Source organism: Oncorhynchus nerka, linkage group LG18 (assembly GCF_034236695.1).
Source record: "Oncorhynchus nerka isolate Pitt River linkage group LG18, Oner_Uvic_2.0, whole genome shotgun sequence".
Classification (NCBI taxonomy): domain Eukaryota; kingdom Metazoa; phylum Chordata; class Actinopteri; order Salmoniformes; family Salmonidae; genus Oncorhynchus; species Oncorhynchus nerka.
In genome coordinates this window covers 51,235,397-51,379,575 of record NC_088413.1, presented here as the reverse complement: position 1 = coordinate 51,379,575, position 144,179 = coordinate 51,235,397, and the positions used below count along the sequence as shown (strand labels likewise).

At 43.6% G+C, this 144,179-nt stretch overlaps 3 protein-coding genes, 1 long non-coding RNA gene and 1 pseudogene across 9 annotated transcripts; 3 read left to right on the top strand and 2 right to left on the bottom strand.

Moving 5' to 3' along the window:
• The first annotated feature begins 56,129 nt into the window (after positions 1–56,129).
• On the top strand, positions 56,130–57,268 carry LOC135561565 (uncharacterized). Its single transcript, XR_010459562.1, has 2 exons — positions 56,130–56,185; positions 56,876–57,268. It is a non-coding gene; the product is annotated as an uncharacterized LOC135561565 (long non-coding RNA).
• A 25,818-nt stretch (positions 57,269–83,086) lies between these two features.
• Positions 83,087–98,760, top strand: LOC115146055 (26S proteasome regulatory subunit 4). The gene is made up of 11 exons (XM_029687828.2): positions 83,087–83,137; positions 83,425–83,478; positions 83,675–83,771; positions 83,961–84,085; positions 84,320–84,505; positions 84,641–84,769; positions 85,037–85,133; positions 85,715–85,904; positions 96,959–97,110; positions 98,092–98,246; positions 98,380–98,760. The coding sequence occupies exons 1-11, from the start codon at positions 83,135–83,137 to the stop codon at positions 98,512–98,514; spliced, it is 1,323 nt and encodes a 440-aa protein (XP_029543688.2). The 5' UTR covers positions 83,087–83,134; the 3' UTR covers positions 98,515–98,760.
• Positions 86,017–88,140, bottom strand: LOC115146057 (intelectin-like; annotated as a pseudogene).
• On the bottom strand, positions 98,520–125,659 carry LOC115146056 (epithelial cell adhesion molecule-like). 6 transcript variants are annotated; one of them, XM_065004168.1, is made up of 16 exons: positions 124,851–125,659; positions 123,139–123,282; positions 114,575–115,026; positions 110,423–114,363; positions 105,148–105,336; positions 103,446–103,655; positions 101,987–102,045; positions 101,216–101,866; positions 100,733–100,906; positions 100,266–100,506; positions 100,086–100,157; positions 99,924–99,987; positions 99,721–99,822; positions 99,321–99,503; positions 99,164–99,220; positions 98,520–99,081 (listed from the first exon to the last, which is right to left on the bottom strand). In XM_065004168.1, exons 8-16 carry the CDS (start codon positions 101,292–101,294, stop codon positions 99,019–99,021), a joined length of 1,035 nt encoding a protein of 344 aa, XP_064860240.1. In that variant the 5' UTR covers positions 101,295–101,866; positions 101,987–102,045; positions 103,446–103,655; positions 105,148–105,336; positions 110,423–114,363; positions 114,575–115,026; positions 123,139–123,282; positions 124,851–125,659; the 3' UTR covers positions 98,520–99,018. The 6 variants fall into 6 exon arrangements, with proteins under 6 accessions (XP_064860240.1, XP_064860239.1, XP_064860237.1 ...); XM_065004167.1 differs by having other exon boundaries at positions 105,148–105,320; positions 124,851–125,658; XM_065004165.1 differs by lacking the exon at positions 105,148–105,336 and having other exon boundaries at positions 110,423–110,556; positions 111,107–114,363; positions 124,851–125,655.
• A 1,224-nt stretch (positions 125,660–126,883) lies between these two features.
• LOC115146058 (calmodulin-1) lies at positions 126,884–141,528 on the top strand. Its single transcript, XM_029687831.2, has 6 exons — positions 126,884–126,997; positions 131,365–131,395; positions 131,884–132,027; positions 134,272–134,378; positions 139,741–139,876; positions 140,532–141,528. The coding sequence occupies exons 1-6, from the start codon at positions 126,995–126,997 to the stop codon at positions 140,558–140,560; spliced, it is 450 nt and encodes a 149-aa protein (XP_029543691.1). The 5' UTR covers positions 126,884–126,994; the 3' UTR covers positions 140,561–141,528.
• Positions 141,529–144,179: the final 2,651 nt, after the last annotated feature.

Below are 144,179 nucleotides of genomic sequence, written 5' to 3'. Positions count from 1 at the left end.
TTCAGTTGTACAACTGACTAGGTATCCCCCTTTCCCTGTTGAATGTCAACCCCTTAAAAAAGGCTTTTGTGGAGAATTCAATCATTTTCAATTACTTGGGAGAGGTATTAGATGTCATGTGTTGGAGCTTGTACCTTATTGACCGGTGATCTGCATTGCTAATCAATAACGTATTATACACTGCTCAAAAAAATAAAGGGAACACTTAAACAACACAATATAACTCCAAGTCAATCACAGTTCTGTGAAATCAAACTGTCCACTTAGGAAGCAAAACTGATTGACAATACATTTCACATGCTGTTGTGCAAATGGAATAGACTACAGGTGGAAATTATAGGCAATTAGCAAGACACCCCCAATTTTTTTTTATTTTTTTTTATTTCACCTTTATTTAACCAGGTAGGCTAGTTGAGAACAAGTTCTCATTTGCAACTGCGACCTGGCCAAGATAAAGCATAGCAGTGTGAACAGACAACACAGAGTTACACATGGAGTAAACAATTAACAAGTCAATAACACAGTAGAAAAAAAAATGGGCAGTCTATTTACAATGTGTGCAAAAGGCATGAGGAGGTAGGCGAATAATACAATTTTGCAGATTAACACTGGGGTGATAAATGATCAGATGGTCATGTACAGGTAGAGATATTGGTGTGCAAAAGAGCAGAAAAGTAAATAAATAAATAAAAAAACAGTATAAAAACAGTATGGGAATGAGGTAGGTGAAAATGGGTGGGCTATTTACCAATAGACTATGTACAGCTGGAGCGATCGGTTAGCTGCTCGGATAGCTGATGTTTGAAGTTGGTGAGGGAGATAAAAGTCTCCAACTTCAGCGATTTTTTGCAGTTCGTTCCAGTCACAGGCAGCAGAGTACTGGAACGAAAGGCGGCCAAATGAGGTGTTGGCTTTAGGGATGATCAGTGAGATACACCTGCTGGAGCGTGTGCTACGGATGGGTGTTGCCATCGTGACCAGTGAACTGAGATAAGGCGGAGCTTTACCTAGCATGGACTTGTAGATGACCTGGAGCCAGTGGGTCTGGCGACGAATATGTAGCGAGGGCCAGCCGACTAGAGCATACAAGTCGCAGTGGTGGGTGGTATAAGGTGCTTTGGTGAGAAAACGGATGGCGCTATGATAGACTGCATCCAGTTTGCTGAGTAGAGTGTTGGAAGCCATTTTGTAGATGACATCGCCGAAATCGAGGATCGGTAGGATAGTCAGTTTTACTAGGGTAAGCTTGGCGGCGTGAGTGAAGGAGGCTTTGTTGCGGAATAGAAAGCCGACTCTTGATTTGATTTTCGATTGGAGATGTTTGATGTGAGTCTGGAAGGAGAGTTTGCAGTCTAGCCAGACACCTAGGTACTTATAGATGTCCACATATTCAAGGTCGGAACCATCCAGGGTGGTGATGCTAGTCGGGCATGCGGGTGCAGGCAGCGATCGGTTGAAAAGCATGCATTTGGTTTTACTCGCGTTTAAGAGCAGTTGGAGGCCACGGAAGGAGTGCTGTATGGCATTGAAGCTCGTTTGGAGGTTAGATAGCACAGTGTCCAATGACGGGCCGAAAGTATATAGAATGGTGTCGTCTGCGTAGAGGTGGATCAGGGAATCGCCCGCAGCAAGAGCAACATCATTGATATATACAGAGAAAAGAGTCGGCCCGAGAATTGAACCCTGTGGCACCCCCATAGAGACTGCCAGAGGACCGGACAGCATGCCCTCCGATTTGACACACTGAACTCTGTCTGCAAAGTAATTGGTGAACCAGGCAAGGCAGTCATCCGAGAAACCGAGGCTATTGAGTCTGCCGATAAGAATATGGTGATTGACAGAGTTGAAAGCCTTGGCGAGGTCGATGAAGACGGCTGCACAGTACTGTCTTTTATCGATGGCAGTTATGATATCGTTTAGTACCTTGAGCGTGGCTGAGGTGCACCCGTGACCGGCTCGGAAACCAGATTGCACAGCAGAGAAGGTACGGTGGGATTCGAGATGGTCAGTGACCTGTTTGTTGACTTGGCTTTCGAAGACCTTAGATAGGCAGGGCAGGATGGATATAGGTCTATAGCAGTTTGGGTCCAGGGTGTCTCCGCCTTTGAAGAGGGGGATGACTGCGGCAGCTTTCCAATCCTTGGGGATCTCAGACGATATGAAAGAGAGGTTGAACAGGCTGGTAATAGGGGTTGCGACAATGGCGGCAGATAGTTTCAGAAATAGAGGGTCCAGATTGTCAAGCCCAGCTGATTTGTACGGGTCTAGGTTTTGCAGCTCTTTCAGAACATCTGCTATCTGGATTTGGGTAAAGGAGAACCTGGAGAGGCTTGGGCGAGGAGCTGCGGGGGGCGGAGCTGTTGGCCGAGGTTGGAGTAGCCAGGCGGAAGGCATGGCCAGCCGTTGAGAAGTGCTTATTGAAGCTTTCGATAATCGTGGATTTATCGGTGGAGACCGTGTTACCTAGCCTCAGTGCAGTGGGCAGCTGGGAGGAGGTGCTCTTGTTCTCCATGGACTTCACAGTGTCCCAGAACTTTTTGGAGTTGGAGCTACAGGATGCAAACTTCTGCCTGAAGAAGCTGGCCTTAGCTTTCCTGACTGACTGCGTGTATTGGTTCCTGACTTCCCTGAACAGTTGCATATCACGGGGGCTATTCGATGCTATTGCAGTCCGCCACAGGATGTTTTTGTGCTGGTCGAGGGCAGTCAGGTCTGGAGTGAACCAAGGGCTGTATCTGTTCTTGGTTCTGCATTTTTTGAACGGAGCATGCTTATCTAAAATGGTGAGGAAGTTACTTTTAAAAAATTACCAGGCATCCTCAACTGACGGGATGAGGTCAATGTCCTTCCAGGATACCCGGGCCAGGTCGATTAGAAAGGCCTGCTCACAGAAGTGTTTTAGGGAGCGTTTGACAGTGATGAGGGGTGGTCGTTTGACTGCGGCTCCGTGGCGGATACAGGCAATGAGGCAGTGATCGCTGAGATCCTGGTTGAAGACAGCGGAGGTGTATTTGGAGGGCCAGTTGGTCAGGATGACATCTATGAGGGTGCCCTTGTTTACAGAGTTAGGGTTGTACCTGGTGGGTTCCTTGATGATTTGAGTGAGATTGAGGGCATCTAGCTTACATTGTAGGACTGCCGGGGTGTTAAGCATATCCCAGTTTAGGTCACCTAACAGAACAAACTCTGAAGCTAGATGGGGGCGATCAATTCACAAATGGTGTCCAGGGCACAGCTGGGAGCTGAGGGTGGCCGGTAGCAGGCGGCAACAGTGAGAGACTTATTTCTGGAGAGGGTAATTTTCAAAATTAGTAGTTCGAACTGTTTGGGTATGGACCTGGAAAGTATGACATTACTTTGCAGGCTATCTCTACAGTAGACTGCAACTCCGCCCCCTTTGGTAGTTCTATCTTGACGGAAGATGTTATAGTTGGGTATGGAAATCTCTGAATTTTTGGTGGGCTTCCTGAGCCAGGATTCAGACACGGCAAGGACATCAGGGTTAGCAGAGTGTGCTAAAGCAGTGAGTAAAACAAACTTAGGGAGGAGGCTTCTGATGTTGACATGCATAAAACCAAGGCTTTTTCGATCACAGAAGTCAACAAATGAGGGTACCTGGGGACATGCAGGGCCTGGGTTTACCTCCACATCACCCGCGGAACAGAGAAGGAGTAGTATGAGGGTGCGGCTAAAGGCTATCAAAACTGGTCGCCTAGAGCGTTGGGGGCAGAGGATAAGAGGAGCAGGTTTCAATAAAGGAGTGGTTCTGCAGGTGGTGACCACAGACCACTTCTCAGTTCCTATGCTTCCTGGCTGATGTTTTGGTCACTTTTGAATGCTGGCGGTGCTTTCACTTGAGTGGTAGCATGAGACGGAGTCTACAACCCACACAAGTGGCTCAGGTAGTGCAGCTCATCCAGGATGGGACATCAATGCGAGCTGTGGCAAGAAGGTTTGCTGTGTCTGTCAGCGTAGTGTCCAGAGCATGGAGGCGCTACCAGGAGACAGGCCAGTACATCAGGAGACGTGGAGGAGGCTGTAGGAGGGCAACAACCCAGCAGCAGGACTGCTACCTCCGCCTTTGTGCAAGGAGGAGCAGTAGGAGCACTGCCAGAGCCCTGCAAAATTACCTCCAGCAGGCCACAAATGTGCATGTGTCTGTTCAAACGGTCAGAAACAGACTCCATGAGGGTGGTATGAGGGCCCGACGTCCACAGGTGGGGGTTGTGTTTATAGCCCAACACCGTGCAGGACGTTTGGCATTTGCCAGAGAACACCAAGATTGGCAAATTCGCCACTGGCGCCCTGTGCTCTTCACAGATGAAAGCAGGTTCACACTAAGCACATGTGACAGACGTGACAGAGTCTGGAGACGCCGTGGAGAACGTTCTGCTGCCTGCAACATCCTCCAGCATGACTGGTTTGGCGGTGGGTCAGTCCTGGTGTGGGGTGGCATTTCTTTGGGGGGCCGCACAGCCCTCCATGTGCTCGCCAGAGGTAGCCTGACTGCCATTAGGTACCGAGATGAGATCCTCAGACCCCTTGTGAGTCCATATGCTGGTGCGCTTGGCCCTGGGTTCCTCCTAATGCAAGACAATGCTAGACCTCATGTGGCTGGAGTGTGTCAGCAGTTCCTGCAAGAGGAAGGCATTGATGCTATGGACTGGCCCGCCCGTTCCCCAGACCTGAATCCAATTGAGCACATCTGGGACATCATGTCTCGCTCCATCCACTGTTGCACCACAGACTGTCCAGGAGTTGGCGGATGCTTTAGTCCAGGTCTGGGAGGAGATCCCTCAGGAGACCATCCGCCACCTCATCAGGAGAATGCCCAGGCATTGTAGGGAGGTCATACAGGCACGTGGAGGCCACACACACTACTGAGCCTCATTTTGACTTGTTTTAAGGACATTACATCAAAGTTGGATCAGCCTGTAGTGTGGTTTTCCACTTTAATTTTGAGTGTGACTCCAAATCCAGACCTCCATGGGTTGATAAATTTGATTTCCATTGATAATTTTTGTGTGATTTTGTTGTCCGCACATTCAACTATGTAAAGAAAAAAGTATTTAATTCATTCATTCAGATCTAGGATGTTATTTTAGTGTTTCCTTTATTTTTTTGAGCAGTGTATTTTCTTTTGAGTGGCTATGGGTTCAGGAACCTAAGTTACCATGTCAACCAGTGATTCTAGTTTCTATGCCTGCAGGGAAGAAGAGGAGATCATGTGGTCTTGTTCTTGTCCGAGTCAGGAATTGAATGTTTGTTCAATATTGATCATGTTATTGAGTATGTTGTGGCCTCACATTTTAAAGACCTTGACGTGGCCATTGCTCTTAAAATCCTCATTGGATACCTGGCAAAGAAGAAACACACATACAAAAAGTGTACGCAGTCATTTAATATGCGATCATTCGCTAAGTCGCTTTGGATGAACAACATGAGAGATCAGGCTGGGATAAAAGTGTCTGCAAGGTGGCACATTAAATGATATATTCATTTTACTTAGAGTAAGTAACTGATCTGGAAGTTGGCAATGATGTCGTTGTTAGTAATGTTGGCGGAGAAGGACGTTCATATGGAAAGAGCAACAATAACGAATCAGCATGAACATGTGCTTCTCTGCTCCGATTTGGCTTTGACTTAAAATACTGGTTGATATCGTCATATGTTCAAAAACATTATTTTCAACAAAAAAAACCTGGCACTGGGAAACGGCAGAGAGTAATTTCTAATTAAAATATCCATCTGCGACAGATGGTCATAAAAAAGTATGATTTAACAGAAATAGCCTAGTGCTGCCAGAGGAGAGATAAATGGATAGTAGTAGTATTCATAATATGCCATGTATGCAATGGACTATTTCAAATACAATCTAATGTTGCGTTTCATAGAGATGATGATGATGATGTGATCCTCTTCTTCCACACTCTTCACTAACAGGCTGAACTTCATAACTCAGTCACACACACACTCAGACACTCCAACACACACACACAGACTCAGGCAGATATGGTGATCAGGAGTGAGTGGTTTTTCTCCTCTTTTTCACAGCACTCCTTGGTACATGGAACACATTGTTTCAGATGTTGGAAGAATCCATTTTGTTTGATCTTCCAAGCTTTTACATTTCCATAGATGTTGAGAAACATTTCTTTTGCTAAAGCTATTGATTACAACCCATATCAAAAACCTCTACCAAAACTATACCCAAATGAACCACCAGTTGCTGAATATCAGGTAAATGGTCCGGATGCAATATCTCAAGGTTATTCTGGGGCCTACTTCTATAGCTACAGTGTACTTGAATGTATGAAGGTGTTAACCTACATTCATATGGTTCCTATGTCTGGCACCGCGGTACAGGGGTATTTGTGTGAAGGAAGGACACCACTAGGCAGGCGGACAGTGTGCTGCTTGGCTGTATGTGGCCAGTGGGTGATTAATCAGTCTAGTCTGAGAGAAGCCAGAGATCCCACAGTTCCACGCACACACACGTACAGACACCACAGAGATACTAGATATCTGAAATCACTGTCTGTGTGGGACCTACAAACAATGACGTATACCAGTCACACACACGTACAGACACCACAGAGATACTAGATATCTGAAATCACTGTCTGTGTGGGACCTACAAACAATGACGTATACCAGTCACACACACGTACAGACACCACAGAGATACTAGATATCTGAAATCACTGTCTGTGTGGGACCTACAAACGATGACGTATAAGCAGTCACACACACGTACAGACACCACAGAGATACTAGATATCTGAAATCACTGTCTGTGTGGGACCTACAAACGATGACGTATAGCAGTCACACACACGTACAGACACCACAGAGATACTAGATATCTGAAATCACTGTCTGTGTGGGACCTACAAACGATGACGTATAGCAGTCACACACACGTACAGACACCACAGAGATACTAGATATCTGAAATCACTGTCTGTGTGGGACCTACAAACGCAGTCACACAGGGCGTTCATGTTATGTTCATTTAGGGGAGCATTTTCATCTTCATCAGAGAGACTTTGAGAATCTTATGAAGACAACTTTAAGAGCCCAAGAATGTTTCATAGGATATTGCTCTCTAGATAATACTAGCAATACTAGGAATATCCTATGGAACATTCTTGGGCTCTTAAAGTTGTCTTCATAAGATTCTCAAAACCACAATATGGTGATGACTAGATGCTGTAACCATGGTGAAGATGCGCACACACACACAGAGACAAATGTTTGAAGTGGTTACAAAATAATGACATTTGAAAATAGAGGTGAAAATGACATACAGTTGTGACTGGTGTGATTAGATGAGTGCTTTTACCTTCCATTTTGGCGTTTGCACAAATGATTATGAATAATCAGGAGAGAGTTGTTAATGGAGATTGGCACAGCAAAATAACACACTTCTCTCCTCATACAGTATGGTTCAAATGGAGCTCTTCCTGTTCTGTATTATTCCTGAAACACACATTGTAGCAGATGTCACACACACACCAGCCAATGTCATATTGCTGATAATGATGATTTATGACTAGTGCTTATGATTGACTGATGTTATCAGACTGGCTGGTGATCTTGTGAGGGGCAGAACCTTGGGTACATTAGCCCTGTAGAGTCTGTGTAAGCCCTGACTGGCTACTTTCATATTATTCATATTATTATTGGCTACATTTACATTACATTTAAGTCATTTAGCAGACGCTCTTATCCAGAGCGACTTACAAATTGGTGCTTTCACCTTATGACATCCAGTGGAACAGCCACTTTACAATAGTGCATCTAGGTCTTTTAAGGGGGGGGGGGGGGGGTGAGAAGGATTACTTTATCCGGCTACCGTCCGTGTCTTGGGTAAACACAGTGTAGTGCAAATAACTCACTGTTAAATACTAAATCATTTGCTATGAAAGTCATTTGTTCAACAGGTAATAAGGTGCTATTTATGTTCCGTGTTTGAATGTCTTTATTGTCCTTGGTCCTATGCTGTGTAAAAGGAAAGCATCCTAATGACGATAACAGCAAACGTTCAAGTAAAAGCTATTAACAAACCCCACCTCTCTAAAACAATCCTGGAGCCATTCCAACTGCAATTGCTTACAGAGCATTTGACTGTGACCTCAATCTCAGAAATGCCACTAAACAAAGAGACACAGTACCAACCTTTCCTACAGCTTTGTACCGTTAGGACGCCATTAGAAGGATGAGTCAGTCCTGCCCCTCACCTTCCCTACTCTAGGTAAAGCTGTATTGTTGTGGTTCAGTGTCTATGTACGTAAGTGTGTGTGTGTGCGTACTTGGCTTGCATGTGCATATGTGTGTGTCCTCTCCGGCTCCAGGTGTGTCAGTACCGTGGTGGTTGTTAGATAGCGGTGGCAGGCCGCAGGAGCCTGTGTGTTTTATGGGGTGACAAATTAAGCACTGGGAGGGTTGCGGTGCAGAAGACACTTAAACGTGCAGGCGGTGGTGGTGTGGTGTCACAAGTGTGCAGCAGAACTTGTGGGGGTGGGGGGCAGTGATTACAAGCTCATTGGACTGTTAGTGGGAATGGAGCAGCCATATTTAGAGGTGTATAAACCACGCGGTGGCTGACAGCTTTACTGTGTGTGGTAATGTCTAATGGAATCACTCCATTGCAGACAAGTAATTGCGGAGGCATGGAGGACGGCAGGACGGCTCAGTTGCAAGAATCATGATCCACCCTACATTTCCATAAGGGAAAACTAATTCCTCTAAAACGCACGTACCACAAGAGTACCTTCTCTCTCTGTATCTGTTGCACATACCTCCCTCTCTCTCTCCCTTTCCCTCTCGCACTCTCTCTCTGAACCGTTCATCTTCCTTAGGGATTATCCTCTGAACATTTGGATCTAACTCGTTAAAACTGAAACACCGAACAAGTCATGGTGCTCAGAGAGAGAGAGAATACAGCACGTGTCTGCAGGATTTCGCTCCTCCCTTGTCCTTGATTGATGAATTAAGGTCACTGAACTCCCCTCACCTGGTTTTCTAGCTCTTAATTGAAAGAAAATCCCAGAAACCAGAGGACACTAGACCCTCCACGGAATGAGTTTGACACCCCTAGGAAGGAGGGAGGGAGGGAAGGGGAGGGGAGGGAGGGCGAGAGGGCGATAGGGAGAGAAGGGAAGGGGAGGGAGAGCGAGAAGGAGCGATGTGTGGAGATGGTAAATGGGGGCTGGAAGGACATTTAGGCTGTTAATCTGTCATTTCCTGTTTAGCTTTCTTCTTAATGACTTGAGTGGAATAGAAAAATGGAGAACATACAATGAGACATTTTAAGAGTTCTAAAACATATTATTCTGTTATGTTTTTTTCTTCTTCTGCAGGATAGAACCAGCATGGCTTTATGTTCTGGCTCCCAGCTCTGCTCTGGTCTGATCTGTACTATACTTGTTTTGGTTTGGTTTGAAATAACCTGCTTGTATTATTCAGTGCTGCTGAGGCAAAGAGACTGTTAATATTAATTATAATTGGTAATGGCTGAAAGTTATTTGCAGTTCACAGCAAATAATGCATGAATATTTCAAGTTTACGGGTTTGTAGAGAGAGATACACAAAAAATTGATAGGCAGTAATGCATTATTTACCTGAGACAATAAAAAGGAAGTGCATTTAGAATTTTGCTCTAAAATGTGGTGAGACCAAATAAACCAAATGGGGAGTGAACGTAATAAAACGGTGCCTTTGTGTCTTCCACAACCATTCTGGTGGTGTCATTACATTCAAATGTACCATTTGTCATTGTCAGCTCATATTTTCTCAAACCTAGGGGACCTGACTGTCAGCCTGGAGGGCCTAAATGATTTAGCAACACATATGCTGATTCCTGTATTTACTCCACCTGCATGTCTTTAGTTACAGTAATGTTCTAGTGTTCATAGAATGTTCCCAGGAGGCTGCCTGTGGTGCCTGTGGTGCTGGGAGGCCTGGCTGCTGAAGACTAAATGAGGCAGTATGACCCGCTGCTGTGGCCCGGTGGTGTGTGTGTGTGTGGACGTGTTTAACTATACTTGTGGGTACCAGAAGTCCCCACAAGAACAGTACGCAAACACAAATTTGACCAACTGGGGACATTTTGTTGGTCCCCACAAGGTCAAATGCTATTTCTAGGGGGTTTATGGTTAAGGTCAGAATTAGGTTAGGGGCTAGGGTTAGTTTTGGGGTTGGGAGCTAGGGTTAGTTTTGGGGTTGGGAGCTAGGGTTCGTTTTAGAGGTGGGAGCTAGGGTTCGTTTTAGAGGTGGGAGCTAGGGTTCGTTTTAGAGGTGGGGGTTAGTTTTAGAGGTGGGAGCTAGGGTTAGTTTTAGGTTTAAGAGGGTTTCTGTTTATTCTGGTATCAAACCATGGGTTGCGTGGGTTTATTGCAACTTTCTGCCATGTTTCTATACTGTACATCAGACCAGTGTGGAGAGGGTGAAAGAACATGAAGGCCGAGAGCTCCGAGGGGTCACCCATCACAGTTCAACAACAGTAGGAAGACAATTGTTGATCAAGTACTGAGGGTAAACAAGTTTAATTTTAAAACAAATTGTATATAATAAATCATAAAGACAAAACCAGATTGAGCAAATAAATACATCATTTTTTATTGAGGTTAGGTTTTTGGGTTAAGGTTAGGGTTAGGCGTTAAGGGGAATAGGATTGAATCGTATGTCCCCACAAGGTTAGCTGCGCAAGAGTGTGTGTGTGTGTGCATACCAAGGTTATTACAGAAAAATAAACTTATATTTCAACAACTAATCGTGAAAAAACTATTTCGTAAACTGAAATAAAACAATTCACAAACCCATTTGACAGACTAAAGCTAAACTGAAACTATTATTTGACTCCAAATAACTAAAATAAAATAAACTATCATTAATTATTATGTTCAGTTGTAGTTTTTCCCCTAAACTTTGGGCAAAAATCAATTGGAGTTTTTAATCTTTAAAAAAAAATTAATTGGGTTTTCAAGTTTCTGAATCTGGTGGTAAATGTTGCCAGGTGATGGCGATGTTTCAGTTAGGGCATCACTATCACTAGCTATCACTTGCTAACAGGGAACATATCTGCTATGTAACTAGCCTAACCAAAGGGTAACCAGTGGTCAGTCGACAAAGTTTCCTTCCACCATTTTTCTTTCACCGGTCTATGCGCTAATCTTTGAGATTGACTTTATCATTTAAATTGAACCAATGACCTGAACCATCACCTTATGTATTACTGCCCCCCAGTAGCAAGAAGTGGCACCCAAAAAACAAAACACATAAGTGGTTCCTAGCCTCCAACGCATAGTAGAGGCCTGCACGGGCTTGAATTTTAAGGCCGAGCCCTACCCATGCCCACGGAGCTCAGGCCCTACTCTACCCAGGACAAATAGCTTCTGCCAAATTTAATGCCAGACCGTGCCCGAAATCAGAAATAACTTCCTTCATTAGTATCCATTAGCTGCTCGTCTTTGTCTTTCCCTCTCTCCATGCGGTTTTTGCACTGCATATGCTCTGCTGCTAGTCTGAGTGTTTGAGTATCCATAGCAACCACTCCACCTTGGGCTGCTCAATGACAAGGCTTGAGAGAGCAGTTAGCTGTTAGCTAGCTACTTTTCGGCACTCTAAACTCCAGCAAAACTTAAGGAACGTTATTTTTTTGTGAAATAATCTTTCCTGTCGGACAATGTTCTGGTCGCATATTTGATGAGGTTGAAGCACTTCTGACACCATCTTATGATCTTATTAAGATATGACTGTACCAAGCAGCAGAACACAAGCAAATGGCTCAGCTTCAAAATATTACAGTACGGTTCCACTATAACGTGATCATTTGGATAGCAAGCATGCTAGGTAGTGCTAGGTATCAACAGCCAATCAAGGGGCGGCAGGGTAGCCTAGTGGTTAGAGCCTAGTGGCCTAGTGGTTAGAGCGTTGGACTAGTAACCGGAAGGTTGCGAGTTCAAACCCCCGAGCTGACAAGGTACAAATCTGTCATTCTGCCCCTGAACAGGCAGTTAACCCACTATTCCTAGGCCGTCATTGAAAATAAGAATTTGTTCTTAACTGACTTGCCTGGTTAAATAAAGGTCAAATTAAAATTTAAAAAAAATAATAATAAAGTAGGGGCTGGAAGCTATAGTGAGCTTTGATTGGTCAATCACAAGTATTTGCATAAAGATCAGCTTTCCACAACTTGGGTCTCATCCTGTTCACGCTTACCATGCTCGCATCGCCCAACGGTCCACTGGCCCACTTCGCTTTCATCCATTGAAAATGAATGGGGCGCTGGGTCTCGGCTGTTAGTGATGAATTTAGTGATGCCCTGCCCATTCCCTAGTTATTGATGGAAAACCTGATGTATAGTGTGGGGGCCGTCGGGCTCGGATTGGGTAGCAGAGCTCTAACGCATAGGATTTTTGTCGCTAACACTAAAACTGAATCATCTACAACTTAATAAAAACAAATTAATCAGGTCTGAAAACTAACTGAAACTAAACTGAATTTCTAATAACAATAGAAAAACTAATAGAAAAAAAACAACAATTAGAAATGACACAACTACAAAACATTGGTGCGTCAGAATAAATGATAGTGGACATTGGCAGCTTTCTTTCTTAAAGTAACTGTCCAGTGTTTCCAGATTTCTATGAAATGTGACCTATAATTAATTACAATATGAGTGAAATATTTTCCTTCCAAAAAAATCTTAAGTATAAGCTGAGTCAACAACATTATTTGGGTATGAGTTAACAGAATTTTAACTTCGATTTTCAAAGGACAGTTACTTTTAACACTGAAAGGGAGGAGGAGTGAGGTCAGAAACAAAGGAGAGAAAGGAGAGAGAAACATAAAAAAGAGCGAGAGAGAGAGTGAGAGAGAGTATGAAAGACTGAATAAACAGGCTTCAGGGAAGAGCACTTGTCTCCTATGACAATCGCTAGCCAGCAGAGTGGAAGGGCATGTCAGGTCGATCAACCTCTCAGGCTGTCTGTCTGTCTATCCAGCAAGACGAGCTGTGCGACGTGTGAAAACAGATCAGAAGGGCCATAACGGTTGTTAGCCATTAGTGCAGCCTCAGCCTCTCCTCCAGTCTGGGTCTGGGAGGGGGTCTAGGAGACGGGGACGGATCAAAGGTGTCTGTCTGATGTGACAGGGAGAGGGGAGTGTGTTGTCGCTTGTGAAATCATCCGGACAGAGGCTGAGGCGCATTGTTGAACCTTGGAAGAGTGGCTCTTCTCTCAGAGTGGAGACAGACGCATGGTCAAGAGAAGGTTGAGTTTTCTATTTCTTAATATATCAAGTAGTGTCCAGTGAATTTATTAGCTTTTCTGTAGGTGTATGCAATTCATTCAGAAATGTTTATAATTTTCCCATGGGAAATTTGAGATTGGATGCTAAGCTCTGATAGCCTACAGTGGATCCTCTCTTGATGTGTCACTCATTCTGGGTTTGACTGGGGAGAGGTTGGAGGGGGTGTGCACAGGCAAAGCTCTCTATCCAATCCATTTGTTAGGGCGGGTTGGATGGGGTTCCAGTTAAGAGTGAAAGCTCTCCTATCCAATCCACTTATCTCCTTTTAGGCTCCACTCCCAGCTTGTTACCTGCACCTGCACCTATCTGGAGTTACCAAGAGGAATCAACACACTGACTCTCCTCCCTGAGGACTGTGCGTGTGTGTGTGTGCGCGCGTGTGTGTGTGTGTGTCCGTCCTCCTCACTTTATTTCGACAGACACATTAACCTGGTATTGAGAGAGGACAAAGTCACCCCCTGGCTGGTTGTGTGTGCTTGCGTGCATCCGGAAAGGTCCCAGCCCAGACAGGGCAGGACAGGGCTTAGCACCAGCTCCGCCACGCACCCAGCGGAGCAGAGGCAAAAAACACCCTGTTTGTTGGGGGGGGAGACAGGCTCTGATGAATCTATTCATTATCTCACTTATCTGAAGGTGCTCTTGTGTTAATTGACCACAGTAAATCTCAATGCAGCCGACAAGCAAACTGGGTCAATTTATTTATATGGTGACTAGGGGCTGGCTGGCTGTCTGGTGGTGAAAGAAAAGGAAAATGGCAGATGTTTTTTTCTGGCTGGTTACATGGCTATTGAGAATAAAGTGGAAGCTCTCCCCTTCACTGACCAAGTTAGTATTCTCCCTTCAAACAAATTGATAAGCATAAAACAGCAGATAACCGCTAAATAACCTCTGGCCTGCTCGCCTCCCTACCACTGAGGAAGTACAGTTCCCGCGCAGCCCAGTCAAAACTGTTCGCTGCTCTGGCCCCCCAATGGTGGAACAAACTCCCTCACGATGCCAGGACAGCGGAGTCAATCACCACCTTCCGGAGACACCTGAAACCCCACCTCTTTCAGGAATACCTAGGATAGGATAAAGTAATCCTTCTCACCCCCCTTAAAAGATTTAGATGCACTATTGTAAAGTGGCTGTTCCACTGGATGTCTTAAGGTGAACGCACCAATTTGTAAGTCGCTCTGGATAAGAGCGTCTGCTAAATGACTTAAATGTAAATGTAAATGTAAATCAGGAATAATAGATTACGAACCTACAGAAGCAGATTGCTTGGGAAGATTTTGACAGTTTTCCGCTCATGAGCAGTGAGTGCATACCTATGGTTGTCACGTTCTGACCTCAGTTCCTTTATTTTCTCTTTGTGTTAGTTTGGTCAGGGCGTGAGTTGGGGTGGGTAGTCTGTTCTTTTTTCTATGTTGTATTTCAGTGTTTGGCCTGGTATGGTTCTCAATCAGAGGCAGCTGTCGATGATCGTTGTCTCTGATTTAAGAATCATACTTAGGTAGCCTGTTTTCCCCATTTTAGTTGTGGGTGATTATTTTCTGTTTAGTATTTTTCGTCACCTTACAGGACTGTTTGTTTGTTGTTTTTGTTGTTTTGTTCAGTGTTCAGTTGTTTTATTAAAGATAATGGACACTTACCACGCTGCGCATTGGTCCTCCTCCCTTTCTCCAGACGACAACCATTACAGAATCACCCACCACAACCGGACCAAGCAGCGTGGTAACCAGGAGCAGAGGGTTCTGGACTCCTGGACATGGGAGGAGATTTTGGACAGAAAGGGACCCTGGGCACAGGCTGGGGAATATCGCTGCCCCCGGAAGGAGCTGGGGGCAGCCAAAGCCGAGAGGCGGCATAATGAGGAGCTAGCACGGCAGCGCAACAGGGACAAGAGGCAGCCCCAAAAATTATTGGCGGGGCACACGGGGAGTGTGGCTAAGTCAGGTAGGAGACCTGAGCCAACTCCCCGTGCTTACCGTGGAGAGAGGTGGACCGGGCAGGCACCGTGTTATGCTGTGAGGCGCATGGTGTCCCCAGTGCGCAGGCATAGCCTGGTGCGCTACATCGCAGCGCCTCGTATCGGCCGGGCTGGAGTGGGCATCGAGCCAGGTGCTATGAAGCCGGCTCAGCGCATCTGGTCTCCAGTCCATCTCCTCGGTCCGGGGTATATCCGGGGTATATGGCACTACGCACGGTGTCCCCGGTTCGCCAGCACAGCCCAGTGCGGTCTGTTCCACCCCGCCGCACTGGCCGGGCTACTGGGAGTATCCAGCCAGGACAGGTTGTGCAGGCTCGGTGCTCGAGACCTCCAGTGCGCCTCCAGGGTCCGGTCCATCCGGTGCCGCCTCCACGCACCAGGCCTCCGGTGGCAGCCCCACGCACAAGGCTGTCTCTCCATCTCCTCCCGCCAGAGCTGCCCTCCTTTCCGGCGCCGCCAGAGCCGCCCTCCTGTCCGGCGTCGCCAGAGCCGCCCTCCTGTCCGGCGCCACCAGAGCAGTCTTTCATTCCGGCGCTGCCGGAGTCTCCCATCTATTCGGGACCCGCTGCAAGGGTCCCCAGTCCGAGGTCAGCGGCGAGGGTCGCCACTCTAAAAGGCGCCACTGAAGCGAGCAAAGAAGCGGGCAAAGACTATGGTGGAGTGGGGTCCATGTCCCACGCCAGAGCCGCCACCGCGGACAGACGCCCACCCAGACCCTCCCCTATAGGTTCAGGTTTTGCGGCCAGAGTCCGCACCTTTGGGGGGGGGGGGGGGTACTGTCACGTTCTGACCTTAGTTTCTTTATTTTGTCTTTGTTAGTTTGGTCAGGGCGTGAGTTGGGGTGGGTAGTCTTATTTTTTTCTATGTTGTATTTCTGTGTTTGGCCTGGTATGGTTCTCAATCAGAGGCAGCTGTCGATAGTTGTCTCTGATTCTCAATCATACTTAGGTAGCCTGTTTTCTCCATTTTAGTTGTGGGTGATTATTTTCTGTTTAGTGTTTTTCGTCACCTTACAGGACTGTTTGTTTGTCGTTTTTGTTGTTTTGTTCAGTGTTCAGTAGTTTTATTAAAAATAATGGACACTTACCACGTTGCCCATTGGTCCTCCTCTCTTTCTCCAAACAACAACCATTACAGGTTGGTTTGATAAATTAGTTCCTCTGAGAGTTGGCCAAAGAAGACACTGAACAGGAAAGAGCTCATTAAATCCATAAATTCTGAACAAAAACATTATTGTCATGGTTGGTAGGACTGCGGAGAGGTTTGTGGCCTGCAACATTGTAGGTTAGACTCAATTGATAAACTGCCATACAGTTAAACCAGACAAAATCAAATCTGGATCTTGAAGCCAGTTCCACTGCTTATTTCCGTTCTGAAAGGAAAGGTTGCACAATATATATTCCGCAAATCTAACAACGTAGATTGGTTATATTCCATCTAAACGGTCTTCATGCAAATGTAATGTATAAAAGTCAAATAAATTATACACTTCTATTGTTGCAATTTTCACATTTATCAAATACCCGTATACTAACAATACATTGCAGCCGTGAAATCAAAAAAGGAACAGCCTTCTGGTGGCATCAGTGATGGAGGTGAATTGGGTATGTAGGTACTAAAGTCCCCAAAGAGTTTTGTCATGTGATGCTGCTATCAATGATAGTAAACAAAGGTAGCCAGCTATGTACAGTAAGTGCACCGGACTGGCTCACTCAGATCTTGCATGGTGTTTGGGTGTGGAATGAGAAGGCAATCAAGCTAGAAAGCAAGCGACAACTCCATCAACACTACATGTTTTGCAGAAATTAATGGTCAAATACCAATTGGATTAATTTCATTGTTTATTTCAAGGTATGTCTTTAGATTTTCTGAAATGCCTGATCTTTATTGACCAATATAACTTGCAGAATATTATGGTAGCCAATGTTTGTGTTAGCCATTATACCCAAATGTACTGTTACTGCTGCTAGCTAGTAACGTTAGCACTCAGGTTAGCATGTGGCTGGCTTTAGCTACCATTGGCCAACAACAGATTTTTTGCCAGTTTGGTTATAGGCGTTCAATGTTTACTATGATGGTAAAGGTTTATCTTGATTTTGTGTATCAGTACGAGAAATGCTGATGTGCTGAACTGTTATAAGTGAGGTGTTTTTCAAGGCTGTTAGTGGTTAGCTAGTAGGGGTAAGCTAACAGGAGTGTAAAAGGGGCTATGCTAAAAGTCTGTGCACTGAATAAGTGATAAATGTTTTAGCTGATACAGAATAAAGACTTCACAGGTATATGGTCAGATGATAAGTTGGCTTTATTCAGAGTGCCAAATTAAACAATGAGGACTCATTGGTATGATGTGGGTCTTTACCATCTTACGTGGATAGTATATTCTCTCCTGCTGTTTATTCAATCTTGTGTTCTTCTCTTGACGTCACATTCCCGAACTCTTTGCCAACTTCGGTCAAATTCTTATAAATTATACAGTTCCCTGTCAACTTTGGACACACCATCTCATTCAAAGGTTTTAATTGATTTTTTTACTATTTTCTACGTTATAGAATAATAGTGAAGACATCACAACTATGAAATGACACATATGGAATCATGTAGTAACCAAAAAAATTTAAACAAATCAAAATATATTTGATATTTCAGCACTTCTTGGCTGCTTTTCCTTCACTCTGCGGTCCAACTCATCCCAAACCATCTCAATTGGGTTGAAGTTGAGGGATTGTGGAGGCCAGATCATCTGATGCAGCACTCCATTACTCTCTATCTTGGTCAAATAGCCCTTATACAATAGCCCTTGTATTGGGTCATTGTCCAGAATGCTGTGGTAGCCATGCTGGTTAAGTGTGTCTTAAATTCTAAATAAATCTCTGACAGTATCACCAGCAAAGCACCCCCACACCATGTTTACCTACTCTGCATCTCACAAAGACACAGCGGTTGGAATCAAAAATCGCAAATTTGTACTCATCAGACCAAAGGACAGATTTCCACTGGTCTAATGTCCATTGCTAGTGTTTCTTGGATCAAGCAAGTCTCTTCTTGTTATTGGTGTCCTCTAGTAGGGGTTTCTTTGCAGAAATTCGACCATGTAGGCCTGATTCATGCAGTCTCCTCTGAACAGCTGATGTTGAGATGTCTGTTACTTGAAATCGGTCAAGCATTTATTTGGGCTGCAATTTTCGAGGCTGATAACTCTAATGAACTTATTCTCTGCAGCAGAGGTAACTCTGGGTCTTCCTTTCCTCTGGCGTTCCTCATGAGAGCCAGTTTCATCATAGCGCTTGATGGTTTTTGCGACTAATTGAAGAAACATTGAAAATTTCCCAGATTGACTGACCTTCATGTCATAAAGTAATGGACTGATGTTTCTCTTTGCTTATTTGAGCTGTTCTTACCATAATATGGACTTGGTCTTTTACCAAATAGGGCTATCTTCTGTTTACCACCCCTACCTTGTCACAACACAACTGATTGGCTCAAACGCATAAAGACGGAAAAAAATTCCACAAATTACCTTTTAACAAGGCACACGTTAATTTAAATGCTTATCAGGTGCCTTCCTCATGTAGCTGGCTGAGAGAATGCCAATAGAGTGCAAAGCTGTCATCAAGGCAAAGGTTGGCTACATTGAAGAATCGCAAATATAAAATATTTTGAGATTTGTTTAACACTTTTTTTGGTTACTACATGATTCCATACGTGTAATTTCCTAGTTTTGATTCTACAATGTAGAAAATAGTGAAAATAAAGAAAAACCCTTGAATGAGTAGGTGTGTCCAAACTTTTGACTGGTACTGTATTTTTCCCCAAAATGTAAAATGATATGTCGTATTGGGACTTTTAGTTGGAAGGATGAAACCAAATTCTGCAATCTTCCCTTTAAAACCAGTTAGAGATAGGGGGCAGTATTTCTACTTTGGATGAATTGCGTGCCCATAGTGAACTGCATCAAAATCTGTCCTAAATTGCTAATATATGCATATTATTATTAATATTGGATAGAAAACACTCTGAAGTTTATAAAACCGTTTGAATTATGTCTGTGAGTATAACAGAACTCACAGGGCAGGCAATCTTCCAAACAAGTTTTGAAATCCTGAAGGTTGGGGCAACTTTGACGTCATCGCCCCCTCCCTTCCCAACAAGTTATGGATCTGGAAATACTTCCTACGTCTTCCACTAGATGTCCTCATTCAGTAGAAAGTCTAATGGAGCATTTGCTGTGAACTTTGACTTAATGGGAAGGAAAGTAGTCGGTGTCGCAAGAGAATGCCATTTTATTGTGACGCATCTCTCTTTGAGTGCTACGGCTGTTCCAATCAGCCCCAGATGAAAACGAAGGATCCGGTTGGAATGTTATTGGATATATATTTACATTTACATTACATTTAAGTCATTTAGCAGACGCTCTTATCCAGAGCGACTTACAAATTGGTGCATTCACCTTATGACATCCAGTGGAACAGTAGTGCATCTAAATCTTTTAAGGGGGGGGGGGGGTGAGAGGGATTACTTTATCCTATCCTAGGTATTCCTAAAAGAGGTGGGGTTTCAGGTGTCTCCGGAAGGTGGTGATTGACTCCGCTGTCCTGGCGTCGTGAGGGAGTTTGTTCCACCATTGGGGGGCCAGAGCAGCGAACAGTTTTGACTGGGCTGAGCGGGAACTGTACTTCCTCAGTGGTAGGGAGGCGAGCAGGCCAGAGGTGGATGAACGCAGTGCCCTTGTTTGGGTGTAGGGCCTGATCAGAGCCTGGAGGTACTGAGGTGCCGTTCCCCTCACAGCTCCGTAGGCAAGCACCATGGTCTTGTAGCGGATGCGAGCTTCAACTGGAAGCCAGTGGAGAGAGCGGAGGAGCGGGGTGACGTGAGAGAACTTGGGAAGGTTGAACACCAGACGGGCTGCGGCGTTCTGGATGAGTTGTAGGGGTTTAATGGCACAGGCAGGGAGCCCAGCCAACAGCGAGTTGCAGTAATCCAGACGGGAGATGACAAGTGCCTGGATTAGGACCTGCGCCGCTTCCTGTGTGAGGCAGGGTCGTACTCTGCGGATGTTGTAGAGCATGAACCTACAGGAACGGGCCACCGCCTTGATGTTAGTTGAGAACGACAGGGTGTTGTCCAGGATCACGCCAAGGTTCTTAGCGCTCTGGGAGGAGGACACGATGGAGTTGTCAACCGTGATGGCGAGATCATGGAACGGGCAGTCCTTCCCGGGAGGAAGAGCAGCTCCGTCTTGCCGAGGTTCAGCTTGAGGTGGTGATCCGTCATCCACACTGATATGTCTGCCAGACATGCAGAGATGCGATTCGCCACCTGGTCATCAGAAGGGGAAAGGAGAAGATTAATTGTGTGTCATCTGCATAGCAATGATAGGAGAGACCATGTGAGGTTATGACAGAGCCAAGTGACTTGGTGTATAGCGAGAATAGGAGAGGGCCTAGAACAGAGCCCTGGGGGACACCAGTGGTGAGAGCACGTGGTGTGGAGACGGATTCTCGCCACGCCACCTGGTAGGAGCGACCTGTCAGGTAGGACGCAATCCAAGCGTGGGCCGCGCCGGAGATGCCCAACTCGGAGAGGGTGGAGAGGAGGATCTGATGGTTCACAGTATCGAAGGCAGCCGATAGGTCTAGAAGGATGAGAGCAGAGGAGAGAGAGTTAGCTTTAGCAGTGCGGAGCGCCTCCGTGATACAGAGAAGAGCAGTCTCAGTTGAATGACTAGTCTTGAAACCTGACTGATTTGGATCAAGAAGGTCATTCTGAGAGAGATAGCGGGAGAGCTGGCCAAGGACTGCACGTTGAAGAGTTTTGGAGAGAAAAGAAAGAAGGGATACATACTGGTCTGTAGTTGTTGACATCGGAGGGATCGAGTGTAGGTTTTTTCAGAAGGGGTGCAACTCTCGCTCTCTTGAAGACGGAAGGGACGTAGCCAGCGGTCAGGGATGAGTTGATGAGCGAGGTGAGGTAAGGGAGAAGGTCTCCGGAAATGGTCTGGAGAAGAGAGGAGGGGATAGGGTCAAGCGGGCAGGTTGTTGGGCGGCCGGCCGTCACAAGACGCGAGATTTCATCTGGAGAGAGAGGGAGAAAGAGGTCAGAGCACAGGGTAGGGCAGTGTGAGCAGAACCAGCGGTGTCGTTTGACTTAGCAAACGAGGATCGGATGTCGTCGACCTTCTTTTCAAAATGGTTGACGAAGTCATCTGCAGAGAGGGAGGAGGGGGAGGGGAGGAGGATTCAGGAGGGAGGAGAAGGTTGCAAAGAGCTTCCTAGGGTTAGAGGCAGATGCTTGGAATTTAGAGTGGTAGAAAGTGGCTTTAGCAGCAGAGAGAGAAGAGGAAAATGTAGAGAGGAGGGAGTGAAAGGATGTCAGGTCCGCAGGGAGGCGAGTTTTCCTCCATTTCCGCTCGGCTGCCCGGAGCCCTGTTCTATATGATTATAACATCCTGAAGATTGATTCTGCATTTAGTTTATCCAGTTTCTTCGACCTGTAATATGTCTTTTGGAAGTTTTCATGCAAAGTTATCCTGGACCAGAAGTCATTTTTTGGGCTTGTCAGCTGAAAGTGATAGCAAATGCTGCTACTTGGACACTAGAATTGAGCATTATGGAACAAAACGATGTATTGTTGTACTAGGACTCCTTGCACTACATTCTGATGAAAGATCATCAAAGGTAAGGGAATATTTATGTTGTAATTTTGTATTTCTGTTGACTCCAACATGGCGGAGAAATATTGTTACGTATGAGTGCCGTCTCAGATTATTGCAATGTTAGGCTTTTTCCATAACGTTAAAAACAAATGTGACACAGCGGTTGCATTAAGAACCAGTGTATCTTTAATTATATGTAGAACATGTATCTTTAGTCAAAGTTTATGATGAGTATTTCTGTTATCTGGTGTAGCTTTCTATAATTCCTTCTGATATTTTGGAGGATTTTCTGAACATGGCGTCAATGTAAACCGAGATTTATGGATATAAAATGCGTATTATCGAACAAAACATAAATGTACTGTGTAACATGTCATATGACTGTCATCTGGTGAAGATTTTCAAGAGGTTAGTGATTGATTTTTTTTTTTATCCTGCTTTTGTCATTTTATCTTTTGCTGGAAAAAATGCCTATGTTTTTTCTTTGGTTTGGTGGTGGTCTAACATAAATATATGTTGTGTTTTTGCCGTAAAACATTTAAAAATCTGACACGCTGGGTAGATGAACAAGGTGTTTCTTTCATTCGAGGTATTGTACTTGTTAATGTGTGGAGGTTAAATATTTCTAAAGAATATTTTTGCATTCCCTGCGCCACCTTTTCAGCTGAACGGGGGGGTGGTGTTCCCTGGGTGGAACCCATCGCCTCAACAAGACTGAGATCGAAAACCAGCAGTACTCCAGACCCTCCAGGCTTAAGAGTATGGAGTATCAGAATGATATCAACATAAGATATGTCAGCTTCTGCTCCTCCATCTCCAAAACATTTCAACTAATTTCCCCAGTGGTCCTGTATCTGCCAAACTGCAAGTCTGCAAATTCAAACTATGAAATTTTGACTGAAGTGCCACATTGTGGATGTGTTTGGTAGGAAATCATCTTAAATAGCTACTGAACAAAAAACACTCAAGATAAATTCGCTTTCTTCACCTGAGCACATAATGCAAATCACTCTGTAACCCGATTAATCATACAAGGGTCATTCCACAAAATGAGTGCCCTTGATATTTTAAGTAGAAATTGTGCACCAATACTGCATTTTAAAAGCCTATTGTATGAAATTAAGTGCCCTTTAATATAGACCACATGGATAATTCAATAAATCAAATTTTGTATATGAATTTATTTTATATAAAAATGCAGAATATTGTTACTTTAGCACGTCCCTCTTTTACATCTTAACCCCCAAAGTTCTCACCATCATTGTAAAGCCCTAGTTATTTTGCTGCTTTGACAAAGTCATGTCTGAAGATTATTATTTATTTCATGTGATTAGTGATGCATTTACGTCTGTCCCTCATTTTAAGATCAACCCTGTTATGTGAACTGAACTCTCGTTTTAATATGGTGAAACTATTCCTTTTGAAATTGTTTTTTCAAAAGAAACATTGAACATCTTTTTTTAATTTATTTTTTATTTCACCTTTATTTAACCAGAAGGCCAGTTGAGAAAAAGTTCTCATTTACAACTGCGACCTTGCCAAGATAAAGCAAAGCAGTGCGACAAAAACAACAACACAGAGTTACACATAAACAAACGTACAGTCAATAACACAATAGAAAAAAATCAATGTACAGTGTGTGCAAATGTAGAAGAGTAGGGAGGTAAGGCAATAAATAGGCCATAGAGGCTAAATAATTACAATTTAGCATTAACACTGGAGTGATAGATGTGCAGATGATGTGCAAGTAGAGATACTAGGGTGCAAAAGAGCAAGAGGATAAGTAACAATATGGGGATAAGGTACTGAAGCTGGGTGTGCTATTTACAGATTGGCTGTGTACAGGTACGGTGATCGGTAAGCTGCTCTGACAGCTAATACTTAAAGTTAGAGAGGGAGATATAAGACTCCAGCTTCAGTGATTTTTGCAATTAGTTCCAGTCATTGGCAGCAGAGAACTGGAGGGAAAGGCAGCCAAAGTAAATGTTGGCTTTCGGGGTGACCAGTGAAATATACCTGCTGGAGTGCGTGCTACGAGTGGGTGTTGCTATGGTGGCCAGTGAACTGAGATAAGGTGGGGCTTTACCTAGAAAATACTTATAGATGACCAGGAGCCAGTGGGTTTGGCAACGGATATGTAGTGAGGGCTAGCCAACGAGAGCATACAGGTCGCAGTGGTGGGTAGTATATGGGGCTTTGGTGACAAAACGTATGGCACTGTGATAGATTACATCCAGTTTGCTGAGTAGAGTGTTGAGTCTATTTGTAAATGACATCGCCGAAGTCAAGGATCGGTAGGATAGTCAGTTTTACAAGGGTATCTTTGGCAGCATGGGTGAATGAGGCTTTGTTTTGCCGAAATAGTAGATTAAATTTTGGATTGGAGATGTTTAATGTGAGTCTGGAGGGAGAGTTTACAGTCTAACCAGACACCTAGGTATTTGTAGTTGTCCACGTATTGTAAGTAAGATCCGTCCAGCAATTGGTTAAAGAGCATGTACTTTGTTTTACTTGCATTTAAAAGCAGTTGGAGGCCTCGGAAGGAGTGTTGTATGGCATTGAAGCTTGTTTGGAGGTTTGTTGGCACAGTGTCCAAAGAAGGGCCAGATGTATACAGAATGGTGTCGTCTGCGTAGGGGTGGATCAGAGAATCACCAGCAGCAAGAGCGACATCATCGATATATACAGAGAAAAGAGTTGGCCAAAGAATTTAATCCTGTGGCACCTCAAATCAAATCAAAACAAATGTATTTGTCACATACACATGGTTAGCAGATGTTAATGCGAGTGTAGTGAAATGCTTGTGCTTCTAGTTCCGACAATGCAGTAATAACCAACGAGTAATCTAACTAACAATTCCAAAACTACTACCTTATACACACAAGTGTAAAGGGATAAAGAATATGTACATACAGATATATGAATGAGTGATGGTACAGAGCGGCATAGGCAAGATGCAGTAGATGGTATCGAGTACAGTATATACGTATACATATGAGATGAATAATGTAGGGTATGTAAACATTATATTAAGTAGCATTGTTTAAAGTGGCTAGTGATATATTTTACATCAATTCCCATTAATTCCCATTATTAAAGTGGCTGGAGTTGAGTCAGTGTGTTGGCAGCAGCCACTCAATGTTAGTGGTGGCTGTTTAACAGTCTGATGGCCTTGAGATAGAAGCTGTTTTTCAGTCTCTCGGTCCCAGCTTTGATGCACCTGTACTGACCTCGCCTTCTGGATGATAGCGGGGTGAACAGGCAGTGGCTCGGGTGGTTGTTGTCCTTGATGATCTTTATGGCCTTCCTGTGACCTTCCTGTGTAGGTGTCCTGGAGGGCAGGTAGTTTGCCCCAGGTGATGCGTTGTGCAGACCTCACTACCCTCTGGAGAGCCTTGAGTCTGCATGTCTGCCGATAATAATGCCGCGATTGACAGTCGAAAGCCTTGGCCAGGTCATTGAAGACGGCTGCACAGTACTGTCTTTTATCAATGGCAGTTATGATATAGTTTAAGGCCTTTAGCGTGGCTGAGGTGCACCCATGACCAGCTTGGAAACCAGATTGCATAGTGGAGAAGGCACAGTGGGAATCGAAATGGTCGGTGATCTGTTGGTTAACTTGTTATGGCTGCAATCCCGTTATCGGGATAATTGTCATCAACAATCGCTGAAATGCATAGCGCCACATTCCATGAATATTACTAAAATCAATTATATTCATGAAATCACAAGTGCAATATAGGAAAACACAGCTTAGCCTTTTGTTAATCCACCTTTCGTGTCAGATTTTGAAAATATGCTTTACAGTGAAAGCAATCCAAGAGTTTAAGTTTATCGATCGCTCAACAAAACATTATGTACACTTAGCATCAAGTAGTTTGGTCACAAAAATCAGAAAAGCAATCAAATGAATCGTTTACCTTTGATCTTCGGATGTTTTCACTCACGAGACTCCCAGTTACACAATAAATATTCCTTTTGTTCCATAAAGATTGTTTTTATATCCAAAATACCTCCGTTTGTGTGGCGCGTTTTCAGAAATCCACAGGAAAGAGCGGTCACGACAACGCAGACAAATTCCAAATAGTTTCCGTAATGTCCACAAACATGTCAAACGTTTTTTATAATCAATCCTCAGGTAATATATCGATAATATATCAACTGCAAATGTCTTTATCAGTAGGAGAGGGAAAGGCATAGGCAGCCCAAACTCTGTTGCGCGAGCAAAACATCGCGTCAGGTGGTCGCATGAGTTATCTTTCTGGCTAATTTTTCAAAATAAAAGCCGGAAACTGTCTGAAGACTGACACCTTGAGGAAGCGATAGGAAAAAGAATCGGGTTGATATCCCTTTAAATGGAACAAAGGGAGGCTATGGAACATGGAGTTTTCAAAATAGAAGCCACTTCCTGGTTTGATTTTCCTCGGGTTTTGCCTGCAATATCAGTTCTGTTACACTCACAGACAATATTTTGACAGTTTTGGAAACTTTAGAGTGTTTTCTATCCAAAACTAATAATAATATGCATATATTAGCAACTGAGACTAAGGAGCTGGCCGTTTACAATGGGCACCTTTTCATCCAAGCTACTCAATACTGCCCCTGCAGCCATAAGAAGATAACTTGGCTTTCAAAGATTTTAGAAAAGCAGGGCAGGATAGATATACAGTTGAAGTCGGAAGTCACTTAAACTAGTTTTTCAACCACTCCACAAATTTATTTTTAACTTGCCAAAACTATAGTTTTGGCAAGTCGGTTAGGAAATCTACTTTGTGCATGACACAAGTCATTTTTCCAACAATTGTTTACAGACAGATTATTTCACTCATAATTCACTGTATCACAATTCCTGTGGGTCAGAAGTTAACTGTGCCTTTCAACAGCTTGGAAAATTCCAGAAAATGTTATGGCTTTAGAAGCTTCTGATTGCTAATTGGCATAATTTGAGTCAATTGGAGGTGTACCTGTGGATGTATTTGAAGGCCTACCTTCAAACTCAGTGCCTCTTTGCTTGACATTATTGAAAAATCAAAAGAAATCAGCCAAGACCTCAGAAAAACAATGGTAGACCTCCACAAGTCTGGTTCATCCCTGGGAGCAATTTCCAAACTCCTGAAGGTACCACGTTAATCTGTACAAGCAATAGTGCGCAAGTATAAACACCATGAGACCACGCAGCTGTCATACCGCTCAGGAAGGTGCGTAAAGTGAAAATCAATCCCATAACAACAGCAAAGGATGTTGTGAAGATGCTGGAGGAAACAGGTACAAAAGTATCTATATCCACAGTCAAACGAGTCCTATATCGACAACCTGAAAGGCCGCTCGGCAAGGTAGAAGCCACTGCTCCAAAACCGCCATGGAGAAATGTCCTCTCGTCTGATGAAACAAATATAGAACTGTTTGACCATAATTATCATTGTTATGTTTCGAGGAAAAAGGGGAACGCTTGCAAGACGAAGACCCCATCCCAACCATGAAGCAAGGTGGTGGCAGCATGCTGTGGGGGTGCTTTGCTGCAGGAGGGACTGGTGCACTTCATAAAATAGATGGTATCATGAGGAGGAAAAATGATGTGGATATATTGAAGCAACATCTCAAGACATCAGTTAAAGCTTGGTCGCAAATGGACAATGACCCCAAGCATACTTCCAAAATTGTGGCAAAATGGCTTAAGGCCAACAAAGTCAATGTATTGGTGTGGCCATCACAAAGCCCTGACCTCAATCCTATAGAACATTTGTGGGGAGAGCTGAAAAGTGTGTGTGAGTAGTGAGCCCTACAAACCTGACTCAGTTACAGCAGCTCTGTCAGGTGGAATGGGCCAAAATTCACCCAACTTATTGTGGGAAGCTTGTGGAAGGCTACCCGAAATGTTTGACCCAAGTTCAACAATTTAAATGCAATGCTACCTGTCGTGTTTTTGGCTATGCCGGATTAATTGATAAGACATGATATTCTATCAAATAATTTATCCGTAATTAATATCACCTGATTGAGCTAATCATGTAAATGTAATTAACTAGAGAGTCGGGCACCTGTTAGAGGAAATTATGGTTTAGATGATTAATTATGTATACATTATTGATTAGAACCATTTATTCTAATACTATTATGTTATGGTATGAAAAGTAAAAGTTATTGGTTAAGCTGTTACTGAAAATGTAAGCAGAACGAATTAATTGTCTGGGCCTCTTGGGAAGTTAACGGAGGAGCGAGGCTATGGCTTGTCAGACAGATAAGAAATGTCTGGGAGACGTTCCAGGCCTAATGAACAATGGGCTCTTGTGAGAATCGGAGAGAGGGGGGATAAACTGATGATGTCATGTTCAGTTTATAACCTGTGGAAAAATGTGTATGCTTCAGTACTCTCTTGTAATAAACGCTGTTACTTTTGGCTTTTAAGACTGGTCTCAATCTACTTCATGCATAATTAATGAACTTACAATTCATTAATGAATTAGAAATGAGTGCGAATTGGTTTTGGCAATTAAACATAAAGGAATTTAGAATTCCTCTATCAGCACCACAAAATAATATTTATAGAGCTGTTATCTTCCGTATAAACTCTTAAAGACCTAGTAATATAGCAGTCGATATCAATCGTCATCTTACTTCAGTCTCATAATCTGAAAGTTGTAAATTCTTGGTTATCTGCAAGAACCCTGGCTAACAATTTGAATGAGCAATCCAAAATTGCGTTGAATTATTTATTTAGTAAATACCTAACTAATCACACATAATTCACATACACACAATTAATCATAACTGGATTAAAAATGACGTCATAAAGGAAAACGTCCCTAGCGGGCGGAACAGATATGACAGCTTGTTACACAAAGGAAAGGGGGCTGGGTTGAGTGAAAGAGCGGGAGACTGAGGAACAAAGGGAAAAAGCTGTGCTATCGTAAATACAGTATCTTATGCATTCTAAATTACCGCCCATTTGGAAAAGGAAAATGCAATACATTTTTACTCTGAGCTGCGCTTCAGTAGTTTGGTGGTAGATGGAAGGCCGTGTTGCCAAACCAAGTCCTCTGTCCTTTGAAGAATGTCTCTGATTATCAATTGGATACGTTGTAGTAACGTTGTTGTGTGATAGACGGGATACTCAGTCTGTTCCTTCTTAACCTGCGTTTGCAGCTGCGGTCGCTAACTCAACTCGCTAACCATTTGCAACCAAAGCTCATGCTGATGTTGGCTTCGTTCTGTAATTATCTGAACCATTCTGACATAGGACCGTCGCCCTCATATCCTCGGAACAGGAAGTTATGTTGTCGTCAAGGGCTTATATTGGAAGGGAAAAAAGGGGTGTTTCATAGTTTACAACCTCTGTCTCTTCACGTGGGCGGGCCACTGAGTGAGCCGCCCTAACTTATGAAAACCCACATCTCACATTTTTTTAAGCTAAAATCACATTTCATCCCATCACAAATAATTTCATATTCAAACATTTAAATTGAACAACAATTCCATGTGAATCCGATAACTCTGTGTAGACTTTCCACTGTAGAGTTCATGTCATCTTATCATTGATGAGAATGTCTCAGATGACAACCAGACTGACATCATATTCATTAAGTACCACCGCATATGTTCAATTGTTCGGATTACCCGAATATAGTTCATTTCCCCCCACCTACTGATGTTCCCAGAATCTCTATGTTAACCAAGGTTTTTTAAAATGTAACTTCAGTAGGTTAGAGAGGAAAAAGGGGGGGAAGAGGTCTTTATGACTGTCATAATCCTATCCCCCCAGGCCAACGTCATGACATACCACATACTAATTGAGTGTATGTAAACTTCTGACCTACTGGGAATGTGATGAAAGAAATAAAAGCTGAAATAAATCATTCTCTATACTAATATTCTGACATGTCACATTCTTAAAAGAAAGTGGGGATCCTAACTGACCTAAGACAGGTGATTTTACAAGGATTAAATGTCTGGAATTGTGAAATATTGAGTTTAAATGTATTTGGCTAAGGTGTATGTAAACTTCCGACTTCAACTGTATATATACATGGGATGGGACAAGACAAACAGACGTCCGACTGTTACGCCCTCTTGGATGTTTCTAATAGCCAAATCATAGTGTAACAGTAGGGGAGCTGGTTCTACTCTTTTTGGCCATTTTGTGGAGGAAAACTGAGCAGCCTTATTTGGTTTGTGTGCAGCTACTGTATGTTCTCTAAGCCCCCGAATCCACCGCAGGCTGGGTGTGTGTTAGCCTCTTTTAGAATCCAAGAGTGAAATACTTACATACTCGTCTCTAACATGTAGGCTCAGCATTCCCGAACAGTAAAAATACATGTTGAATGTTGAACAAACTTAATTCCAACTTTCTTTACCTGTTTTCTGTGAACTTTGTCCCTCTGTCTGAGATAATCTATTACAAAATATCCACAGGGGAGTTTAATCAACCCGACCTTCAGTACACTGGTCTGTTTTTCAGTTTGGATTTCCGTTTTTTATTTTCAATACTGATTCAATTCGCTAGTGACAAATACTTCCATAATATGAACAACCCAAACCACAGACCGAACGGCAAACACTTCCACAATATGAACGACTCTAACCAAACCACAGACCAAACGGCAAACACTTCCACAGTATGTACGACCCTAACCAAACCACAGACCGAACGGCAAACACTTCCACAGTATGAAGGACTCTAACCAAACCACAGACCGAACGGCAAACACTTCCACAGTATGAACGACCCTAACCAAACCACAGACCGAACCGCAAACACTTCCACAGTATGAACGACCCTAACTAAACCACAGACCGAACAGCAATCACTACCACAATATGAACTACCCTAACCAGACCAAACGGCAAACACTTCCACAGTATGAACGACCCTAACCAAACCACAGACCGAACGGCAATCACTTCCACAATATGAACTACCCTAACCAAACCACAGACCAAACAGCAAACACTTCCAGCTGATTGCTAGGAAACATGCTTCAGTCGACATTCCGCTATTGTTTACATATTGTGCATCAACTGCAATGAGTCAAGAGATTGAAAATACAAGCGACAGAACCTACCGTTGCCACAAATATGTGGATACGATATCTCCACCTCCTACCACCAAACAGCAAGGACCAACAGCGTGTATAACCGGTAAAGTGTAAATACCATTTTATTCAACATTCTGGCTTGTAAAGACTATTTCGTCTTTTTTATGGCGACATCGGTCAGACTGAAAATATGTGGAGTAACCATAGTAACAGTGTGATGTTTAGTGTGTGTGTGTGTGTGTGTGTGTGTGTGCGTGAGTATGTTGGCGATTAAATGCCAGGTGAGACAGATCAATAGAGGTTTCTGATCAATACCATTGACACCCTGCCTCCCTCTATCCCACAGTATAATTGCATACTGTATAGAGTTGAGCTGAAGCATGAGGCTTACTGACAGAAACTTGTGTTGTTGTGGGCCACACGCTCACGAAGCAAATATATGCGCTTCAATATGCCATTAACATCAAAAAGCAACAGACACTAGTGTTAATCAAAGCTAATACAAGTCAACAATTATCATGTTCTCTTTAATAATTTGTTCCACTCAGCGTGCATTGATGGCTGTTTTTAGAGCCATGGTGTGCTTGAATGACAATTGTATGAGTTTATTATTAGTTAGCTTTCAGTCATACCAATACAAATCCTTTAGTGAGAAGACTGACAGTTATTTGGTTTCCTCAAATGATCTGAATTGAATGGATGATGTCTCCCAAAGTGGAGCTGAGTAATGAATAGAGAGCAGCCTGATGAGACCAAACATTGCATGTCTTATCTAATACCCTGCTCACAGTTGAGATGTTGGCTAGGCCAACACTAAGAAGGCTAAAGTGCAGTCAAAAACATGGTTTTCCTGTGTTTTATATACATTGAGCATACAAAACATTAGGAACACCGTCCTAATATTGAGTTGCACCCCTTTTGCCCTCAGAACAGCCTCAAATTGTGTGGGGATGGACTCCACAAGGTATCTAAAGCGTTCCCAAGGGATACTGGCCCATGTTGACTCCAATGCTTCCCACAGTTGTGTCAAGTTAGCTGGATGACCTTTGAGTGGTGGACCATTCTTGATACACACAGTAAATTGTTGAGCATGAAAGACCCAGCAGCGTTGCAATTCTTGACACACTCAAACCAGTGTGCCTGGCACCTACTACCACACCCCATTCAAAGGCACTTAAATATTGTGTCTTGCCCATTCCCCCTCTGAATGGCACACATACGCAATCCATTTCTCAATTGTCTGAAGGCGTAAAAATCCTTCTTTTAACCTGCCTTCTTCCCTTCATCTCCACTGACTAAAGTGGATTCAACGGGTGACATCAATGAGGGATCCTAGCTTTCACCCATATTCACCTCAGTCTATCTCATGTTCCTAATGTTTTGTACACTCAATGTATATTTCCACATTATGAGGTTGGAAAAGTATGGTTGTAACACGGGATATGACCTAAATACTAATCTGCACTATGCTGCATTTGCACTATGTACACGTCCACACAACACTGTATATCCACTGGATATATTTGCCATGGCAGCATCTCTCCCTCTGCTTATATAGATACATCCCCTCTGTAAATGGTATATTCCCCCTGCAATCAGCCTATACTCCAGAGTTATGTTGAATGTTTACTGTACAGATATTGCATATTCTGTTTGACATCTATGTGGACTTGTCTGTATTCTGCTTGTATATTGTCTACTGCTAGCAGCACCTACAGTACAGTACAGTACACACTAAGGCAAATTCTGGGTATTTGTAAATGTGACCGACCACCTGTATTCGGTCTTCTGTTGCAACATTTTAAATGGTGTTTTTATTTACATTTGAAAAAAGTAAAGGATTAGAACTAGGAAATGGTATATCATACATTGCAGTTGAGGTACAATGGGGAAAGTAATCCTTCTTTGAAAGTTGATAAACTTGTAACCCCACTTTTGAAAACGGCCTTGAATATTTTGGTACACCGACCGGAGAGGTCCTCTTTGTCTACACGTATTCAGCCTTGTTCACATCCTGTTATGCCGTAGCGCCACCCATCTCTTTTTAACTTCTTAAGGTATAGGGGGCAGCATTTTCACTTTTCAATAAATAGCGTGCCCAATTTCAACTGTCTGCTACTCATGCCAAGAATATAAGAAATGCATATTATTAGTAGATTTGGATAGGGAACACCCTGGAGTTTCTAAAACTGTTTAAATCATGTCTGTGAGTATTACAGAAATTTTGTAGCAGGCTAAACCCAGAGGACTAACCATTCAGAATTTTTTTTTTGAGGTCTCTGTCTGTTCAGTGGGTTCTCATTGGGAAACGATATTTCTTAGGCACTTGTTTGCAGTTCCTACCGCTTCCACTGGATGTCACCAGTCTTTGGAATTTGGTTATTCCTTTGTGCAATGAAGAAGTACGGCCATCTAGGAACTGGGTAACACTGTTAAGAGATGCGCAAGACTTGAAAAGTAGCGTTGGTTTGTTGTCTTCCTGTATTGAACACAGATAGACACGTCTTCAATTTGATCGATTATTAATGTTTAAAAATACCTAAAGTTGTATTACAAAAGTAGTTTGAAATGTTTTGGCAAAGTTTACAGGTAACTTTTGAAATATTTTGTAGTGACGTTGCGCAATTTGGAAGCTGTTTTTTTCTGGATCTAACGCGCCAAATAAATGGACATTTTGGATATATATGGACGGAATTAATCGAACAAAAGGACTAATTGTGATGTTTATGGGACATATTGGAGTGCCAACAAAAGAAGCTCGTCAAAGGCATGATTTATTTTATTTATGCGTTTTGTGTAGCGCCTGCAGGGTTGAAATATGCTACTCTTTGTTTACTGTTGTGCTATCATCAGATAATAGCTTCTTATGCTTTCGCCGAAAAGCCTTTTTAAAATCTGACATGTTGGCTGGATTCACAACGAGTGTACCTTTTTAAGTCAGTATCTTACATGTGTGATTTAATGAAAGTTTGATTATATCATTTTATTTGAATTTGCTGCGCTGCATTTTTCCTGGCTTTTGGCCAAGTGGGACGCTTGCGTCCCCTATCCTAGAGAGGTTAAGGATTCACATGTGAGACCATACGCTACACAGAGTGAGTAAGGTAAAGTAGTCAACAACCAAAGATTTAAAGACTAAAAGTGGTAAAAGTAGTAATCTAGGAAAAAGTTCAGGTGAAAATACACTCTTGTCCTTACATGTGCCGAATACAATGAATACCGTGAAATTCTTACTTACAAACCCTTAACCAACAATTCAGTTCAAGAAATAGAGTTAAGAAAATATTTGCTAAATAAACTAAAGTAAATAATAAAATAAAAAGTAACACAAGAAAAATGCATAACAATAACGAGGCTATATACCAAGTCAATGTGCGGGGGTACAGGTTAGTCGAGGTATTTTATACATGTAGGCAGGGGTAATGTCACGGTTGTTTGAAGGAGAGGACCAAGGTGCAGCGTGGTGAGAGTACATTTTCTTTAATTCATCAAAATGACGCCGACAAAACAATAAACAATACAAAACAAACCGTGAATCTTAAGGCTATGTGCCATCAAACAAAGTTAACTTCTCACAAACACAAGTGGGAAAAGGGTACCCTAAGTTTGGTTCCCAATCAGAGACCACGATAGACAGCTGTCCCTGATTGAGATTTTTATCCGGCCAAAACCTAGAAATAGAAAATCATAGAAACACAAACAGAATGCCCACCCCAACTCACGCCCTGACCAAACCAAAATAGAGACATAAAAAGCTCTAAGGTCAGGACGTGACAGTTAGTGACTATGCATAGATAATAAACAGCGAGTAGCAGCAGTGTAAAAACAAAGGGGGGGTGTCCGGGTGGCCATTTGATTAATTGTTTACCAGTAATATGGTTTGGTGGTAAAAGCCTTTTGGACCTAGGCTTGGCGCTCCGGTACTGCTTGTCATGCGATAGTAGAGAGAACCGTCTATGACTTCCTCTGACACCACCTAGTAAGTTCTGGATGACTGGAAGCTTGGCCACAGTGATGTACTGGGCCGTACGCATTACCCTCTGTAGCGTCTTGCGGTCAGATGCCGAGCAGTTGCCATACCAGGCGGTGATGCAACCGGTCAAGATGCTCTCGATGGGGCAGCTATAGAATTTTTTGAGGATCTTGGGACCCATACCAAATAATGTCAGTCTCCTGAGGGGGAAAAGGTGTTGTCTTGGTGTGTTTGGACCATGATAGTTTGTTGATGTGGACACCAAGGAACATGAAACTCTCGACCCGCTCCACTACAGCCCCGTCGATGTTAATGGGGGCTTGTTCAGCCCTCCGTTTACTATCGTCCACAATCAGCTCCTTTGTCTTGCTCGCATTGAGGGAGAAGGTGTTGTTCTGGCACCAAACTGCCAGGTCTCTGACCTCCAAATAGGCTGTCTCATCATTGTCGGTGATCAGGCTTACCACTGTTGTGTCGTCAGCAAATGTAATGATGGTTTTGGAGTCGTGCTTGGCCACGCAGTCGTTAGTGTACAGGAGTACAGGAGGGGACTAAACACACACCCTCGGACACAGTCGTCCAGAACAGCTTGTGTTCTCATGCTTGCTTCAGCGTTGCTTGCCTCAAAGCGAGCATAAAAGGCATTTAGCTTGTCTGGTAGTCTTGCATCACTGAGCAGCTCATGGCTGGGTTTCCCTTTGTAGTCCGTAATAGTTTGCAAGCCCTGCCACATCTGATGAGCGTCAGAGCAGGTGTAGTAGGATTCAATCTTAGTCTGGTATTGACGCCTTGCGTGTTTGATGGTCATCTGAGGGCATAGCAGGATTTCTTGTAAGCGTCCGGATTAGTGTCCCACTCCTTGAAAGCGGCAGCTCTAGCATTTAGCTCGGTCCGGATGTTGCCTGTAATCCATGGCTTCTGGTTGGGATATGTCACTGTGGGGACAACCTCGTCGATGCACTTATTGATGAAGCCAGTGACTGATGTGGTATACTCCTCAATGCCTTTGGCTGAATCCCAGAACATATTCCAACCTATGCTAGCAAAACAGTCCTGTATTGAACAAGTCACTTGTACTTCCTGCTTTAGTTTTTGCTAGCAAGCAGGAATCAGGAGGATAGAATTATGGTCAGATTTGCCAAATGGAGAGCGAGGGAGAGCTTTGTATACCTCTCTGTTTATGGAGTAAAGGTGGTCTATAGTTTCCTCTGGTTGCACATGTGACATGCTGGTAGAAATGAGGTAAAACAGATTTAAGTTTGCCTGCATTCCCCAGCCGCTAGGAGCACCATGTCTGGATGAACATTTTCTTGTTTGCTTATGGCCTTATACAGCTTGTTGAGTGCGGTCTAAGTGCCAGCATCGGTTTGTGGTGGAAAATGGAGGCTACGAATAATATAGATGAGAACGCTCTTGGTAGATAGTGTTATCTACAGCTTGTCATGAGGTACACTACCTCAGGTGAGCAATACCTCAAGACTTCTTTAATATAGACGCACACACCCCGCCCCGCGTCTTACCAGACAGAGCTGCTCTGTCCTGCTAATGCCCGGGAAAACCCAGCCAGCTCTGTTATCCATGTCATCATTCAGTCACGAATCAGTGAAACATAACATATTAGTTTTTATAGATCCATTGGTAGGATAGTCTTAATCGTAGATCGTCCCGTTTTTTTCCAGTGATTGCACGTTGGCCAATAGTACAGAAGGTAGTGGTGGTTTACCTAGTTGCCAACTAATTCTTACAAGGAACACCGCTCTCCTCCCCCTTTTTCTCCATCTTTTCTTCACGCAAATGACAGGGATTTGGGCCTGGTCTCGAGAAAGCAGTATATCCTTTACGTCGGACTCATTACATAAATAATCTTCTTCCAGTTCAAGGTGAGTAATCGCTGTACTGATGTCCAGAAGCTCTTTTCGGTCATAAGAGATGGTAGCAGAAACACTATGTACAAACTAAGTTACAAACAATGTGAAAAAACTAACTGAAGAGCAGAGTTTGTTAGGAGCCCAGTTACGGGGAGTCAAACATTTAATCGGAACAGACATGGAACAAGACCGGAACAGTGTCAGCACACGGGTATACGAGAACATATGACAATCAATGCTGAAGTGGGGAACAGACAGATATAGGGGACATAATGATAGCGGTGATTGAGTCCAGGTGAGTCTAATAATCGCTGATGCACGTGACGGGGGAAGGCATATGTGCGTAATGCTGGGGAGCCTGACACCCTCGAGCGCCACGGGGGACGAACGGGAGCAGGCGTGACACTGACTTTGGTGCAGGTCATGTCATTCTTCACATTACCATCTCTGGTAAACACACACTATATCAAATAAAATCTAAGTGTATTTGTCACATGCACAGGATACAGAATGTGGTAGTGGCACAGTGAAATGGTTTCTTGCATATTTGCATAGTAGCATTATCAAAAAGTATTGTATAAATATTTTAGAATTATTAGATGATGCTTAACCAGACAGACTTGTCTAAATTGATGGGTAATGTGAAAGAAATGCTATAACCACCCCCCAGCCACATCTAGCGAAATGGATGGTTCACTATTGTCGAGACATATACACATGTTTCGTGAAATACAATAGATGGCCGTAATCACCCCCAAACACACCTGTCTAACTTGATGGGTCATGTAACCAACTGGCGAAGTGGAGTCTTTTGTTTAGATACATAGCTAGCTAGCTAAACAATGAACCATAATCCCAACCCATACAGTACTAGCTGGCAATACAAACAGATTTTCATAGCTAGCCTCCATGCATGAAATGCTGTAGTATGAATCTGCAGGTAGCTAAAGCTAACCAACTAGCTTTAATGCTAGCTGGCTAACATTAGGCTATAACTGGCAATGGAAATCGCTTTCCGTTATACAAATAATATTACTAGACAGATCATACATGTAACGTTAGCTAGAGAGCCATATACCCGTATACTTAGAAGAACACTTCACGGCAGACTAGAACCCCTCAGTAAGACGTCCTGTGTCATTTCCGTGTTTGTAGCTACAGCTTGTTTGCTCCGATGTGTCAAGTCAGTCCGGTTCACACTGAACGTGTGCAGAAAGTAGTCATTCACAACTTTTTCACACTGATCTTTGTCGATAGCGCCTGATAAATTCAGGGCAGCAACATTGAGAACAGCAGCAACGCTTTTGCAGTTCTCCATGGCTAACGTTATCTTTTTTTTTAAAGCAGCGGTAGCAAGGATTACCTACACATACTGAGCAGCTAATGTTATAAACAGAAGCATGCTACATGGCAGACCAATGCAATCTCATCTCTCGGAATGTCTAGCCCATCCATTATCTCAGCCAATCATGGCTAGCAGTTACTGTCTTTTTCCATGGCTAGACCAACTAGGCTTGTAATTTTAGAATTTTTATTCGTATTTACAGATGACATACAAGTTTGTTATCAGGCATACTGTATGAAAGTTCACATGTTCCAGAAGGCATTTCTGCCATACAAAAAAACGTGTTTTGATAAATAAATAAAAAATGATGTAGTGACGTGTGACAACCGCCTGGCTTCTTGAAACGGGTCACCAATGTACTTGGCGAAAAAAGTGATTCTGATAGTTGTAACACTCGAAAATATCTCCAATCAAGGTAGAATCATGTGACTCACTGCGCAAATGCTCAGTTTAGTCCGTAACCCTTGAAAAAGCAAGATCCTTTGATAGATACTGCAAATTTTATATTTGTTATATTTTATGAAAGTTAGCAATACTAAAGTTACCATGTTGTAATGGTTTTGACTTGAGATCATTTATAGGGGTGCCAGGTAGGTTGTGCCTACCAGAGAAAACATTGGTTTCTCCTTTTGGTTTGGGAGGGAATGAGTCCCATCTGGTCCGTCAAGTCCACATCAATACAAAGGACTTCATAAACCCTTAAAACATTGGAAAGAACTTCAAAAACCATTATTTTGCATGGGTTGTATTACCAACATAAATGATTACACACACACATATAATAATATAACACAATGAGTTCTGGGTCCTCCAGAAATGTCCTGTACCTCAGGCCTAAAAAGAGTCCAGCTCGGTAAAGGAGTACAGGGAACTCAAGTGACCTTAGTCACGCAATGTTTGTCCGTTCATACAAGTGTAGCGTACACCCAGTATTAATCATACAATCAATATAACAATTATTTTACCACACAACTTTAAAGCTTATCAACTCTTACTAACTACATAAATCATCACGGTATACATCACATCAAAACAAATGAAATACCGTATACAAAAAGGTTGTAGTCAGTCAGTCAGTCAGACAATCCAATCCCTAACAGATCACCAGCAGAGAAAAGTCACGAAGAACAGAGAGGTGTAGTCCACGGACTGACGCTAAGAGTGGACCAGATCCTAGCACTGAGATGGTTCAGAAAAATTCAGGGCCGTCACAATGTAACTAAAACTGAAGTTAGCTAATGGCTGAAAGGGTCATGGTTGGTTAGTTGTAACAAGCCTAATGAGGCCTGGGTGCAATGTTGGGAAATGATGGGTCCACCAAGTCTGTAACCCGGGACCTTCATACCACAGTCACAACTGTGAGTCTGATTGAGTGAACATGTCCAACAACATTCCCTCATACATACACACCTCTCTCTCACACACACACCGCTCACACACACACACACACAGATACACACACCGCTCTCTCGCTCTTAAACTCTCTGTTAAACACACAGACCACAAACATTCAGTTTTTTAGTTCAGACGTTGAGTTGAAATGGGACAGTTAATGGAGTGTAAAAATAATAAACATTTTATGATTTGTATTAATATTTTATTATTTCTGCCACACAAAATGTTAATCATGGTAATGTTGTTATCATGTTCTCAATAAAGGCTTTCAATATTTTGTTGCATTTTATGATTTATGACCAGGGAGGTGGGATAAATTTAACATTTGACTCCTTGTATTTGAGACAAAGTCACACCTTGTCTGATTTAGAGATAAAACCTTAACCAATTTGTAGCAGACAGATGGAAGTTGTTCCTATCACATTTTCAATGTAGTAGCTAAATAAATCTCTGAGAAAATGACAAAAAAATACAGAAAGTGTTAAATTGAGAAAATGATGATAATGCCCTTTCAGTGTATGAGCTGTAGACTGCCTGCAATGTCAGCCTGTTTTGGTGGGGTGGAGTTTTGGCCTGCCTAAGTTAATAGACCGATAAGAAAGAGTTCCAAACCTCTCTGCCAATAACCATTTGTTTTCAGTTTTCCCTCCCAATTCAGACCACTCCCAGACAGTCCTAGCAAAATGATTTATTTTTGACCATTTTAATTGAAAACAATCACAGTAAGGTATTTAATTGTTAACCAAAACACTTTATTTGGATAGTCCAGATATATGCTCTACAGATAGTTTGACCATCAACAAACTCTGTTGATGAACAACTGTTTGCTAAGGTTAGGTTTAGAATAAGGGTAAGGGTTAGGATAAGGGTTAGGGGTAAGGGTTAGGGTACAGGTTAAGTTTAGGGTTAGGTTAGGGTTAGGGTACAGGTTAAGTTTAGGGTTAGGATAAGGGTTAGGATAAGGGTTGGGGTTAGGGTTAGGATAAGGGTTGGGGTTGGGGTTGGGGTTAGGGTTAGGATAAGGGTTGGGGTTAGGGTTAGGGTACAGGTTAAGTTTAGGGTTAGGGTTAGGATAAGGGTTAGGGTACAGGTTAAGTTTAGGTTTAGGATAAGGGTTAGGGTTAGGGTACAGGTTAAGTTTAGGGTTAGGATAAGGGTTAGAAGATAATTAGTTGAAATGTAACTGATAGTCTGCAGTAAAGCTCCATAACCAACAACAACGGGGTGCATATTCACAGAGAAATTATCCTCCATTTATAACTATCTCGCCCAGATAAACAAAGCGGTAGCAATAGAAGCATTAGATTGGGCATGAAGTGTGTTTGTTTGGCAGAGAGACTGTAATTAAGGCTTGATAAAATACTTCAAATAAAGGGTGTAATTACTAACAATTTTTTGAAGTGTGAGTACTGCTTTCATTGGGTGGTTTTATGCAGTGAAATTAAGCGTGGGAAAGATGAATGGCAGTTTCCTGCCGTCAAACTGCATTTACTCTGATGCGTAAGTGTGTGTGTGTATCTGTGTGTTAGGGAGCAAGGGACTGCGGCGGGGAGTGGGATTGGGGGGATTGTCCCGCTGTCCCTCACTGGGCTTCAGTTCTTTATTACACTTTGTGTTTTACTACAAAATGAAGGCACAACAAAAATTATAATAACCCCTCCTGTCTCTGTCTCTCTCTCTCTCTCTCTGTGTAGTTTGGTAACATCTTCAAGCAAACAGAGAGAGAGAGAGGGGGGGGTTATAATAATTTTGTGCCTTCATGGCAAGACATTCAAAAGAGTGCATCCTCTGAGAGGGAAAATACATGGAGGAGAGAGGAGAAAATATGGAGGAGAGAATACAAGGAGGTGAGAAAGAATGCAAGGAGGAGAGGGGAGAGAATAGAGGGATGAGGGAGGGAGAAAACAGGAAGGAGGGAGAATACCAGGAGGAGAGAGGAGAATACAAGGAGAGAAGAGAATACAAGGAGAGAGAAGAGAATACAAGGAGAGAGAAGAGAATACAAGGAGGAGAGAGAAGAGATTACACGGAAGAGAGAGGAGAATACAAGGAGGAGACAGGAGAGAATATAGGGAGTGGCGAGGAGAGAATACAGGGGAGGAGAGAATACAAGGAAGAGAGAAGAGAGAATTCAATGAGGAAAGAGGAGAGAATACAAGGCAGAGAGAATATAAGGAGTTTAGAGGAGAGAATACAGGGAGGAGAGAGTAAAATACAGGGAGGAGAGAGTAAAATACAGGGAGGAGAGAGTAAAATACAGGCAGGAGAGAGTAAAATACAGGCAGGAGAGAGGAAAATACAGGGATGAGAGAGGAAATTACTGGGAGGAGAGAGGAAATAATACAGAATACAGGGAGGAGTGAGGGAGTATACAGGGAGGGGAAGAGAGAATACAGGGAGGAAAAGGGAGAATACCGGGAGGAGGAGGAGAGAATACCAGGAGGAGAGGAGAGAATACAGGGAGGAGGGAGGAGAGAATGCAGGGAGGAGAGAGGAAGTATACAGGGAGGAGGGAGGGAGAATACAGGGGGGAGAGGAGGCAGGAGAAGAGAATACAGGGAGGAGGGAGGAGAGAATACAGGGAGGAGGGAGGAGAGAATACAGGGAGGAGGGAGGAGAGAATACAGGGAGGAGGGAGGAGAGAATACAGGGAGGAGGGAGGAGAGAATACAGGGAGGAGATTTGAGGGAGAATCCAGGGAGGAGAGAGGGGAGAATACAGAGAGGGGAGAGGATAGAATACAGGGAGGAGGGAGGAGATAATACAGGGAGGAGGGAGGAGAGAATACAGGGAGGAGGGAGGAGAGAATACAGGGAGGAGATTTGAGGGAGAATCCAGGGAGGAGAGAGGGGAGAATACAGAGAGGGGAGAGGATAGAATACAGGGAGGAGGGAGGAGAGAATACAGGGAGGAGGGAGGAGAGAATACAGGGAGGAAAGAAAAGAATACAGGGAGGGATGAGAGAATAGAGGGAGGAGATTTGAGGGAGAATACATTGAGAAGAGAGAGAATACAGGGAGGAGAGAGGGAATTCAGGGAGGAGGGAGGAGGGAGGAGAGAATACAGGGAGGAGGATTGAGGGAGAATACAGGGAGGAGAGAATACAATGTGGAGAGAAGAGAGAATACAGGGAGGAGAAGAGAGAATACAAAGTGGAGAGAAGAGAGAATACAGTAGGAGAGAGGTGGGAATACAGTGTGGAGGGAGGGAGCATATAGGGAGGAGGGAGGGAGAGTACAGGGAGGAGGGTGGGAGATGGAGCCTTGTAATGGTGCCCGGAGGAGATGGACGCCGTTTTACGGTCTCCTAACCAATTATGCTATTATGTGTTTTTTCGCGATATTTGTAAATGATTTTGTACATAATGTTTCTGCAACCGTTTCTTACGGCAGAAAAGAGCTTCTGGATATCAGGACAGCGATCACTCACCTCTGATTAGACTAAGATTCCTTCAACAACAACAACAACCGCAGCAAGCAGGACTCACACAATATTCTCCAAACACCCCACAGGGCAGACATCCCAATTATTTGCAAAAGGAAGCGACGCAGAGGAAGAAGAGCCGGATGCCTCGTCCAGACCTGCAGAAGGCAACTAGGAAAGCTGCTGTTACCGTCAATATTACTCGCCAGCATGCAATCATTGGACAATAAACTAAACAAGGTACGTTCACATCAAAAACTGTAATATCCTATGTTTCACAGAATTGTGGCTGAATAACGATATGGATATTCAGCTAGCGGGATACACGCTGCACCGGCAGGATAGAACAGCACACTCCGGTAGACGAGGGGAGGTGGTCTGTGCATATCTGTAAACAACTGCTGGTGCACAAAATCTAAGGAAGTCTCTAGATTTTGCTCGCCTGATGTAGAGTATATTATGATAAATTGCAGGGCACACTACTTGCCTAGAGAGTTCCCAGCTATACTTTTCGTGGCTGTATATTGACCACCACAGACAGATGCAGGCACTAAGACCGCACTCAGCCAGCTGTATAAGGAAATAAGCAAACAGGAAACCACTCACCCAGAGGCGGTGCTCCTAGTGGCCAGAGACTTTAATGCAGGGAAAGTTAAATCATTTCTACCAAATCTCTATCAACATGTTAAATGTGCAACCAGAGGGAAAAAAATCTAGATCAGCTGTACTACACACACAGAGATGCGTACAGAGCTCTCCCTCGCCCTCCATTTGGTAAATACGACCGCAATTCTATCCTCCTGATTCCTGCTTAAGCGAAAATGAAAGCAGGAAGCACCAGTGACTCGGTCTATAATAAAAATGGTCAGATGAAGCAGATGCTAAACTACAGGACTGTTTCGCTATCACAGACTGGAACATGTTCCGGGATTTTTCCGATGACATTGGGGAATACACCACATCAGTCACTGGCTTTATCAATAAGTGCATTGAGAACGTTGTCACCACAGTGACCGTACGTACATACCCCAATCAGAAGCCATGGATTACAGGCAACATTCGCACTGAGCTAAATGGTAGAGCTGTCGCTTTCAAGGTGCGGGACTCTAACCCGGAAGCTTACAAGAAATCCCGCTATGCCCTGTGACGAACCATCAAACCGGCAAAGTGTCAATACAGGGCTAAGATTGAATCATACTACATCGGCTCCGACGCTCTTCGGGTGTGGCAGGGCTTGCAAACTATTTCAGACTACAAAGGGAAGCACAGCCGCGAGCTGCCCAGTGACACGAGCCTACTAGACGAGCTAAATCACTTCTATGCTCGCTTCGAGGCAAGCAAAACTGAGGCATGCATGAGAGCATCAGCTGTTCCAGACGACTGTGTGATCACGCTCTCCGTAGCCGACATGAGTAAGACCTTTAAACAGTTCAACATTCACAAGGCTGTGGGGCCAGATGGATTACCAGGACGTGGGCTCCTAGCATGTGCTGACCAACTGGCAGGTGTCTTCACTGACATTTTCAACATGTCCCTGATTTGAGTCTGTAATACCAACATGTTTCAAGCAGACAAATAGTCCCTGTGCCCAAGAACACAGAGGCAACCTGCCTAAATGACGACAGACCCGTGGCACTCTTGTCCTTAGCCATGAAGTGCTTTGAAAGGCTGGTCATGGCTCACATCAACACCATTACCCCAGAAACCCTAGACCCACTCCAATTTGCATACCTCCCAAACAGATCCACAAATGATGCAATCTCTATTGCACTCCACACTGTCCTTTCCCACCTGGACAATAGGAACACCTATGTGAGAATGCTGTTCATTGACTACAGCTCAGCGTTCAACACCATAGTACCCACAAAGCTCATCACTAAGCTAAGGAACCTGGGACTAAACACCTCCCTCTGCAACTGGATCCTGGACTTCCTGGCGGGCCGCCCCCAGGTGGTGAGGGTAGGTAGCAACACATCTGCCACACTGATCCTCAACACTGGAGCTACCCAGGGTTGCGTGCTCAGTCCCCTCATGCACTCCCTGTTCACCCACGACTGCATGGCCAGGCACGACTCCAACACCATCATTAAGTTTGCAGACGACACAACAGTGGTAGGCCTGATCACCGACAACGACGAGACAGCCTATAGGGGGGAGGTCAGAGACCTGGCCAGGTGGTGCCAGAATAACAACCTATCTCTCAAAGTAACCAAGACTAAGGAGATGATTGCGGACTACAGGAAAAGGAGCACCGTTCACGTCCCCATTCTCATCAACGGGGCTGTAGTGGAGCAGGCTGAGAGCTTCAAATTCCTTGGTGTCCACATCAACAACAAACTAGAATGGTCCAAACACACCAAGACAGTCGTGAAGAGGGCATGACAAAGCCTATTCCCCCTCAGGAAACTAAAAAGATTTCGCATGGGTCCTGAGATCCTCAAAAGGTTCTACAGCTGCAACATCGAGAGCATCCTGACCGGTTGCATCACTGCCTGGTACGGCAATTGCTCAGTCTCCGACCGCAAGGCACTTCAGAGGGTAGTGCCAAGTCTAGGACAAAAAGGCTTCTCAACAGTTTTTACCACCAAGCCATAAGACTCCTGAACAGGTAACCAAATGGTTACCCGGACTATTTGCATTGTGTGCCACCCCCCAGCCCCTCTTTTACTTTTATGCTGCTGCTCTCTGTTTATCTTATATGCTTAGTCACTTTAACTATACATTCATGTACATACTACCTCAATTGGCCCGACCAACCAGTGCTCCCGCACATTGGCTAACCGGGCTATCTGCATTGTGTCCCACCACCCGCCAACCCCTCTTTTTTTACGCTACTGCTACTCTCTGTTCATCATATATGCATAGTCACTTTAACCATACCCACATGTACACATTACCTCAATAAGCCTGACTAACCGGTGTCTGTATATAGCCTTGCTACTCTTATTTTCAAATGTCTTTTTACTGTTGTTTTATTTCTTTACCTACCGACACACACACACTTTTTTTTTCTCTGCACTATTGGTTAGAGCCTGTAAGTAAGCATTTCACTGTAAGGTCTACCTGTTGTATTCGGCGCACGTGACAAATAAACTTGGATTTGATTTGAGAGTACAGGGAGGAAGAGGGAGAATACTGGGAGGATAGGGGGAGAATACAAGGAGGAGAGAGGGAGAATACAGGGAGGAAGAGGGAGAATACTGGGAGGAGAGAGGAGGGGATACAATGTGGACAGAAGAGAGAATATAGGGAGGAGAGAATACAGGGAGGATCTTCTCCAAGATGGCATAGCAGTCAGATGTCCTTTGTCCTCGTCTTGTCGTGTCCCGTATATATATACAGTGCCTTGCGAAAGTATTCGGAAAGTATTCGGCCCCCTTGAACTTTGCGACCTTTTGCCACATTTCAGGCTTCAAACATAAAGATATAAAACTGTATTTTTTTGTGAAGAATCAACAACAAGTGGGACACAATCATGAAGTGGAACGACATTTATTGGATATTTCAAACTTTTTTAACAAATCAAAAACTGAAAAATTGGGCGTGCAAAATTACACAAGGGGGCAAGGCAGGGCAGAACAGAGCTATGCTGAATAGACCAAATAAACAAACCATGGTCATATTTTTTATTTATTTAACTAGGCAAGTAATTTAAGAACAAATTATTATTTACAATGATGGCCTACACCGGCCAAACTCGGACAACGCTGGGCCAATTGTGCGCTGCACTATGGGACGCCCAATCACAGCCAGTTGTGATACAGCCTGGATTTGAACCAGGGTAGCTTCAAAATACAACACAAGCTAATAGTTTTCTGACGCAACTAGCATCGTTTTACAGAGCTAATAGAATAATGTAGCTAGGTAAGCATGATTGACAATAACACCATAAAGGTTATAACATGTGTAACGTTACCTCACGTGTCCGCAGTTATAAGGAATATATTATGATCTACAGCTACAGCAGAAACGGCATACGGAAACTATTATTATAACTATTATAACGTAATAAGGCACTTACTTTGATGGAAACGCAGCCTGGATTTGAACCAGGGAGTCTGTAGTGACGCCTCTAGTACTGATGTGCTGTGCCTTTGACCGCTGCACCACTTGAGAGTCATAAGGCCATGGTAGCTTCAAAATGCAACACAAGATAATACTTCTCTGACGCATTTAGCATTGTTTTACAGAGCTAATAGAAGAATGTGGCTACATAAGCACGATTGACTATAACACCATAAAGGTTATAAAATGAGTAACGTTACCTCACGTGTCCGCGGTGATAAAGAATATACACAAATATATTATGCTCCATACATACAGTACGCTACAATAGAAATGTGGGATAGAAAATGTGAACACGTGTGCAGATCCTGTTCTGATGGGAGATGAGCAAATGTCTGCAGACGTGAACTGCACAAACAATTGGGAAGTGCTTGGGGAATTTTGTCCGTTTCAGAAATGTCCCAAAAATGTAATTATCCGCAAAAGTAAAAATGACTATTTTTATGTGAATGAATGAGGAGGCGGAACACACCTAAATTCAAACTGTTTTTAGAAAATAAAAACTTGTTTGAAAATCATTTGAAATTGAAGTTAAAACAACCTATAAATATAAACAGGCTGCGTGCTTTAGTTTGAGGGCAGCGCGGATCAAATGTACTGTTACGTATCAATCACATTCTGGAATGGAGAGAACATTCTAACATCACGTACTTAAAAAAAATCACGCTGGGGCGACCGTTAGAGATATTTGGAACTCACGCATGAAAGGGTTAAACCACTTAAGCTTAGGGCTTACTTTTTCGAACATTCTGTTAAAAATCGCCCAACATTTCAGCGCCTTGCTACTCATGCCAGGAATATAGTATATGCATATGATTAGTATGTGTGGATAGAAAACACTCAGACGTTTATAAAACTGGTTAAATCACGGCTGTGACTATAACAGAACGTGCGTTTCATCGAAAAGTGCAGGAAAATCTGATCACTGAAAATGGACAAATATATCCATGCGCGACTTCAACCGATTGATAAAGGTGAACCACAATAAATGCGGCCGAGGTTGCAGTACCTACAGCTTCCACACGATGTCAACAGTCTTGTCATTTGCCTAGTCTTTGTTTCTTGGTCAAACGAACAAGAGACAGGCTTTTTCTTCAGGTCTCCGACCGGATATTTTGGTTGAGATTTACCCGGACATTATTTCCAGACGTACCCCTATAGAATATACTTCGTCTCGTGATCAATTTGATCGCTTATTAACGTTTACTAATACCTAAAGTTGCATTTACAAAAGTATTTCGAAGTGTTTTGTGAAAGTTTATCGTCAACTTTTTTAATTTAAAAAAATTACGTTACGTTATAAGACGCTATTTTTTTTTCGTTTATCACACAGTCTTCATAGATCGATATCTAGGCTATATATGGACCGATTTAATCGAAAAAAAGACCCAATAGTGATTATGGGACATCTAGGAGTGCCAACAAAGAAGATGGTCAAAGGTAATGAATGTTTTATATTTTATTTGTGCTGTTTGTGTAGCGCCGACTATGCTAATTATTTTGTTTACATCCCCTGCGGGTCTTTTGGGGTGTTACATGCTATCAGATAATAGCTTCTCATGCTTTCGCCGAAAAGCATTTTAAAAATCTGACTTGTTGCCTGGATTCACAACGAGTGTAGCTTTAATTCAATACCCTGCATGTGTATTTTAATGAACGTTTGAGTTTTAACTAGTACTATTAGCATTTAGCGTAGCGCATTTGCATTTCCAGATGTCTAGATGGGACGCCTGCGTGTCAGGTAGGAGCAAGAGAATAAATCTATCGGACAATTTTTCTTCACTATAACTATATCTATTTTGCCAATTGGATTGATCCCCTCTACCACACGGAACCCCACTAATCTACCGACGGAAACGCACGAGGTAGCTCACCGTTACCCCAACCAACCTCACTACTCACTGGACCCTTATGATCACTCGACTAAGCATGCCTCTCCTTAATGTCAGTATGCCTTGTCCATTGCTGTTCTGGTTAGTGTTTATTGGCTTATTTCACTGTAGAGCCTCTAGCCCTGCTCATTATACCTTATCCAACCATTCAGTTCCACCACCCACAAATGCAATGACATCACCTGGTTTCAATGATGTTTCTAGAGACAATATCTCTCTCATCATCACTCAATACCTAGGTTTACCTACACTGTATTCCATACCTTTGTCTGTACATTATACCTTGAAGCTATTTTATCGCCCCCAGAAACCTCCTTTTACTCTCTGTTCCGGACGTTCTAGACGACCAATTCTCATAGCTTTTAGCCATACCCTTATCCTACTCCTCCTCTGTTCCTTTGGTGATGTAGAGTTGAATCCAGGCCCTGCAGTGCCTAGCTCCACTCCTATTCCCCAGGCGCTCTCTTTTGATGACTTCTGTAACCGTAATAGCCTTAGTTTCATGCATGTTAACTTCTTGCGTCGAGCCATCCCGGATCCGGGATCGTGAATACAGCCTCAAGCTCATTACCATAACGCAACGTTAACTATTCATGAAAATCGCAAATTAAATGAAATAAATATGCTAGCTCTCAAGCTTAGCCTTTTGTTAACAACACTCTCATCTCCGATTTTCAAAAATATGCTTCTCAACCATAGCAAAACAAGCATTTGTGTAACAGCATTTAGCGTTAGCATAGCATTTAGCGTTAGCATTCAGCAGGCAACATTTTCACAAAAAACAGAAAACCATTCAAATAAAATAATTTACCTTTGAAGAACTTCGGATGTTTTCAATGAGGAGACTCTGTTAGATAGCAAATGTTCAGTTTTTCCTGAAAGATTATTTGTGCAGGAGAAATCGGTCCGTTTTCTGCGTCATGTTTGGCTACCAAAAAAACCTGAAAATTCATTCGTCAAAACGCCAAACTTTTTTCCAAATTAACTCATAATATCAACTGAAACATGGTAAACGTTGTTTAGAATCAATCCTCAACGTGTTTTTCACATATCTCTTCGATGATATATCGTTCGTGGAAGTGTGCGTTCTCCTCTGAATCTCAATGGAAAATGCCTCCAGTTGAAGATTACACACCAATTTAGACAAAGGACACCGGGCGGACCCCTGGCAAATGTAGTCTCTTATGGCCAATCTTCCAATGATATGCCTACAAATACGTCACAATGCTGCAGACACCTTGGATAAACGGCAGAGAGCTTAGGCTCGTTCATGGCACATTCACAGCCATATAAGGAGACAATGGAAAACAGAGCCTCAAAAATTCTGCTCATTTCCTGTTTGAGGTTTCATCTTGGTTTCGCCTGTAGCATGAGTTCTGTGGCACTCACAGATAATATCTTTGCAGTTTTGGAAAGAGTGTTTTCTTTCCAAAGCTGCCAATTATATGCATAGTCGAGCATCTTTTCGTGACAAAATATTGCGCTTAAAACGGGCACGTTTTTTTATCCAATAATGACATAGCGCCCCCATAGGTTGAAGAGGTTAACATTAGAAGCCTCCTCCCTATGTTTGTTTTATTCACTGCTTCAGCACACTCTGCCAACCCGGATGTTCTAGCTGTGTCTGAATCCTGGCTTAGGAAGACCACCAAAAATTCTGAAATCTTCATCCCGAACTACAACATTTTCAGATAAGATAGAACGGCCAAAGGAGGCATTGTTGCAATCTACTGCAGAGAGCCTGCAGAGTTCTGTCCTACTATCCAGGTCTGTACCCAAACAATTTGAACTTCTACTTTTAAAAATCCACCTCTCTAAAAACATGTCTCTCACCGTTGCCGCCTGCTATAGACCTCCCTCTGCCCCCAGCTGTGCTCTGGACACCATATGTGAACTGATTGCCCCCCATCTATCTTCAGAGCTCATGCTGCAAGGTGACCTAAACTGGAACATGCTTAACACCCCAGCCATCCTACAATCTAAGCTTGATGCCCACAATCTCACACAAATGATCAATGAACCTACCAGGTACCACCCCAAAGCCGTAAACACAGGCACCCTCATAGATATCATCCTAACGAAGTTGATCTCTAAATACACCTCTGCTGTGTGCACCTCAGCCACACTCAGGGTCCTAAATGATATCTTAACTGCCATCGATAAGAAACAATACTGTGTAGCCAAATTCATTGATCTGGCCGAGGCTTTCGACTCTCAATCACCACATCCTCATCGGCAGACTCGATAGCCTTGGTTTCTCAAATGATTGCCTTGCCTGGTTCACCAACTACTTCTCTGATAGAGTTCAGAGGGTCAAATCGGAGGGCCTGTTGTCCGGGCCTCTGGGAGTCTCTATGGGGGTGCCTCAGGGTTCAATTCTTGGACTGACTCTCTTCTCTGTATACATCAATGATGTCGCTCTTGCTGCTGGTGAGTCTCTGATCCACCTCTACGCACACCATTCTGTATACTTCTGGCCCTTCTTTGGACACTGTGTTAACAACCCTCCAGACGAGCTTCAATGCCATAAAACTCTCCTTCCGTGGCCTCCAATTGCTCTTAAATACAAGTAAAACTAAATGCATGCTCTTCAACTGATTGCTGCCTGCACCTGCCTGCCCGTTCAACATCACTATTCTGGACGGTTCTAACTTAGAAAATGTGGACAACGGCAGCGTAGCCTAGTTGTTAGAGTGTTGGACTAGTAACTGGAAGGTTGCCAGTTCAAACCCCCGAGCTGACAAGGTACAAATCTGTCGTTCGGCCCCTGAACAGGCAGTTAACCCACTGTTCCTAGGCCGTCATTGAAAATAAGAATTTGTTCTTAACTGACTTGCCTAGTTAAATAAAGATAAAATAAAAAAATACCTAGGTGTCTGGTTAGACTGTAAACTCTCCTTCCAGACTCACATCAAACATCTCCAATCCAAAGTTAAATCTAGAATTGGCTTCCTATTTCGCAACAAAGCATCCTTCACTCATGCTGCCAAACATACCCTTGTAAAACTGACCATCCTACCGATCCTCGACTTTGGCGATGTCCTTTAAAAAATAGCCTCCAATACCCTACTCAATAAATTGGATGCAGTCTATCACATCCGTTTTGTCACCAAAGCCCCATATACTACCCAACACTGCGACCTGTACGCTCTCGTTGGCTGGCCCTTGCTTCATAACCGTCGCCAAACTCACTGGCTCCAGGTCATCTACAGACCCTGCTAGGTAAAATCCCACCTTATCTCAGCTCGCTGGTCACCATAGCAGCACCCACCTGTAGCACGCGCTCCAGCAGGTATATCTCTCTGGTCACCCCCAAAACCAATTCTTCCTTTGGTCGCCTCTCCTTCCAGTTCTCTGCTGCCAATGACTGGAACGAACTACAAAAATCTCTGAAACTGGAAACACTTATCTCCCTCACTAGCTTTAAGCACCAGCTGTCAGAACAGCTCACAGATTACTGCACCTGTACATAGCCCATCTATAATTTAGCCCAGAAAACTACCTCTCCCCCTACTGTATTTATTTATTTTTCTCCTTTGCACCCCATTATTTCTACCTCTACCTTGCACATTCTTCCACTGCAAATCTACCATTCCAGTGTTTTACTTGATATATTGTATTTACTTCGCCACCATGGCCTTTTTTTGCCTTTACCTCCCTTATCTCACCTCATTTGCTCACATTGTATATAGACTTATTTTTCTACTGTATTATTGACTGTATGTTTGTTTTACTCCATGTGTGTAACTCATGTGTTGTTGTATGTGTATTTGTCTGCTTTGCTTTATCTTGGCCAGGTCGCAATTGTAAATTAGAACTTGTTCTCAACTTGCCTACCTGGTTAAATTAAGGTGAAATAAATAAAATAAAATAAGAGGGAGAATACAATGTGGAGAGAAGAGAAAATACAGGGAGAGAGGAGAGAATACAATATGGAGAGAAGAGAAAATACAGGGAGTAGAAGAGAGAACAGGGAGGAGAGAGGAGGGAATACAGTGTGGAGGGAGGGAGCACATGGGGAGGAGGGAGGGAGAGTACAGGGAGGAGGGAGGGAGAGAATTGGGAGGAGAGATGAGTGAATACAGGGAGTAGAAGAGAGAATACAGGGAGGAGAAGAGAGAACAGAGAGGATGGAGAGAGAATACAATGTGGAGAGAATACAGGGAGGAGAGTGGAGAGAATACATGGAGGAGTGGAGAGATTACAGGGAGGAGAGAGGAGGGAATACAGGGAGGAGGGAGGGAGAATACAGGGAGGAGGGAGGGGGAATACAGGAAGGAGGGAGAGAGAATACAGGGAGGAGAGAGGAAGTATACAGGAATGAGGGAGAATACAGGGCTGAAGAGGGAGAATACTGGGAGGAGAGAGGAGGGAATACAGGGTGGAGAGAGGAGATAATACAGGGAGGAGAGGAGAGAATACAAGGAGGAGAGGAGAGAATACAAGGAGGAGAGGAGAGAATACAAGGAGGAGAGGAGAGAATACAGAGAGGAGAGGAGAGAATACAAGGAGGAGAGGAGAGAATACAAGGAGGAGAGGAGAGAGAATACAGGGAGGGGAGGAGAGAGAATACAGGGAGGGGAGGAGAGAGAATACAGGGTGGAGATGAGAGAGAATACAGGGAGGAGAGGAGAGAGAATACAGGGAGGAGAGGAGAGCGAATACAGGGAGGAGAGGAGAGCGAATACAGGGAGGAGAGGAGAGCGAATACAGGGAGGAGAGGAGAGCGAATACAGGGAGGAGAGGAGAGCGAATACAGGGAGGAGAGGAGAGCGAATACATGGAGGAGTGGAGAGATTACAGGGAGCTGTCAAGCGAGGCAGCAGTCCCAGCCAGAGAGACAGCGGATGAGTTGATCCTTCATGCTTGGTTGACCCTTTACAATACATAAAATACAATTCAAACCTGACACCCATCACCTGCTGTTCTACCTAGTGTCCCCCACCACCACCTCCTCTGTAGCTCTGCATGCTGTCCCACCTAGTGGGGCCTTGGCCCCTGTTAACTGTGCCATCTATTGGGGTCTTGCCCCCCCGTTTGCTGTTCCACCTTTAGCGATTCTCCCCCCATCTGCTTCCCATCACTCTCCCTGCACCCGCAGTACATCACATAGCACACTGCAACCAGCCATCTCTTGCCAGGGGTCAGTGCACTGCACTGATTCAAACAAACCCACTCACACACACCTACACACACACTTATGTACAGACACACACTCAAACATACACCTTCTCTCCCACACGCCTACTCACACCCCCATGTATTATCTCCCCTCTCCCGCTCCTGACCTTCCACAGCAGGAGGGGAAAGAAGAAGATCAAAAGGAGGAGGCGAGCAGGTACATGTAAACTCATCATGTCACTCAGTGACATCTCAGTCAGGGGTGCTTTTACCTCTCTCTCTCTCTCTCTCTCCTTCCCTCTCTCTCTCTCCTTCCCTCTTTCTCTCTCTCCTTCCCTCTTTCTCTCTCTCCTTCCCTCTTTCTCTCTCTCTCTCCTTCCCTCTCTCTCTCTCTCCTTCCCTCTTTCTCTCTCTCTCTCTCTCCTTCCCTCTTTCTCTCTCTCCTTCCCTCTTTCTCTCTCCTTCCCTCTTTCTCTCTCTCTCCTTCCCTCTCTCTCTCTCTCCTTCCCTCTTTCTCTCTCTCTCTCTCTCCTTCCCTCTTTCTCTCTCTCCTTCCCTCTTTCTCTCTCTCCTTCCCTCTTTCTCTCTCTCTCTCTCTCTCCTTCCCTCTTTCTCTCTCTCCTTCCCTCTTTCTCTCTCTCTCTCTCTCCTCTCCTTCCCTCTTTCTCTCTCTCCTTCCCTCTTTCTCTCTCTCCTTCCCTCTTTCTCTCTCTCTCTCTCTCCTTCCCTCTTTCTCTCTCTCCTTCCCTCTTTCTCTCTCTCTCTCTTTCTCTCTCTCTCTCTCTCTCTCTCTCTCCTTCCCTCTTTCTCTCTCTCCTTCCCTCTTTCTCTCTCTCTCCTTCCCTCTTTCTCTCTCTCCTTCCCTCTTTCTCTCTCTCCTTCCCTCTTTCTCTCTCTCTCTCTCTCTCTCCTTCCCTCTTTCTCTCTCTCTCTCTCTCCTTCCCTCTTTCTCTCTCTCCTTCCCTCTTTCTCTCTCTCTCTCTCCTTCCCTCTTTCTCTCTCTCTCTCTCCTTCCCTCTCGCTCTCAATTCTTTCTCTGCCCTCCTCTTTCTCTCCCTTTCTCTCTTTCATTCACAGGTGCCTGCTGCACTGAGTTGGCACTCTCAAACGGTGGAAGTCTGACTTGTCATGCCGATGCTGTGTCTCCAAGCTGAGAAAGTCCTGACTTGAAAGAGAGCATATAAGATCAAGCATTCTGTGGTGTCTCGTTTTGCTCTTGGGGGTACAGTAGCTCTAACTCAGTGTGGGGAAAGAGAGAGAGAGACACAGCGAGAGATACAGAGAGAGACATAACCAAACAAAAAGATAATTACTTGACACATTGGAAAGAATTAACACAAAAAATAATGCTATTTGGCCCGTAACAGAGTACATACTGGCAGAATACCTGTACAGACTCAGCGAGCATAGCCTTGCTATTGAGAAAGTCCGCCGTAGGCAGACCTGCCTCTCAAGAGAAGACAGGCTATGTGCACACTGCCCATAAAATGAGGTGGAAACTGAGCTGCACTTCCTAACCTCCTGCGAAATATATGAACATATTAGAGACACATATTTCCCTCAGATTTCACAGACCCACAAAGAATCCGAAAATAAATCACATTTTGATCAATTCCAATATCTACTGGGTGAAATACCACTGTGTGCCATCACAGCTGCAAGACTTGTGACCTGTTGTCACAAGAAAAGTGCAACCAGTGAAGAACAAACACCATTGTAAATACAACCCATATTTGTGTTTATTTTTTTCCCCTTTTGTACTTTAACTAATTGCACAATAATTATAACACTGCCTATAGCCATAATATGACATTTGAAATGTCTATATTCAGTAATGTTTATGTATTATTGTTTATTTCACTTTTATTTATTATCTATTTCACTTGATTTGACAATGTAAACATGTGTTTCCAATGCCAATAAAGCCTGTTGAGAGAGAGATCAAGTATTCACACCCCATGTGAAAACATGTAGTTAGACATTTTAGCAAATGTATTGAAAATGAAATACAGAAATATCTCATTTACATAAGCATTCACACCCATGTTAAAATCACATTTGGCGATTTACAGGATCTAGAGGCGTCACTACAGACTCCCTGGTTCAAATCCAGGCTGCGTTTCCATCAAAGTAAGTGCCTTATTACGTTATAATAGTTATAATAATAGTTTCCGTATGCCGTTTCTGCTGTAGCTGTAGATCATAATATATTCCTTATAACTGCGGACACGTGAGGTAACGTTACACATGTTATAACCTTTATGGTGTTATTGTCAATCATGCTTACCTAGCTACATTATTCTATTAGCTCTGTAAAACGATGCTAGTTGCGTCAGAAAACTATTAGCTTGTGTTGTATTTTGAAGCTACCCTGGCCTTATGACTTCCAAGTGGCGCAGCGGTCTATGGCACTACAGACACCCTGGTTCAAATCCAGGCTGTATCACAACTGGCTGTGATTGGGCGTCCCATATTGCAGCGCACAATTGGCCCAGCGTTGTCCGAGTTTGGCCAGTGTAGGCCATCATTGTAAATACTAATTTGTTCTTAAATTACTTGCCTAGTTAAATAAATAAAAGATATGACCATGGTTTGTTTATTTGGTCTATTCAGCATAGCTCTGTTCTGCCCTGCCTTGCCCCCTTGTGGAGCTCAAAAGTTAATTTCTTACTGTTATAACTCAAATCTGTGATTTTGTCAATGCAATAAACTATTTTTTTATAGCAGTGTTTATTATGTTACTTCTTTGTAGTATTGTTTTATTGCTATATCCTTATATTGTATTCTAATGAATAATTCCTCTTTATTCTGTACTTTCAGAAACCAGAAACATTATTTGTCAATATCATAACTGGAGCTGGACATCTTTGGAGCTGAAGAATGAGGACAGCTTTTGTATGCTAACGTACACTCCTTAACAGTTGTACTGGATGAAAACACAGCAAGAAAACACATATGCCAATATGTAATATTAATCTATTTTATTGCAGTACTGGTAGTTGGTTCAACAACTTGTTTTACTAGAGGACAAAAAACTGAATATGCATAACCCATATTTAATATCCATGCAGTGACTGAACAACAACTGCATTTCCACCCCCATCTCTAAGGCATAGTATCATGGCTGCAACAACACTGAATGGCGCAGAGTGGGAGGTTACGTGGTTGACTGCCGGCACGCGCTACTTGTATCAATAAATCACTATCAGAAAATGTTTTGTGTGGTAATTATTTGTGTATTTACGATTTTATTCACATGTTTTCAATTCTAGGTGACAAATCATGCATTCCGATTCTTGCACAGATTGTAATGGACACATATTATGTGTGTAAAATACCTTTTTGATGAAGGTTGTACTGATTATGATGAGCTAAGCTAATTCCAGCTGTGTATCCATGTTTGTTGACATACAATGCATTCTGGGATTCACGTCTGTTTGACCAAAGATGTTATAACAAAATGAGGTGAGTAAGAGTTCACTAATTTTTTGAGGACTTCCGGAAATTCATGGTGGGATGTGAACGACGGTAGATGACACACCCCTTCAACATGCATACTACAAACAGACCAAACTCATCTCATCTTCTCTTATTATCTTCGGTTTCTGTGAGGAAAAAATGCATGGCTGCTCGCTGAAACTAATGTCGGATTACTTTCGATTTCTATAAAGTGTTTTACCTAGTTATTTCGATCAATGGTGAGCTCACTCACCCGTGATGTGATTAATTATATACAGTAATTGCTATTAGCTAATTCATATTGTAGTTTACGTCAGCCGAGAGTTAGAAAATATGACTGCTTGTGTTGGGTCAATCTTTCCTCAGCGCTAGGACAAATGTAGCCTACATTTTTCCGGTTAGGATGATTGTGTTATGCTATATCTTCTGTGAATATCTGAACAATCCATCCAAAAATAAACTGCTGACATTCTGGACATAACTTTGTAAGGACTGTGTTTGTGTAAATAGTTTCTGAAAAAAGTGTGGCCAGCTCAAACGCTGATTGTTGCGTCATTCGAAACTGCTGTTCTAAACGAGCATTCTAAATGAGTGTTCTAAACACACGGGTGTGATCGTATGCTTCAGGGACCACTGTAGAACGATCACACCCGTGTGATGGTACGTGTGAAAGGGTTAACAATATTTGCACATTTTCTAAATTCTTCAAGCTCTGTCAAATTGGTTGTTGATCATTGCAAGTATTCCCATAGATATCCAAGCAGATTTAAGTCAAACATGTAAGTTGGCCACTCAGGAACATTCTCTTCTTGGTAAGCAATTCCAGTGTAGATTTGGCCTTGTGTTTATTGTCCTTCTGAAAGGTGAATTCATCTCCCAGTGTCTAGTGGAAAGCAGACTGAGCCAGGTTTTCCTCTATTTTGCCAATGCTTAGCGCCATTCCATTTATTTTTTATCCTGAAAAATGTCCTTGTTGTTTGAGAAGAGTGCACAGTTATGTACTTGAAGTTATTCATTTTAAAAAATTGCGACATTTGGGCAGTCTTGATACAAAATGTTCAACAGATATGCAAAACAATGTTGTTTGATGAAGTCATTGTCGTATAGTTTTTTTTGCCTTTTTCCCCAGCGTTGTCCCAACCATATCCGAGGCATCAGGAAGAATTAAGTCCTCCACAATAGTATGGGGCTTGCCTGTCCTAGCCACTCGGTAGCTCACCATATAAGACGCTTCTAGCCCCTTCTTATTAATGGTATCTATTGCTTTTATATATATATACTGTATATGTCATACTACTCGAAAGTCATCTTAATTCTCGCTCTTAATTCTCGCTCAAATTGGCATGTTTTGTTTCTAAATGTCTGCGCAAGAGTGAAGGTTTCATCGAGTTGTGAGGTAGTACTTTTGCACATATAACACACTGTGGCTGAGTTAAGGCACTACTCCCAATATAAGTGAACAACAAATGTAGAATTGGATGTGCTCGTGTAAGCAGAACAACTTGTCGTCGACAGGTCCAGTACTTCTGATAGTAGCAGTACTACTAGTAGAGCTGGTATCTGTCTATGGATGCAAGACTTGACCGTTAGTGGAATTCCCGCGAGAGAGTAACGGTTAATGTGATTGGATATTAATTATTTGACTAGGCTACCTGTATTTGACATTGTGTTGTTATTTCGCTGAACACTAGACGGTTTAATTTGATTTTTTGCAGTGAAATGAGGCTACTCAGGTGAGAAAATAACCAAATGAATAACCCCGTTGGAAAAAATAAATGGACATAAATGTGAATCACATTTTTATTTGGCGTACCCCGACGGCATTGCACCCCAGTTTGGGAATACCTGCTCTACAGGATTGGTGTTTACAGTATCTATTACAGTGAAAGAAAACCATGATATTGTTTGACAGTGCACAGTTTTGAACTTGAAAAGTTATTAATAAACAAATTAGGCACATTTGGGCAGTCTTGATACAACATTTTGAACAGAAATGCAATGGTGCATTGAATCAGTCTAAAACTTTGCACATACACTGCTGCCATCTAGTGGACAACATCTAAATTGCACCTGGGCTGGAATAATACATGATGGCCTTTCTCTTGCATTTCAAAGTTGATGGTACAAAAACATTTTGTTTTCTTTCTTTGTATAACCTTTGACCAGATCTAATGTGTTATATTCTCCTACATTGCTTTCACATTTCCACAAACTTCAAAGTGTTTCCTTTCAAATGGTACCAAGAATATGCATATCCTTGCTTCAGCTACAGCTACAGGCAGTTATATTTGGGTATGTCATTTTAGGCGAAATTTGAAAAAGAAGGGTCCAATCCTTAAGATGTTTTAAATTTAATTGGTAAATATTATATATTGGCCAGAAAGTCCACTCACCTCGTTTTGCAGTTCTGAGGCAGCCATTGATCGGAGAAGGAAGATGAAAACCAACATTGATGTGGACTGAGATGGCTCAGGCAGTCATCTAACAAAGTGGCGTCTCTCAGTTTTGTCTGTATTTAACATCTCGACAGGATACAAACTCCATCCAAGTTGGTGTTGGAAATCCAAGCACACCATATTTATATGGTGTAAGATTTGAATAGACTTAAACGTCCACAAATGACAACACTGCAAATCCTCACACGCTGGTGTGACAAGCAACGACTTAGATGAATCAGCCATTGAGAAGATAAAGAAGACTCTGACAACTGCATGGAGCTCTATGGTGGCACACTGAGTTTCTTCATGACCTTTACCTGCACTGTGTGAATATAGAGAGGTGAATCACGATGCTCACAGAAGTTATGAGAAGAGAAATAGAGAGGCAGTGAGCAGAACGATATACAGTAGAGAGGCAGAGAGCAGAACGATATACAGTAGAGAGGCAGATAGCAGAAAGAAAGAGAGGCAGAGAGCAGTGGAGAGAGAAAGACAGGTGGGGAGAGAGAGAGGTGGAGAGCCAGGGAAAGTGAAGGAGAGAGAGATAAAGAGAGAGAGACTATGTGTGTTGTGGGTGGGTCTGTGATTGAGTGCGTCCTGGTGCAGCTAACTCCCCGAGGTACCATGGGCTGGATCCATTCCTAATAGGATGATGTCACAGTGGACTCTCCAAAGCAGCTCTCAAAAACAACGTCCCTGGACAGCTCTTTAATCATCTCCAGCTCGGCCACCGAACAGACCACCAGCTCTCACAGTCTCACATCAGAATTAGAAGTTCATCCATGTTTCTCAAACGTCAAATTTCGAAGTTGTTCCAAACGCCAAATGTCGAAGTGTTTTAAGGTTAGGTTTAGGTATTAACTCCGAATCATTTTTAAGGTTAGGGTTAAGTTCAGGCATTAACTCCAAATGTTAAGGTAAGGGTTAAGTTTTGGGATAGGCTTAAAACAAAAATATGAAAAACAACTTTCTATCACTGGATTTGATCTTACAACCTTTGGAATCAGAAGCAGAGGCAGATGCTTATACCCATCTGCCAACCGCATCCTAGCAAAACCAAAAACCTACCTGAAAGTAATGACACTCCCTGTTGCCCCTGTGGCCGGTTTCCACATCATTTCCTGACATCCTCGTACATGGATGGACGTCAAATACTGACTTGTATAATGGGTGACTTCATTGGAATAGACAGCAGAATCCATTTACTGACTCTGTATGAATAGAAGACTCGACACACACTCTGGCATACACACACACAAAAATACATATACACACATGCACGAACACATACACTTTCAGTTATTCTGTACATACGTGCATGAACATTCACTTGCTATTTATTCAACAGGTATATATATAACCATAATGACCTGTGAAATATAGATACGTTGTGTTCCCTATACTTATGCACGCTCACTGTACGTAGCTCCAGAACTACTCAAATACATTCTTTATTGTTTATCCATACTCCAGTGCAGTATTATCTCCAGTCAGAAATCTCCTCGTCGTGGCTCTGTAATTGATTAAGCTGTCTTCATATCTTTATCGGGAGCAAAAGGTTGCACTTAAACCCATTACATGTGATTAAAGCAGTCGCTCAATCAAATGGAAGTCAAAAATCCCCCTTGATGAAAATCGTATTAAGGGAAACAATGGACTGAATATAGCACTTCTTTCGTCTTTTTCTGGCACGATGAAGGGATGAAGAAAAGAAGCACTAGTCTCCCCCGAAAGGCAATCAGTCTGTCTACCACCACAGCTGGGTGAATCAGACCCTGAGGACACACTCTGGAGAAGAAAGACAGCTCCTCCTCCTCTAAGTAGGCAGCATGAACACAAGAGATTAAAATGGAAGGCAAAAAGAAGGAAGTTTAAAGCATTACTGCAGAAGAATAACAACAACAAAAAATCCAGGTGGCTAAACTAAACTTGTGGTGGTGCAATGCATGCTGGGATTGGGTGGGGAAACCTGTGGGTTAGAAATAGATTGAAGGTTGAAAGGAAGAATGGCAGGAAATGCCGTGTTGAGAGGTGGATGGAGGGGTTCTCTCTGCATGACGAAGGTAATCTCTCTCCTCCACATTTAAATAAAACATCAGTAAATGACTGCCAGGCTTGTCAGTTATTAAATCTCTCCTTCACGCTCTCTCAGTGTGCGCCGTAGGCTTATATTTGTTTGAAGGATTGGTCAGACTTAAGGCAGTGGCACCACTAGACGCTAACTAATTTCCTTCCTTGGCTCAAACTCAACACAGTGTGAGGTGCTGTTCCCCCGCTAAACCATTCGTTGTCAAGATAAACGTGAGTTGGTAATGATATAACAACCTCTGTAACTGCCAGATCTTTTGTGGATTGTAGCCAGCAGCATCAAAGACACAACAACACTTGAGGCTGTGCTTCCCCTCCCCATCCCCTCCCCATGCCCTCACTATTCCCTCCCCATCCCCTCCCTATCCCCTCCCCATGCCCTCCCTATTCCCTCCCCTCCCCATCCCCTCCCTATCCCCTCCCCTCCCTATCCCATGCCCTCCCTATTCCCTCCCCTCCCTCCCCTCCCCATCCCTATCCCATCCCTATCCCCTCCCCATCCCCTCCCCTCCCCTCCCTATCCCCTCCCCATCCCCTCCCTATCCCCTCCCCATCCCCTCCCTATCCCCTCCCCATCCCCTCCCTATCCCCTCCCCATCCCCTCCCCTCCCTATCCCCTCCCCATCCCCTCCCCATCCCCTCCCTATCCCCTCCCCATCCCCTCCCTATCCCCTCCCCATCCCCCTCCCTATCCCCTCCCTCCCTATCCCCTCCTCATCCCCTCCACATCCCCTCCCTATCCCCTCCCCATCACCTCCCCATCCACTGCATCCTAACCTTATTTTCCTCCTGTAGATGGGGGCTTTAGATAGTCTCTTATTCCCAGCCTGTTTGTTATTATATCCCTGCAGGCACGCAGCCAGAGAGATCCCCCACTGTGGAGTAGTTCCTTGATATCCTTGGCATGTACATATGTACATGGGCTCTCTGAAACATCCAGAAAGATTATCCTGTCGCTCAAGGAAAAACAGATTGTTATTGAGCACCCATGGTCTGTTGTGGTCTGTATGTCTGGTTGTTTGGTTTGATTGATCAATGTAAAGCTGGCATTTCTCTCCAGTGGGATTGAGGTGTTCCCTGTGGATTTATGCGAGACAGGTACAGTATGTGTGTATATGAGGGAGGGGTGCGGTTTGATAATTGCAATGTTTATCATTATTCGGCTATGAAAATATATGTTTTGCTTTGTTTATTTTATTTATAGGGGACAATGCACATTAATCAACATCAATATTACAATAATGCAACAGCCATGTAAATGTGCCGGGGTTAGCCATAAGCTCATTTGCACCTGTAGTCCCCGAACAGGTAAGGGCCTTTACACAGCCACTACACAAATACTCACTAAAACAATACAAAATACAAATACATTACATCCAATAGTATATCATTCTAACAACAACAACACTATCATCAACTGTCGTCTTACATGTGAGAAACCACAGATAAGTCATGTGTACAGGTTTGGATAGATCTGAGACATGTTTTCAATAAATAAATACAAATACAATAATCAGTGCAGCTTCTCAAGTCCATGGGCTTTGCATTCCATCCAGTATATTGTAGCTCTAACAGAGAAGGCCGATTGGCCGATTTTACTGTGTCGAAAGGGACAACAATCCCCTCTAATTACTGCCCTTGTTATCCTGGAGGGGCTTTCCTTGAGCATGATATGCCGGCATAGGGGTGGAGGGGCAAGACCATGCAGGATCTTAAAGACAAGACTTGCATCTACATTCTGCTTAAAGCTATCAGTACTATATAAATTATGTTTGTACATTATATGACAATGGTGGTAACGGTTTGGTTTGTTATCAAAAATCTTAAGTGTTTGTTTTTAGAGTGAATCGATTGGTTTCAGAATAGTAGCTCCTGATTGTGACCAGCCTGTGAGGCAATATCTCAGATGTGAGAAGATCATAGCATGCATATATAGTTTGTCGGCCTCCAGAGGAAGGAAAGGTCTTATAAACCTAAAGTTTGATAATCCAAACATAACCGTCTTAACCACCTTCTTGACATGTTTCTTAAATGTCAAGTTGGAGTCCGAAACGACACCGAGATATCTGAAGTTAGACCCAACTTTCAGATTCTCCCCATTCACACGAACAGCTCGTTGGGAAGAATCAATGGAGAAGTACATACAAACAGTCTTGTCGATATTTAAATGCAGGCAATAATTAGTCATTCATTTATAAACATGTACCATAGCTTCGGTTAACTTGTTAACAACTAGATGTCTATTTTTTGAGTGTACATAGAGAGCTGTATCGTCTGCATACATCTGCATGTTAACTTGTGGGCAAGCAAGTGGGAGATCATTTATATAGATGGTAAACAGAAGGGGGCCTAATATTGACCCTTGTGGGACCCCAATGTTATAGTAAAGAGAGTCCAACTGAGTGTCCCCCAAACAAACCCTTTGACTTCTGTTTGTCAGTTAGGAATACATCCAACTAATAGCTTCAGTGATTACATTAAGGGAGGATAGTTTGAATAGGAGGCTGCACTTCAGCCAACTGCTCTGTGAGAGCTCCTTGAAGTGTGCGAGTCTAATGTGGCTATCTCTCTATCATTTTTATTGTCATTAACAAAGGTACAACAGTAAGACACGCTCAAGAAGGATGGAATCATAAATTCAGTCAGAATAGCTAGCAGTTTGCCAGTGTTGCCAAGCTGTACAAACGTCAAGGACACTTTGCCTCTCTCTCTCACACACTCTTCCTCTCACTCTTCCTCTCTGTCTTTTTCTCATCCTTTTTCATCTGCCATTTTCATCTTGTAAAATAGATCAATACATGCAGAAGAAATCACCTTGGCTATTGTAATATGTGGCTCTCGGGCTCATCTCACACAGAAGGACTGGATTGTCAGCTGTCTATAATGATAATTGCATTCTGGCCTCTAAACTCTACCTTGTAACTCCCCATTCCCTCCACGCGAAAACAATAAATCATGATTGCGTATTCAACAGTCTAAGAACACAGGGATGAAATAGTCATTGGTATTAATAAGGGAAGTACAGGCCTAACACACTAATCAATGCAACAGTAAATTATATCGATAGAGATAACATGGAGGAAAGAGAGGACAGAGAGGAAAATGAAGGCCCATAAAAACTGATTTAAAGTCTCCTCTTGAAATCACCTGTGGACCGTTTCTACAGAAATGCACATGTCTAACACGGTGTTGGCGTTACCATTGGAAGATTTAATACTAGGATGTTCTTGCTTTATGGTATCATGTCAATAAACAATAATACTGGATAAGGGTTGACCACCAGGGATCCACTCAATATTGACCTTTACCATGAAATTCGGACTGTAAATCACTCTGGATAAGAGCGTCTGCTAAAATACTAAGAAGCACTAGTAAGTACCAGAAATCTCCTTTCAACAACCACCTTCTAATTTCACCAATTCTCATTCCAACGACCACCGTTCCAAACTATCCAAACTAATAAATACCCATGTATTTGTTCAGCATCATCAGCCCGCGGACTTACAACCAATAATTTTTTCCCCTTTCATATTTGGATATTAATGGATTCAGCAGGTTGTGTTCTGACGGAGCCCCCTGTTCCCAATGTACAGCTGGAATTAGACTATTAGAGTTTCCTGCTTTCGACAAGGTAACGCTTCAACTGGAATGAATCCAGTACTAACGGCCGCACTGCAGCCCCAATCCCCTGAACACCAGGCTGCCACGTACAAGACAGGGAAACAGTGTTACTAGTCACGAGGATGATTAATGCAACCTGACAGTGTGGCTCAGAAAGGAAGAGCGGCACTGGCAGAGCCAAGGTCATGGGTTCAAGTCCCGCAGGGATCACATACACATACTGAATATGCATGCACTCACTGTTCTGTAAGGATACAAGTGGCATAACTCATTATATTAGATATAGTAGCAGTAGTTGTGGGGGTGGTAAAAGTAGTAAGTGGGTACCAGTAGAAGACATACAAATTCCTATTGATTAACTGAGAAGATCAGGTGGTTTGTTGTTGCACACAGGTGTTCATGCCAAAGCTGTGGCCATTTCCAAAGATTACTGTTCTCTCCCTTGTGTCAGATTGCCCTCTGCTCACTTGTCATTTCTTCCTGGCTGGGTGATCCACTTTCCCCTCATCACAACCCTCCCACGGTAGCGTGATCTACTGACGCGTGGGATGAGGAGAAAAAAACACCTGGGTAGAGTGCAGACAGGTGGCACAGTCAGCTCCTTGGCAGTGACCTGACACAGCCAACTTTACTGATCTGAAACCAGAGGAAAAGAGAGTTCTGGGGGTGTTCTCTCCTCTGTAAAGGCTAATGCCCAATGGACATCAATGCCTGTCAGACATACCATACAGGTGACACTTGATTTACTGCACTGAAATGACCAGGTATTTACAAAGAAATTATATTGTAAAATGCTAATTATTTAGTAATAACTTCAATAAGTTTTCAAACATAAAAGAGTTGAAAGAATATATGCCTATTAAGTTATCAGAAAATGTAGGCTGATATTTGCATAGCTCTATACCAAATCTTGAAAAACAATTGAAAAAGATTATCCGGGCGTACATTAGGCTCTGTTCTTATGCCCTTTTAGTTTTCCTTTAATGAAGAGAAAGCAGATCAAGCGAAATAAGATGCAATAAATTAGGCTGCCGCTGTCATTGATGAATATGAGGCAATGGAGTAAGTAATGTCTATCATGTGCAATGACTTCGTACCCCACATAGAATTAGCAGAGAAAATGCATGTGTCAACCCATCGGCTGGTTAATGGGGGTGAGAGGAAGGCAGGCAGCTCAACACATAGCCGTTTAGAGACACTGTTTTGATTTACTATGAATTATGTATACAAGCTTTTGTCTCTAAATCTCTAAAGTATTTTCAGTGTGGAAAAAATGTGTTGATTATATTTTGTGGCAAAGTGACAAACTGTAACTGAATTTCACAATGTTTTTTTTTACTGTAAGTATATTTAATTCCGCCTCTGTGGATTTTCATTTATGAAAAATGTGCTGAAATGTTGAAAAACATCACAATATAACCTCAAGGTTATGTTTTTAGTTTCCATGATTTTATAGTGCCCTTTTTAGCTGAAAACTATTGTATGTTTCTGTTTATAAAAGTTAATGATAAATACTGAGCATTCATGATCCACTATTTAATCTGTCTCTGAGAATGTAAATATGAAAAACTGCATTTCCAGTATACAATTTAAACAATGTTCTACAAATAGGCAATCTAACTGTACTATCTTACAGCATATGAGGACTTGATGAAGAAGGAGAGTGGCTCCATTTCCCCTGACCCCCAGGGCAGTGGTATTACCCATAACCCATCTCTTTTGATGACTCTAATAAACTGCCAGGGTCCAGCTTCCTCCCATCAAAGATAGATCTCAGCTCGTCCAGCTGTCATTGGCAAAGGCTGTTCAAATCCATGAAACTCTCCAGCTCCTGACTGTACATAGTGGACATCCAAGGACATCCCACATTTTTAAATACTACAGTATTTACTGTTAACTATGATGTAAGTGCTATAGTATTCACTGTAGTGTTTTTGCGGACTTTACTGTAGTATTTACGGCAGTATACTGTAGTATACTGTAGTAGGTACGTTAAGTATAGTATAAATACTGTAGTAAAAGAAAACTATTGTAAATGCTATAGCAATTAATGTAGTTATTTTACAGACTGTAGTATACTGTAGTATTTACTGTAGTGTTTACTATAGTGTTTTTATTTGATTATTTTTGACATAGAAGTGAAGGCTTTCTCCTTGAGGAGACCTACTGGAGAAATATTAAAAGAACAGATTTTCTAAAACATGTAGGTAGATAGTACTGGGGTCTGAACGGATAGTTCAGAGCTTCTGCTCTTATGCATGACCTTTAGGGAGCACAATATATGGTCTATACTTGGCGTGTAGGTTTCTCCCTTATTGGTGCACAAATTATGATATGGGGGAAGGGAATGGCAGGGTATATGACAATGAAATACTGTAGTATTTACTGTCGTTAAAAAAGTGTATTTACTATGGTATTCTACAGTATACTACAACATTCAATAGTAAGTACTAAACAGGATTGAGGGATACTACAGTGTGCAGTATACTATTCTACAGTATATTACATTTTGCTATACAATTTAAGTTTACTATATAATTCTATAGTAAACTGTAGTATTTTTTCATGCGGAATAGTTATGGTAAGAGGACAATGGTGTTGCCCATGCTAAAACAGGCATTGTGGTAGGTGTGCCCTCCGTACATTTATACAGAGTGAGAGTAACTAGATTAATGTAAATAATTGAGCTGTTGGGAATTTCTAAAAGGTTATTAACCCATCTCAGGTGCAGTAGTTTAATAGGATAAGTCGGGTCCTCTCTGCCCTCTATTTGAGGAGTTTGGGTATGGGATCCTTAGTAATTGCAGAGTAGGGTGACAGAGGTGAAGAGTTAATGCCAGTGACAAGCACAGTGTCAGTAGGATTCAAGCCTCATACATCTTACATGATCTCTCCAGGTTTCTCCTCCAAAGTCTGTGGTTTAGAATGTAAGTACTGTAGTCTGGAATACTAGGTCGCTGATTCGCTGCATTAATAGAATCGTAGGAGTAAGACACATAATGACAGGCTGGAGACCAACTGTGAACGATTGGGAAAGCTGCTAGATAACTGCTACAGTATGTGCCTACTGTCTAGCTACTTCATTGATGATGCATGTATTAAAGATACCCATGCAAATGCATAACTAACACAATCCAAAGAAGAGTATATATGCATGTAAAACTAAAGCGCGATTCCAGTGACAGCCAACCACATGAACTGCGCTCCTTCTCATTCTTGGCACGCTTAGTAAATAGGTGAAACCTTGAGAGAGGAAAAAAAAAATGTTTCAATGCAGAGAAAGACTCTATTCTGAAGGGAACAGCACCGTCCAAGTAGTCTACATTTCTGGAGGCTGACTTGGCAAAGGCTAGTGAAATCCCCATAGCTGCAGGTAATAGGGCTGAGGCTGAGGATGCCAACATGGGGCTGAGGAAGGTATGCTGTGTCAAAAGCGGTGGTGTAAAGTACTTAAGTAAAAAAAATACTTTAAAGCACTACTGAAGTAGTTTTTGGGGATATCTGTACTTTACTTTATTATTTATGTTCTTGACAACTTTTACTTTTACTTCCTAAAGAAAATTGTTGTTTTTACTCCATACATTTTCCATGACACTCAAAAGTACTCGTTACATTTTGAATGTTTAGCAGGACAGAAAACGGTCCAATTCGCACACTTTTCAACTTTCCCTGGTCATCCCTGCTACCTCTGATCTGGCGGACTCACTAAACACAAATGCTTCGTTTTTAAATGATGTCTGAGTGTTGGAGTGTGCCCCTGGCTATCCGTAAATAAACAAAAAACAAGAAAATTGTGTCGTCTGGTTTGCTTAATGTGAGGATTTTTTTTGTATTATTCGTACTTTTACATTTACTTTTGACACTTAAGTATATTTAAAACCAAATACTTTTAGACTTTTAATCAAGTAGTATTTTACTGGCTGACTTTCACTTTTACTTGAGTCATTTTCTATTAAGGTATCTTTACTTTTACTCAAGTATGACAATAAAGTACTTTTTTTCCACCACTGGTGAAAGTGCTCCAAATAGGCTGCCTTGTCCTCTGCCCTCCGCCCCTGTTGGCATCCGGACCACCAGACACAAAAGGGCTGTAAGAAAAACCAAAAGATCCTCTCACGGTCATGAAAAAGTCATTTTCTTTCAAAGATATGAAACAGTGAGACTCTATGCCCTATCAAAGGTGCCGATCAAATGAATTTCATTTTACTAGGTGATTCTGCAATACTGTGTTACTATGTTTGACACTGAAGTGTTGAACTACCGATACAATGAAAGAAGAGGCCTCAGCACAATGTGATCGGGAATGGAGTGACAATGAAAGGTATAGGACATCCTTTCCCAATTGCAATTATTCTGTCTGCAACAACTATGCTAACCTTCCCACCAAAGTTATTGTCATTTCACAGGTCTTGCTATGGCTTGCTAAATTCCCCAGTCAGAATAGGATATCAGGCATAAGGGAGTTGTTAGGTATTTCCAGGTAGCAGTGTTGTCTTCTATTAACATTTTATTAGTCACTCACACAGTTTACAGCAGGTATAAAAGTTGCCGCGAAGTGGTCATGCGCCAACTCTCACAACATTGCAGTACAATAATCAATATCAATAATAAGAAGTCAAATAAAAAATAACTAGTAATAGAATGCATAGTATGCATAGTAATAGCCTGATATGTACACAATAGGATACACAGTCTAGGTCATCAATGTGCTAAGTCAAGTAGGACTGTGTTAACAAATATAAAGTGGGTAGTGTCTTGATCGCGCGAGTAGTAGATGTGCCTTTATGGGGTGAGTGTTCAAGGAGCTGACTGACCTTCAGAATGTTGTCTGGCCTTGGAATGCCACTGCAGGATACTTTAAATAGCTGTGTTCTAGAATGGAAAAATACCAACCAGTGAGTTGTGTACAGATGGGAATTGCTATCTGGGATCATTGGGACGTCCATACCCTAAACACTAACCCTAACCTTAACTCCTGCCCTTACCCTTACACTAAACCCTAACCTTAACCCTTACCGTAACCATTTAAAATGTCCCTTACCTAACCCTAACCGTAACCTTAACCCTTACAATTACCATTTATAATGTCAACTCCAAAGGGGTAGGGACGTCCCAAGGATCCAAGATAACACATACTGTGCATAGACGGGCTATTTGTCCACAGTAACACATCCCCATCTACTGGAGAAATGATTGAGCACAATGTGTTAGTTCCTCATGTCTAATCTATGTATGACAATGGAGAGGAATATATAAACCAAACCATGACATTTATAGATATCTGTCCCCCGTTGCTGACTTGACCTAAATTCTCAGATGAGTACATGTTGACAAGAAGCTCTCTGCCCGACATACAGTATTTCCTCATTCCGTACTTTGCTCCAAGCTGCAGGACAAGACAGCAGAAAGACAGGTGTGCGAATGTCTTCCAGTTAATTAGTTACTCCCCGATGAGAATATGACAAAGTGCATCTGTCCAGACCAATTCTTTCCCTAGCAGGAGATGGATGACAAGACAATTAGGGTGCTAAGATTGATATACACTGATCTCATTCATTACAACTGTCAATTACAGATCTGACATGTAATTATGGAACGACTTGTACTCTATAATGTGCCCTTAAAGAGAGTCTGCTAAGGCAGTGAAGTCTTTGTAAACAAATAACTAATCATTAGAGTAATTTCAACGAAACAACTACTTGAAGGTCCATAGTCAATTGAAATAATGTGTCTGGAACAAATGCTGTTCGGCAACGAGTTTCACCTCAAGTTGTGGTGGTTCAGCTATAGAATGTTCTACTGAAAGACTCAATTAGTAAACAATCATTATTTTTGCATCTGCATCTAAATGTATTCAAATGACTTTGGGAATATAACTTTTCTGTACATGGCCTTTTATAATGTGTGGGTGGATGACATATACGGTGCATTCGGAAAGTATTATGCCCGTTGACTTTTTCCACATTTTGCTACGTTACAGACTAATTCTAACATGGATTACATTGTCCCCACCCCATCAATCTACACACGATACTCAAGCTTGGTCAAGTAGGATGGGGAGCGTCGCTGCACAGCTATTTCCAGGTCTCTCCAGAGATGTTAGATCGGGTTCAAGTCAAAGCTCTGGCTGGGCCACTCAAGGACATTCAGAGACTAGTCCCGAAGCCACACCTGCGTTGTCTTTGGCTGTGTGCTTAGGGTTGTTGTCTTGTTTTCATTAAGGATCTCTCTGTACTTTGCTCCGTTCATCTTTCCCTCGATCCTGACTAGTCTCCCAGTCACTGCCGCTGAATAAATCCCCACAGCATGATGCTGCCATCCCCATGCTTCACCGTAGGGATGGTGCCAAGTTTCCTCCAGACACTTGGCATTCAGGCCAAAAGGTTCCATCTTGGTTTCATCAGACCAGAGAATCTTGTTCCATATGGTCTGAAAGTATTTAGGTGCCTTTTGGCAAACTCCTAGCAGACTGTCATGTGCCTTTTACTGAGGAGTGGTTTCCATCTGGCCACTCTACCATAAAGGCCTAATTGGTAGAGTGCTGCAGAGACGGATGTCCTTCTGGAAGGTTCTCCCATCTCCACAGAGGAACTCTGGAGCTCTGTCTGAGTGACCATCGGGTTCTTGGTCACCTCCCTGACCAAGGCCCTTCTCCCCCGATTGCTCAGTTTGTCTGTACGGCCAGCTCTAGGAAGAGTCTTGCTTGTTCCAAAATTCTTCTATTTAATAATGATGGAGGCCACTGTGTTCTTGGGGACCTTCATTTTGTGGTACCCTTCCCCAGATCTGTGCTTCTACTCAATCCTGTCTCTGAGTTTTACGGACAATTCCTTCGACCTCATGGCTCGGTTTTTGCTCTGACATGAACTGTCAACGGTGGGACCTAATATAGACAGGTGTGTGCCTTTCCAAATCAATTGAATTTACCACAGGGGGACTCAATCAAGTTGCAGAAACATCTCAAGGATGATTAATGTAAACATGATGCACCTGAGCTCAATTTCGAGTCACGTAGCAAAGGGTCTGAATACTTATGTTTTATATTGTTAATATATTTGCAACAATTTCTAAAAACCTGTTTTGGTTTTGTCAGTATGGGGTACTGTGTGTAGATTGGTGAGGAATTGTTTTTATTTAGTCCATTTTAGAATAAGGCTGGAACGTAACAAAATGTAGAAAAAGTCAAGGGGTCTGAATACTTTCTGAATGCACTGTACAAAGTTCAGCATCTGCATGTCCTCATTCAAGCATAAGAGTGGGTTGCATAAAAGTTATATGACACACAGGAAGCTTATTTCTGTTCCACAGTAGTTTTCATTTGAAATGTCCCTCAAATTAATAGGCTTACCGTGGCTTTATGTTTGGAAATGTCAGCAGCAAATGCAGACCTCACTGAACAAACAAGAGTCATTTCCATCAGTCTGGAGGTGTACTTACTTCCCGTATCATAGAGCATTATTAGGTTATATCTCTCTCTGGCTTTTGAAAAGATAAATGTGATGCTGTCGCGTCTCACTGCCAGACTCTCATTATGAACAATGCTAATGCTTTCAAATGATCTCCCAGGTCTCACAAGGTGGAGAGGCACTTGTATTAAGATATTGTTTTATAAGTGCCTCTGCCATATTAAAATACGAAGCTGTGGGAAGTAGGGCTGCTAAGGGCAGCTGAGGGCTGCTTAGGGTGCTGATTGCTAATGAGGGCTGCTGAGGCTCCTGAGGGCTGTTGAGGGGTGCTGAGGGGTGCTGAGGGCTACTCTGGGTGCTGAGGGCTGCTGAGGGTGCTGCTGAGGGTGCTGAGGGCTGCTGAAGGCTGCTGAGGGCGCTGATGGCTGCTTAGGGTGCTGATTGCTAATGAGGGCTGCTGAGGCTCCTGAGGGCTGTTGAGGGGTGCTGAGGGCTACTCTGGGTGCTGAGGGCTGCTGAGGGTGCTGAGGGCTGCTGAGGGCGCTGAGGGCTGCTGAGGCACTGAGGGCTGCTGAGGGCAGCTGAGGTTGCTCAGGGTGCTGAGGCTGTTGAGGGCTGCTGAGGGCTATTCTGGGTGCTGAGGGCTGCTGATTTTTATTTTTTTATTTTTTTTATTTCACCTTTATTTAACCAGGTAGGCTAGTTGAGAACAAGTTCTCATTTGCAACTGGGCCAAGATAAAGCTGCAGTGTGAACAGACAACACAGAGTTACACATGGCTGCAATGTAGAAAAAAATGGGCAGTCTGATACAATGGGCAAAAGGCATGAGGTTGCAGATTAACACTGGGGTGATGAGGGTCATGTACAGGTGAGATATTGGTGAGGGCTGCAGAAAAGTAAATAAATAAATAAATAAAATAAAAAAACAGTATAAAAACAGATGGGGATGAGGTGAAAATGGGTGGGCACTGTACAGCTGGCTGCTTAGCTGCTGGATAGCTGATGTTTGAAGTTGGTGAGGGAGATAAAAGTCTCCAACTGATTTTTGGTTCATTCCAGTCACAGGCAGCAGAGTTGAGGGGTGCCAAATGAGGTGTTGGCTTTAGGGATGCTGAGGGATACTGCTGAGGGTGCTGAGGGCTGCTGAAGGAACTGCTGAGGCGCGCTGATGGCTGCCTGAGCCAGTGGGTCTGGCTGAGGGGGCCAGCCGAGGGCAGCTGGTGGGTGGTGCTCAAAACGGGTGCTGAGGCATCCAGTTTGCTGAGGAGTGTTGAAGCCATTTTGGGACTGCTGATGGCTGATAGAGGGGTTCTGAGGCCTGCTTTGGGTGCCGATTTGATTTGATTTTCGATGAGGTTTGATGTGAGTCTGGAAGGAGGGCTTGCCTGAGACACCTAGGTACTTATAGATGTCCACATATTCAAGGTCTAACCATCCAGGGTGGTGATGCTAGTCGGGCATGCGGGTGCAGGCAGCTGGTGAGGGGTTTTACTGCTGAGCAGTTGGAGGCCAATGAGGCTGTATGGCATTGAAGGCTTGGAGGAGGCACAGTGTAATGAGGGCTGAATGGTGTCTGCTGGGGTGGATTGCTGAGGGCAACATCATTGATATAGTGAAAAGAGGGCTGTTGAGTGCTGAGACTGGGGACCGGACAGCATGCCCTCCGATTTGACACACTGAACTCTGAGGGCTCCTGTGGGTGCTGAGGGCAGCTGAGGTTTGCCTCAGGGAGCTGATGCTGCTGATATCTGCTGACAGTACTGTCTTTTATCGGCTGCTTATGGCTTACTACTGGGTGCTGAGGGCTGCTGAGGGTACCAGATGGCTACTGAAGGATGCTGAGGGTCAGTGCCTGTTTGTTGACTGGCTGACCTTAGATAGGGGGCAGGATGGATATAGGTCTGAGTTTGGGTCTGTCTGAAGGGGGGATGACTGCTGAAATCCTTGGGGATCTCAGACTGAAAGAGGGTGTTGGTAATAGGGGTTGCTAAATGGCGGTAGTTGATGGGGTCTGCAGAAGGTGCTCTAGGGCAGCTCTTTCAGAACATCTGCTATCTGGATTTGGGTGCCTGAGGGTGCTGAGCTGGCGGAGCTGTTGGCCGGTTGCTGAGGGGAAGGCATGATGGCTGCTGAGGGTGCTTATTGAAGGCGTGGATTTATCGGTGAGGTGTTACCTAGCCTCAGTGAGTGGGCAGCTGGGAGGGTGTTGATGGACTTCTGTCCCAGAACTTTTTGGAGTTGGAGCTACAGGCAAACTCCCTGAAGAAGCTGGGCTTTCTGACTGGCTGCTGAGGTTCCTGACTTCCCTGAACAGTTGCATATCACGGGGGCTGCTATTGCAGTCCGCCACAGGATGTTTTTGTGCTGGTGAGGGCAGTCAGGTCTGGGTGAACTGAGGGTTCTGCTGAAGAGGGCTGAGGGTGCTGATGGCTGCTGATTGCTGCTGAGGGCATGCTGATGGCAATGTCCTTCCAGGAGGGTGTTGAAAGGCCTGCTGAGGTTTTAGGGAGCGTTTGACAGTGATGCTCCTGTGGGTGCTGAGGCAGCTGAGGGCAGATCCTGGGGACAGCTGAGGGATTTGCCAGATGGCAGGATGCGTGAGGGTGCCCTTGTTTACAGAGTTAGGGCCTGGTGGGTTCCTTGAGATTTGGTGAGATTGAGGGCATCTAGCTGTAGGACTGCTCAGGGTGTTAAGCATATCCCAGGGCTGAACAAACTGAAGCAGATGGGGGCTGAAATGGTGTCAGGGCACAGCTGGGAGCTGAGGGTGGCTAGCAGGCGGCAACAGTGGAGACTGCTGAGGGCTTTTCAAAATTAGTAGTGCAGCTGTTTGGGTTGCCTGGAAAGGACGTGCTGAGGCCTGCTGATGGGTGCTGTCTTGGGAAGATGTTGAGGGGTTGCTGAGGGTGGCCTTCCTGAGCCAGCTGAGGGCTGCTCAGGGGGAGTGCTGAGGGCAAACTTAGGGAGGAGGCTGAGTTGGCATAAAACCAAGGCTTTTTCGAGATGGCTGCTGAGGGCTGCTGAGGGCTGCTGAGGGCTGCTGAGGGAGCTGATTGCTGCTGAGGGCTGCTGAGGGCTGCTGATGGCTGCTGAGGGCACTGAGGGCTGCTTAGCGTGCTGATTGTTAATGAGTGCTGCTGAGGCTCCTAAGGGCTGTTGAGGGGTGCTGAGGGCTACTCTGGGTGCTGAGGGCTGCTGAGGGTGCTGAGGGCTGCTGAAGGCTGCTGAGGGCGCTGATGGCTGCTGAGGGCGCTGAGGGCTGCTGAGGGCAGCTGAGGTTGCTCAGGGTGCTGAGGCTGCTGAGGGCTGTTGAGGGCTGCTGATGGCTGATGAGGGGTTCTGAGGCCTGCTGTGGGTGCCGATTTCTAATGAGGGCTAATGAGGGCTCCTGAGGGCTGCTGCGGGCTAATGAGGGCTGCTGCGGGCTAATGAGGGCTGCTGAGGGCTGCTGAGGGCTAATGAGGGCTAATGAGGGCTAATGAGGGTTAATGAGGGCTGCTGTGACTGCTGGGGTTTGCTGAGGGCTCATGTGAGTGCTGAGGGCTGTTGAGTGCTGCTGGGGTTTGCTGAGGGCTCCTGTGGGTGCTGAGGGCAGCTGAGGTTTCTCAGGGAGCTGATGCTGCTGATATCTGCTGAGGGTGCTTAGGGCTGCTTATGGCTACTCTGGGTGCTGAGGGCTGCTGAGGGTACTGATGGCTACTGAAGGATGCTGAGGGGTGCTGATGGCTGCTGAGGGGTGCTGAGGGCTGCTGAGGGCTGCTGAAGGCTGCTGAGGGTGTTGAGGGCTGCTAACGGTGTTGATGGCTGCAGAAGGTGCTAAGGGCTGCTTAGGGCTACTCTGGGTGCTGAGGGTGCTGATGGCTGCTGACGGCTGCTGAGGGGTGCTGATGGCTGCTGAGGGGTGCTGAAGGCTGCTGAGGGTGTTGAGGGCTGCTGAGGGTGTTGATGGCTGCTGAGGTTTGCTGATGGCTCCTGTGGGTTCTGAGGCTGCTGAGGGCTGCTGAGGGCTGCTGAGGGTGCTAAGGGCTGCTGAGGGCTACTCTGGGTGCTGAGGGTGCTGAAGAGGGCTGAGGGTGCTGATGGCTGCTGATTGCTGCTGAGGGCTGCTGATGGCTGCTGAGGGTGTTGATGGCTGCTGAGGTTTGCTGATGGCTCCTGTGGGTGCTGAGGGCAGCTGAGGGCAGCTGAGGGCTGCTGAGGGATGCCGATGGCTGCTGAGGGCTGCGGAGGGCCCCTGAGGGTGTTGAGAGCTGCTGAGGATGCTCAGGGCTGCTTAGGGCTGCTGACAGTTGCTGAGGTTTGCTGATGGCTCCTGTGGGTGCTGAGGGCTGCTGAGTGCAGCTGAGGTTGCTCAGGGTGCTGAGGCCTGCTGATGGGTGCTGTGGGCTGTTGAGGGTTGCTGAGGGTGTCGATGCTGCTGAGGGCTGCTGCTGGGGCGCTGCTGAGGGCTGATTGCTGCTGAGGGCTGAGGGCTGAATGAGGGCTGATGGCTGAGGGCTGAGGGCTGCTGAGGGCTGCTGAGGTTGCGGGGTGCTGAGGCTGGATGCTGAGGGAGGCTGATTGCTGCTGAGGGCTGAAGGCTGAGGGTGAGGGTGCTGAGGGTGTCTGATGGGGTGCTGCTGAGGGCTTGAGGGCTGATGGCTGAGGGGTGCTGAGGGGTGCTGAGGGTTGCTGATGGCTGCTGAGGATTGCTTAGGGTGCTGGGGGCTGCTGAGAGATGCTGAGGGCTGCTGAGATGTTGAGGGCTGCTGAATGGTGAGGCGCTGATGGCTGCTGAGAGATGCTGAGGAGGTGCCGATGGCTGCTGCTGAGGGATGCTGACGGTGCTGAGGACTCCTGAGGTTTACTGAGGGCTCCTGTGGGTGCTTAGGGATGCTGAAGTTGCTCAAGGTGCTGAGGCTGCTGAGGGCTGCTGTGGCTGCTTAGGGCTGCTGAGGGTGCTGAGGGCTGCTGGAGGCTGCCGAGGGCGCTGATGGCTGCTGAGGGCGGCTGGAGGCTGCTAGGGGTGCTGAGGGGTCCTTTGGGCTCCTGAGGGTGCTGAGAGCTGCTGATGGCTGCTCATGGCGCTGAGGGGTGCTGAGGGTTGCTGATGGGTGCCGAGGGCTGCTGAGGCCTGCTGATGGGTGATGAGGGCTCCTGAGGGCGTTGAGAGCTGCTGAGGATGCCAAGGGGTGCTGAGAGCTGCTCAGGGTGCTGAGGGCTGCTGAGGGCTGCTGTGTGTTGCTGATGGGTTTCTGATGGGTGCTGAGGCCATCTGATGGCTGCTTAGAGCGCTGAGGGCTGCTGAGGGCTTCAATGGCTGCTGAGGTTTGCTGAAGACTCCTGTGGGTGCTGAGGGTGCTGAGGCCTGCTGAGGGCTGCTGGAGGTTGCTGAGGGGTGCTGAAGGTGCTGAGGAATAATGAGGGCTGCTTAGGGTGTTGATGGCTGCTGAGGTTTGCTGATGGCTCCTGTGGGTGCTGAAGCTACTATGGGTGCTGAGAATGCTGATGGCTGCCAAAGATGCTGACGGCTGTTGAGGCTGCTGACGGCTGCTGAGGGCTGCTGAGTGTGCTGAGGGCTGCTGAGTGTGCTGAAGGCTGCTGGGGGCTGCTGAGGGTGCTGAGGGCTGCTGAGTGTGCTGAGGGCTGCTGAGTGTGCTGAGGGCTGCTGAGTGTGCTGAGGGCTGCTGAGTGTGCTGAGGGCTGCTGAGGGTGCTGAGGGCTGCTGAGGGTGCTGCAGCACCCCCTGATAATTCGAAATTGACAAAAAAAAGAATAATAATAAGTGAACTACACCTTTATTACTCCTTTAGGAGAGGAATAAAGCCCAGTTGTGATCTTTTGTCCAGTTATTGGCAAAATATCTGATCTGATTGGTCAAAATATAAATAATGGAGTAAGTTCAAATGAAATGTTATTCAACATTAGTAATAGACAGGGGACGTACAGTATATATATTTATATACACATACATATAGTGCATTCGGAAAATATTCAGACCCCTTTCCTTTTTCCAAATGTATTTATGTTACAGCCTTATTCTTAAATAGATTACATCTACACACAATACCCCATAATGAAAGTGAAAACAGGTTTTTAGAAATGTATTAAAAATTAAAAACAGAATAACCTTATTTACATAAGTATTCAGACCCTTTGCTATGAGACTTGAAATTGAGCTCAGGTGAATCCTGTTTCCATGCTAGAGATGTTTATTCAACATGATTGGAGTCCATCTGGGGTAAATTCAATTGATTGGACATGATTTGGAAAGGCACACCTGTCTGTATAAGGTCCCACAGTTCAGATTGCATGTCAGAGAAAAAACCAAGCCATGCGGTTGAAGGAATTGTCCGAAGAGCTCAGAGACAGGATTGTGTTGAGGTACAGACATTTTTTTGGCAAAAATGTCTGCAGCATTGATGGTCCACGATAACACAGTATCCTCCATCATTCTTAAATGGAAGAGGTTTGGAACCACCAAGACTCTCCCTAGTACAAGGGCACAGGGCTTGACCCAGATGCAGACACGGGAGGCAGATGGTTCAAGTCTCTGATATCTTTCATAATCAAAAGGGGCAGGCAAGAGAATGGTCGTGGACAGGCAAAGGATCCTAAAGTCAGAGTCCAGGAGATACAGGGTGGCAGGCAGGTTCGAGGTTAGGGCAGGCAGTATGGTCAAGCAGGTGGGTTCAGAGTCAAGGCAGGCAAGGGTCAAAACCGGGAGGACTAGCAAAAACAGAGAAAAGGACCAAACAGGATCATGGAAATAACACACTGGTTGACTTGACAAAACGAACTGGCAACAGACAAACAGGGAACACTTGAATAAGTACCCAGGGACTAATGAAGAAAACAGGTGACACCTGGAAGTGGGTGGAGACAATCACAAAGACAGATGTAACAGATCAGGGCATGACACCTAGAGCTGGCAGCCCAGCCAAACTGAGCAATCAGGGGAGAAGGGCCACTCCACAGTAAAAGGCACATTACAGCCTGCTTGGAGTTTGCCAAAAGGCACCTAAAGGATTCTCAGATCATGAGAAACAAGATTCTCTGGTCTGATGAAACCAAAATTGAACTCTTTGTCCTGAATGCCAAGCGTCACGTCTGGAGGAAACCTGGCACCATCCCTACGGCAAAGCATGGTGGTGGTAGCATCATGCTGTGGGAAGGTTTTCAGCGGCAGGGACTGGAGACTAGTCAGGATCGAGGGAATGATGAATGGAGCAAAGTACAGAGAGTTCCTTAATGAAAACCTGCTCCAGAGTGCTCAGGATCTCAGACTGGGGTGAAGGTTCACCTTCCAACATGACAACAACCCTAAGCACACAGCCAAGACAACACAGGAGTGGCTTTGGGACAAGTCTCTGAATGTCCTTAAGCGGCCCAGCCAGAGCCTGGACTTGATCCCGATCAAACATCTCTGGAGAAACCTAAAAATAGCTGTGCAGCGACACTCCCCAACCAACCTGACCGAGCTTGAGAGGATCTGCAGAGAAGAATGGGAGAAACTCCCCAAATACAGGTGTGCCACGCTTGTAGCGTCATACCCAAGAAGACTTGAAGCTGTAATCGCTATCAAAGGTGCTTACGCAAAGTACTGAGTAGAGGGTCTGAATACTTACATAAATGTGATATTTAAGTTGTATTTTTTTTAATGCATTTTTTCAAGAAGACATTTTTATTATCACATTTTTTCATCATTTTTAGAATAAGGCTGTAATATCACAAAAAAAGTATATATATATATATCATTGTAACCAGCAGACTTAAGGAATACTTACCTAACTTACCTAACTAGAATGTAAAAGGTAACTTTTTATGTAATACACCACTTTGAAAGTGAGAATATACAAATCTGACTGTGATTTCTGATTGCTTTTCATCATTGTTTCAATCATCAAGGTAAAAGCAAGGACCATATGGTTTTGGTTATTGATTCAATGTGTTCCCCAAACCAATATCAACATTTAACGCTATTTTGGGGCCATGTTGACACAACACAAGGGAAGCCATGACCCAAAACGTAAAAAATCTGGCAAATGCATTTTCACCATTGAACTATGGGGTGCGCTACAGACCGACCCGAGACTTCGCTGAAATAGCACAATATCAGTATACACGTGTGCCAATTTTCACGTTTCTATACCAAATTGAACAATATGGTCGTTTTGGGGATCGCTCCTGGACTATTTTGGCAACCAGATTTTATACTGCAATCTTCAGTTCACTCCATTTTTCAATTTTAATTCGAATACAATTTTTTGAATGTGATATAATGCTTTCTTCATTGACATGTAGATATAAGTGAATGTATACTGTTGAAATTTGGCCATAGAAACAATGACCAAAAAATGACATATTTTCAACATCCGTAAAAGACCTCTTCTGTAGAAGATGTTTTATTTTATTTTTATTTCACCTTCATTTAACCAGTAGGCCAGTTGAGAACAAGTTCTCATTTACAACTGTCACCTGGCCAAGATAAAGCAAAGCAGTGCGACAAAAACAACAACACAGAGTTACACATAGGATAAACAAACGTACAGTCAATAACACAATAGAAAAATATACAGTGTGTGCAAATGTAGTAAAATTAGGGAGGTAAGGCAATAAATAGGCAATAGTGGCGAAATAATTACAATTTAGCAATTTGATAGATGTGCAAATGATGAATGTGCACCTGTACTGGGGTGCAATATTGGTATGATGTTGTTGGGTGGGCTATTTACAGATGGGCAGTGTACAGGTGCAGTGATCGGTAAGCTGCTCTGACAGCTGATGCTTAAAGTTAGTGAGGGAGATATAAGTCTCCAGCTTCAGTGATTTTTGCAATTCGTTCCAGTCATTGGCAGCAGAGAACTGGAAGGAAAGGCGGCCAAAGCAGGAGTTGGCTTTGGGGATGACGAGTGAAATATACCTGCTGGAGCGCGTGCTACGGGTGGGTGTTGATATGGTGACCAGTGAGCTGAGATAAGACAAGACCTAGCAAAGACTTGTAGATGACCTGGAGCCAGTGGGTCTGGACGAGAGCATACAGGTTGCAGTGGTGGGAAGTATATGGGGCTTTGGTGACAAAACGGATGGCACTGTGATAGACTACATCTACTTTGCTGAGTAGAGTGTTGGAGGCTATTTTGTAAATGACATCGCCGAAGTCAAGGATCGGTAGGATAGTCAGTTTTACGAGGGCATGTTGTGAAATAGGAAGCCGATTCTAGATTTAATTTTGGATTGGAGATCCTTAATGTGAGTCTGGAAGGAGAGTTTACAGTCTAACCAGACACCTAGGTATTTGTAGTTGTCCATATATTCTACGTCAGAACTGTCCAGAGTAGTGATGCTAGTCGGGCGGGCGGGTGCGGGTGCGGGCAGCGATCGGTTGAAGAGCATGCATTTAGACATGCAAGATGTCTTCTCAATGTCTGGAAAATACGTTTTTCAACGTCTGGAAAAAAATAGTTTAAACATCTGGAAAATATGTATTTTCAACTTTAATTCAGAACCGTTTCCCTAATTTCAACATCTGGATGAGATGTCTAATTTTACTCACTGGGATGTCTCCACCATTTTCAGGGGTTTGACTAGATGGGACACAGATTATGTCAGATTTGACTTTTCGTAGCAGGTTAGGAGAATTTACCCAGCAGGTAAGGAGAGTTAACATATCAGGTTAGGATAATTAAGTTAAGTTTAGGAAAAGGGTTGGGTTAGTGTTTGCCAAAATACTAAACAAAATCTACTTTTGATCTCAATTTGACCAAAGCTACACTCCTTCTAGCCAGTACCCATTTGCAGAGCATGATAGGCTTCATGTGCCGATTGAATGTACTTAAATGTTTAAAAGCATGGTTGGATGTGTTGGGAAATGGTTTAAAATGCAAATGAATCACCATGAATATTAATTTATTGATAACTCTGTATGTACTGGCGACAGCGTCTTCGCCATTGATTTGGTTCTCACAAAACAGCCATCATTTTCCATCAGTTTTCATAATGTCGATTTTTCTTCATTTTGATATGCTTCGCTTGCCATACTTTGACGTATTACGTAAGCGACGCTGACAGACCGGATAGCAAGCTATGGTGAGCCAGCAGTTTCTCCAAATCAATATTTCTAGTGTTTTAAAGGATTTGATCACTTTTTAACTTAATTTATTATCACATTCTAAACTATCATTTTGTTGAACGTGTTTGCTGCATTTTAATTCCAATCTGCCATTTGCAGCCAGTGGAAACATGTTATCTAGCTAGGTAGATTATGGCTAGCAACTTGTTATAGTTTTGAAGTAACGTTACAGCTAACTTACTGTTACTAGCTAAGTGCTTTTGACTATCTTCACTGTGTGTCCGATATGTGATTTATTTGACAGGGTCAAAGTCAGAGTGGAGGACATGGACCCGGGGGAGGAAAAAAAGACGACAAGGTAAATAATCCATACTAGTAGCTAGCTAACGTTACTCTGTCTCAAAATGTAGTAACGCTAGCGATCTAATGTTGCTAATAACACTAAAGCCAATCTTGTGAAAACTTGAATATTCATATAACCAGTTTGCTACACATCGACTCTTTATGTCTGATAACTGGTCACACTGTTCTGTAACTTTCGCTGGACTATTCAGGATAAGAAAAAGAAATATGAACCACCAATCCCCACCAGGGTTGGGAAGAGGAAGAAGAAGAGCAAGGGACCTGATGCTGCCAGCAAGCTACCTCTTGGTAAGTTAGTTGGGCTACATTTAACTTTATACTTTTCATTGTCACGGCAGAGATCCTTTCTACTTACTGATTTTGAATTGTAAACCGCAACAGACTGCTGTTTACAATGTTACAACGGCTGTTTTTCCAGACAATTTTACCCGTTCCATGCAGCTGAATGATCGCTCTCTCTCTCTCTCTCTCTTTCAGTAACTCCACATACACACTGCAGGCTGAAGCTGCTGAAGCAGGAGCGGATCAAAGACTACTTGCTGATGGAGGAGGAGTTCATCAGGAACCAGGAACAGATGAAGCCCCTAGAGGAGAAACAAGAGGTAGTGTTCTGGAAAATCTATTAAAAAGTCTTGATCTTTATTGTTCCCGACGGGCATTTAATGTGCAGGCAGCATATAAAACGCAGGCTACATACTGTTCATATGGTCCTATCAGTAAAATATGTATCGGTCGATCTCTTTGCATCCCTATAAAACATAACACTATAAAGCCTTCACACTGCACCTTTTTTATCTAAATATTAATGAATTCATCCATCCTCTGTTGTCCTGCAGGAGGAGAGGTCTAAGGTAGATGATCTGAGAGGAACCCCCATGTCAGTGGGGAACCTGGAAGAGATCATCGATGACAACCACGCCATCGTTTCTACGTCTGTGGGCTCTGAGCACTATGTCAGCATCCTCTCCTTTGTAGACAAGGACCTGCTGGAGCCGGGCTGTTCCGTCCTTCTCAACCACAAGGTACTGACTGAGTCTGCCATTACTGACGGAGTCTGCCACTAAGGTGTGTTTGGCTGTTGCCCTGACTCAGGCAAAGAATTCATTGAAAGCTGATATTTACTGTACACTGCCATTGAGTGACGTGTGTGTTCACAGGTCCATGCCGTCATTGGGGTCCTAATGGATGACACTGATCCTCTTGTGACAGTGATGAAGGTGGAGAAGGCCCCACAGGAGACGTACGCTGACATTGGTGGACTGGATAACCAGATCCAGGAAATTAAGGTAGAGCAGTAGAGTATAGTACAACAGTTCATGTTAATTGCTCTACTCAGTCATAGCATTTCAATGCACAAGACTACCAAGATTTTTCCGAACAAACTATTCTGTATGCTTAATGTAAATGGTTACAGCTGTGTCCTTGGAGGCTAGTGTCACTTCAAATTGGAGGTACAGGTTCATTGTAATGGCTTATATGGAACGATATCAAACACATGGTAACCATTTTTCCTGATTGACAACTGTACTTGTGGTTCCCTGTGTTCCTCTCAGGAGTCTGTGGAGCTCCCTCTGACCCATCCGGAGTACTATGAAGAGATGGGCATCAAACCTCCTAAAGGAGTCATTTTGTATGGCGCACCAGGGACTGGTAAAACAACTAAAACAATTGCAGACAGAACAGCATTTGGATATGTCTTTTCTCTGGTAATACTTAAAGGGGTGTTTTCCTGTGCACACATTTAAAGGACAATCTGCAGTTGCTACATTTGATATTATATATACTCTGATATCATTATATATATATTATATTTTCCCATTGATTCTTCAAGAATATAACTTAGAAATGTCTCATGGACTTAGTTCAACTGTCATATCCCATCAGAACCCAAAATATGAGCTTTTTCTACTCCAATGTTTGTAAACAAAGTAAATGTAAACAAACACGGTATAGGCTCAACATGGTTAAAGCTATAATTTTGATATCATGGATGGTTAGTCCATCGCTCAGTCTATGAATTTAAGATTGGTTACATCTTGCTCCATCCTTCAGCTTTTTACTGAAACACTTTGTTATAGTTTCAACTGCTGATTGCACCTTTAAGCCTAATCCTGGACTAAAAATCATTTAAAGGGGAGATTCTCCATTGAACTTGTTTTATAGTCCAAAGCCACATCTAGAAACTGCCTCTAAAAGTGGCATAGTTTGACACTGTTCTTATGATGCGTTAGGGAAAACCCTACTGGCCAAGGCGGTGGCTAACCAGACGTCCGCAACTTTCCTGCGTGTGGTGGGCTCTGAGCTGATCCAGAAGTACCTGGGGGATGGGCCTAAGCTGGTCCGAGAGCTGTTCAGGGTGGCCGAGGAACACGCGCCCTCCATCGTCTTCATCGATGAGATCGATGCCATCGGGACTAAAAGGCAAGGCTAGCGGGGTTTTCAGACCGTGGTCATTGAGGTTCTGTGCAGAGTATGTGTCTTATGTTGATGAGGAGCTCATCAATAATTATAATGAAAAAATACAGTAGGCTCATTTCATGTTCACAAATCTATAGACTACTTTATTGTTACGTTATTGCACAGTGGGAGAAAAAAGTACAAACAAGCACAAACAAACCCACTTTCCTACCGCCATCCCCCTAAATACAACAGTTGTCATTAAGTGTTTTACATTATCTTGGGCTGGCCTAGAGCAAATCACAATATCAGCAACTTAAAGATTATATAAGGCACACGTCTTCACATGTGATGGTACTGAATAGTTATTGTTTTATAGCAGGGGTCTCGCAACAGGTCGATCGCGAGCTGCCAGTAGCTTGCAGCCCAGTAGCTCGTCAAACAATTCCACCTGTCATAAACGATGTGATAACCATCTTGTGGGTTGAAAGAAATACTTTCCCCATAACCTTCTCAATTAAATGCTAACTGCAAAGTAGGGTAAGTAAGTATATTGAGTAAGTGAGTAAGTATATTATTTGTATCTTTGCCTTGAAATTATGTGTAACTTTGCCATGAAATTAGCAGCAACAGTACAGAACCATCGCTTAACTGGCACATTAGACGGGACATTTCTGACTCGATAGATGCGCAATTAAAGGGGAACTCAAATCTAAATGTGTATTTTTTTAAAGTCTGGAAAACGTTTTTATTTAAGCGTTAACGTGGATTCAGAACATCCCATTTTGTTGTTTCTTTATGAACAATTGTCATTTTTTTCTAAAACCAGGAAATTAATGAGAACACAATTTGGGGAAATAAGCAGATTTTTAGGCCCCCCTTAGTTGTTAATTAGCCATTATTTTACCAGGTACATTGACAGAAAACATTGACAATTGAAGGGGGGAGGATAAGAATGTGCCTATTTGAAAGCTAGAAAAATGTTAGTAGTGACAAGTAAAACAATAAAATAAATGTTAAAGTAGCTCATGCTAGGAAAAGTTGGAGCCCACTGTTTTATAGTATTGCTTTAGTTTACAGTAATATAATTAACAAAATTACTGTAATAAAGTAAAATGGCCTGGCCGTCAGCGGTAGAAGAGTAACACAGCTGCCTCAAGCATGTCTTTTGATGCACTCCAGACGTTGTGGGTCCCATAGCCATTCCAGGCAAAGGAGGTGAAGTCCCCACACTGTTTTGGGGCCGCCTCAGGGAAATGCCCACCACCACCAATACAGTATGCATCAACCTGTCCGCCTTTGGGTTTGGTCCCAGAGCAAATAGCTGTGGCTGCCGATTCTGAATTAATTGCTCTGAAACTGATGAAGCCTGGTTCAAACTCCCTTTGAGCGTAAGGGCCGTAAAACGCCTTGGTGGTATGTTTGTCCCCATGGTCATAAACTATGGGAATCGAGGGTCCATTGTTGATCAAAGGTGCCCCAGCGTTGTACTTCACTGGGTACCTGTGGAAGAGTTCATACAGGTTTCCCCCGTATTGGCTCAGGAAGCGTGTCTGTGTGGTAGCGCAGGATGGCAGTGGGGTTCCAGTCTTTCATCGGTTTATTGTTGGGAATGTGCCACACCGACATGTCTTGTGCCTTGATGTCATAGTAGCCAGGATTCTTGTAATCGTCAGCAGTGGCGCCTTCAACATTTCCGAAAGTGTTCATGTTGACCCAGTTGCCATCCCCTTCTGGCAGAAAGGGGTTGCTGCCCTGCTGGCTTGTCCAACGGTCACCCAGCGTGCACTTCCCATAGATGTTGTTCTCGTGTACGCTCGCCACCAACGTCCAGCCGCCGCCGTCTGTGGTCATATCGCAGAAGGTTTGGTACACCACCCCGTTCTCTGTGGTCAGGTAGTACAGCCCGTCTTCAAATTCAAAATAGTGCGCCCTTATTTCCTGGCAGCTTCTGGCAATGTAAAGGCACCTATCTCTTAGTAACTTCTCTCTCTTGGGAACTTCTGGAGCCTTACCCAGAAGTGGAGGGTTTGTATATGACGTGTGTTGCGCCATCAGGAGAGGGATCATCAGCAGAAGAGAACAGTACATCATGTCTGCTGAAGGCTGGACCGGACTCCGAGATGACACTAGGCAGGGCTTCAAGTAGGGAAGGTTTATATAGCCGTTCTTCGTCAACACAGCAGTTACTTTGTCAATTCCAATACTTTGTCAATAGTCAGCTTCTGGAGACACTCGAGAGGCACACAGCATGTGAGCCAATATTTATACTCTGGGTTCAGGGATGAGTTGTACTTGTTGCACGCTAATAGGTCTGTTTCGTTAACCACAAACTCATTTACATAAACCGGGTGCGAAGCCGTCTGCATCGTTAACATAGGTGACAGATATAGAGTGAAAAGGCAATATTGTAGCTTGCAAAACAGAAACCACAAAACAGGAACCATGTCCTCCCCACCCTTGTCTGTTGACCCATGTTCTTGTTTTCACTTCTGTTATTTAGCAATTACAATACCACGTTTTTCATGAGTAAGACCTTGAAGTTGAGCACCCCTCCTATTTTCCTGGTTGCTGAATCACGGAGACCCACCAACACCCACATTTACATGGTATTTGATTAGGTTAGCAACAAACTGAAAATTGATTAAGCAGTAAGTCCCGAGGGGGAGTCGTATATGGCCAATATATCACAGCTAAGGGCTGTTCTTAGGCACAAGTTGAAATCTGGGACGAAAGCAACTACTTAGGTTCTATGTTTGCCTATGCCAAAATAACAAGGAAACGATGCTTACTCAACCAATATTTGCCTGTTGGCAAATATGTTATTGTGCTTTGCACAAACTCAGTGTCCTTATTGGTGTCCACCTTAAGTTTGGGAGGTTGGGGGTTCAATCCCTGGTGGAGTCATACCAAAGACTCCAATGCCTCTCTGTATAGCACTCAGCATTAGCGTCCTGTCCAGGGAGTGTGCTGGTAGGCCGACATTAAGTTGCCTCTCGCTACTGAAACGGGAGATAGGGCAGGAGCCTAAAGGCCGTACTGGCTCGGACAAGACTTACTTGCTTTACTATTGCTTAATGATTGAATTAGCAGTACAGTGGACACAATGTGATTTACATGACTATGTTTTGTATACCTCAATGTGTCATCGCTACGATAGTCTGCATCATTTACATAGGTGACCGTTATAGAGAGAAACCACAGCTTGCAAAACAGAATCTGCAAAAGACCGTTGTCCTTCTGTTCACCTCGTTATTTAGCAATAACAAGTACATATGTGTTCTGCTAATAGGGCCCACCCTCGGCCTAGGCGCAGTCCTCTTCCTGTTCCCTTCACTGTTGTACCAAGGTTTTAATGCGTGTCGGTTGGAAAAAAATTGCTCAGAGAAAGAATTTTGTTTTAACAGCAAAGAAAAATCTAAAACGCATAGGGGTCAAAATGATTGCCACCCCTGTTTTCAATACTCCGGCGCCCTCCCCTTGTGACGATAATGACACTGAGCCTTTTTCTAAAATGTTTTATGAGATTGGAGAACACACTGGGCAAATCTTAGACCATTCCTCCATCACTAATCTTTCCAGATCCTTGATATCCTTTGTGTGCGCTTATGTACCTCCCTCTTCAGTGTACCTCCCTCCACAGGTTTTCATTTGGGATTCAAGTCTGGAGACTGAGACGGCCATTGCAAAATGTTGATTTTTGTGGTCAATGAACCATTTCTTTGTGGATGTTGATGTGTGCTTGGGGTTATTGTCTTGCTGGAAGATCCACTTGCGGACAAGTGCCAGCCTCCTGGCAGAGGCAACCAGGTTTTTGACTAAAATGTCCCAGTACTTGGTAAAGTTCAGGATGCTGTTGACCTTAAAAACAACAGGACCAGTGGAGGCGTTTGAGAATTGTTTTATTACTTGTTAAATCAAACTCTTTCTCTGTGCAATTGTTTTAGTATAAAATAGAATTTCCCAATTTTAGGGGAGCATACAATATAGTTCAGTATTTGTGTTTTATTTTATACAGTATTTTTTTTTGCTCATCTTCATCAAGGGTTTCAATAATTTGGGCGTTTTTCTTAAATACAAAAAAAGGTATGTTGTGATTATTTTTGAGCACTCCTTATTTTCCTGGTTGCTTAATCACGGAGACCTACAGTGCCTTCAGAAAGTATTCACATCCCTTGAATTTTTCCACATGTTGCGTTCCAGCCTCAATTTAAAATTGATACCGTTCAGATTTTGTGTCCCTGATCTACACACAATACTCCATAAAGTCAAAAGTGGAGTTATGTTTTCAAATTAATACAAAATGAAAATCTGAAATGCCTTGAGTCAATAAGTATTGACCCCTTTTGTTAACGCAATCCTAAATAAGTTCAGGAGTAAAAATGTGCTTAACAAGTCACATAATACGTTGCATGGACTCACTCTGTGCAATAATAGTGTTTTAACATGATTTTTTGAATGACTACCCCATCTCTGTACCCCACATATACAATTCGATGTAATGTCCTTCATTCAACCACATAGACCAAGGAAGTTTTCCAATGGTTCACAAAGAATTGCACCTTTTGGTAGATGGCAATGTGGCAAATAAATTCACTTTTTATCCCGAATACAAAGTGTTGTTTTGGGCAAATCCAACACAAGACAAGACATCGTTAAGTACCACATATTTTCAAGCATGGTGGTGGCTGCATCATGTTATGGGTATCCTTGTCATCGACAAGGACTAGGGAGTTTTTTTAATGATAATAATAAACTAAATAGAGTTAAGCACAGGCAAAATCCTAGAGGAAAACTTGGTTCTGTCTGCTTTCCAACAGACCTTGGGGAGATAAATTCACCTTTCCAGCAGGACAATTTTTAAAAAAAAACTTTAAAAATGGTACCTTTTATTTAACTAGGCAAGTCAGTTAAGAACAAATTACCTAAAACACAAGGCCACATATACACTGGAGTTGCTTACCAAGACGACATTGAATGTTCCCGAGTGGAGTAGTTAGTTTTGACATAAATCGGCTTAAATCTATGGCAAGACTTGAAAATGGCTGTCTAGCAATGATCAACAACCAACTTGAGTTTGAAGAATTTTTGAAAGATGAATGTGCAAATATTATACAATCCAGGTGTTCAAAGCTCTTAGACTCACAGAAAGACTCTGTAATCAGTGCAGAGAGCTGTAATCGCTGCAAATGGTGATTCTAGCATGTATTGACTCCGAGGGAGGAATACTCATCTAATCAAGATGTATTAGTGTTTTTTAAAATGTTATTTCCTTTTTTCTTTTTTCTTTTACGAAGTATTTTGTGTAAATCATTGACTAAATGTGTAACCCACAATGTGGAAAAGGTCAAGGGGTGTGAGTACTTTCTGAAGTATGTGTACTTTGTATGTGAACTCTGATAAATAGTCATCACCCAACTTTCCATTGTTCGCCCAATATATGCCATAGTGTCTACCTTGGGATTGGAAGGTTGGGGGGTTCCATCCCCGGTCGGGTCATACAAAAACCTTCATGCATCTCTATGTCCAGGGAGTGTATTGGTAGGCCGACATTAAGTTGCCTCTTGCTACAGAAACAAGAGATAGGCGCCTGCCCTAAGGGCCGTTCTGGCTCGTACAAAGCTTATTTGCTTTACTATTGCTAAGTGATTGAATTAGCAGTACAATGGACACAATGTGATTACAGCAGTGGATTAAGGGGAGGACCATCCTCAGTGAATTTCATAAAACTAAAAATAGTGAAACATCTAAAGTTATCCTTTTTAGATCAAACAATGCTAAATATATTCACGTCACCAAATAATTGATTAAAACACTGTTTTCCACTCTGTAGAGTAGCACCATGGTGTAGCCGGAAGACAGCTTGCTTCCGTCCTCCTCTGGGTACTTTGACTTCAATACAAAACCTAGGAGTCTCGTGGTTCTCACCTCCTTCCATAGACTTACACTGTAATTAGGACAACTTCTGGAGGATGTCCTCCAACCTATACGAGCTCTTGTTGTCCACCCAATCAAAGGATCTGATAATCTAGTATAAGCTACAGCTAGCTAGCACTGCAGTACATAAAATGTGGTGAGTAGTTGACTCTGAGAAAGACAATAGTTATGAACAAATTAAGTTCTTCGAAAAATGAGGAGGCAAGAGAGAGCGAGAGTGCTATATATATATATATATAACACAAATTCACTAACTTAGCTAGCAAATGCAGCTAGCTAGTTTAGCCTTCTCAAACACCCCAGAGGGATGCTATGTTAGCTAGCTGGCTATGACTATCCAACACTGGAACTCTTCCAAGTCGAGGTACGATTTTGGTTTTATTAATTTATTGCCGCCGGGACCCGCTAGTGTAACTGCTAAGCTGTTTGCTGCTGACTGTACTCTGTACAGCATGATTGTAGCAGTTTTACTAACGCATTAATTCTAGTAGCTATGACGTTAATATGGTGACAACGATGTAGGCTGTGTGGCAGTTATGATATGAAGGTTTGGCTTAAAAATATTGTTTTGCCTGGTCACAGACAGCTGATGTGTTGTGAACTGAAGTCCACAAGCGAAGGGAAAAGGTGAGAGGAGGAGAGCGCATAGATGCGAGAAGGAATTGTACAACAATCAAAGGATTGTGGCTCAGTTGGTAGAGCATGGCACTTGTAATGCCAGGGTTGTGGGTTTGATTCCAAAGGGGTACCAGTATGAAAAATGTATTTTACTCACTAGTGGTGCAACGGATCTCTAAACTCACAGTTTTGAGTCACGATCAGATCATTTTTCTGATCAGCAAAAAAAAAAGAGACGAATAACTTTGCTTTCCATTTATTACTTAAAGAACACTTAAAGCAAGGACCCAATATGAGACGTGTTACCTTTGAACAATAGTGAATGAATGTCCAAGTCATCAAAAAGAAGGAAAGCAAAGCAGACCTGATCTTATAACTTCCTCATCTTTAAAAAAAAACTATTTGAAGTATACATTGTCTGGGGAGAGGGGAGACCTCTTTGCAGTCACTATGTCCCCTGCCTTGGAGAACACCCTCTCGCTAGTGACTGATATTCCAGGCACAGCCAGGTAGTGTCATGCCATCATGGCAATGTGAGGGTATTTACACTCATTGCTTTTCCACCATGCCAGTGGATCACCATCCACTGGAACGCCGCTTGCTGCCTTGTAGGATGCCGCCTCCTCTTTGATGGTGTTGGCAAATGTCTTGCCTGTGTCCTTGCTCACAAAGCTCTCCCCGAAAAGCTCCTTTATGGCCAAATAATTTTGTGGAGGAGATGCCTCAGAGTCTGCTTTTGTCGGCTCTGTGGCTTGACCCTGCAGAAAAAATTACTTGATCTATAAAACGAATTATTTATTTTCATATAACTATAATTGTGGCATTAACATTTAATAAAAGCCATTATTATTCCAGATCAATAATGGATGATTCTATAATAGCATTAGCATAGACTAACATTAGACTGCAGTATATTTATTATTTAGGCAATTCACTCTTTTATTTTTTACCTCTTCAGTGGCCACAATCTCAGTGGTGAGCTCACTGTGTCTTCCGACGAAGGGCAGGGTCTAGGTGAGACAGGGACTTTAACCTTGGATCCAGTGCAGTAGATCTATGAAAGTAGTCGTCTACGTTAGGGGGGTATCTGAGGTTCAGGTCCTCTCTAATGGCAGCCTTGACATCTCTAGTGATGGTGCTGTCTTCCTCACTTGGGGTCATGGATTGTAGAATCCTTGTTTTCAGAGGTAGGATCATGAACACAGACAGTGCGGTTTCAGTGCTCAGCCGGGTTTAACTGTTTAGAGGCGTTTGAGCACCTGGAGGACCTCCTCTGCTACTTTTCACGCCATCATCAGACAAGGTGACGGTGTCTTTTCAGGGTCTTGTCTGTCAGTGCAGAGTATTCAGCTGCCTGCTGCTCAAGATAGCTCTCCAACATGTCCATAAGTGGAGTTCCATGTTGTTGTGACATGGTGTATGAGCTTGTGGGTCGGTAGCTGTAACATTTCTTTCTTGGTCTTAAGCACATGAGTGGCTGTTGTGCTTCGGTGGAAAAAGGAAACCACCTTCCTGATCCTCCCAAGGAGGCGGTCCATCTGGTTACCTGAGATTCCCCTTTGAGATGCTAAATTGATCACATGTGCAAAGCAAGCTATCTGTGACCCCAGTCCAGCCTCTATCACTGCATTTACTTGGTTCTTGGCATTATCTGTGGTGGTTGGGTTATTGCTATTGAGCCTCTCTAGCTTCCACTCTGCTACTGCTCCTAGCAGTACCTGTACCAGATTTGTGCCTGTGTGACTCATAGAGGGGGCGTGTCTGTAGTCACAGTCATGTTGCTTTCTGTTACCCTGGAGGTCCACTCCTCTGTGGTGTAGTGAGCATTCAGTCACTTAGCTTTCTGTTACCCTGGAGGTCCACTCTTCTGTGGTGTAGTGAACAGTCACGTAGCTTTCCGTTACCCTGGAGGTCCACCAGTCTGTGGTGTAGTGAGCAGTCACAGTCACATAGCTTTCCGTTACCCTGGAGGTCAACCCGTCTGTGGTGTAGTGAGCAGTCAGTCATGTAGCTTTCTGTTACCCTGGAGGTCCACTCCTCTGTGGTGTAGTGAGCAGTCAGTCACTTAGCTTTCTGTTACCCTGGAGGTCCACTCCTATGTGGTGTAGTGAGCAGTCACAGTCACGTAGCTTTCCGTTGCCCTGGAGGTCCACCAGTCTGTGGTGAGAGCAACAGAGGATGCCTTGGATAATCCATTGACAATTTTGATCTTTTCCTATTCATAAAAATCTGGCACGATCTTCATACTGAAGTGGGTGCGAGAGGGGATTTCGTAGCGTGGATCCACCGTATTTTTGAACCCTTTGTTGTGATAAACATCCCAATAGATTTGGTCATTGCTTCAACCCGGTCTGATTCGTCAAGCAAAGGGCTTAAATGCCGCGGTGAGAAGTTGTTGTCTCTTGGCTGAGTTGACTCCCGTCACTGACACACCAGGGTGATGACACTTTAAATGTGTGGCCACGCTCAATATATTTCCATGATCATACGACTTTCTTGTGGCACGATGCCTTCACACCGTAATGGTGTTGTCCACCACCCTTCTTCCGTCATCATATTTGACAGGGAAGCCAAAATGCTCCCATACATGAGACTTAAATGAAGCAGGAGGCTTTTCCAGTTCTTCAGCTCCTCCGCTAGTCATGTCTGTCACTGCTCTTTTTTTCTTCTTTGCTTTTTGCAATGTGAGCATCCAAGATTGATTCTTTGGGATTCAACATGCCAAAATAATGGAATCAACCTTCAGGCTTCAGAGTGAAACACAGCATCTGTCTTTATCTTTTCACTGCAACTCTGTACTGAGATGTAGGGAATTATCACTTTATAAAGTAACAGCGGCAGTAAAACTGCATTTCACACTATGATGGTTCAACTTGAATTGATCCGTGGTCCACATGCGTGCTGAACCGTGGGGGGGGGTTGATCCGTGGTCCACATGCGTGCTGAACCGTGGGGGGGTTGATCCGTGGTCCACATGCGTGCTGAACCGTGGGGGGTTGATCCGTGGTCCACATGCGTGCTGAACCGTGGGGGGTTGATCCGTGGTCCACATGCGTGAACCGAACGTGCTGAACCGTGGGGGGTTGATCCGTGGTCCACATGCGTGCTGAACCGTGGGGGGTTGATCCGTGGTCCACATGCGTGCTGAACCGTGGGGGGAACCGTGGGGGGGTTGATCCGTGGTCCACATGCGTGCTGAACCGTGGGGGGTTGATCCGTGGTCCACATGCGTGCTGAACCGTGGGGGGGTTGATCCGTGGTCCACATGCGTGCTGAACCGTGGGGGTTGATCCGTGGTCCACATGCGTGCTGAACCGTGGGGGGTTGATCCGTGGTCCACATGCGTGCTGAACCGTGGGGGGGTTGATCCGTGGTCCACATGCGTGCTGAACCGTGGGGGGGTTGATCCGTGGTCCACATGCGTGCTGAACCGTGGGGGGGTTGATCCGTGGTCCACATGCGTGCTGAACCGTGGGGGGGTTGATCCGTGGTCCACATGCGTGCTGAACCGTGGGGGGGTTGATCCGTGGTCCACATGCGTGCTGAACCGTGGGGGGTTGATCCGTGGTCGTGCTGAACCGTGGGGGGTTGATCCGTGGTCCACATGCGTGCTGAACCGTGGGGGGTTGATCCGTGGTCCACATGCGTGCTGAACATGCGTGCTGAACCGGGGTTGATCCGTGGTCCACATGCGTGCTGAACCGTGGGGGATCCGTGGTTGATGAACCGTGGGGGGGTCCGTGGTCCACATGCGTGCTGAACCGTGGGGGGGTTGATCCGTGGTCCACATGCGTGCTGAACCGTGGGGGGGGTTGATCCGTGGTCCACATGCGTGCTGAACCGTGGGGGTTGATCCGTGGTCCACATGCGTGCTGAACCGTGGGGGGTTGATCCGTGGTCCACATGCGTGCTGAACCGTGGGGGGTTGATCCGTGGTTCACATGCGTGCTGAACTGTGGGGGGTGGTCCGGGTTCACATGCGTGCTGAACCGTGGGGGGGAGTCCGTGGTTCACATGCGTGCTGAACCGTGGGGGTCCATGGTTCACATGCGTGCTGAACCGTGGGGAGGGCGGGGGGGTCTGTGGTTCACATGCGTGCTGAACCGTGGGGGGGGGGGATCCACACGGATCACAGATCAACTGCAGTCCGTTACGCCACTAGCACTCGCTGTTGTAAGTCGCTCTTATCTAGAGTGTCTGCTAAATTACTCAAATGTAAATGCTGTTTATTGAACTGGGTGAATGGAATATGAATGACAATCATCCAATATGCTGTAATAGAAATAAGAAATAATAATAGTAATAATAGTAATAGATAATAAGGCCAATGATAATAGAAATAAGGCCATGCTCAAAAAAAATAAAACTGTCCTCCCTCATCTTAAACGGCACCGACCGCCACTGGATTACAGTACTATGTTTTGTATACTTCAATGAACCTCCATGTATAGGAGGTAATCGCTACAATTTTATGGTGTGTCTCAGTGGTTGAGGTTGTGGGCTGACTACTGTGTCCTCTGCAGGTATGACTCTAACTCAGGAGGAGAGCGGGAGATCCAGAGGACTTTGCTGGAGCTGCTTAACCAGCTGGATGGCTTTGATTCCAGAGGTGATGTCAAGGTCATTATGGCCACCAACAGGATAGAGACCCTGGACCCCGCACTCATCAGACCAGGTACACGATAACATTATTATACGACTATGAATCTTCAATTGAAATTACAATGCAGGCTATGCCAACCTAAATTGATACTGACTTTTAGCAAGTAATGATTGGAGATGCAGTATCAAATTGATTTGTAAAACCCTTTTTACATCAGCCGATGTGACAAAGTGCTATACAGAAACCCAGCCTAAAACCCCAAACAGCAAGCAATGCAGCTCTAGAAGCACAGTGGCTAGGAAAAACTCCCTAGAAAGGCCGGAACCTAGAGAGGAACCAGGCTCTGAGGGGTGGCCAGTCCTCTTCTGGCTGTGCTTGGTGGAGATTATAACAGAACATGGCCAAGATGTTCAAACGTTCCTAGATGACCAGCAGGGTCGAATAATAACAGTGGTTGTAGAGGGTGCAACAGGTCAGCACCTCAGGAGTAAGTTGGCTTTTCATAGCCGATCATTGAGTTCGAGGCAGCAGGTGCGGGAGAGAGAGAGTCGAAAACATCAGGTCCAGGACAGGGTAGCATGTCCAGTGAACAGGTCAGGGTTCCATAGCCACAGGCAGAACAGTTGAAACTGGAGCAGCAGCAGGTGGACTGGGGACAGCAAGGAGTCATCAGGCCAGGTAGTCCCGAGGCATGGTCCTCAGAGGGAAGAGAGTTAGGGGGAGCATACTTAAATTCACAAAGACTGATCCTAGCAGCATAAATACTGGAGGCTGAGACGGGAGGGGTCGGGAGACCCTGTCCGACGATACCCCCGGACAGGGCCAACCAGGCAGGATATAACCCCACCCACTTTGCCAAAGCACAGCCCCACACCACTAGAGGGATATCTTCAAACCACCAATTTACTACCCTGAGACAAGGCCGGGTATAGCCCATGAAGATCTCACCCACTGCACGAACCCGATCCAGACAGGAAGATCATTTATCTTATGCGATTGCCCCAAGGAGCATGTCCTCTGATTTGGTATATCTTTTGGTCCCCCACTCCTCAGGCCGTATTGACCGTAAAATAGAGTTCCCCCTGCCGGATGAGAAGACCAAGCGAAGGATCTTCCAGATCCACACCAGCAGGATGACTGTGGCAGACGATGTGACCCTGGGCGAACTGATCCTAGCCAAGGATGACCTCTCCGGAGCTGACATCAAGGTGCAGTAACAAGCTGGGAGATATAAAGACTGTATGCCCTTCTATTTAACTTTTGCCTTCTGGTTTTGCTGCCATCCTGTGGCACCTCAAAATAATTTTCACTGAAGTGTTTAACTTATTTCTCTCACTTCAGGCCATTTGTACAGAGGCAGGGCTGATGGCTCTGAGAGAGCGCAGGATGAAGGTGACGAACGAGGACTTTAAGAAGTCAAAGGAGAACGTGTTGTATAAGAAACAGGAAGGGACACCAGAGGGACTATACCTCTAACAGGAGCGGAACGCACTTCAGAAATGTCCTGTTCTTTCACTTACTGCTTCAAAACTGTTATTGCCTAGTAAAACCTTTCATACATGTTCATTGTATAGTTTGGACTAGATGTAGCCAGCTGTTGGGTATTCAATTCTGCAGCTGTTAAAGTAAGTTGGCTTTCTGAACAAATGAACAATCTTGTATTATGGTCTGTTACCATAACCTAAGTATCACCTCTTGAAGTAAATAAACAATTTGAAACAATTCTGATTTTTATTTCAAATAAAGTACATATTGAATTTTTTTTTTCAACCATGGTCAATTCCTGTTTAATATTTCATTAAAGCAACAGCTTAGAATCCATGTTAAGAAATCAACCAATTACAATATTTCCATAATGTGCAGCTGACTATTGTTTCAGTCAGGGAAAGAGATAATTGGACAACAACTTTGCATATAAATGAACTGAGGGACAACTAAAAAAATAAAAAAATATACTATAACCAACAAAGATAAAGTATGTCACATGACAAAGTAGGTCATGGTAGCTTCTTGCTGTTCCAGGTCGTTGTTCTGCCCTTGAACCTGCATTTAAAAAGGGAGAGTAAAACACAGGACAATACATTGAGTTCAGATTAATGCCGCAATTTGTTGTATCAGACTATACCTCAATGACTTCAAACTGGAATCTCCTCTCCAGCAGAGCTTTCCTTTGTACCACCACCTGACAATAGTGATGGACAAAGAGAGAGAGAAGTTGTGATGTGAGGATTGCAGTGGTATTGTACTGAATCTAGTGTACAATTAGTTTTGCTCTTACTCACAGACACAGAAACACCAATGATAATGGCCAGGGCAATGATGAGGATGAGGGCAGCAAAGCCTGGCTTGATGGTCATCATGTCCATGTGTTGGTGGTCATAGTGAAAGAATAGGACCTTGACGGAGTCCCTCGCCACCTCTAGTCTCCGGCCGTCCACCTCAAACCCAAACCTGTTGCTTTTCAACTAGACAGGATGGCAAAACAGTTCAATTTCACTGCATAGTTAAAGCAAAAAATATTAGCACCAGGCATGCCAGATTGAACAGACCTTTATACAAAAAATATTATTTCTTAAAATATGGAGCCCCCGTCGACTGTTAAAGATATATTCAATGACTTTACAAGCAAACAGCCTTTTTGAAAGGTCTGAAAGCAGATACAGCTCTTACAAAATGTCTCACATCTCTCTCAATGTAGTAGGCCACAGTTGCTATGTCCACTGGCTCTTTGTCTGTCCTGTCGTCAGTCAGCCGGATGGACACTACTTGGTACAGTTCCCGCACCTGAGGACGTGGCCGACCGGCACAAATAACATATTCATAAAGACAGAGCTCACTCACAATCTCAAACGATAATCTATGAGGAAACATGCCTGCTTACTCACAGTTATGTCTAGGATCTGTGTTTTATCCAGCATATATTCCCTGTCCAGCTTTAATACCAGCTGCCTGAAACAATGGTGCCGTGACAACATAACTTTTCAATAAAAATTGTATTTAATAAAAAACTGCATATCAATGGGTTACTACAGAGGAAGGAAACAAACCTTTGTATCTCATCCATGGTTTTTGCAACAGGTGTGAACTCCACTTTAAATGTGAATTGAATATCAATGACACTACAAATGAAAGACAGAACATAATTATTGATCACTTATGTATTTTAGAAACAATATATAATACATATTAATAATAAAATGTATAGTTTTCTTCATGATTTCACTCACTGGACTGTGACCAGCCTGTCACATTTGAGGGGGTCATGTGTCTTGTCAGAGACTGGGACTCCAGCCTTGTTAACACACCAGCATAGTTTGGTGTCCTCCTCTCTGCACTGTTTAGGTCTGAACATACCAGCTCCATCACAGTTTGGATGGTACTTTGTCCCTAAACTCCCCCCAGTTAACATGGTTCCTGTCCTGTGCTTGCTCAACATCTCCAGGTGTATTAGACGACACTTGGGAGTCACTGATGAAGAGTTCAATAACATGAGATATTTCCAATTTCATATATCATTCCAAATTTACTCAGATATCAGATAGACATAGCCTACAGAGTAATGTGTGTGAATTTATACAAAGGAAGCAATTGAACCACTTAATTTATGTCCAAGCCTAAATGTCTAAAATCATACTGATATACAAGACAAATCCCACTGCAGATAAGAGATATAAGCCACAGAAGATGGTCTTACACTGGGTGCAGTTGACAGTGATGTTGTCATAGCCTCGGAACACAGGTTCACAGGTGCCACAGCGGTTGACATGGCAGGTGACATACTGGTTGTGATGACATATAGCTTCTCCACACACTGTGTCAACTTCACAGTCTTCCCGGACAGGAAATGCATCATCATTACATTCTTTATCTGTGATCAGAATATAGATCATCATGAATGGAAGTAATTTTCAAATATATAAGGTAAAAGTTCTGTTGATCTGATTTCAAGAAAAAACATAAATTCAGCTATTAAGTGAGAAGCTATGAAGACTACATGATATCATGTTACCATATATTTCACTAATGAAATTCTACATCACCATAGCACAGCCTGAGTAGTTGGTATCAAGTAGAAATGTAGCATTTAGTTAGTAGCATGTAAAGGCAGAGGCCAATCCAGTAAACTCACAGAGGCACATTATAATAGGTTAAAGGTCATCAGAAGTGACAGACTCACCTGAGACAGCCAGAGTGGATGCTCTACTACTCTGAAGGATAAGCAGTAATGAGACTATATAAAGCTTCTCTACCCTCATGTCTGCGTTTCCTCTCTCCTTCCCTCCTGACTCCAAAGTGTACACTCCGGTGTGCTCCGTTCCACACCATTTAGCTGTGATGTCGTTATCCCGCAGGAAATGCACACTAGCATCCCTCAGGATTCACAATGCGTGAAAGGCTTAGAGCTTATTTTGAAATAAAGGTTGGCAGACCAGTGTTGGGAAACAAAACATTCATTTTAAATTATCAGAGTAATCCATTTTTTTTATCAGTTTAAACTCAAGTCCTTGATATAAAAAAAAAAATATATGGACATTTTTGAATTAACACATAATACAGCGTGTGTAAAATCATTTATTCACACTGTTTGAAAAGTAAAATGCTATTTTTTCTGAGGACACTGTTCTATTGGTCAGTGCACGACGTCTGGGTGTCCACAGTAGTGTCTGAGGAAGCCAGGCTCCTATTGCACTGAGTTTTAGAGCCTCAATCCTCCAGCAGTATGTCCACCTCCTCCATGGAAACTCTGTCTGAGCTCCTTCTCTGTCATCAGGTCCAGGAACTCCTGCACGTGCTCAGGAAAGAGCTGCACCGTGTCCATGTATAAACCCTGTGGATGAACACACGCGCACACACACACGTCAGAAACAAGTTCATATATTCTTACTAAAACACACCAAAGAGCTACTAATTATCACTGTTTCATCATTTCATCTGTCACTGTGCTCACCTTGGCCCATGGGACATCCTGGAGAGCACTCTTCCCTTCTCCACTTTCCCTTCTGACACCTATAGTACACAACAAAACACCTGACGTCAGCTTCAGCCATACTTCCAATGCTCCTTCATCATTCGGCTATTGGAACTGATAACTGGATAATGATTTAGGGGTATGTTTTAAAGAGGTGTCTTATCAGGAAGTTCATGTACATCCTCCACAGCAACGGACAGTGGGACCCCGTGCTCTGTTGCTATGGCGTTCTCAAACAGTGAGCGAATACGTTTGCTTGGGCCGTTCTCTGGAAGGTTGGAGAAGGTGTCGCCATAGCAACCAGACCTGCCAAGAAAGCAATAACAACTCCGAAAAATCATCCAGTTAGCTAACCCAATGAACTTCAATCTAAATGTGAGCTACTGCAGACTAGTACTATCTGTGTGTGTGTTCTGTTATCAACATTATTTGATTAAATTGATACTGATTAAAGTCTTCCATCCTCAGTGTTCCCACATCTGTAGAGTCTACCAGCTGCTTCCTCTGCTGCTCTGCACTGATGGCGAACAGGCGCTAGCTCTGGTCACGCTGTGGAAGAAGCGGCATGCCCTGCCGCCGCTGTGGTAGGCACATAGAGCTGCCACAGGGGGGCACTCGAGGCAGAGCAGGCTAGCGCCGAGGTCAGCTCCAGTCTGAGATGGCTGACTGGGTACACGCGGGTGCTGCTGTGGTAGCACAGCAGTGCCGCCTGCTGGACAGCCAGGGCATCACCCTCTGAGGCAGTAGAGCTCTGTGTCTGTGTCGCTCGCTGCTAGCTGCTCGCTGCTAGCTGACCCCTGGGCTGACATACTGGGGTGTTGCTCCAGCCTCTCCCTGGCCAGGCTGTAGACTGCATCTGCAGCATCAACCCCCACAGTCAGGTAATGGAACAGGGCATACCACCCCACTAGTCCTTTGACCTGCCCGGCAGGGAGCTCACCACCGGCTGCTCATATGCCTTCCTGGGCTTCAGAACGGCCACTGGAGCCACCTGTCCAGTGAAGGGGGCATACGAACTACCCTCTGCTAGCTTGGTGAGGATAGAGACCGCTCGTGAAGACACTGCGGTAGTGGTATTTGGTATTTTATTAGGATCCTCATTAGCTGTTGTAAAAGCAGCAGCTACTCTTCCTGGGGTCCACACAAAACATGAAACATAATACAGAATGACATAATACAGAACATCACTAGACAAGAACAGCTCAAGGACAGAACTACATAAAGGCACACGTAGCCTACATATCAATGCATACAGACCAACTATCTAGGTCAAATAGGGGAGAGGAGTTGTGCCGTGAGGTGTTGCTTTATTTGTTTTTTGAAACCAGGTTTGCTGTTTATTTGAGCAATATGAGATGGAAGAAAGTTCCAGGCATTAAATGCTCTATATAATAGTGTATGCTTTCTTGAACTTTTTCTGTATTTGTATTTCTCATACTGGATCCAGTGCAGTGAGAAGACGGATCTCTCCTGAGTAGAGAACAGAAACTCCTCCCCCTGCTTGCACAGCCACGCCCCCCTCCTGGTGCCCTGCAGCGAAGTCATGTGACCCACGGGGCTGACGGGAAGGTCGTCAGAGGTGAGTCAGGATCATGAACGTCCCCCAGCAGAGCCAGGTCATCCAGCAGCATGCTTCAGGAACTGTAGGCTATAACAGGAAGTGTCAGCAGGATTTAATAAATGTTTTCCTCATCAATCTACACACAATACCCCCTAATGACAAAGCCAAAACAGGTTTTTAAACATTTTTGCAAATGTATTAAAAATAAAAAAACAGAAATAATTTACATAAGGATTCCGAATCTTTGCTATAAGACTCATAATTGACATCAGGTGCATCCTGTTCCCATTGATCATCCTTCTACAACTTGATTAGAGTCCACCTGTGGTAAATTAAATTTATTGGACATGATTTGGAAAGGCACACACCTATCTATATAAAGTCCCACAGTTGACAGTGTGTGTCAGAGCAAAATCCAAGCCATGAGGTCGAAGAAAAACATTTAAGGTCCCCAAGAACACAGTGGCCTCCATCATTCTTAAATGAAAGAAGTTTGAAACCACCAAGACTCTTCCTAGAGCTGGTCAAACTGAGCAAACGGGGGAGAAGGGCCTTGGTCAGGGAGGTAACCTAGAACCAGATGGTCACTCTGACAGAGCTCCAGAGTTCCTCTGTGGAGATGGCAGAACCTTCCAGAAGGATAACCATCTAAGCAGCACTCCACCAATCAGGCCTTTATGGTAGAGTGGCGAGGCGGAAGCCACTCCTCAGTAAACGGCACATGACAGCCTGCTTGGAGTTTGTCAAGAGGCACCTAAAGGACTCTCAGATCATGACAAACAAGATTCTCTGGACTGATGAAACCAAGATTAACCCCTTTCGCCTGAATACCAAGCTTCAGGTCTGGAGGAAACCTGGCACCATCGCTACGGTGAAGCATGGTGGTGGCAGCATCATGCTGTGGAGATGTATTTCAGCGGCAGGGACTGGGAGACTAGTCAAGATCGAGGGAAAGATGAACGGAGAAAAGTATAGAGACCCTTGATTAAAACCTGCTCAGGACTTCGGACGGGGGTTGAAGGTTCACCTTCCAACAGGACAACGACCCTAAGCCCATAGCCAAGACAACACCAGTAGTGGCTTCTGGTCTCTGAATGTCCTTGAGTGGCCCAGCCAGAGCCTGGACTTGAACCCGATCGAACATCTCTGGACAGAACTGAAAAAAGAGGTACAGCGACACTCCCCATCCAACCTGACAGAGCTTGAGAGGATCTGCAGAAAATAATGGGATGAATTCCCCAAATCGAGGCTGTAATTGCTGCCAAAGGTGCTTCAACAAAGTAGTGAGTAAAGGGTCTAAATACTTATGTAAATATGATATTTCAGTTTAATTTATTTTTATACATTTCTAAAAACCGTTTTTTGCTTTTCCATTATGGGGATTCTGTGTGTAGATTAATGAGGAGGAAGAACTATATAATAAATTTTAGAATAAGGCTGTGACGTAACAAAATGTGGAAAAAGTCAAGGGGTCTGAATACTTTCTGAATGCACTGTAAATAGCAACGCTAGGACCCATTTTTAATGGTAGATTTATCCCAGGTTTGGCACCACTATCACCAGTGATTACAGCCAATACCTGTAAGTCCGGGTCCTCACAGTCCTCCACCGATTAGCCTTTGGTTTTGTCTGCCCTCCACGGCAGCCAATAGATGGCCTCATGTAACGTCTCCGCGTCCAACCAGATCCTCCACTTGGGCCAGGTCTTATCCTTCACCTCTGATTCCTCCTGATCTTTATTATCTTCATCATCTGTCACACAGAGGTTCTAAAGGTTCAAGGGATACCATTTGTATGTCTCTGTGTCCAGTATGAAGAAAGTTATAGGTCGTTTTGTGAGCCAAGGCTAACTAGCATTAGCAGACACCCATAGACTTCCAGGCATTGTGCTAATGCCAGTTAGCAATTGCACTAAGGCTAGTTAGCAACTTCCTTCAAATCCCATGCAGACATAAAAATGGTATCTACGAGTTCATCTGACTCTGGGGAAGTTGATAAAGGGCCTCATTGCCAAAATCCTGAAGTATTCCTTTAACATTACGACTTATATCGCCAACATTTCCTTACGCTATGAGGTTACTAGTGTAATTAGTGATACAACACAGGGAAGGTTAAAGGGACACTTGTGGGTACCATTTGTATGTCTCTGTGTCCAGTATGAAGGAAGTTAGAAGTCGTTTTGTGAGCAAACTTCATGTAACGTGTTACCACGTATATATTTATATTTACATATATTTATATCAATCAATTCCTATATAACACAGTAATTAACACTAAGCACAATCACAGAGTGGGCGGAGGAGTGGGAATGTCGGTTATTTCAACAATGTAATCATTTTATGGGTTGAGGGCAGTTGTCTCTGTCTGCGCTGAGGTCAGCAGTTCTCCTGACAGGAAGAACATTAGGCTGCACTGCAGGACAGCCTGCAGGACAGTAACAGGACCATGGCAGGACAGCATGTGTCTCTCTGCCATCAACATAATGCTGCCAGTGCACGTTTCTGGCTGCCATCAACAGAGTGCTGCAGTGATTAGCAAACCAGACCTCCATGGAGAACAGCAGAAACTCATTAGTGTAGAATTTAAGGTGGTACTGTTTAATACTGCTCTAATTTCTGGACAAATTGCTCAGATCATTTTCTAATAATCTGATGATTACAGAGTAAAGCCACAGGGAGGCTCTCTCTTCCTCATTAAAGGGGAACTGCACCCGCTGACTTGGCATAGTTTTTTGGCTCGCTCCTCAAGAAAGGCTGGCGGCCATGACAGAAGCCAAACGTGAGTTGATGTTTGATGTTGGTGTTTCTTGGGTGTGTCCTTGCCACCACCAACAAAACCCAGAAGCTTGTCAGAACCTTGCCCACAGCTGTTCACCAGTCCCAACGTCAACAGTGAGGAGGCGACTCCGGGATGCTGGCCTTCTAGCAAGAGTTGCAAAGAAAAAGCCATATCTCAGACTGGCCAATAAAAAGAAAAGATTAAGATGGGAAAAAGAACACAGACACTGGATAGAGTAACTCTGCCTAGAAGGCCAGCATCCCGGAGTTGCCTCTTCACTGTTGACGTTGAGACTGGTGTTTTGCGGGTACTATTTAATGAAGCTGCCAGTTGAGGACTTGTGAGGCATCTGTTTCTCAAACTAGACACTCTAATGTACTTGTCCTCTTGCTCAGTTGTGCCCCGGGGCCTCCCACTCCTCTTTCTATTCTGGTTAGAGCCAGTTTGCGCTGTTCTGTGAAGGGAGTAGTACACAGCGATGTACTCAACTAGTCTAAAGAAGGCCAGTTTTATTGCTTCTTCAATCAGGACAACAGTTTTAGCTGTGCTAACATAATTGCAAAAAGGTTTTCTAATGATCAATTATCCTTTTAAAATGATAAACTTGGATTAGCTAACACTGTGCCATTGGAACACGGGAGTGATGGTTGCTGATAATGGGCCTCTGTACGCCTATGTAGATATTCATTTTTTTTTAATTATCTGCCGTTTCCAGTTACAATAGTCATTTACAACATGAACTATATCTACACTGTATTTCCTATCAATTTGATGTTATTTTAATGGACAAAAAAATAGTTTTTCTTTCAAAAACAAGGACATTTCTATGTGACCCCAAACTTTTGAATGGTAGTGTACAGTTGAAGTTGGAAGTTTACAAACGCTTAGGTTGGAGTCATTAAAACTCGCTTTTTCCACCACTCATTATGTCATGGCTTTAGAAGCTTCTGATAGGCTAATTGACATCATTTGAGTCAATTGGAGGTGTACCTGTGGATGTATTTCAAGGACTAACTTCAAACTCAATGCCTCTTTGCTTGACATCATGGGAAAATCAAAAGAAATCAGCTATGACCTCAGAAAAAAAATGTAGACCTCCACAAGTCTGGTTCATCCTTGGGAGCAATTTCCAAACGTTCATCTGTACAAACAATAGTACACAAGTATAAACACCATGGGACCACGTCATACCGCTCAGGAAGGAGATGCGTTCTGTCTCCTAGAGATTAACGTACTTTGGAGCGAAAAGTGCAAATCAATCCCAGAACAGCAAAGGACCTTGTGAAGATGCTGGAGGAAACCGGTACAAAAGTATCTATATCCACAGTAAAACAAGTCCTATATCGACATAACCTGAAAGGCTGCTCAGCAAGGAAGAAGCCACTGCTCCAAAACCGCCATAAAAAAGCCAGACTACGGTTTGCAACTGCACATGGGGACAAAGATCATACTTTTTAGAGAAATGTCCTATGGTCTGATGAAACAAACATAGAACTGTTTGGTCATAATGACCATCATTATGTTTGGAGGAAAAAGGGGGGGCTTGCAAGCCGAAGAACACCATCCCAACCGCGAAGCACAGGGGTGGCAGCATCATGTTGTGTTGGTGCTTTGCTGCAGGAGGGACTGGTGCACTTCACAAAATAGCAGATAAAGCTCTGTCAGGTTGGATGGAGAGCGTCGCTGCACAACTATTTTCAGGTCTCTCCAGAGATGTTCGATCAGGTTCAAGTCTGGGCTCTGGCTGGGCCACTCAAGGACATTCAGAGACCCGACGCTTAGCATTCAGGCAAAAGAGTTCAATCTTGGTTTCATCCGACCAGAGAATCTTGTTTCTCATGGTCTGAGAGTCCTTTAGGTGCCTTTTGGCAAACTCCAGGCAGGCTGTCATATGCCTATTACTGAGGAGTGTCTCTGTCTGGCCACTGATTGGTGGAGTGCTGCAGAGATGGTTGTCCTTCTGGAAGGTTCTGCCATCTCCACAGAGGAATTCAGGAGCTCTGTCAGACTGACCCTCGGGTTCTTGGTCACCTCCTTGACCAAGGCCCTTCTCCCAGTGATGGAAAAAGTACTACATTGTCATACTTGAATAAAAGTAAAGATACCTTAGTAGAACAGAACTCAAGCAAAAGTGAAAGTCACACAGTAAAATAATACTTGAGTAGACATCATTTTCAAATGAAGCAGTCTGCCAGATCAGAGGCAGTAGGGATGACCGGGGATGTACTCTTGATAAGTGTGTGAATTGGACCATTTTCCTGTCAAAATGTAACGAGTACTTTTGGTGTGAGGGAAAACGTATGGAGTAAAAATTACATTATTTTCTTCAGGAATGTAGTGAAGTAAAAGTAAAAGATGGCAAAATATAAAGACTAAGTAAAGTACAGATACCTATAAAAAACAACTTAACATGTACTTTAAAGTATTTTTACTTAAGTACTTTACACCACTGCCTTCTCCCCCGATTGCTCAATTTGGCCGTGTGGCCAGCTCTAGGATGAGTCTTGGTGGTTCCAAAATTTTTACAATTAATAATGATGGAGGCCAATGTATTCTTGGGGACCATCTATGCTTCAGAAATGTACCCTTCCCCAGATCTGTGCCTCGACACAATCCTGTCTCAGAGCCCTACGGACAATTCCTTCAACCTCATGGCTTGGTTTTTGCTCTGACATGCACAGTCATGTGGGACAGGTGTGTGCCTTTCCAAATCATGTCCAATCAATTGACTTTACCACAGGTGGACTCCAATCAAGTTGTAGAAACATCAAGGATGATCAATGGAAACAGGACGGACCTGAGCTCAATTTCAAGTATCATAGCAAAAGGTCTAAATACTTATGTAAGGTATTTCTGTTTTGTTTATAAATTTGTAACAATTTCTAAAAACCTTTTTTCGCTTTGTCATTATAGTGTATTGTGTGTAGATTGATGAGGAAAAAAAATATTTAATCAATCTTAGAATAAGGCTGTAACGTAACAAAATGTGGAAAAAGTCAAGGTGTCTGAATATTTTCCAAATGCACTGTAGCCATCTTACGTTTGGCTGCAGAGTTGGGCTCCAACCCATTCATATTCTTATTAAATCTCATCAGTGAATCTGAGACAAAAGACAGGCGGGCCCTGAACATGGGGCTTTGGCTATCAGTAATTCCAAATCTGGTTGAGAAATATCACTAAATCCTATATGGTGTTACATTTTAACTATACAAAGCTCAATTGACCTAGACTATGTTCCAATATCCACTAAAGAATCTCTGATCAATTAAAACAGTTAATGCTGTGTTTTCCATGCAGACACACACAGCAACATGTCCTGGGGGGAGAGCGAGCTGTGAGCCACTGCAAACAGGCCATTATTAGTTCTCTCTGTCTCTCTCACACACACACACACACACAGAGAGAGAGAGAGAGCGGAAGCTTAGCCCCCAGACACATTCTTCGGAGGATCGCAAGCAACATTGTTCATAATTCAGCACATATTATAGCTAAGTTACTAAACACTAATTCGTATTCCATGCTTGAATATTCCATGAATATGAAACCTCTCAAAATGTTTTCTATTGTACCTCTCTATTTAGCCAGCTAGTTGTCAGTATAAACTCACAGAGGAAAGGGAGACCTCTCTCTCTCCCAGTACTTGATAAGGGTAATATTCCTCTACCTTTCTCTCAGCAGAAAGGGATTTGGCTGAGAAGGCCAGGGCTCAGTTGGATAGGAATTAGAATGCACCACTGCTGGTAAAAAGCCTCTATTAAAAGCTGGTCATGCATTTTAAATGCCCCGTTAGCAAAGTTTCCATGTAGAGATTAAAGTAAAGTGACAAGGCCCAGACCATAGCCTGAAGGGCACTCTCTGGATGGGTCCCCAGCACTGCTTTAATGCCTGTGACGGAAAACACACAGCCCTAGTCTAAGGTAAACACATCCCACTGGTGCACTGACTCTGGATAAACAGCCAATACGGTAACACAGACCCCCAATTCATCATTAGTCTATTCTGGAGAGAGCAACCAGCCAGATGCATATGTGTTCTTTGCAGAGGTACATGGGGAATGACTGTGTGTGTCTGTCTACCTGTTGTCTGGTGGATAGGTCCTTGACAGTGTCTGGCTTGAAGAAGGTCAAGTCCAGCAGGCACTGGAACAGGCGCACAACCTTTTCTGAGTGGCCTGCATGCCTGAGGAAATGACACTGCTGGAGGAAGATGGCTGCAGAGATAAAGACAGAGACAGAGAGAACATTCAATACCACATCATTAATCAGGCCATCTAATCTAGGCTTGGTTTTCTGTATTGTCATCGCTCCTCTGCCAAACTAACCCCGAATCAAATGTTAGATTATGTTATTCTCAGATCGGCAGGTAAGGGTGCACTTGAGCGGCTAGATGTTCTGTACCTTTCTGCCATTGCAAATCGGAACGGCAGAATGGTACAGAACATCTAGCCGATCAAGTGCACCCTTACCTGCCAATCTGAGAATGACATCCTTATTGTACTCCTCTGTAAACTGGCCATCTCTTTATGCTATAAGCAAAATCCACTGGTTGATACTCATTAACAAAGCCCTCTTGGGCCTCACTCCCCCCTACCCGAGATACCTATTGCAACCATCCTCCTCTATATACAGTAACCGTTCTGCCACATTCTGTTAAAAGTCCCCAAAGCAAACACATCCCTGGGTCGTTCCTCTATTCAGTTCGCTGCAGATAGCGACTGGAACACATCTGCAAAAAATGATAAAGCTAGAAAGTTGTCTCACCGTCTCAGCTTTCAAGGACTCAATGGTGGACATTCTCACTGACAGCTGTAGCTGTTATTGCGAGCCAATAACCTATACTGTTGATTGTGGTGTCCGTTTTCTGTCTGTCCGCTTGCGCTGCCATTATTTATTGGTGCGGTCTGTCTATTTGTCTGCTCAGTAGGGCTATGTTGCTTGTACTGTGACAGTCTTTTTCCCTCGTGCTGTTGCCTGGCCTTAACGTTGTTTGTGCCATGTATATTTTTGTTGTCATAGGTTTCCCTTCATGTAGTGTGATGATGATGTCTCTTGTAGTGAAGTGCTGTTTCCACCGTCTGTCTGCTGAGGCATCTGTGCTGTTGCCAAGTGTCTTCTGTCTGTGTTGTCCGTCTTGTCTTGCTTTTTTTGTATTCCTGCCCCCTGCCCCACAGGTGGCCTTTTGACTCGTGCCGTGACACAAAGCACCCACTTCAATCCCACCTATTAGAACCAGCACAGGTCCATTCGTTTAGTGCGAGCTTAGTGAAGAGAAAACTGAGTAGGATGAGGAAAATAAAGTGAGAGATGGCAGGAAAAAAAGGTTTGAAAAGTAATAACAGATAGCTAATCTTTCCTGAATGAAAAATTCAGCAGGCGAATTAAAGGCACACATCCCTGAGGTCACATGAAATGGCAGCTTCTCAAAAGCGGGCCTTCATTATTCATTAAATCCTTATCGAGTTATAATTAATGCTGCCGTCTCCTTCTCTACAAGTTGGGGTTTGCATTGCCCTGCCTTGTAGTCTGGTCCCAAATCTGTTTGTACTGTCTTGCCCAACACGTATAATCATTGGCATGACACTGACCATAGGAGTTGGCAAGACAGCACACACAGATCTGGTACCAGGCTACCTGCCGTCAGCATTTTCTAAAAGGAAACAAACAGTCAAAGATACTGACAGTCTCCCTCAGCGGGATGCAAGGAGCCCGGTGTAGATATATGACCGGCATTCTTATGTAGGCAGAGGCTATGGTCCAGTTTTAGCACAGCTGCTTATTCCATGCTTAGATCTCCCACACTGTTTGATCTGTCAACGGTGCAGCTGCAGAAACGCTCAAATATGTACTATCCAACCACAAGAGGGAGTCTGTGACCATCATATTATAGCAAGAGAATCACTCAAATAAAAGAGCTTTCTGTACCTATCAAGTCGAGTTGAGAATACCAAAGATTCCACAAGTGATTACGTACATGTGTTGAACCTGAAACAGCTAGCCTGTTTTCTGAGTTGCAGCAGGTGATCTGTGAACCCAAATAGTTACAGTATGTTAAACAAAATTCCAGGTGACTTGAATAAGCGAGGCATCACTGGATAACATCAAATGTATATCATGTTATTCCACCCTTAGACAACCAGCCATTGTTGTAATAACAGTAAGCTGTGGTAGACAGACAAATTGTTCCAGTAGGCTAATGAATGCCGAGTACTGGCTTCTGTTTGTCTAAATCTTATTACTTAGACGGGGGGGGGGCTTGAATTGTTCCTGGAGTGCGTCCCATCCTTATCATTGTTCAACAGGCTAAAGCCCTGACAGGATAGTTCCAGGATCAGCCCAGTTTGCAGCCCTACCCAGACTGACCGATGGCCAGCCAGTCTAACTAGATAATAGTTTCATTAGACAAATTGAAGGGCAGCTGCCAGAGGGCCAGGAGGCTAAGCCATCGCTGCAGTATTCATATCATGGATCAGCAGCGTGGACACTGGATATCCATTATCCTCCCTCTTTCTGCCTCTCCCACTCCCTCTCTCATCTTTCCTTCTCCCTCCCTTCCTCCCGGGTCCTTTTCTCCTGGCAGTGGTCAGAAACATGACACAGCACAAACCTGTTTAGGGGTCTTCTCAGGAAGGTGAAAGATGTTACAGAAAGTTGCAGATATAACTGTCTTGTAGAAGGAATTATGTCAGTTCTATTTATGACATCTATCTGCACCATTCCACAACTTTCGCCTGCTGAGGCTCTGGTACTATGGCTCTGCTGCACCCATAGACATCTGGCAATGACATCATGATATAACCACAATAATGTAACTAGCTTTCTTCTTTTTTGGTCTTACCTTTATTTAACTAGGCAAGTCAGTTAAGAACAAATTCTTATTTTACAATCACGGCCTACACTGGACAACCCCGGACAACGCTGGGCCAATTGTGCGCCGCCCTATGGGACTCCCAACCACGGCCGGTTGTGATACAGCCTGGATTCGAACCAGGGTGTCTGTAGTGACTCCTCAAGCACTGATATGCAGTGCCTTAGACCGCTGAGCCACTCGGGAGCCCAGCTAGCCAGCTAACTCAATTTAGTCTATCACAAGAGATTATAAGCTCATCAAATCCATACCAAAGGCTTCTGAAAGGAGTTGAAAGATATATAAACAACACAACACACACACGTCATCTATTAGCTGACCCCAGTAGAAGAATGACAGCTCTCAATCCCTCCCTCCATGTCTAGACCATCGAAACAATCCCTACAACATGATATTAGAGACAACGGCACCTTTCTCTTCCACCAAAATGACGACTCATCAACTCTTCTCTTCCACTCTCACGGTAACAGTGCAAACATGCAGAATGAACCACAAACAGTTCAATACAGCAGCAGCACATAACATACTGACGAGGAGAAACTTGAACCATAATTCTCGCTCGTGAAACGGGTTCGCTACGCGCTGTTCACAGTGTGGTAGCTAGAGCACCAAAACAGCGGAGAAATTGAGCGTCACGCATCAACGCTCTTAGTTGCTGCGGAAATTGCCCCACTATGCCATTTACTTTCTGCATCGACGCCATATCGCTGAGTCTACCTTAAATAAGTTATTCGTGCTAAATTGAATTTAAAACATAATAATATGTAGTGTATATTGCATGTGGCATGTGTTCATCAGTGCCCGGCAGCGCCCGGTGAGACAACATGCTCCCATCCTGCACTACCGCCAGTGTGCTCAGACACTTCCCGTACACCGTATTGACCTTTGACACATAGAAGGTGCTGAGTGGCTTTGCACAAACAGCAGGTAGGGGGGGGGGGGGGCTGTTGGGGTGCAGGAACACCAGTTTCTTCCACTCCTTCAACAGAGCTGCTGGCTCCCACAGCTCCCTGCACAGACGCAGTAGCTCCAGCTTTAGCTCCACACAGCTGGGGTTACTGTCCACCGCTCGATCCAAAATGCGTGGCCTCGCTGACCTCTTCTCATTCTCAGAGATGTCACCAAACACCCCGGGGGCACTCGCCACCTCGTCCTGTAATACAGATCGGGAAGTTATTATAATTTAAAAGTAATGATAGTAGCTAGTACATAATCATGTGATTTTTTTTGTATCACGACACATTTCCTGTCCTAGTGAAAAGGCCAGCAAAAACTATTTTGAAATCCTAGTGAAATCTCATGTGATGTGATGACACTGATTGGTGTGGTGTGTAATTGTGGGGTTTTAACGTTGAATACCGAACCTGGAAGTGGACAAACTGCAGCCAGGTGTGTGTGTCTGGAGGTTTCCCTCAGCCTCCTGTTAAAGTCCTCCACCTGTTCAGCCAGCAGGGCGGCAGCATTGTCTCTGGGAGTAGAGGGTTTTTTCTCTGCCTTGCCCTGCTCTGAAGCCACAGGGAGGTGGAGGAGTCATACACCCCCAGTGGGTTGACCCAGGGGGCCTGGCCCAGGGCAGAACCACCCCCCTCAGCCTCACCTTCCAGGCAAGGGGGCACAGGGATGAAGGGTAAGGTGGTAGTGACCTCTGGTGGTGGTCTAGGCAGCGTGGATTTGACCTCAGCAGCTGGCGGACAGTGAGGGAGAAGTAGCGGTCGGGTCTCTGTCCCCTCTCTTCTTCTCTGGGCCAGACTCAGACCAGCTCATGGCCTGAGATCGCGGGTCCAAACCCAGAGAAGAACGGCTTTTCCTCTTGTACCTTGAAAGACATTATAATCATTACAGTAACATGTAGAATCTCTAAAGAAAACACAGTAGTGCAATGTCTTGAGAAATGGTTGTTTTGAGAGTTGTGAAAGGGGTGCAGCATCACCTGACCTCATCCAAAAGGTAAAACCAAAGTCCCCCCTACAGCAATAGACCAAGCACCATTCCAATCATTGGCAATTATTGATCACATTTATCTTAGCTTGCTGTGGAGTGAGTGAGTGAGTGAGTGAGTGAGTGAGTGAGTGAGTGAGTGAGTGAGTGAGTGAGTGAGTGAGTGAGTGAGTGAGTGAGTGAGTGAGTGAGTGAGTGAGTGAGTGAGTGAGTGAGTGAGTGAATTAACAGATATTGATTGCAGGTCTCTTAAGATACAGATGCCACATCGACAACACATTAAACCCGACATCAATTGGACATGTGCCAGGAGCTCTATTTGTTGCCCTTTAGCAGTTAATAAAAAAGTGGACATCACATTTACATAAGTATTCAGACCCTTTACCCAGTACTTTGTTGAAGCACCTTTGGCAGCGATTACAGCCTCGAGTCTTCTTGGGTATGATGCTACAAGCTTGGCACACCTGTATTTGGGGAGTTTCTCACATTCTTCTCTGCAGATCCTATCAAGCTGTCAGGTTGGATAGGGAATAGGGAGCATAGATGCACAGCTATTTTCACGTCTGTCCAGAAATGTTCGATAGGGTTCAAGTCCAGGCTCTGGCTGGGCCACTCAAGTCTTAATCAAGGATCTCTGTACTTTGCTCTGTTCATCTTTCACTCAATCCTGACTAGTCTCCCAAGTCCTGCCGATGAAAAACATCCCCACAGCAAGATTCTGCCACCACCATGTTTCACCGCAGGGATGGTGTCAGGTTTCCTCCAGACGTAACGCTTGGCATTCAGGCCAAAGATTTCAATCTGGATTTCATCAGACCAGAGAATCTTGTTTCTCACGATCTGAGAGTCCTTTAGGTGCCTTTTGTCAAACCAAGCGGGCTGTCATGTGCCTTTTACTGAAGAGTGGCTTCCGTCTGGCCACTCTACCATAAAGGCCTTATTGGTAGAGTGCTGCAGAGATAGTTGTCCTTCTGGAACGTTCTCTCAACACCACAGAGGAACTTTGGATCTCCGTCAGAGTGACCATCAGGTTTTTGGTCACCTCCCTGACCAGCTCTAGGAAGAGTCTGGGTGGTTCCAAACTTTTTACATTTAAGAATGGAGGCCACCGTGTTCTTGGGGACCTTCAATGCTACATAAATGTTTTTGGTAACCTTCCCCAGATCTGTGCCTCGACACAATCCTGTCTTGGAGCGCTATAGACAAATCCTTCAACCTCATGGCTTGGTTTTTGCTCTGACATGCACTGTTAACTGTGGGACCTTACATAGACAGGTGTGTGCCTTTCCAAATCATGTCCAATAAATTGAATATACCACAGGTGGACTTCAAGTTGTAGAAACATCTCAAGGATGATCAATGAAAACAGGATACAACTGAGCTCAGTTTCGAGTCTCATAGCAAAGGGTCTGAATAGTTAGGCAAATAAGGCATTTCAGTTTTTTATTTTGAATAGATTTGTAACAATTTCTAAAAACCTTTTTTCGCTTTGTCATTATGGGGTATTGTGTGTACAGTCGTGGCCAAAAGTTTTGAGAATGACACAAATATTAATTTCCACAAAGTCTGCTGCCTCAGTGTCTTTAGATATTTTTGTCAGATGCTACTATGGTATAAAATATTGTATAATTACAAGCATTTCATTCATTTCATTCGTGTCAAAGGCTTTTCTTGACAATTACATGAAGTTGATGCAAAGAGTCAATATTTGCAGTGTTGACCCTTCAAGACCTCTGCAATCCGCCCTGGCATGCTGTCAATTAACTTCTGGACCACTGATGGCAGCCCATTCTTGTTTGGAGTTTGTCCGAATTTTGGGGGTTTTGTTTGTCCACCCGCATATAGATTTTAGATTCTTCAAAGTAACTTTGCCTTGATGACAGCTTTGCACACTCTTGACATTCTCTCAACCAGCATCACCTGTAAGGCTTTTCCATCAGTCTTGGGGGAACCCACATATGCTGAGAACTTGTTGGCTGCTTTTCCTTCACTCTGTGGTCCAACTCATCCCAAACCATCTCAATTGGGTTGAGGTTGGGTGATTGTGGAGGTTAGGTCATCTGATGCAGCACTACATCACTCTCCTTGGTCAAATAGCCCTTACACAGCCTGGAGGTGTGTTGGGTCATTTTCCTGTTGAAAAACAAAATGATAGTCCTACTAAGCGCAAACCAGATGGGATGGCGTATCGCTGCAGAATGCTGTGGCAGCCATGCTGGTTAAGTGTGCCTTCAATTCTAAATAAATCACAGACAGTGTCACCAGCAAAGCACCCCCACACCATCACACCTCCTCCTCCATGCTTCAAGGTGGGAACCACACATGTGGAGATCATCCGTTCACCTACTCTGCGTCTCTCAAAGACACAGCGGTTGGAACCAAAACATCTCAAATTTGTACTCATCAGACCAAACGACAGATTTCCAGTGGTTTAATGTCTATTGCACGTGTTTCTTGCCCCAAGCTAGTCTCTTGTTCTTATTGGTGTCCTTTAGTAGTGGTTTCTTTGCAGCAATTCGACCATGAAGGCCTGATTCATGCAGTCTCCTTTGAACAGTTGATGTTGAGATGTGTCTGTTGCTTGAACTCTGTGAAGCATTTCTTTGGGCTGCAATTTCTGAGGCTGGTAACTCTAATGAACTTATCCTCTGCAGCAGAGCTAACTCTGGGTCTTCCTTTCCTATGGCGGTCCTCATGAGAGCCAGTTTCATCATAGCACTTGATGGTTTTTGCAACTGCACTTGAAGAAACTTTCAAAGTTCTTGAAATGTTCTGCGTCTTTTACCAAATAGGGATATCTTCTGTTTACCAACCCTACCTCGTCACAACACAACTGATTAGCTCAAACTAGGGCTGGGCGATATGGCCAAAATATCATATCATGATATTTTTCAAATTTTTTACAGTATGACAGTATTTGATGTTTTTGATTAAGAAAAGTTCTAAATTTGCTTTATGAGTAGTGCGTGACAACACATATATTGTAAATGATTTCAATGGGTCCTTCTCCATTCTGATTGTTTTATACTGTTCAATTCAACTTCAACCTAAAATTGTTTCCTGCATTTCCATCAATTTCTGCATTTCCTGCACTCATTTGAAATCATTTCCACACTGCCACGATATGGGGAAAAATACTAGGCCTTATTTTTAACCAAATGTTGCAATTGCGATTTAGATCAAAACACTTGGGTGAACTTTTGGAATCATGGAAATAGAATGTTTATTATAATTCTATAGTTAGAATATAAATAATAGTGGGCACTTTGAATACAGTGTTTGACATGACAACGAATGAAAATGCCATGGACAAGTTATTGTAACAGGATAGGAACCAAAGTGATTTTCAGTGTTTACTCAGGGACCCTACAATCTGTGGCTACATTACATCTTTATTCATATAGCCAACATATTCATGCTTCGCCTATTCCTCTTTGATTTAGAACAGGTGTGGGGGGCGTCCGGCCTCTGGGCCGTATACGGCCAACGAGACCGTTTGATTAGGCCCCCGAGCCAATTCATAAATACATTTGTTTTTAAATCAATTTTAAAAAGCTCTAGACGTTGTTTTTCTACAATTTTTTTATGTATTCCCTCACCCCTGATTTAGAAGATACTGTTGCACAAACAACACGCTGATTTAAGGCTCCACCAGTACTGGTATCAGGCTGTATTAGCTAGCTACATTTGCTCTGACTCAGTACTTTATTAGCTAGTTAGCTAGACAGCTAACTAATGATTAGCATTAGTGGCTAACACAATTTAGCTTAACTTGCTAAGAAAATACAAACTAGCTGTTTGCAGATGTAAGAAACACAAACTAATATTGTAATTATAGAATTATTGTGGATTTATATTAAGATCAAAGTGGAAACAACATCGTTGTCATCAACATTGTTGCACGTGCTGCATTGACCATGCAGACTGAACGAAAGTGTCTCGTGGTCAAGCAACAACAAATGCGCTCCTTGAGTGACAGGGGGTGGGACTAGATCTGTGTGGAAAGAGGCATGGAGAGAGAGAGAGAGAGAGAGAGAGAGAGAGAGAGAGAGAGAGAGACTCAAGTTCGCTGACCCTCAACACTGGGGCCCCACAAGAGTGTGTGCTCAGCCCTCTCCTGTACTCCCTGTTCACCTACGACTGTGTGGCCATGCACGCCTCCAACTCAATCATCAAGTTTGCAGACGACACAACAGTAGTGGGCTTGATCACCAAGAACGACGAGACAGCCTACAGGGAGGAGGTGAGGGCACTCGGAGTGTGGTGTCAGGAAAACAACCTCTCACTCAACGTCAACAAAACAAAGGAGGTGATCGTGGACTTCAGGAAACAGCAGAGGGAGCACCACCCCCATCCACATCGAAAAGGTGGAAAAGTTTTAAGTTCCTGGGCGTACACATCACATAGAAAACTGAAATGGTCCACCCACACATGCAACCTCAGGAGGCTGAAGAAATTTGGCTTGTCACCCAAACCCCTGACAAACTTTTACTGATGCACAATCGAGAGCATCCTGTCGGGCTGTATCACAGCCTGGTAAGGCAACTGCACTGCCCGCAACAGCAAGGTTCTCCAGAGGGTGGTGCGGTCTGCACAAAGCATCACAGGGGGCAAACTACCTGCCATCCAGAACACCTACAACACCCGATGTCACAGGAAGGCCAAAAAGATCATTAAGGACAAGAACCACCCGAGCCACTGCCTGTTCACACCGCTATTATCCAGAAGGCGAGGTGCATCAAAGCTGGGACCGAGAGATTGAGAAACAGCTTCTATCTCAAGGCCATCAGACTGCTAAACAGCAATCACTAACTCAGAGAGGCTGCTGCCTACGTTGAGACTCAATCACTGGACACTTTAATAAATGGATCATTGGTCACTTTAAACAATGCCAATCTAAATAATGCCACTTTAATAATGTCTACATATCTTAAATTACTCATATCTCATGTATATACTCTATTGAGACCCAATCACTGGACACTTTAATAAATGGATCACTAGTCACTTTAAACAATGCCACTTTAAATAATGACACTTTAGTAATGTTTACATATCTTACATTACTCATATCACATGTATATACTGTATTTTATACCATCTACTGCACGTTGCCTATGCCGAACGGCCATCGCTCATCCATATACTTATATGTACATATTCTCATTCACCCCTTTAGATTTGTGTGTTTTAGGTAGTTGTTGGGGAATTGTTAGATTACTTGTTAGATATTACTGCACTGTTGGAACTAGAAGCACAAGCATTTCGCTACACTCGCATTAACATCTGCTCACCATGTGTATTTGACCAAAAAAAATTGATTTGATGCAACGGGTTAAAATATAAAAATGGATGTTACATACGGCGTATCACATTTAACAAACCAAACATTCAAATTCCGTTATAGAAGGTAAAGTAAAAACCCAAACCGTTCCGTGCATAAATACCGGTATATAATAAAATACGGTATACCGCCCAGCCCTAGCTCAAGAAATTAAGAATTACGCATTAAGAAATTCCACAAATTAACTTTTAACCAGGCACACCTGTTAATTGAAATGAATTCCAGGTGACTACCACATGAAGCTGGTTGAGAGAATGCCAATATTGTGCAAAGCTGTCATCAAGTCAAAGGGTGGCTACTTTGAAGAATCTTAAATATAAAATAGATTTTGATTTGTTTAACACTATTGGTTACTACATGATTCCATATGTGTTATTTCATAGTATTGATGTCTTATAGTACAAATAAAGAAAAACCCTGGAATGAGTAGGTGTGTCCAAACTTTTGACTGGTACTGTATGTAAATATGATATTTCTGTATTTAATTTTTCAAAACATTTGCAAAAATAAAAACATGGATTATTGTGTGTAGTGTAGATGGTTCAGAAACAAATCTATTTTAAATTCAGGGTGTAACAACAAACCGTGGAATAAGTCGAGGGGTATGAATATTTTCTGAAGGCACTGTTTATTTGTATTCTTCTTTCCACTCTGTCATGTAGGTCATTATTGTGAACTCTGTAGCTATTAAAATCTCCAATGGTCCCATGCTTAAAGATATGTCGGATTTGTTATTGTTACCCATCTACCAATCACTGCCCTTCTTTATGAGGCTTTCAAAAAGCTCCCTGGTCTTTGCAGTTGAATTTGTGCTTGAAATTCAATACTTTACTGAGGTACCTTACAAATGTTGAATGTTTAGGGGACAGAAGTAGGGTAAGTCAATCAAAAATAATGTCAACCCCTATTATTTCACACAGCGACCATATAACTTATGTGATTTGTTAAGTCAAATTTTACTTCTGAACTAATTTATGCTTGCCTAAACAAAAGGAATGAATACTTACAGTATGCAACAATTATATTTTAGTTAATACATTTGTATTCATTTGTAAAGATTTGTATCATTGTCTTTTCACTTTGACATTATGGAGTATTTTGTGTAGCTCAATGACAAGATATTAAAATTAAATATTTTATTTTAATCCCACTTTCTAACACAACAAAATTTGAAAAAAGTTCAAGGGGGTGTAGACTTTCCACAAGCACTTTCTATATACCCCTCCACAAGCACTTTCTATATACCCCTCCACAAGCACTTTCTATACACCCCTCCACAAGCACTTTCTATATACCCCTCCACAAGCACTTTCTATATACCCTCCACAAGCACTTTCTATACACCCTCCACAAGCACTTTCTATACACCCTCCACAAGCACTTTCTATACACCCTCCACAAGCACTTTCTATACACCCCTCCACAAGCACTTTCTATACACCCTCCACAAGCACTTTCTATATACCCCTCCACAAGCACTTTCTATACACCCCTCCACAAGCACTTTCTATACACCCCTCCACAAGCACTTTCTATACACCCCTCCACAAGCACTTTCTATACACCCCTCCACAAGCACTTTCTATACACCCCTCCACAAGCACTTTCTATATACCCTCCACAAGCACTTTCTATATACCCTCCACAAGCACTTTCTATATACCCCTCCACAAGCACTTTCTATATACCCCTCCACAAGCACTTTCTATACACCCCTCCACAAGCACTTTCTATACACCCTCCACAAGCACTTTCTATATACCCCTCCACAAGCACTTTCTATATACCCCTCCACAAGCACTTTCTATATACCCCTCCACAAGCACTTTCTATATACCCCTCCACAAGCACTTTCTATACACCCCTCCACAAGCACTTTCTATATACACCCCCACAAGCACTTTCTATACACCCCTCCACAAGCACTTTCTATACACCCCTCCACAAGCACTTTCTATATACCCCTCCACAAGCACTTTCTATATACCCCTCCACAAGCACTTTCTATATACCCCTCCACAAGCACTTTCTATATACACCTCCACAAGCATACATCCTATTATTAAACTCACTAGGACATATGGCTTATATCTAAGAAGCGCTCTGATAGGAAGGAAGGAATTTACAGCAGGTGAACTCTTTCACTTCCGCACCCTGACTGTGGGCTGCAGGCAGGCAGAGGGCTGAAGTAGTAAAACCACCTGTGAGATATGGATTACTGCAGGACTGCAGACCCAAAACTCTCAGTGCAGCATTTATTATCAACCCCCCGTGATGATGCGTACTGTAATGAAGGCTCTGGCACCTGCAGCTGGAGCTGACTGACTCCCTCTCTGACTGACCTTGAGTTGGGAGCAGAACCAGGCTGCTGGCCAACAGATACCCTTTTCACACTATTGTGCCAACCTGAACCGGACTGTGCTGGCTCAGATATTTTATTTGCCAGGCCAGTGCAGTATCGTTTAGCTTGGCTCAGCTCTGTTCAGCTCACTAGCATGGATAGGGTAAGAGTGGGCAGATGATGGCTAATGAGCGGCTACACAAGAGCTGATATGGCTGTAGTGGTGCAGAGATGAGGGGGGAGTGAAGGGGAGAGACGGAGAGTGGAATGTGCTGCAGTGGTGCAGTGGAAGGGAGGTTACCTACCTAGCGATGTCTTCTCTGTAGAGCGATTTGTACTCCAAGTTGGAAAGGTCTGCTCTTCTGTCCACGCAGAAGGGCCAATCGGTGGGGGTCTAGAGGTCATCTAGCCACACAAAAGACCCCTCCAGCTGACACTGCACCTCCTCACTATAGACAGAAAGAACAACAACGTTAGGATCAATGCAGAGTATACACCTCTAAAGAAGAGTTGGCTGACATGTAACAAGTTAGTGTTTTCATGATTGTATAAAAATACAAATACAATAAGAGTAGAGTACAGAGCTCAAATATAATGGTGTACTTTAAGTCAGAAAACATTGACAGTAAAGCACAGATTAGTTGTAAAACATTGGTAGTACAGTACAGAACAGATCCAAAACATAATCCTAACATTAGGCTAATTTAACTGTAGCTTCAAAGACGAGTTACACAAGTCTCCTGTTTAGGAGTCAGTCCCTGAAAGAGAGGCATAGAGACGTGTGTGTGTGTGTGTGTGTCATAGTTAGTTCAGAGTCTGTCAAGAAGAGCTCCTTCAACTGGCAGTCAGCCTAGACACCCAGAGTAGACCTCCTGTAACGCACTGAGCCACAGACACTTCATCTCTGTCCTACCCAGCAACAACTAGTACAGTATTACCAGTCATGGGCAAGTATTTAAAAAGCATCCTAGGGTAGGAGTGCTGGTCTAGGAACAGTTCACCCCTTGTCCAACTGATCCTATATCAGCACTCCTACTCTGAGATGCTTTATACATTTGAGCCCAGTCCTGAAATCCCTACCAGAGCATGTAAACCTGAGTGACTGGGTCTCACTGGGAACAAAGGGAGTGAGGTCATACGTGTGAGGTGTAGTCTCAGCCTTTTTCAGGAGATCACTGGAGTAGATAGTATTTGAATATGAGCCACTGCTTGCTGTAGAGGGTTCTCCATTCTTCTTATTGTGCTTCTTCTTTTTATTCTTCTTGAATGGGTAGCCATTCTTATCCTCCCTATCTGTTGTCTGTCAGAAATGTTAGTAGTAAACATTTAAGTACAAATACCACAAGCTATTGACTTTTGGGTGAAACTCTCAACAACAGTCAATGCTCAGATCATATCATCCCACATCCCAACATTCAAAGCCACTCGATAAAACCTACAGTGCTTCTCAAAGAGGGCAGAATGCCTTATCCTGTCTCCTGTACAATGGAGCATGACATACTATTCTGTCACAGAGGTAGGGAAATAACTGAATAACGATTAAAGAATTGTATGATAATAACATCTTGTTTCTGCTGGTTGTGTCTCATTGGCTTTCTCGGTGGCTCGCTGGTGGACAGAAAGAACATCGTCGGTGCAGAAACTTTGATTGCTCAGCCATTCTAGTTCCGAGGAGAGAGACGGGGCATGTCTAATCAATCGCAATTAGTTCTCGCACTGTGTCCATGGGTTAGGGTTTTGCATTTTGGGGGGACGTTAGCTATGTTACGAGCAGACTGTGTTACCGATGGCAAAGACACTTAGCTAGCTATAGTAAAATTGTGTTGGGAGCTATTTAGCTAACAAACTAGATCAACTATCAAGCTGACACTGACAGCTCTTTTAATACGTTCTGTCAAAGGCAGAAACGTCGCACTTGCGTTTACTTTCACTAGATCTCTCTTTCAAAGTCCTGGGCCGTCACAGAAAGAGGGTTAGCTGGTTCACACTAAACATAAATAAACATTTTGGGTATTACCTTTAGGTGCATTCTCAGGTTTTGTATTTGATAATCGTACAAAAGCTGGAAATAGAGTCATGTGTTGTTCTCCCCTGCATGTAAACAGTCGGATAAATATGACGTCATCTCGGAAGCGACTGTGGGTTGTTGGAGGGGTAGCAGCTATAATTTTAGGCTAAATCATGTTATCTTGATGGCATATTTTATGATTTAGTTTAGCCTATTCATCTTTGAGCATGAATCAATCAGTCACTTCCATAAACTGATTAAAGCGTGAATGTTTTTGGGATTCATCGTTAATTCAATGGTTTGCCAGTCCATTGATTGTTGCAGGCTGCGAGATAATTGTCTAAAATCAATCATCATTACTATTAAACAGTTTGTTTAGCCATAGTAAATTGGTAAATCTTGATGTTTGTATCCAGTACTGGTCTAATTTACAAAATAGACTTGGAATCAGCACAAGCTTTCTAATATTGTAATTCTATATTCCTTCATCGAAACCCGCCATTTAAAATTCCGCGACTACATGTTCCGTGTATGTTTGCGGTGACCAATCGCCAATCACCACCACTCCTCCCGAAAAACTCAAATCGAGCCCTTGCCAGGTGAGGAGGAAACATTTTGAGAAACTACAAAGACTGAAAGAAACGTCTTGTCGTAAGCAATTATTACAGTATTGCAAAAATACTCTGTGTTACAATGTAGACTGTCCGGTTACACCATTTTCCAAAACCACTGAGGTAACATTAGGGCGCCATTGCTTGACGCATTGCAGATCCAACGTAGCCAATCTTAGGCGCTCGTACAGTGAACAGAATATTGCAGGTCCACAGTAACCAATGAGGAGCACCGTCTCAAAAATAACCGCAATTTCTCCAGCGTCAACAAAGAGACAGGCCCGTGTGTTCTAAAGTATTCTTCCGCAGAGATAAAACAGTGCCTTGCAAAAAGTAGAGCGCCCGTGTTCCAGCTCGAGCTCATCAGAAACCTGCCAATTCATAGGCACGGGTTGCATTGAGTACTTTACAGTGCACAGACATACATTTGTCGAAGTAAATTACAATCTGTACTGTTTGCCATATAACCAAAGCCGCTTCCACAACATATTCTCTGCCTATGTCAACAATTGACTGTTTTTTTTTGCAACTGTTTATTTGTAAATATGACACCTTATGTGTTAGGTTTTTTATTATCACAAACAGCATGCAGAATTGAGATACACAACCTAGTAATTATTTGCATACACTGATCAAAATACAAATGCATGAACTGAATATATGCTTTTCACTTTATTTGAGAATAACAAAGAATAGGCTATAGATATTGAATATGGATCCCCTACTAAGGCATGCTCTCTATAATTTCATTATTGGAAGAAATTACAGATTTAGGATATCATGAAATCTTCTGGAAACAAGTTGGTTCTGAGTTTGCAAAACATTGGAAATAAATATTTTATTTTCACCAGTTGTATTACCAAGGAGTCCAACTATAAAACTCCATTATTGGTACATTTGTCAATGACTGATATTGGGGAATTAATATGAATTCAATATTAATACGCTTGCCTACTTCTGTTGCAAGAAGTTTAAATGGTTAATTTGTCATGAAAACTTTGAACCACTATATGTGTTTTACTTTCCCAGCTCTATCACCTGTTGAAATAAATCTATTATATTCTCAGATTATCATTATCGCCATATGCACCAATAAAATAATGTAATGCATATGTGTGCCTTTTCCTTTGAAATATAAATATCTATCTGGTGCTGCTCATCTACAATGCAAAAATAAAGGAATGGCTGGTCAAATGTAGATGTATGATTGGTTGAGTGTGTAAGTAGTCTACTTTCACCATGTAAGTGTCACTGTTGTGCTGTGTGTGGTCAATAGCTTTATTTAGTGCCAATTAATCTCTGCTAGGCAAGTTGATGCTGAGGAGTGAGGGATCCAGGCTGCCTGTCCTGCAGTGGGAAAATGCGGAAGTGAGTGAGGACGGTTTTCAGCGGCGGAGGAATACACCAAGCTATATAGACACAGATCGCGAGAGCTACACAACTTCAGCCCATCATTAGAGGTCCACGGGAGCTGGTCAGTCTCGTAGTCTAGTTTTAGAAAACAAACCAACCAACCAACCAACCCATCCAGCGCCGTCAGACATGGTAAGTATAATATTTTGTGATTGATTCGAAATATCCTTTTTAGGTAAAATATAATGAAAGGCACGAATGCAAAGTTTGCCTGCAGAGGAGGATTCGCGTGAAACGTTGAACGGTTCGAGTGATCATGCGTCGATGCTGGCTTGTCAGATTGTTGGGTGTCATATCTTTTTATTGGAGGCTACAATTCATATTGGTCGGATATAAGACGCATGATAACTCTTTAAGAAGTTTATTTTAGGCTGATAATCGAGGCAATGGCTTTCATCATGTCAGCGAGCCATACCTAACTATACGCGTCCGTGAATCAGGCGCAGTTTGATTTTAATGTTTAACAAAATCGGTGTTATGAGCCGGTAATGTTACGTGTAAGGTCATGTAACCGAAAATGTGAGCTATCCAATTTTGATCAAACGGAAGCTGTGCAACCCTTGAGATTTCTGTCACTTCCACATGCACAGGCAGACGAACGAATGTAGCGATCTGTTGATGATGTTCGAGGGACCAGTGCATGCTGCTGTGCCTACCCCCCCCCCCCCCCCCCCCCAGAAAATCACTATCATTCAGAATTATATAAATGATTAAATCCTTTTGACACGATGTTGCATTTTTTTTTTTTTTACATTTTTTTAGGTGACTTTGATCTGATTCAGCAATGCACTTGATCGTATCATTTGATATATTATCAATCTTTTTCAGGTTCTGTTACTAGTCTGAACGATGTAAATGTGTTTCATGTATCTTTTGGCCTCTGGAGACATCAGGGAACTCCGTCTATGGAACTATATGCTACTTGGTGGAATATTAATGGCGTTTGATTCAATCTGCTTATCCCACGTTTCAATGCTTACAAATCATTTATGGACTTGTTATTTTTATCACGGTTTCCGGTCATTTATGGACTCTCTATTTAATCGAAAATGTAATCTGCGCCATTGTTGTGTGTGTGTGTGTGAGATCGAAAGTGATGATATAGCCTCCATGGTAATACTTTTAGAATAGCTGCCCTATCTCTGACCGGACATGCAGATGCTTGACTTGTGCCTTGGTCTTATCGCTTTTTATACACGGATGGAGAACAATGTATTGAATATCATTTGGTTCTCCCGTTCGTAATTAACTTTACGGTTGTCACAGGAGGATCAACGGCCATGAGATATCTCTCAGCTGCCTAAATTGGAGGGCTTAATTGTGCTGTATAAGCAGCGGGAGGACAGCGTGAAAACATTCATCTCTAAGTAAATTATGTTATTGTGCTCAATGCACACATTGTTTCTCCGAAAGCATGGAAGGAATGTCTCCACCAAAGTGGTGATAACAAAGCTACTGATTGTAGACTGAATCAAGCCTTTCATATGGACACGCACATCAGTGTGCCCACTGGCCTGGGTACACTGGGTCCACTGTTTTGGCTCTTGCTCGGATGTTTGATTGGGTGTGGTGGGCAATCAGAAAATCTTTTTAGATGTGTGCTGTGAAGGCGTGAACGGAAAGATTGTGGGTCCTCTGTGCTCTCTGCTGTAATTGTGGAGTCATTGACCCTTACACGGCGTCCTGTTGTGTGCCATGACCAGGAAATGAATGTGTGTTTCCATGCAGAAATGGCTGAAAGACGGACTCTGAGATCTGCTCTATTAGTTAGTATTTTGACACGATGTAGGAAAAAAATGCCATTGCTGTGACTGGACTTTTTCTCTCTCGCTTTACTGGCATTGAATGGCCACAGGCTTTGTTAGTATACATGCAGGGTGACTGACTGTCTTAGCAGAGCCTCCCAACTCTGAGTGCGGACAACTAGCTCAAATTCTATTATTTATCCAAAGTAGGGTGATTTTAATGCATGAAAAAAGCCTTGGCTATATACCATTCTGTGACAAAGTTGCTCATTTACCATGTTCATGCCATTCAACAATAAGTAGCAATAACCAATGTGTTGAATATTTCTGCAAGCGATTGATGAGCAAGGGTGGGTTTGGTGTATGTGATCATAAAGCCTAGAGGATTACTATGCCCCGTGATATCACTGCACATTATATCACTGCACATTATATCACACACTCATACGATGTGGTAGTGTCTGATTAACTCCATCCCTCTGCTACAGGCCTATGTGATGTGTTCAGGAGGAAAGTGGAGCTTTAGTCATGTGGGCAGACTCACAAACTGGACATGGCAGTGACAAGAAGCCTATCACTCACAAATGTTTTTCTCTGTGGCACTACTCTACCACCACATGGCCCCCGGGGACCACTTTTCAATGTTGTGTGAAAGTGGCAATACCACGCTGATCAGCAGCTATGCTGTTTTTAGTTCTCGTATGGAGGCCAGATTCCTGGGGAGGTTGTGTTGCGCTTGTGAATCCAGGTCAAATTCCTGGCAGATGGGTGTGTGGCTGTGCGTATAGTGGCGTGAGTGGTGTGTGTGTGTGTGTGTTAGGGGTCTTGTTCCCTGCCTGGGGTGCTGGAGGGAAGAAGGGTGTTCCTGGCTGAGGTCCTGTAGGCTGGGGCTGTACTGGGCTAGCCCTGAGGAGCCAACAGGGGTAAGGAGGAGGACCTCTCCTCTGGGGACACTGCCAAACAATACTGCTGATGGTTCAGAGAAACAAAGCCAAGGTATAGCTTCGATGAAAGACAATATATCAGAGGGGTTAGTTGACAGTGACTGTACAATAGACCTGACACCTTGATGTGACAGTCAGCCCCTGCCAGGCTCTGTGTGTGTGTGGGGCTGCCAGACAGGGAGCCATCAGCATTTAGCCTCTGACCCTGGATGCTCTCTCTGTCCAACCAACCTGGTGGGGGGCCCTAAACACCACGTGACCGGGCTTTAATCATGGAAATTATCCTTCAGGGCCCCTTGTTGGTTTCTGTAACCATACCACCACGCTGACAGCCCAGATTGCGAGGTGGCGAAAAGCACGGCACGATACATCAACCCCAGAGCTTGTTGAAACGACCCATGGGGCTGCTGTCTGTATTTGGATATCCTAACGTCCACATGTTTGTTAGGCTGCCACTACAGTGGGAGGTAGCCAGTCAGTCACATCACTGCCACAGTAGCCTGCTTCAGGTCAGGTAAACCCTGTTTCACGGTCAGTCAGTCTAGTCCTCCTCTCTGTCTGGTGCTAAGTTCAGCCAGCTGAGCCCCACTCCCAGAGACTTGACACTGCTCCCCACGTCTAGGAGCCAGAGACCTGACCAACATAGCTCCAGACAGGCAGGCTGAGGAGACGTAAGAGAACCATGTTGCCCAAGAAGACCCACTGCTACCAGGATGATGACTTGGTTTCTCTGTCCATGGTGTATGAGCTTCTGGACCAGCAGCAGTTCTTCTACAAGGAACTGATTGAGCAGCAGGAGAGGAACTTCAAGACCTTCTTACAGATGCTGGTGGACTCCATCAACAGTCGCATCGACAACGTGGTCAAAGAGGTCCAGGACATGAAGAACGGCCTGCATGTTACCAAGACTGAACTGGTGGACGTCAGGCGCCAAGGCAACATAAATGCCAAGCGGGCAGAGTGCCTGGCTGAGGGGCTGGTGATTGTGCGGGAGGCCATGAATGCCCTCTCCTCCAAGGCTGGGGTGTTCGATGGAAAGCCGAAGAAGGGTAATCTATGTCTGGGCGGCAAGCCAGACGCGAGGAAGGCGGACACCTGGCAGGACCAGCCTAAGGCAAAGAAGCTGGTGGCTGACCTCACCGACCTGCACTTTGGCGAGTTTCAGGTCCCCAAACTCTACTATGCCCTCTGTATGAATGATAGGGGAGCTGAAACTGGTTGCGTGATGAGGGGGGACGCCGGTGGTGTGTAAGCAGAAAAACGGGCTCTAGTCTAGATTAACCATTTAGCCTGCCCTTCTGTTGCTTTCTTATTGTCAGTCATTTTGGTCAGTACACCTGTGTAGTTGCATGAGTGATATCAGATTTTGTGGGAAACATGGCTGGTTTGGCTTGAAGTGTATATGAGTCTGTGTAGGTGACTGTCAGTGTCTTAACTGTACTCCTGCATTGTGTGTATGTAGGCCAGGACTATGTTAAATTCAAGTGGGAAATGTCTGGCCTTTCCTCTGTGGCATTAATGTGCAATGTAGACAGGCAGCCTGACCGTGTGTTTACAACATCTGGTTACTGTATTCTCTGCTCTGCCTTAGATGGATCATTGCCTAGACTATGTAGTATTGTATCTGTTGCTCAGAGATCACTGTGTACATACTGTTGCTCAGAGGTGGACTGAGAAGGAAAAAGGAAGAAATGGGTACATTTTTCTGTAGTGCTGCTTGTGTTCAGTCTTCAGTCACAATACCAAGCCATTGATCTTTTTTTTAAAATTGTATTATTCCTCTCCCTCTCTTTCTGCCCCCCCCTCTCAGGCCGACCAACTAACAGAGGAGCAGATTGCCGGTAAACAGTTCAACGCACATGCACGCACACATTTCAGTTTTCAGCTGTGTATTAATATTTCATTTGCGTGAGTCATGTCGGCTAGCTAGCTCTGGACGGCTGCTTGACATTCCTGCTCTGGATGTAATGGCAGACTGACCTGGCAGACATGCCTGTTGTTGACGAGACTTTTTAGCCACTCACCTTTACGATAAACAAATGTAATCGTTTCAAGCCGTCGCCATATCATAGCCCATGAGGTCAAACTGAGGTGTGATTATATTATTGCTTGTAAATGTAACTCAATCCAATTAACAAATGTAACCTAGATGAGATGGCCCATATGTAAATTCTATGCACTCATGACTAAGTCGCTTTGGATAAAAGTGTCTGCTAAATGGCATACATTATGAGAAGTCAGTGACTGTCTAATCAAGTTGTTTTAATGTAGCTCAGCTGTGATCTTTCCTTATTTTGGACACAACTAACTGTTGCGGTCTTCTCTGCAGAGTTCAAGGAGGCGTTCTCCTTGTTCGATAAAGACGGCGATGGCACCATCACAACCAAAGAGCTGGGCACCGTCATGAGGTCGCTGGGACAGAACCCCACCGAGGCAGAGCTGCAGGACATGATCAACGAGGTCGACGCTGATGGTGAGTTCCACCTGCTACGGTGTAGGGTGAAGTTGCAACAGAACGCATATTTTTCTCACCTTTTTAGAGAAAAGGAAGCTGATCCTAGATATGTACCTATGGGGAAACATCCCTGTGGAGTGGACAGTGATGAACATAGATTCTTATTTATAGAGTTATGGACATGTTTATCCACGGCCCAACTTGTCTTAGTACTGGGAGTTCTTGAATTGATTATAATGACTGACTGTCACTATTTAGGTCAGTCAGACCTAGCGACTGCCTGCAACAAAGCCAGTTGAATAATGGCAGCAGGTAATAATGGCCTAGTGAAATCCATGACATAATCCACTCTGAGCTCTGCTCTGCTGGGATGCACATTCTCTGAGGGCCCAGGGAAGGAGCTCGGCGCAGCCGTGGTACACCCTGTTTACACACACTGTAGTACCCGTCCATTCACTCAATGGGGAAGTTGAAACACCCAGTCTGTGCGTTATACATAAGGAGGGACTCGGCCCGCCCTGTCTATAGAATGCAACAGTAACACACACACACTGGGGAACAGTCAGTCTGTACTACACTGCCCTGTATACGTAATGGAATGAGCGATAGTTATGTATGTGTTATATATATTACGCATACATACATACAGTTGAAGTCGGAAGTTTACATACACTTAGGTTGGAGTCATTAAAACTAGTTTCAACCACGCCAAAACTAGTTTTTTAACAAGACATTTATGGAAAGTTATCTACTTTGTGAATGACACAAGTACATTTTCCAACAGTTGTTTACAGACTGATTTTTATTTCACTTAATTCACTATCACAATTCCAGTAGGTCAGAAGTTTACATACACTAAGTTGACTGTGCCTTTTTTAAACAGCTTGGAAAATTCCAGAAAATGATGTCATGGCTTCAGAAGATTCTGATTGGCTAATTGACATAATTTGAGTCAATTGGAGGTGTACCTCTGGATATATTTCAAGGCTTACCTTCAAACTCAGTGCCTCTTTGCAAACTGAAGAACATCATCCCAGTCATGAAGCACAGATGTGGCAGCATCATGTTGTGGGGGGTGCTTTGCTGCAGGAGGGGCTAATGCTCTTCACAAAGTAAATGACATCATGAGCATGGAAAATGATGTGGATATATTGACGCAACATTTCAAGACCTCAATCAGGAAGTTAAAGCTTGGTCGCAAATGGGTCTTCCAGATGGACAATGACCCTAAGCATACTTCCAGAGTTGTGGCAAAATGGCTTTGCCATTTTGAACAACACAGTCAAGGTATTGGAGTGGCCGTCACAAAGCCCTGACCTCAATCCTATGGAAAATTTGTGGGCAAAACTAGAAAAAGTGTGTGCGAGCAAGGAGGCCAACAAACCTGACTCAGTTACACCAGCTCTGTCAGGGGGAATGGGAGAATTCACCCAACGTATTGTGGGAAGCTTGTGGAATGCTACCTGACACGTTTGACCCAAGTTCAACAATTGAAATGCAATGCTACCAAATACTAATTCGGTGCATGTAAACTTCTGACTCACTGGGAATGTGATAAAATAAATAAAAGCTGAAATAAATCATTCTCTACTATTCTGACATTTCACATTCTTAAAATAGAGTGTTGATCCTAACTGACCTAAGACAGGGCATTTTTACGATGATTAAATGTCAGGAATTGTGAAAATTAGTTTAAATGTATTTGGCTAAGGTGTATGTGAACTTCCGACTTCAACTGTATATATCATACACACAGACCGAGGACATGTGGAGTGGAGAACAGAACAGACATGCATTAATTCACTGGGGAACTGTATGTCAGGAGAGGGAACAGCTCTGCTCAGAGGAATGGTCTTAACCAGGAATCACACACATGATCTCACACACACACACACACACACACAAACTCACTCCGCTGTACCTGGAGCCCCCCTCCCCGTCACACACACACCCTTGACGAGCCAAGACTAATCCAGGTTAAATGTGATCAGTGTTGGTGTGAGTGTCTGCTCCAAATGGTTTAGCCAGACCCCCTGAAGTTCTGATCCAGTGACCTTCACTGCTCTCTGTGATCCTGTCATGGCGCTCTTTTGCTTTGCATTAGAGGCATCTCAACCCCTTCCAGAGCCTGTTGTAGTGGTACTCAGCCCACTCTGGACCACGCATGGCCCACTACAACAGGGGCTTAAATCCCTGATAAACAACTTTCAATTCTTTCTGTTTAAAGTTATAAAAAATAAAGCTTCTCTTCCCCCCCCCCAGGCAACGGCACCATTGATTTCCCAGAGTTCCTCACTATGATGGCCAGGAAAATGAAGGACACAGACAGCGAGGAGGAGATTCGTGAGGCGTTCAGGGTATTCGACAAGGTAAGGATAGTGCCAGCAATGTGTGTGTGTGTGTTAGGGCTGGGCGACATGGCCGACAAGTGATTTCAAGTCTTCATTCTGATTTTTATACGGTTCAATTCAATTTCGACCAAAACAAATTTCAGCACTTAACATTTCTGCATTTCCTGCACTCCAATTGCAGTGGTGGAAAAAATACCCAATTGTCTTGAGAATAATTTAAATGTAAGGTAATAGAAAATTACTCAAGTAAAAGTATTTGGTTTTAAATGTACTTAAGTATCAAAACTATAACTAATTTCAAATTCCTTATATTAAGCAAACCACAATTTTATTTTTATTTACGGATAGCCAGGGGCACCAACACTCAGACATGATTTACAAACAAAGCATTTGTGTTTAGTGAGTCCTCCAGATCAGAGGCAGTAGATGACCAGGAATGTTCTCTTGACAAGTGTGTGAATTGGACTATTTCCTGTCCTGCTAAGCATTCAAAATGTAATGAGTACTTTTAGGTGTCAGTATCTATAGAGTAAAAAGTACAGTGTTTTCTTTAGGAATGTAGTGAAGTAAAAGTTTTCAAAAATACTAATGTACAGATACCAAAAAAAAATGACTTGAATAGCACTTGAAAGTATTTTTACTTAAGTACTTTACACCACTGCTCAATTGAGAATTTCCACACTGCCGTGTAGAGCTGCACGATATGGGCAAATAATCTAGGACTTATTTTGAACCAAATATTGCGATTTGACTTGCGAATTAGAGAAAATGTTGGAATCATGGAAATAGAATGACTATTCTAATTCTATAGTTAGAATAAACTAGTGCGCACATTGAATACAGTGTTTGAGATGACAACGTATGAAAATGCCAGGGAGGAGTTGACAGGGTAGGAACTAAAGTGTTGATACTCGTTTCCTAGGGGACCCTATAAGCTTTTGCTACATTGCATGTTTTCTCTTAGCTACTTCATGTAGCTAGCATATTCTTGCTTTGCATATTCCTCTGATTTAGAAGATACTGTTGCACAAACAACATGCTGATTTAGGTCTACACCATCACTGGTATGATCAGGCTGTATTAGCTAGCTACGTTTGCTCTTACTCAGTACATTTATTAGCATTAGTGGTTAACAATTAGTCTCAAGATTTAGTTAGGGCAACTTGTTAAGAAAAGACTATCTGTTTGCTGATATAAGAAACACTAACTAATAGTGCCATTATAAAATGCTGGTGGGTTTATATTAAGAGTCAAAGTGAAAACAACATTGTTGCATGTGCTATATTGACCAAGCAGACTGAACGCAAGTGTCTCGTGGTTGAGGAACATCAAATGTGCTCCTTGAGTGACAGGGGGCGTGGCTAGGTCTGTGTGGAAATTAGCACAGAGAGAGAGAGTGGACAGAGATGAGTCAAGTAGCAAAGTAAAAATTAACATTACAGATGGCATATCACATTTAACAAACAAACCAAACATTAAATTACTGGTATAGAAGGTAAAGTTAAAAACCAAACCGGTCCCTGCATCAATACCGGTATATCATAAAATACGGTATACCAGCCCTAGTGTGTGTGTACAGTCTTTACTGTACTTGTGGTAGGGATTACATGTTTACATAGTTGATATTGTATGAGATTAAGCTTTGTGCATTTGGAAATCATTCAGACCCCTTGACTTTTTCCACATTTTGTTAATGTTACAGCTTTATTCTAAAATGGAAAATCCTCAACACATAATGACAAACAGGGTTTTAGACATTTTTGCAAATGTATAAAACATACCTTATTTACATAAGTATTCAGACGCTCTGCTGTGAGACTCGAACTTGAGATCAGGTGCATCCGGTTTCCATTGATTATCCTTGATGTTTCTACAACTCTATTGGAGTCCACCTGTGGTAAATTCAATTGATTGGACAGGATTTGGAAAGGCACACCTGTCTATATAAGGTCCCACAGTTGACAGTGCATGTCAAAAACTAATCAATGACGTCGACGGAATTGTCTGTAGAGCTCCGAGACAGGATTGTGTTGAGGCACAGATCTGGGGAAGGGTACCACATTTCTTTTGCAGTATTGAAGGTCCCCAAGAACAGTGGCCTCCATCGTTCTTAAATGGAATACGTTTGGAACCACCAAGACTCTTCCTAGAGCTGGCCGTCCAGTCAAACTGCGCAATCGGGGGAGAAGGGCCTTGGTCAGGGAGGTGACCAAGAACCCGATGGTCACTCTGACAGAGCTCCAGAGTTCTTCTATGGAGATGGGGGAACCTTCCAGAAGGACAACAATCTCTGCAGCACACCACCAATCAGGCCTTTATGGTAGATTGGCCAGATGGAAGCCACTCCTCAGTAAAAGAGACATGACAGCCTGCTTGGAGTTTGCCAAAAGGCACCTAAAGGACTCTGATCATGAGAAACAAGATTCTCTGGTCTGATGAAACCAAGATTGAACTCAAGCATTTCTACAAACCTGTTTTTTCTTTCACATTATGGGGTGTTGTGTGCAAATTGGGGGGGGGGGGCTATTTCATCCATTTCAGAATAAGGCTGTGGGAAAAGTCAATGGGTCTGAATACTTTCCAAATGTACTGTTTTATTTGTGTTATCTATATTTCTCCACTGTTTGTCAAGCAGTGTATGATCGGTAGGGCTGTCCCCAACTAAATAAAAAATCTTGGTCGACCAAGACTTCTTTCCATCAATCAATTGGTTAAAATGTGTGTTTTCCATATTGACACATCCTACGTGTTTTTAATTCACTATATGCACTGCACTTGTCTGATGCTTTAAGTGAACTGTTTGAAATAATTAAGACTCACACAAATGCAGAGAGCGGGTCTGACCAGCAATTGATTTGATTATGCCAGGCTCTTTTTAAAATTAAATATAAAAAAATATATATATATATTTTTTTTAAGGAAGAGTTACTGTGACTAGCACCCTTTGTTACCTAAATCCCTAATTTGTTAAGGGAAAAACACTATTCCCTCAACCCTTGCTCCCTCTCTATGTGATACATGTATCTCATGCATGTCACCAGTGGGGCTTGTCCTATAGCGTATCATCACATTAATACATTGGTTATAACGAACTTTGAACTGTAACATGTGACAGCAAAATGGACATGAAACGGCAGAATGTTTACTGGTTGCTCAGGAGGTAAAGGGGAAGTCAGATGTGTAACTTGACTAGTTGTGGAAAATACTGGAGGTCAAGAGAATGGTAAGGAGCAACTGCTGCGTGCATATTATGTGTGCCAAACAGATACTGTATAGGTGACCATATAACTTCTGACTGGTTGGAACAATGTAAACAACACTACATAAATTATAAGCTTACCAGAGAGTCTAATGTTTTTTTGTTAAGCCTACTATTAGAGCAAAGACTAAGCAATTGAATGCAATTTCAGAAATGGAATGGTTTGTATAAGCTTATTATTCAAGGCTCGCTTTATTTGAACTAAAATGCTTGATTGCATTTCAAATCATGAAAGCTGTGTCGTGTCTTTGGCTATGCCGGATTAAGTGACATGCTATTCTATAAAATAATCTCTCTGTAATTAATATTACCTGACTGAGCTAATAATGTAAATGTAATTAACTAGAGTCGGGCATCACGGAAGAATATTTATAGAGCTGTTATCTTCCGAATAAATTCTTAAAGACCAAGTAATATTTTACCTCAATAGCAGTTAATATTAATCGTCATCTGTAAATTCTTAGTTATCTGCACGAACCCTGGCTAACAAGTTGAGTCAGCAATACAAAATTGGGTTTGTTTATTTACTAAATACCTAACTAATCACACAGAAGATGGAAGGCCGTGTTGCCCAACCGAGTCCTTTGTCCTTTTGAAGAATGTCTCTGCTGGTAAATTGAATATGTCGTTGTGTGGTAGATGGGATACTCTTGTCTGTTCTTTCCTAACCTGCGGTTGCTAACTCTACGGCTAGGAGGTATCACTTCTGTAGTGAATAAGAGTTCAAAGCTCACGCTGATGTTTGCTTCGTTCTGTAGTTATCTGAACCATTCTGACATCGGACCGTCGTCCTCTGAACAGGAGGTTATATTGTCGTCAAGGGTTTATATAGGAAGGGAGAGGAGGGCGTGTTTGAAAAGTTTTATAGCCCATGTCCCTTCACTGATTGAGCAGAGCCCTATCTTATGAAAACCCAAATCTCACATTTTAGAAGCTAAAATCACATTTCATCCCATCACAAATAATTTCATATTTAAATTTAACAACAATTCCATGTGAATCCGATAACTCTGTGTAGACTTTCCACTGTAGTTTGTAATCTTATCATTGATGAGAATGTCTCTGATGACAACCGAACTGACATCATATTCATTAAGTACCACCGCATATGTTCCATTGGTCGGATTACCAGAATATAGTTAATTTCCCCCCCACCTACTGATGTTCCCAGAATCTCTATGTTAACCAAGGGTTTTGCAAATGTAACATCAGTAGGGTGAAGAGGTATTTGACTGTCATAAACCTACCCCCCCCCCCCCCCCCCCCCAGGCCAACGTCCTCACAGAGCTGTCATGACATGAACAAATGAATGATTGCTACAGTAGCCTGTATAAGGCCTAAGTTACGGTATTTATACTTAACAGGATGCACTCTTAGGCCTACAGCTCAATGGTGGTTATACAAGGCTGCTATACTAAGCCTAAAGCCAGGCACACTTAACAGTCAGGCTATTGATTAGTCCTAATACATTTTCTTTGACAATTAAGGCAAGGGCTGTTTTCTCGTCTCAACTCTGCTGCCTCCGCCGCATTCTCAACACCAATATGCTGGTTAACTTTGCTATTATGCTCTTAGCAACATGGGCTAGGAAAAGGTGCCAATTCAACAGCGCACTAATGTGCTTCAGAACCGTGGACAGTGGCCCCTATCCAAAGCAGGAGAAAATGCGTTTGTTATATATAAAAAAAAAAATATATATATATATATATATATATATATATATACCATGTCTTAAGACTGAACCGTGCCATCCAAACAGCATCCACAATGGAGCAGTCCACTCAGACATGCGCCAATCAGACAGATTTTTGCCGCTGCTTGACCCAAAGAAATCTTGGGCGACCAACGGCCTAAACACCAGTATACTAAATGGGTCTAGCCCTAATGATCAGTGATATCCTGTATGGTTGCTCTTCCTGCATACGCAGTTACAAGGTAGTCCCTTTGTAAAAAGACTACCATGGCTTTGTTACAATATCCACACTAGTGTACGTGACACGTAGCATGCATGTCTGTCCTAAAGTGAGCGTACTGCAAGCATACATTAAATTAGTATGGTAAAGTCCCTTTGGACCTGTGTTTGCCGTGAGATGTCACACGCTCACCACCTCTCCCTTGCAGGATGGGAATGGCTACATCAGTGCAGCAGAGCTCCGTCACGTCATGACAAACCTGGGAGAAAAGTTAACAGACGAGGAGGTCGACGAGATGATCAGAGAAGCCGACATTGACGGAGACGGACAGGTCAACTATGAAGGTAAGAAGAGGACAGTGCTTCGTTCTGCTGTGTAGGAGATCTCAGCAGTGTCCCTATGGGGGACTAGTCAGTAGAGCTGTCACCCACAAACTCCTACTGTACAGCCAGTCTTGGTTTTCTGCCGCTCCCCTCATCCCTTTCTACAGCTCCAATTCCTCTCATCCCTTTCTACTACCTGATCCCACTCTACCACTCTCATCCCCCTCTTCTCTCACTTTCTTATGCCCTGATTCCTTTCTACAATCCCTATTATTTTCCCCCCTTCTCCTCATCCCTTTTCTATTGCCCTGATCCTCTTCTAATTTTCTGATGCCTGATCCCCCTCTTCACTCATTCCCCCCTTCTCTCCTTTTTACCATCCTGATCCCCCTCTTCACTCTACTGCGATCATCCTATTACTGCCCGATCCACCTCTTCTGTCCTCCTGATCCCTTTTATTTTCTCATCCCTTTCTTATAGAATTGGTCCATCTCTCTCTAATAGGATATTTGGCATATGTAAACAGTTTTCATAAGATTTAATTGTATTATGATTTTGTCTTTAACTGAATTTTTTTTTGTTGTTGATTGTCTGTATCTGACATGTAATTGCTGCCTTGATCAGTGTTTGGTTGTTTTCTCTTCATTCTCCTAATGTTTTGTTCTTTTGTTCACAGAGTTTGTACAAATGATGACAGCAAAATGAAGCTCCCCTACCCTTCTCCTGACCTTAGAAGACAAAAAAAATCAGTCAAATGTTTTACTTACCTCTTGCAAAAATATAAATTTATTCATACTGTTTCTGTATAGAAAACATAACTGAATGTTGAAAAATGAAAAAATCAGTCCACATAAAAGTAAAAATAAATACAATTAAAAAAATAAACATCTGCATGTACTGGTTAGTGGTCCTGTCCCCAAAGATGAGTTAGACATCAGTAATAACAGAAATAATACCTGTAAACACAACCGTCAACAACTAAAGAAAGCACTTGGCAAACTGCTTATTGGTTCCTGTTGCTAATGGTAACGTTTGGGCTGGCCAATCGTCTTTTCTTTTCCTGTTTCTGTTCTTCATGCATGCAGCTTGAGACTGGTGACGCAGTCCAGCCAATGGGCTCACTCTGATTCCACAGCGGTGTCGAGGGTACCGCCGTGGGGTTTTGGTACAGTCTATGTTGAGAGAAAGAGAAGTGCTCGGATGGGGGGGGGGGTCATACTAAACTCGCATAGAGATGAAATGAATGGGACCTTTGCAGTTTGCTTAATTACAAAAATATATTTTTAAGAAAAATTATCATTTAAAAAAAATCATTTTAGAACTGTTTGGCATGTTGGGAATATTTGGATTTCTGTTTCCTTGTTATGCGTTGAACTTTGGGTATGATTCGAGGGGGTGGGAGGTGAGATGAAGAGTCTGGTTTTTCCGGACTCTTTTTACCTGCTAGGGGAAGTCTTTTTGGCAAGGAAACGCGGTTCTATCGTCAATGTTTTTATCTTCTGTTTCTCGACTCTGACCATGATTGAGTGTGGGTTTTAATCAATCTACAGCGCATCTAGGGTCTTCAACACCTGAGTCTTCTCTAGACTGTTCATCTTGTTCAGTTTAGTTCATTCCAAGTTGTACATGCTAGTCTTTTAATTTTTTTTTCCAATAAAAGACCATGAACTTAACCTTAACTCCTTTCCTTTGTGGGTGTGTGTACGGATCTGTCTGTTGTGAAGGAATTGTATTACATTAGAATAGGACTGATTTGATAACCCATATCTCATTCTGGCCTTCAATTTGTTAATGCACACCCTCACCCTGCTTCTACACTGACATTAATTACCCATTCTGATAATTGCCTGACCTATGATTTGATGACTGGCATCTAATTTTAGATAAAGATACAGCCCACGTTTTATTTTATTCTATCAGAAACCTGAAGTAGATGACTATCCAGGAAGTTATTAAGTGGCTGAATGGATTGGTGCGAACACCCCACTGTTCATTTGGCAGTACCCCCTATCTATACCAGATGTCGACACGTTCGCTTGATGGTGTCCTAAAAGTCTTGCAACGATCCGGAGCTGAGCCTGCTTCCCTTCCAAGCCAACCAAATCTACCGCTCACTGCTGCCCATACTCTAGGAACCACTTACAGCAGAGAATGAGCTAGACTGGGATCACCATAGCAACACGTATCTTTTTTGGGCGCTGTGTTACTCAATATGATTACGTGTTGTGTTTCATGAGGACTTCACTTTTCCGAGCAGAGCGGTCGGATGTCGAGAGCGTCTTCCTTCACAGAAAGAGCGAGACCGTGGGTTGCCAAGCAACAGCAGCGGAGGGCGCATGCTGGGGCTGGGATGACGGATTTGAAAAGGCATGTGGGAGTTTGTAAAGGGAGAAATAGAGAATATTTATCTGCTGTTGTATAGGGCCCTCGGCACGTAAAGCCACAATCAATTGAGTTTCCCATCCCTCCCAGTGATTTAGGGAAGCATATGTGTCTCCCTGCTTCCAGTGATGTAATCAAACCGGTTTATTAACGTCCTCCTTTTCAGAAGTGCTGCTGGTAATCTCACCTACGTACTGCTCAACCCCAGTCATCGTTCCTCAATATGTAGCTGAGAGCGGCAAAGGCTTGAAGACCGCTACATACAGTTGGCCAATTAGGGAATATGAAGACAACCATGGATGGGCATTTCTCTGCCTTGTGTCAGTGTTCACGAGCTGTGCTGTAGCGTGTGTACTGGCTGCTGCTGTGCTGTTCAGTGGTGGGGAACGGAGCGCAATGACAGGGGGGGGGTTCTCAGCGTGGCGTGCCGGCGGCCCACACCTCTTGGCCCCTCTGACAAGCAGCACGTGACTCGCCGTTTGTGTGTCAACTGATCATTTCAGCTTCCCTGTCTGAGGCAAACCCAGGGAGTGAATTCACACCTGTAAAGCAGATATGATGAGAGGTTCTGATGGCACTAACAATGTCTTCCTCTGAACACACACACACACTACAGCCTTGCTGTGGGCCCTAATGAGCTCCACCATGGCTGTTTGACAGACTAGAAACATTTATTTTCTGAAAGGTCGAAAGGAGTGTACTAGCCATTCTTTTCCCAGAAAAGCACAAAAACAGGTCCATTAATCTGTTTGGGTCAAGCTGGATCAGATCCTCCTATGGAAGAAGACAACACTCTCTCACTAGGTTTGGTCCTAACACAAATATAGAGAACGCACATCCAATAACTTGCAGGTGCTGGGTACAAAGAATAAATGGAATTAAGATTGAGACCAATACACTGATGAACACTCCTGTTGTTTATTGTAAAATGTTTGGAACTAAGCTAAACCTAACATGCTGACCAGACCAGCTCCGCGCATGCGCCATCGTGCCCAGATGTGTTCATGACACGCCGGTTACAATATCAAAACTGTGAACCAACTATATTAGTTTGGGGACAGGTTGAAACACACAAACATTCATGGGCATTTAGCTTGCTTGCTGTTGCTAGCTAATTTGTTCTTGATCATAATATATATACTCTACCAGTCAAAAGTTTGGGGTCACTTAGAAATGTCCTTGTTTTCCATGAAAACATACATGAAATTAGTTGCAAAATGAATAGAAAATATAGTCTAGATGTTGACAAGGTTATAAATAATGATTTTATTTTTTTTTACTATGCTTTCGTCAAAGAATCCTCCATTTACAGCAATTACAGCATTGCAAACCTTTGGCTTCTAGTTGTCAATTTGTTGAGGTAATCTGAAGAGATTTCACTCCATGCTTCCTGAAGCACCTACCCCAAATTGGATTGGCTTGATGGGCACTTCTTATGTACCATACTGTCAAGCTGCTCTCACAAAAGCTCAATAGGGTTGAGATCCGATGACTGTGCTGGCCACTTCATTATAGACAGAATACCAGCTGACTGCTTCTTCCCTAAATATTTCTTGCATAGTTTGGAGCTGTGCCTTGGGTCATTGTCCTGTTGTAGGAGGAAATTTGCTCCAATTAAGCGCCGTCAACAGGATATGGCATGGCGTTGCAAAATGGAGAGAGAGTCTTCCTTCAAGATCCCTTTTACCATGTACAAATCTCCCACTTTACCACCACCAAAGCACCCCCAGACCATCACATTGCCTCCACCATGCTTGACAGATGGCATCAAGCACTCCAGCATCTTTTAATATTTTCTGCGTCTCACGAATGTTCCTCTTTGTGATCCAAACACCTCAAACTTAGATTCATCTGTCCATAACACTTTTTCCAATCTTCCTCTGTCCAGTGTCTGTGTTCTGTGGCCCATCTTAATCTTTTCTTTTTATTGTCCAGTCTGAGA

Coding starts and splice junctions, on each gene's coding strand:
- LOC115146055 (XM_029687828.2), top strand. Junction 84,086..84,319: donor CCCTAGAGGAGAAACAAGAG/GTAGTGTTCTGG, acceptor GTTGTCCTGCAG/GAGGAGAGGTCTAAGGTAGA. Junction 85,134..85,714: donor GTATGGCGCACCAGGGACTG/GTAAAACAACTA, acceptor ATGATGCGTTAG/GGAAAACCCTACTGGCCAAG.
- LOC115146056 (XM_065004168.1), bottom strand. CDS start 101,294: ATGAGGGTAGAGAAGCTTTATATAGTCTCATTACTGCTTATCCTTCAG. Junction 100,907..101,215: donor ATCCACTCTGGCTGTCTCAG/GTGAGTCTGTCA, acceptor TTCTGATCACAG/ATAAAGAATGTAATGATGAT. Junction 99,504..99,720: donor CCTACTACATTGAGAGAGAT/GTGAGACATTTT, acceptor CATCCTGTCTAG/TTGAAAAGCAACAGGTTTGG.
- LOC115146058 (XM_029687831.2), top strand. Junction 132,028..134,271: donor CAACGAGGTCGACGCTGATG/GTGAGTTCCACC, acceptor CCCCCCCCCCAG/GCAACGGCACCATTGATTTC. Junction 139,877..140,531: donor CGGACAGGTCAACTATGAAG/GTAAGAAGAGGA, acceptor TTTTGTTCACAG/AGTTTGTACAAATGATGACA.